At 44.8% G+C, this 144,179-nt stretch overlaps 2 protein-coding genes across 3 annotated transcripts; one reads left to right on the top strand and one right to left on the bottom strand.

Moving 5' to 3' along the window:
- Window positions 1-61,818: 61,818 nt before the first annotated feature.
- SMNDC1 (survival motor neuron domain containing 1) lies at window positions 61,819-71,591 on the top strand. Its single transcript, XM_058028679.1, has 6 exons — window positions 61,819-61,910; window positions 62,521-62,640; window positions 66,006-66,148; window positions 67,972-68,133; window positions 68,967-69,120; window positions 69,894-71,591. Exons 2-6 carry the CDS (start codon window positions 62,521-62,523, stop codon window positions 70,029-70,031), a joined length of 717 nt encoding a protein of 238 aa, XP_057884662.1. The 5' UTR covers window positions 61,819-61,910; the 3' UTR covers window positions 70,032-71,591.
- A 5,732-nt stretch (window positions 71,592-77,323) lies between these two features.
- On the bottom strand, window positions 77,324-131,962 carry MXI1 (MAX interactor 1, dimerization protein). 2 transcript variants are annotated; one of them, XM_058028677.1, is made up of 6 exons: window positions 131,767-131,962; window positions 121,184-121,316; window positions 105,116-105,145; window positions 81,683-81,797; window positions 80,350-80,521; window positions 77,324-79,213 (listed from the first exon to the last, which is right to left on the bottom strand). In XM_058028677.1, the coding sequence occupies exons 1-6, from the start codon at window positions 131,960-131,962 to the stop codon at window positions 79,050-79,052; spliced, it is 810 nt and encodes a 269-aa protein (XP_057884660.1). In that variant the 3' UTR covers window positions 77,324-79,049. The 2 variants fall into 2 exon arrangements, with proteins under 2 accessions (XP_057884660.1, XP_057884661.1); XM_058028678.1 differs by lacking the exon at window positions 131,767-131,962 and adding an exon at window positions 122,034-122,384.
- Between the last annotated feature and the right edge of the window lie 12,217 nt (window positions 131,963-144,179).

Raw genomic sequence — 144,179 nt, 5'->3', positions numbered from 1 at the left:
TCTCGTCATCACAGCAGTACAGGACATAGCACCGTGGGCTGCCTGCACTGGGGAGAAGATCATGAGCTCGATTGTGTGCTACAAACAAAGGGAGAGCCATTACCAGACGCTGCCTTGCCAGGCTGCATGAAAAACCGCCTCTGCGAATTGCATAATGCCCCTGGATATTCCCAGCAGTGCTGTGGCAGGCCCACGGGGCTGGCTCTTGGACAGGGAGGAAGCCGGATCTCCTCCCTCCCACCTTCCCTCCCAGCATGGGAAAGCTCAGGAGAGCTCTTGTGTAGTCAAAAAAACCCCACTTATCTCCTGGGAAAGAGCTGTGCTGCTCTGGGGTGACGCGTGACGCACGGCGTTGTGGTCAGGGTTCAGAGGGAAGTCGGCATGGTGGGAGCCTTGGGAAGCACCTAGAGAGGATAACAGGAGAGGTGGCACACCTGCTCTCCTTGAGTGTGTGTCACATCTCTGTCCCTCATCCTGTGCTTGTCCTGTTTAACAACACAGAGATGCTGGTGTGATACTTTGTTCCTTGCTGTTCCTGGGCCCGGCGAGTACCTGTGCCTGCCCCAAGCAGGGACAGGAAGAACAGCACAGCTGGGATGGAGGGAAGGGACTGCTCCTTCTGAGAGGTACTGTGAAAATGCAGCATGAGGGTGAAATCTCCAAGGAGCATGAAATTCCCACTGGAACAGCAAATGGTGAGAACCCAGCCATTGTTCAGTGGGAAAGATTTCACCATGAGTAAATGTGACCATGATATGCAGCATGTGTGACGTAGCTGGCTTCATTTCCCTTGCCTGAGAATCCATATGCTTGGAATGCCGCCCCCTCTTCCTCCTCCTCCTCCTCCTCTGCCTCCTCCTCCACTCTTGCTGGTGGCACCAGGGATTTACAAGGCAGGAGGGAGCATTTCCTAACACTGGTTGGGTGTAACTTTCCAGCATGACTGTGGCAAGAGGAAGAGCACAAGTGAGCAGCATGGGAGAGCACTTCAAAACCTGGAGATGAATGATAAGTAATATTAAATAGTTTTATATATGCAAAATAAATGTTTAAAGTTTGCAAGACTATTGTTTTAGGCATTGATGAGTTTATCAGAAAAGGAGAAAGTTATAGGGAAAAGTGAAGCATATGTAGAAAAAAAGACATCTACGTAAATTAGACAGAAAGGATCTGGGACTTAATGGAGCCAGAGTTAAAAAAGAGTTTTAAATTTAAGACAGGTAAGGGAGAGGTGGAAGAATTCAGTTTGGTTGAAACTCTCAAACCTCTCTTAAGAAAAAGGGTAGGAAAGAAGGTAATGGAGATATGCAGAAACAGAAAAAACAGGTCTCTGTAAATGAAGCCCTAATTAAATAATATACACACAAAGCACACAAAAATTTGCTGCTAGTCTGCAACTACTCTTAAAACCATTTTGGTACCAATGGCAGTGATCTGAAAATAAGAAATTATGAACTAGAATGCTGGAATTCAAAGAAGTATATGGGCAATCTATGTATCTGGGAAACTTTCTAGAAAAAGCTAATTAGTAAAGTACTATTATACCAGGTTTAAACAGTATAAATGTCAGAACAGTTCATGCCAGATAGAGAAAGATGAAAGAGACTCAGGTTCTCAGAAGCGAGAAGACAGAAGAGCAACAAAGATTGAATATCAAGCTAAATGTTTGGCTTTAAAAAGGGAAATCACATAGAAGTGATGAAATTCGTTGAAATCAGTAGCTAAAACTAGTAAAATACTTTTAGATGACATCAGATTGTTTAGAGACACTATACAGCTGACTCCTCATCAAATAAAAAATATTCAAAGCAGAAAGAAAAAATAAACCAACATGATTAAACCATGTAACACTTCTGAGATATAACAATAATTTCTTTTTAAGATGATAGGGAGTTAAGGAAGATGCAAAAGAACACAGTCTGACAAAGTGGGTGTGAAAGAATAATAAAGTACAAGAAAATGAAAAGCAGCTCACTAAAAGCATAAAATGGAATGATGGGACAATTTCAACTACAGCAGAAGCAGGAGGCTGACAGAGAGTTAATGGGGTCCATAGATGAATAGGAGCACATGAGAGAGAGGACATAGCAGAAAATAAAATTAAATTTGTTGTTTAGCTCACTCTGGAACACTGAATTACTCTTTAAGGAGAATCAGACTTATAGGGCAGTTTCATGACACCTTCAACAGGACCAGGCTGAGGCCACTGTGACTTGGTCAGGATGTCCTGTCCCATTCCTTGTGTTAGTGCTGCTCCTTCTCTGATCCCATGGCTGAGGCACTGAAGGCAGACCCTTCAGCAAAACCACCAGCTGGAATCTCAGCCCAGCACACAACATCAATGGACCTTGGGCTGGGACTCCTTGCCAGACACTGGTCAGGCATTGGAGGCACCCCAGGACTGTGCCCCAGCCATAGGTGGGTGCAGTGCTGCACACAACAGGCAGCAAATCTCACCCTGCTGAGCACAGAGCCAGCACAACCCATCAGGTGTCCTTGCCATGCTGTGTCTGGGTGGCACTCAGCACGCAAGGAGGACGTGGATGTGACATTTCTGAGCTGTGTGGTTCAGAGACCAAGCAGGTGGACATCAGTCAGCCCACTGAGGTGATTCCTGGAGGCCGCTAAGGGCTGGTCTCCTTTACAGAGATGACACAAAGCTGTGTTGTGCTATCCAAAGGACAAAGAGAGTTTTTGTGCTTTATCCAGACCCAAGAACAGGATTCTCTGAAATCAATCACAGAAATACAAATAGATGACTGTCACAATATCTGTCATGCTAATAATAAATAAATTAAGATGAGCCTTTGATGATTGCCTCTTTTCCTGAAATTTGGTTATTTGGAATTTTCTAGCCACATGGGTCTCTCAAACTGAGAAGTCAAGTGGCCAATTTCTTTTCCAAGTGTCAACATGCTCTCCCAGGGCACTGCAGACTTTTCAGGAAGGTGTGGTTGGAAACACTGTCACCTTTCCATCCTAGCCAAGCTCCTGAGCCATGCTGGTACAGAGGGCAGGCAAAATCAGTGTTCAGATTCTTCTGAGTAAAGGTAGAAATTTGGCAAATGCTTTGGATGCCCTGGGTTCTTTATTGCTAGCATGTCTGCCTGAAACATTGCATGGTCCAGTCATGCCATATGGCCTAACAAACAAGCTTAAGGCTTAGGGTGTTGTTGCTTTTTTAATCAGACCTTAGGTCACCATCCGTTAGGCCTTAGGCACTTTGAAGCTCATGCATATAATTAAATCCAGTTAAACAAAGGCTAAAATCCATCTTGTTTTTATACTGTGTTGAGTGCTGACCTGAAACAAGCTAATGTTGGGTTTGCATTTTTCAATGATCTCCATAGTGGAGAACAAACACATCCCATTTCTCATGCTGGGATTAATAAGTGACTCCTGGCTCATAAAACCTTTCAGCTTCCATGATGCCAATACATCCAACACTCTGATTTCCAAATATTTTAGCCACTTGCATGGTTGCCATTACTGCAGTGTCTGATCAGTCTCAGTCTAATGTGTTGATACCCATCCCACCTCCATGACTGACAGCTGCTCTTTTGCCAGGACTACAGATGCAGATGGACTCTTGGGGCCAGAGAAGGGAATGTGTATCCCACACTGTGGCAGACACCCTCCAGCTCCCTGGAGTCCTTGGCTGCCAGCACAATTACTGCACCAACGTTTTTTTTCCATTTCCCCTCTAGCAAAAGACACGAGCCAAATTCCACTGGCATCTAGGAGCATCTTACTATGGACATCACAAACCTTCTACTGACTTCAGCAAACTTGGCTCAAACCTAGTGGCTTCTGCCCGCCTTCCTGTATTCCTGGGCTTTGCAGGGTAACTGCTAAGGACAGAAATAAATCCTTTGTTTACTCTGGTAACTGGAGAGCTGCTTTAACCTCTGGCTAAAAACAGGTGCATTTTCCTATCAGGTTCATGAGTCACTTGTCCCAGGAAAGAATGGTGAACTTGGAAAGCCCAGCGCTCAAGGAACAACAGGAAAGGATGACTTTTAAATTGAATGGTGGCAAATCTCATAATCTGGTTTTCCTGTGTGGCTTTTTTCTTTTTAAGTCATTGGTTTAACACATCTCAGTCCTGCTCCTTGCAAATTCCTGATATTTTGACATCACATCCAGTTTGGGATGGAAAACCCTACTGGAAAACCCTACTGGTGTTTGATCCCACAGGAAAGAGCAGGTGTAATGTGTGACTACATAAATGGTGCAAGCAATTAATACCTCCATAATAGATTTTGTGCTTGGTCCAGCATAATCAGGTCTTTCAGCACAGGAACTTGTATCTTCTCTTCTCAACTCTTCTCTTCTCTATGCTCTCTTCTTTACAGAGCTGTTTTCACAGAAAACAGTATTACTTTTCACACATCATCTGGTCAGGAACAGCCAAAGAATTCTTAAAAGGTGACCTTCAAGGTGACTTCTTTTTGATTAATTAAAAAAAAACAAACAAAACCAAACCTGCAATATCATTTCTCTCCAATTTTAACACCAGAAATTCAAGTCTTACCACCCTGTTTCCCACAACTGTAGACTTATGACATCCTGAGAAGCTGCTCAGGGTATATTTCTCCACTGCACAGTTAACTCATGTTCTGACTCAAATTAAAATCAGTGGCTCTTGCCATACACAGAAGAGAAACTTCTGACAGGCCAGAGTGTGCTCCTAGTCCAGACCAAATGACCTGGTTGGCTGTAGAGTGCAGAACCTGGGACTGAACCTTACCTCTTTTACCCTGTGACTGCAGACAGGGAAATGAAATGAAAATAATGTGTGATTCTCCAAATATGAAATGAAAATAATGGTGATTCTCCAGTGCATCTCCTGTAGCTCCTGCATGGTAGCCAAGTGGCTGCAAAATAAGCACACAGCCTCTGAGCACCAGAGGTTCTGGACCAGACACTCACAGATTAGCACAACATCATCAAGGTCACAGAAATACAGGCAGGTCTCTGCTTGAGATGGGGCCAGGTTACCTGTGGAGTGAAAATGGATTTTTGTGTCCCATCTCTCATGGTTTTCTTAAGATGCCTCACTATGTTAAGCATTTTTGAAATAAGGAGAAGTCACCTTGTCACTGCGTGGCAGGAATGTTCAAAAAAGTCCCCTCTTCAAGTCTGTGTCCTTTGAGGACATTCATGAATGGTAAAGAGAAGAATCAACATTTTTGGCACTGTAAATTAGTGGATAAGTATATCTTTGGTGTAATGGAGGAAAACATCCATAAAACCCTCTCAAGAGAGACATGCAGAAGAGCATGACCAAAGCATCTCTCCCTTTACAAAAATCAAAGGCTTTCTTTGTTTGATATAATAAGCCACAAATATTTCTAGTTCCTGCCCATCTCCACCCCATTCCTCCCTCTCCCCCTGGCCTTTCCCACTTCAGGTTCCTTGGAATGACACTGATACTACTTACAAAACCAGCAGAAAGTCAAATACTCCCATATATTATTGCTGGGCTAATTTTTAACCTCTTCCAGCTGCACAGTCAGCTGGCTCAGTAAGACCTGTTCCTCCAGGCAGCTATCAAGTGACAGCTTTCCATTTCTGTCCTGCATCATTGGAGGCTCCTGCACCGAGCAGAGTCTCACAGAGATGCACAATGTGCTCACCTCCCCATCCTGAGGCTACACTAGGAAAAAAGAAAAAGGCCAGAGGACTGCAGAAGCCACATGTGCCCAGAGAGCTGCAGGAATGGATGTCACAGGGAAGGTGAGATGAGTGCAACACAAGCATCTGAGAACAGCAGCATTAATTTGGAGTCACTGTGAGTCTTACAGGTCTACAGGAAAGGTGCCAATACCACAGCCAGTGCTTATTCACCATGACCAAAGGCAGTGTCAAGAAGTTCTTGGAGAGCAGAGCACTGGCCAGCGTCTGTCCTTGAGGTCTCCAAGGAGGAAAGCCCTGGCCAGTGTAAGTCCATGAGCTCTCTGGGGCCCAGACTTGGAGAAGAAGACACCAGCACACACTACATTGCTCCTTGCTGTCAGAGAGGATCTGCAAAGCAGAACCAAACCCTGGTGGAACACTTACCTCAGCTGCTGCTTGGCTCATGCAATGATTCACAGCCTTGCAGTAGCATCACCTGACACTCAAGGCATAGGGACAAGTGTGATGTGGGGCCCCACAGCATGGGGTGAGCCCAAACAGAACAGATCCTGCTCCTCTCTCAGTGCCCAGCCATATGCTCTAGCTGATCCAGCTTGCTAGCCCTGCAAGATCAGAAAAATGTGAAATAAAATAAAATTTATAAAAAGGGAGGAGCAGATATTTTCTAGCATAACAATTTAACCAGCTCATTCAAAGCATTCAAGGAGCTGTTGTAAGGTGACAAAGACCAGGACTGCAGGGGGAAAAATGATTTTGTGTCTGGTGATGGGTAGCTGCTAAAATGCCTTGCACTATGACGAGAGCCACAGACCTCTAGGCTGCATTGAGGGAACACCACTTGAAAGTGCAGATATCTGAGTAGGACAGGCAGTGCCTGCCCCCTCCCTGGCTCCCTCCTTCAGCCTTCCCTGCAGTGGTACCCTGTGTCCCCACAGCCCCAGGGCTGCACCAGGAGTAAAGCTGGCACGGGGCACAGCAGATTAGCACCGGATCCAAGTGTCTGTGTGCCATATGGCTGTGGCAGGAGTCTAACAGCAACAAGGAAGAGAGATTTATATCTTGCTGAGAAACATTTTATAAAGTGTGTGAAGGTTGTCAAGCCTCTTTCTGGAACTACATCCTGTGGACTTTTCATTTGAAAAGCAATTTTCTCCTTTTCAGTTGAAGAAGAGGTATTACCAGAGATATGATCAGCTCTGAAAAACACTCCTAAATGAGGAAAGCCCCAAGTGTAAATATTTTTCCCATAGGTGTAGTTTAGAACAGAAAAGGGTTTGAAAAGCATAAGAAAAGAAAATCAAAACAACCAGGTTGGTAATGCCTGTGAAGGCAATGAACACTCAGCCTCTAGTCCCTGCTTCCAGCAGCCAAACTCATGCATGAGGGACACTTTTCCAGCTAGATAAGTCTAGAAGGGAAGATTTTAACAATTAACCTGCCTAAACAACAGCTCCAGAACTGCTAGAGCAAAGTGTTTGAGAAGTCAAGAGCAAAATTCAGTAGAGTGGATGAAACAGAAGTGGCAATGGAGCCATGCTCACACATAGAAGTGACCATATGTTCTACTTAAAAATAATTATTCTGATCTCAGCTGTCCTCAATACCTCTAGTAAAGAAGCTGGTTATTGTTATTACACATGCCTTTAATAAGAAAAGAAATACAACTACCACTGAAAATACCTACTTCAGCAACAAAGTAATAAAGGTTTCTCAGTTCTCCACATTCCTGAGCCCTGGGGGATTAGCCCATCTTTAGGGCAGTCAGCATAAGATGCCCTGCACGAACAAACACAATTATTTCTAGTTGTCAGCTTTGGGGCCAGTGCACTCTAGGGCCAGCTCAGCCTGTTTTGAGCCCATCTACCCCAGACACCACAAACCCACTTCTACTTCCATCACACTCTTCGTTAAGCCATCACCATCTCTCCTAGTGGCAGGGAAAGGGGACTGGTCAAAAGCAGGATGAAAGGTGTTTCTGCCTTACCAACACTACAGACTGAAAGTGTCAGAGAACAGGAAGGTGATATTTTCACAGCAGAGAGAAGGATGTCAATAATACAGAAAAATGCACCCTGCAGCTCTAGTGGCACCAGTGCTATAACATGCATTTCTGGGCCAGCTAATAATAGCAGAATATTGATGAACAGAGGGCTGGGACTAGGCTGGACAGTGAGTGGGGAATGTGATGACGACAAAGGAAAAGCTGACGTGGGAGGAAGCAGGAATTTATTAATATGAGAAAATTAGGAGCACATAGTTAGCTCCACTATCAGCTGTTCCCTTGCAAGTGAAGGACATAAGTGGGCAGACCAGCCAAGATGACAGCCTGGCTCCAGGAGATTTGGAGAGTTCACTGCTACAGAGATCAGGTGTCAGGTGTGGGACCATAGTTTGATGGGAGTAAATGGCTTTTGTTTCTACAGGGCTCAGTTTAACTCAAAGCAGCTCAAAACAGCACAGCCCACACCCCCCTCAGTCCACTGCTGGACTGCAGTGCAGACCAGTTGGATGCCCTGGTCTCATCCCCAGGGAGGAGAGGGAAAACAGCTTTCCCACTGCTGTGTACTCCCAACCCTGCATGGTGCCCAGGGCCAGGCTTTTACACAAGTGCTGATTTAACAGGATTCTCCATCTTTTACAGAATCTGGGCCTTTAAAGGTTCCCCAGGGTGAGGCCATTGCAAAAAGAAGAGAAAAATCCAGCAACAGGGAATCTCACCCCCAGCCAGAAGTGTCACAATTTCTCTGCATGCCCGTTAAGTGCTCTTCCTGGGAAGTAAATTGCTAGTAAATAAAGACTTTATTTGTTTTTTCCCAATCTTTTCAAGCACTTGGTAGCTATGAAGAGGGATGGGCTAATCTAATTTTTGTAAGGAATTAGTGAAATCTTGTAGTTCTTGTTTACCTGTCAGGCTCTGAGGAGCCAGGGCTGAGCCCAGACTGTGCAAAGCCAGCATGGCCTCAAGCAGGTTGTGACTTAACCATTGGAGTGGAGAGAGGGATGGAAAAAAATCCCTTGTGGATTCCCAAAAAGGCCACTGGCTGATCTGATCCTGAGGTGACTAATAACAATTTGGACTTATTTGAATCTCTGTGGCTTTACTGGAAAGTTAACTCCCCTGCTGCCATCATATAAAGAGACTCCTTCCCCTTGCTGGGTTCCAGGGAAGTACAGAAGCAGCTTAAAATAACAATTTACTTCAATGCTGTAAATGTCACAGCAAGGGTCATGGGAGGGGGAAGTAAGGAATTTTATTTGATCTGTGCTGAAATGTCCTAACTAGACTGTGTTCAGATCTGGCAGCTCAAACAGGCCCCAAAATACATAGGGCCAAGATAAGAGAACAGAAACTGAGTGAAGTGGAGAAATTTAAGCCAGGCTCTGTCAAAGCATAATGCAAGCTGGGCCTTAGTGCACCTAGTGCACCAAAGCTTTTGCTCAGCTTTGCTAATTATCCTTCCTGGGTCAGCCAGCTGTTTGCTTGGCTTTAAAATATTATTTTTCCCTAGTGTCTGGTCAAAACCTATTATGCTTGTTCTCCAGGCTTCACAGAAGGCATTATCAGCCTTCAAACCTCCTGCATTCCTCCTTCATGCTCCTGCTCCTGCACCACATCATCTTCCGCCAGCCCAGAGGCCTCAATTAGGGGATAATCCCAGGGCACTCATTTGGTGCCATCAAGAAGCTGCCGTGTCACCTCCTCACACCACTTCCTCAGCACTCATCCCTCTGATGCCCATTTTGCTGGAAGGGAAGAGCAGGAAAACAAATGTGACCTGTGCTTCTCCAGGACCTGCTGCAACTACTGGCAGCAGCTCTTTCTGCCAAATCAGTAAAAGGAACTGGCAGAAAGGAGCCTGTTATTCCAGTTGTGCCAGACACCTGATGACAGGAGCAATTGATCCCAAATGCAAATACAAATGTTACAAAATTAGCAAGAGTCAGTTGTCCTTAAAAGAAGTTTGCAACCAGAAAATTGCATTTTTTCCTTTCACAGTAAAAAGTTTGAAAACGGAAATTAATTTGTCAGCTGAATCATCTGAAGGTGCTTAGTCTTCAGATTTCTCAAAACAAAACTAGGATATTTTTAAAAGTTGGAGAAGGGGAATATAACCAAGCTGTCTCCTTCTACCCTTTTTCTAAGCATCCTTACTTGCAGTATCAGCAGAGGTATGGAAAACATAACAGAGGAATTCAGTAAGCTCAGAAATGTTACACTTTTTCTATCAAGTTCTTAATTTTCCAACATGAATCTTCTCAAGTGGGATAAAGAAAAAATTCTTATTTTCCTTAAGAAACAAATAAACAAAGAAGTCACCCACAAATCATAACAAGTCATCCAAATCATGGTTTCAAAGTGAGCATTTCATGTAAACCTAATGTCTAGTTTTGTGAAATTGCTGCTGAGAAAAGATCTAAGCCACTAACAACTCAATTATAACACTTTCAGACCTGAAGTTCTCAGGATTCATACTGTTTTCAGACTTTTGCATTTTCCCCCTCCCTCATTTCCTACTTTACTACAGCAAGTATTTCAGGGAAGTGTTTAAATGCAAATAGAAATCTGCTTTCAGACCTGACTGTAGTTTTCAAGTACACAGTAATGAGTAGGGAGGGGAGAAAGATCTGTATTGATTTTTAGTAGCTTTGTCCTGAATCACAGAGAGCAGATGGGTAATTTCAAACAGAATGATTTTATGTCTGATTGAGAAACACACAGAACAAATGAGAGCAAAAGCCAAGTCTCCTGCATGGCAAGTCCCTCCTATGGCAGTCCTCAAAATGGACCATGAAAAGCATCCCTGCCCTTGCAGACCCCTCACAGATGGGAGATTTCAGAGCACTGCAATGACACTTCATAGCTATATGCACAACATTTATAGACCTGTCCTTTCCTTCATGGACAATCAAGGCTGGATGAACAGTGAAAGGCAAAGCTCTTTTTCACTCTATTAATATAAATGTAGCCAATTCTTTTTTTCTTGTGCAGAGACTCTGTGTTCCTGAACTCAGTGTGCAAATAAGACAGTGTAATGTTATTCTGACTTGCTCTTTACCTCTTTCCAAGTGGCTATAATAGGGAATAAATATTTCTATGAGCACATCTTGCTCTACTCTCCAGTATTTCCTTCAATCCCTTTGCCATGACTTACTTAAACAATTATTTCTACACTTACACAATCCTGATGCTAACTGACTCACCTGTACCAATTACACCATTGTAAAGGGATTATCTCCATTTAATCCTTGTTGTCCTATAGATACAAATTAGAGCAGCATTTGAAATGCACACAAGCCAGCTCAACCTTTGTGTTTAACTTACAGTTTTCTTGCTTGTTGTTCTGTGGCCTCTCTTGCCTTAATTAATATATTCCTACTGTTTCCAATGCCAAAACTCAAACACTCATCTGCACCAAGAGAATTCACCTGTTGTTGTCCTGTGCCTCCCCATATTACCTTCTCCACCTGTGTCTGCTCTTTCACCAGCTACCTGGACTGCACCTCCCTTTTATGTGCAAATACCTCTGAGAGCTCAGACACAGAACCACAGGTGGGTTTGTACATACCCACTCAGAATAAGCAGAGGCTCCATGAGCTGCTGCTGTGCTTATTCCAACCAGGGCATGGAGAGGAAATAATTAGTCTACAATTGCAAGGCCTCTTTTCAATGTTAATATTTCTTTTAAGTTTGCATATTTAGGAAAAATAAAGACAATGACCACAGCCTCTCTTCTGTAGCTCTTCCTCATTCATCTATTACATGCCATACATCAGATTGCAAAGTCTTTGCTCTGTGCAGTGTCTCTGTTCCCAGTTTGAGATGGTGAAGTTACAACCTTGATTTCAGCCTTAGTGACATGATAGTAAATAACCAGTAAGAAATAAACCATAATAAATTTCCCTCAATTACTGAACGTATCTGAAACAAACAGGCTGCACAACAAGCATCCCTTGTGATTATGAGAAACTGGTGGATCTAATACTACAAGACTTCTCTAATCCCCTCCAAGGCAACACCTGTGCTCCACCCACCAACTCTACTTTCAGAAAATAAAGGGCAGTCAGTGAAAATGAAAGGGTTAATTTCTCTCTGTCTCTGGCTAACCTTTCCAGGCTATTCAGTTTCCTCTCAGACTCCAGCCCATCGGAGGCATGCGAGGTGAAGGATAGAATTACACACTGGGCATGTTTCCTGTACTTAGTGGGTGGATAGAGCACAACTTCCGCACTAATAATGTCAAGGTAATTAGGACATCCTGCAAAACCTGTAACAGGGAAGAAATAACCATTGTTTATTGTCATTTCTATTGCTGAGGTGGTGGGCTCTCCTCACAGCTCTTCTTGCCTTTTGTTTTGAACCCATCTCTACTTCAGCAGATGCAAGATCCAGTGTTCACAATATGGGCCTGGGCTAAAATCTAATTTCTTTTTCCAGTACCATAATTTCTCCCAGCTCTGTCTAAGGGCCTGAAGCAGTCACTGAAACTGGCACCTCTGTCCCTCATAAAGTCTCTGGGCCACTGGACTGCAGAAACACAACTCCTGCAGTGTGGCCAACTCCAACAAGATGGATCAAGAGCACATCTTGCACACTCCCTTCTTTCACCAAGCAGACTCTACTCTGATGGTCAGGACAGCTCTTGGGCACATGAGTCAGGGTTCTAGAAAGGCATCTTTGCTTTTGAGAAGAGTCCAGCATGCAGAAGTTTCTTACTGGGGTCCTGTCCCCTGGATTCTGCTGGAAAGAAATGTTTTTTGCTAGACTCTTGAAAGAAATGGCACCAACACTGACCTTCAAGTGTTGCAAAGCCCAGCAGGCCCCACATGGGCCACAGGATGGGGTAAATTTAAATTATTCTTCTCGGTTTCCTACTGACTCCCTTAAAAAAGCTCCTTTATTCAATGTGGGCTTTTGGTGGATGCTCTTTAGAGGAGTGGTGATTTTCCTTTGCCCTTTGGGAAGGCAGATTTTGTAGAGAAGTAACAAACTTTCCTTGAGGCCATTGAATGTAACTGGGAAAAAAGCAGGGAATTTTGGGTAACTGAAACTTATTTTAGATCACTGTTTCAGAAGAATTTTAGAATCAGACTACTGATCCTATGGCTTTGGTATGAACTGCCTCTCCTCTCACTAAAAATATGCCAAGGATGAGATGGCTGCATACTGGGAACCAGTTGGTTGTGCAGCCCAGGCTCCCAGGTGACCAAGGGGCATAGATGGGAAATGAGACTACTCTGAGACTATGCATGAGCCTTTGCCTCTAAAAAAGAAGGATCCTTTGCTTGGCTTTTCTGGCTGTATTCATCATAGGCTGTGCTGTACACAGATGCCAGCACAGCCCGTCCCATCCCACAGGAAGTGTCTACATGGTCAGATGCAGACAGTCATATGGTACCTCAGCCTTGCCAGAGGGCTGGGGGCTGCTGGGCTTCTGAAGCCATTTCGATGACCAGCAGGGACCATCTCAGGTTCTCTTAAGCCTGGGCAGGAATGTGACTGTGCAGATGTACCCTGGTCCAGCGCTGCTGGGCATTAATCTGTGTGTACACTGCCCAGCTAAACTGACCTTCTGTCCATACTGGAATACAGATAATGATCTGGTAAATTATTGCTCTTGCTTTCATAAGGTTTCCTGGCTCCTGGGTGCTGATGTCTGTAAGCACTCTAAGGAGAGCAACATTGATTTTTCCTCAGGTGGAGAATTTCAGGATGCCGCGTGTCTCTTGTTTGCTTCACCAAACCTATTTCCAAGAGTCATGGTGTTGCACACATTGCAAGCACAGCCTGCATCAATATCCTGGGGGGAATTGTGATTCTAATTAATGATAGAGTCCTTCTAAAGGTGTCTCTATTAAGCTTGTACATAAGGGCACTCTGCTAGGAAATGTCCCTTCCCTTCCCTCTCACATGGCATAAGCTGTTGCCATTTGCAAAATATATTGACCATAATGCTGAGCCTAAATTATTAAGTGTGGTGCTGCTAGGCTTGTGGAGACAGCTACATGTTTCATATCCTCTCTGAAGGGCCTTGTGTGTAATGAAATTCTTCACTTGCTTTTCAGAACTGCCATGTTTTCAGATTGCACTTGTGATTGTCAAAAAATTCAGCCTGTAAAAGAAAGCTGTGTATTTCAGATGTGAGACAAAGAAAAAGGTTCTTGGGTTCTCAAATCATTAAGGTTAACTCTGGAAGAGTCTGGAAAAGTGATACTGTGAAAAAAGTAATAGAATAAGACTACACAAGATTGCTAGCAATCAGAAGATAACCATTATCTGTAATAATGCTTTTCACCCTACAAAATAACCCTGATGTCTAAAAGTTGATCTTTACTCAGAACTTACTAACATAATTATAATGCTAAAAATACCAGTATAGCTCTGTTTGGACATGCTTATTTCAAAATAAGAAAATTCATACAGGGTGGAAATACATGTGTAACATGAAGTATAATTATTCTTGAAGGGTATGAAGGGTAAAATTCCCTTCTCTCATTAATAAAAACCTCACAGCTTGTTTGGTTCATTATATGCACTGATCTTAGAAGGAATCTCCAACCTGAAGATAAAAGATAAAAGGCAGGTCCCACATCCGCTGAGCTTCCCTCAGATGAGAACCAAAAAGCTGAGACTTACAGAAAAATCCACCTTTCCACAAAAGTCTGGAAGGGGGAGTTTGGTGGCTGAAGTGAGTAAGTAGCAGCAATGCCTTTGGTCTAGGTCACTGTTTCCTCTCTGCTGCTACAACGTGGGAACAAAGCTGTGGGATAACTGGGGGTGGGAGAGCTGCAATGGTTGGTCTGGGCAGTGCCTTTTCCTCAGAGACTGAGAATTTCATATACACAGCAGCCTGTGCCTCTCAGCCTTCTGGAGGAGTACGGGCCAGCAGAGGTTAACAACTGACCCGAACCCTTCTGCCTGGGAGGGGGCTGAACTGAGGCAGAGGCAGCAGAAATCCCTGCTGACAACTCCAGAAGGATCACCTAGTGAGACTTTAGCTGTACCCAGACTTTGAAGAATGTCCCCCCCGCTTGGCCACTGAAAAGTGAGGGTTTCATGGGGCTCCAGGAATTTCCATCCAGACACTGGACCCTGGGGTCATCTGTGAGCAGTCCATGACCATTCCCTGCCTCAGTGCTTTGCTCAACTCAGCCTGCCATGACACAACTTTCATGGCTTTCAACCACTTCCTTCACAGTGCTGCCTCATGGATATCCCCATGAGGAATGCCATTTCCTTTACTAAGCTTTTCATGCTATTTCTAGTCATGCCCAATTAGCTATTCTCCTGTCTGACTTAGCCTTTGAAGACACAGAGCTCCTAAGAGAGGCAGGTGCCAGAAAGCACGCTTATGATCCAGCATTAAGACACATAATTGCTGCAGGACTTCAAATTCCAAGCAACTATTAATAGCAATGAAAGAAATTCTATCTTTTGCCCTAGAGACTCTCCATTACTTGTTTGTAAGAGAGGGCTTTTGAAAACAGGCAGAGCTTTCATGACCTGGGTCCAGACCAGAGTCAGTTCTGCTCATTGACTGCCTTCATTTCCTCCCCCAGCCAAGTTTCTAACAGAGAGAAGCAGCTGCCCAAGACTCAGATGCTCTTCAGATGTTGATTTAATCTGTGCTTAGAGGAGTCTTCCCACAAGAACCTGGGGAGGATAAAGAGGAGCTTCTGGTGGAGGTAGTTTGGATCAACCCTGCTATCTGCTCACAGCTGCTGGAAGAGAGCAGGACAGGATGCAGCAAGTGAAAGAAACCTACAAAATAATGCTGGTCATAGGCCCTTTGAACAAAATGTTGTGAATTAGCAGTGGGAACTCTTCAGGAGAGAAATAAGTCACAGAGGGAGAGTCTCATATCAGGCTACAGACATCCCTGAACTGTCAGGCAGGAAACAAATGCCCTTCATTGTGCAGTGCCATGCCACCAACACATCTCCATCTGGGGACAAGCATCATGTCAGGAAAAGATGTCCAGAAGGAATGACTGGTGACAAGCAAAAAAACCCCGAGGTGCCTTTCAAGAACCTTCTTTAGAGGTCCTCTCCCATTTTGCATGGTTTTATAGGGCTAGGAATGGATCATGTTGCTTCACATAATGCTGCCTGATGAAGGAGACCAGCTCAAGCACTCAGAACCTGCATAGGGCCTCACTGAGTGGCTGAAACCATCACAGATAATCTGTGTAGGAGCTCAACCCAGATGTACAGGTACTTTCATCCGACACTGGAAGGTCACAAAAAACATATACAATCTTCTAGAACCCTCAAAACAGAGGTGAAGTCTTTTGTCTTCACAGCTAGTGCAGCTTTGTATAACTTCAGTTGACGAGAAAACCTTAAAAGTGCTCTTCTCATAAAAGCAACCACAGAAGAGATATTTCCCATTTCAGTTCTCAGTTTGCAAAAGTACAGAACTCAGGCTTTGCTTATGAGACAGCCTGGATATCAGGAATGAGGTAAGTTTACTAATTCCCCTAAATCATGCCTCCCAGCTCTTCAAAGAAAGCAGCAGTGTCACTAAAGACATTTTACTCACACCACCTTTCTCATGCAGAAGAAAAGCAGAGCCGTCCCCCACCAGGTGACCCTCTAAGGGACATTCTGTGCAGACTTGCTGACAGACCCCCACCCCACCTCCTCAGACACCTTGAATGATCCTGCACTTCATCAGTGCCTTGTCCCAAATCTTGGGCTTGGAGGATACAACAAATAGCAGAGGTTGCCTTTCAACCCTGGATGGGATACTCATGAAGTCATGTCTGCACTGAAAAACAGCGTCGACTGTGGTTTTTTCACCCTCAAACAAAGACTTGACTTGATCCTAAGCCAGCCCCATTCCTGCCGGACACAAGTGTGTCCCAGCGCCATCTAGCCAAAGTGCTTCAGAAACACACAGCAGCACCTGGAGAGCAAACCCCAGTGCAGAAATTATCCCTAAAACCACAAACCCCTCACCACCGAACCCAACACTCACAGCTCTGGGCCCAACCCACACCTTTGCTTGCTAAATTTGCTAAAGGCCTCTTGAATTAAGTTGAACACAATGTTCAGCACCATTCAGAGACTGTTTCCATGCCTTTGCTACCAAAGACAAAAAGATAGCAAGGGAACTGTTGTGGCTTCAACGATTTTTTGTTTCAGGTTTTGTATTTCCTTTGAATGAAAGCAAGAAGTGAAACCTTTGGGTGAGAGTGCAGTGTAAATCCCCAGACAGATCAAATCAGATAAAAACTGGAGTCTTTGTTTGGCTCCCTAACACGGCCTGACCTGCCTCAAAGCTGGACCTTACTGAGAGGGAAGAATTTGCAATGAACTCCAAGCAGGAAATCCAGAAAGAACTCAAAGGTAGGATGGTTGTAACAGAGGTGGAAGGAGAACCAGCACTAACACAAGTTAACAGATTTCATTACAGATTTGTTTCCATCATCAGTTTTAAGCCACTCTGAGTCTGCTTCCTCCCTGCCATAGACTGACATCAGGTCTCTTGTGTGGGTACTGCCATCACAGGGTTAATTGCTGTGTCAAACTGGCCTGCTGATCCAGCTGAAAATCAAAGTCCTGAAAAGGAAAAGTCTTGGGACAGTCAGAAACGAATCTTTCTCCATATTCCAAATGTGAGCACAAGGAATGGAGGTGGCAGGAAGATGTACCCAGATGTTCAGAAGAGGGCAGGACTGCTGCTTTTGGCTACAATGCAAACCTAAAGCATAAATCCACACTCCAAGCACTCTAGAGAGTCCATTTGCATTTGGAACAGCTAGAGTACATGTTCAGCATCCCCACTGAGCATGCTCACCTCCAGGCTGAACTTTGGTGTGAAACTGCAGATGACTTAGAGGAAACCAGAAACTGAACTGCAGTAGCAACATAATAGCACCACCTGCAAGGCGACATGTTTAAATGCCGACCCTTTTTACTGAAAGTTCATTCTGCATCTGTCAGACATAATAACAGAAATAGACATTTGCTTCATCAGCTGCAAAGCAACCTGCTTTGCATGTACTGCAAACATTGATACAATACAAATAAAAATAAATTCCAAGGTAGAGTGGTTTACTTATATTAACTGATCCAATAATATTTCAGAATTAATTACATACATAATTATACATTAAAATATGAGAATCTATACACTGCACAATTCCTTCTGGCCTCATGTGGGTACAGGCCATTAAATTTTAGTGGGGAAAGCTCTGTGACAGCAGATTTTTCCTTTTTAGCAAACATTATGCTGGATATCCATGCATGCAGCTCTGTAAAGCTGGGCTGATGTGAAGCATTGAACATCCCAGCAATGAGCTTCTGAGATTTGTGAATGCTTAATTTTAGAGAATGTGGGATTGGCAGCCCTATTTCACTCACTTGAGCAATGTCAAATAATCTCAAGAGTGTTCTGCACTTCTGAAAGTTGTTCCACCCTTGGTTCACTGGCCATGGAAGACTGTAGCCTAAATCTGCACATTGGAATGAGACATCCCTCCCAAATGAGAGCTTTCCTTCTTTAGCAGGGAAAGCTGCAAGAGAAACAACACAAACCATAAAGAAATACTGTAAACATCAATTTAGAGACTTGAGCTTGATGCCCTCTACCTGTGGGGCTCCCTGTGCAGCAGCAGAAACACCAGTTGAAGGTAGGATGTTCTTTTAGCAAATATCTCAACCCTGAGGGGATGGTCACTCCCAGCAGACGTAGGAGCCATTCAGACATTTCCCCCCAGTGCCCTGACACAGATGCCAGGCAGTGCAAAGGGCACAGGCAGCTCTTGGCAGTATGGAAACAGCTCTCAACTGCCAAGTCATGGGAGAGTGACTTGAAATGTCCAGATTTGCTTGTCCCTGGGGCCACAATTTCCTCACTGCAGCATGTGGACAAGTCTGATTTTTCCAAACCTCTCTCCAGAGAGACAAGGTAACAGTTCAACTTGCACCCGTTTGTCTGACTCACCCCATCTAGAAGATTCATTGGACTGGCAAAAAGCAAAAGTATATAATTTACATGGGTTCTAACCCATCACTCATTTAAGAATTTAGCCTTTTGATTTGTAAACGTATCTTATTTTAATTTGTAAGGATTTTAGTCCAAATTGGAATCTGTGCTTTCACAAACACTGGAAAAGCAAAAGGTTAAAACCTTCAGTCCAGGCCCATCTCCAAGTCAGAACTTGGTGAAGAAACCCCTGACAGCATCCAGTGTTTCCATCTTTTTTCAGATCTTAATGCTGATAAAAACCTTCCACAATGTTACCTGAACTTTGATACAACTGCTCAGTGGGCACAAAGGTGACAGCAAATTTGCTGAGATCTTTGTTTCACTCTTGCATCACCTGTGCCTGCATTAACCATGGCAGAGTTGGACTCTTCTGTGGATTTTCAAACAGAAAACAAGAATATATAGCTGAGGAATGTGCTTTAAAAAATCCCCAAACAAACCCACCAAAAGAAACAAACCCAGAAGTTACTGAGCTCAGCACCAGGATGAACTTCTCTAGAAAAACATGTCTCAAGTCTGAAGAGCAGAATTAATTTCTGTGTTGTAAACCAGGGGAAAGGGAACACAAATGGGGTTGATTCTGAGAGCAATCAAAGTTCATGCCACTGGAGGAGAGGGAGATGTGCTGTATCCCTGATTCTGCCATGAATATTGAGTCAATCTGCTCTGCAGCACCATGAGTACCTGGAAATCTCTCCTGGTCACCCATTCAGGTATCAGGCTGCCCAAATCAACACTTCAGGTAGCAAAATGGCAAATGAAGGAGTGATTTGGTGTCACACTATGAGCCAGGTAGGAATTTATATAGGAAGCACTTATTTACTTGTTGGCTATATCAGAGCAAGTCTGTTAGGGCCAGTTATTCACAAGTTGCTAAAATCACCGAGTTGATGCAGAAAGGGGCTGATATTTGGGTAGATTCTCTCTATTTATCAAAGAGATGCACAGCAGAGCCAGCCTGGCAGCAGCCTTTTCTATATAATAACATCACAGTGACAGGAAATGCATGCTGTTTTCCGGCATTGAATTTCTAATTCTGGCATCTTGCTTCCCTCAAACAATTTTTGTCCTGTATGTAGCTGCAGTAAAGCATTATTATCTTTTGAAAGCCTGGTTTGCAGCTTTTGTGCTGTAGTCAGGAAGGTTTTTTGGCTTTGTAAAGAGTAGCACATTATTACTTCATCAATGGGAAATACAAAGAATTTTCTTTTGAGGCAGAGAGGAGTTCTGGAGGGAGAGAGGGAAGAAATATATCTATAGCTTGTTATGGGCTTGATGGACATACTCTGCTGTTTTCATCAGTAGCTGTACAGCCCTTATATAATATTTTTGGGCACTGGCCAGCTCAGCCCCACAGAACTGTTTTGATCAATGTTTTTGGAAAGCAGGAAATGAATTGAATATATCTGATCTGTGAGTAATGGAACAAAACCAAAAGATCATGCAAAGGTGCAGGCCACATAAATGGCTTCTAAACACAATCCTTGAGAAAGGGATTTTATCAGCAACTCTTACCTGGTTATGTGAGGCAAAAGTACAACTGAGTGCTGTGAAGACTAAGAATCCCAAAAGTACCCAGGACACTCCTATACAGGGAAATTATATTATGCATTAGCCAGTCCCCCAGTGCTGCTAGTGGAGTCCCATCTGTATCTAGCAGAGAGGTGCAGTTTGCAGAGCAGGAAGGAAATAAGTTTTGTTATATAAAGAAATTCTTCTTAGAACAGCAGCATAGCCACAAGCACCTTTGTAACTCCCATGTGGAAAACAAAAGAGAAGTAACCACACACCTGATCAGCACAGTTACACCAGTACCATGTTCCCCTGACACCTACAACAGGACAGCAGGCTGGGTAAGATGAGCACCAGTGGTCTGGCATGACAAATAAAACATTTGGAAATTACTGGAGAGCAGGAATCCTGAGCTGGCCACCAGGAACAAAAGTATCCCTGCATTACATAATGCCTGTAATGTTATTATGGTGTACATATTTACCTGAGGGTAAAAGGGAATTAATTCTATTGTGAAATATATTTCCTGTTTCCAAATGACCACTGTTCCAGTAAATGCTGAAAAGCCTCTGGAGATGTCCCTGTTGATGCCCTACTCTATTAAAGCTGTTCTGGTGTAGTAATTGACTGTCACTGTGATTACTCCTCTTGCTTGTCCATTCAGGCAAACTAAGCACATGGCACAGTGATTTTGGGCTTGCTGAGCAGATGACTGGTTTGAATAGCCTGAAGTCAGTCCCAGAACTACAGCATCAATATCAAATTATATTATTCCAATTATTCCAGGATACACATAAAGCAACCAGCTACTTTCTTGGATAGTCCCCTTCAACTGCACCTTCACCTCCCTCCAGTGCACTTGTGATTGCTCCAGATCTCATTCTGGGACATGTGTGGGCAGGGTGCAGCATCATCAGACACTCCTGAGGCCCCAGAAGTACCAGCTGACATCAGGAAGGTGAAAGGAAGTGGTGAAAAGTCATTACTCCTGATGGCATTAAACCATGAGATTGCATCATGTGAACAAGAATAGCCTCATAAACCCTCTGTGCCTGCCTGGGGATTTTTGATTTCAATGTTTAACTATGAGCTGTGGCCAGATTTAGTTTCAACCTATGACATTCCTTTGTCATATTGGTTCCCATCTATATTCTTGGTTCATCCTAAATTAGCCCATGGCCCAATCTAGACTGTAACAGTCAAGGACTCAATTACAACTTGTGTTGCAATCAGGTCTGGGAACAAATGATTTCCGTTTTGTGGTGTTGATGGGAACTGTGCCCACGAAAACTTGAACCCAGAGAAAGCCAGATGGTCACATCAACTCCCTTAATGGGGGAGAGGAGCAGTGCTGGCAGAGCTGCTTTTGCACTGTTGTAGTGGCCTATTATGAGAGCAAATTTCTTTCTCTGTCCTTTAACCCAATCTCACATCCCCTTTTTTGGAGGGTGGCACATCTGGCTCTCAAACTTATTGTTTCTCTGACTGACAGTTGGCAGAGGTTGGTGGCTGATTTTCATGACAAAAGGGATTTTGTTTGCCATTCCTTTCCAGTGAGTAGCTGAGAAGACACAGAAATATTCAATGAACACAGCACAGCTTTCCAGGGATATTTTCTTTTTGAGCCTTTCCTGTAATAAAAATAGCTCCTCCACTGAAGTCTACACATTTCTGGAGAATTTTTATGTCTATCTATATATATAGATACATATACACTATTGGTGTTACTCCTCCAGAATAAACATAGATATTTTAGCCAATCTGCTGGGAAGATTTTTCAGTTTGAACAGCCTCCCCAAGAGAATCTCAGAAATGCACTGAACAGATTGAACTCAAGTTTCAACCTCAGATTCCCCTAACCAGTCTAAGCAAATTCAGCTCAGGTCTGAATCCTATAAATGTGAACCAACTTCCTCATACTGCTCTGAAATAGGGAATGACTGCCTGCATTATATAAGATTATTTCAGTCTTGCTCAGAAATCTGCTTGCCCAAGGTCACAAGAATATTCTGGCAGAGGCAAGAATAAGAACCTTGATATCTTGTCTCCCAATCTGCCCCTTAGGCAACTAAAACCAAACAAGTACCCTTGGGAAGGAGATATGCAAGCACCATGCCAAATTGGGAAGAGGAGGGGAAAAGAATTTGACATTGTGACAGGACAAATATTCTCTTCCTCATGGGAACTTGTATCTCTAAGGCCCTTTCCAGCATCTGCTGGAGCTCAAAGAGGAGGCTGATCTTTGGTCTTGTACCTCAGAAGCACTGGGAACCCATAGACAAGCAATAAAACCAGAGCACCAACTTTTCCCATCCCTTTCTGACATCCCAGGGGAGTTCACATCCAACACCAATCATTCTCCTCACTCCAGGTGGTTTTCAAATACATGAGAGTAAATATTTAAGGTGTGTTTTCCTTTTTAGTAAATGCTTTTCTGTATGGCTTAAAGAAATGCCCATGAATGAAAGAATAAGTGAGAAAATGAAGAGTCAGAGAAGTGTGTGATTGTTCTCCTGTACCTCACTTCCCAAATAATTTAAAGTCTTGAACTGTGAAACCATTTTCCAGCACATTAAATTAAAGCTCAGTTCCATACTTTAGGTGCCCAGAGATGACCCTTTGGATATCTCAGCCCACCAATGCTGGCAGCTGGCACCCATTACCCCAGGTTCTCCCACCATCTCTGGCTGGTGGCATTGTACTGCCCCCTGTGCCTTCTTCCTTTCACTGCTGTCCCCTGGCTGGTGCTACAGAGCAGGCAGCCTTCACAAGAAAGGCCAGACAAACAGAAGAGAAGAGGGGCTTCTCAGCTTTGCCACCCTGGGAGGCACACTGTCCCCACAGCTCACCCACCTCTGCACATCTGTGCCCACCCAGCCATCCACCAGCCCATGAATCCCACTATGGGCTCTTGGGAGGCAGCAGGCTGACTCCACAGCCATGGCAGTTGGCAGTGTATACATTTTTCTACCTCCCTCTGAGAAAACCTCCACAAAATGACCATGTAGCACCTGGCTGCTGAGAGGAAGAGCAGGTGGTAAACCTTCATTATGCCATGCTCACTCAGAACCCTTTGACAAAGAACTCATGGGCTCTGGTTTTCTAAATCTGAATTTGCAAGGGACTAAGGGACGGAAACAAAAGTCTAAATTTGTTTCACATTTAATATTGAATTTAGGCTTAATCAGGCTTTTGACTCTGAGAGTCAAAATGTCTAAATGTGGAAAAGGCAAATGAACTCTAAGACACGCTGCTGTCAGGAATGTAATCAGGACTGGCTTGCCAGGATTACCACTGTTGCAGCAATGCCTAGGGACTGGTTCTGGGCTGAGCCAGCCCAGGCTCCTCCACATGGTGCAAACACAGAATAAAGTCCATCCTTATGCAAAGAATTTAGCACAGGATACACCAGCAGCAGAGAGCCACCAAAGCCACTCACCTCCAGCCACTGTCAGTACAATGAGTCCTTCAGGTTAGGGGATAAAACAAAACTGTAAAAACCTGTTGGGATCACTGGAAAAGGCCCAAAGTCCCTCCTACATGACATCTGTAAGCAAAAATAGGTTATATTGCATTGGCCTCTGAGGATAAGTCCTCATAATAAAGCCTGGGCCTGCTTAACTTAGCAGGCATTAATACTGACAAGAGTTCAGGGTTCATCAGTCAAGCTAATTTGTTCAACATTACCCTGCTGTTGCTTATCTGGGATAATCTTTCCTGCTGGAGGAGGGGAGCTGTAGGCTAATGTATTTGGTCCCCCTTTGCATGAACTAGTTTTAGCTTTCAGCCAGTGTTCCTGCTCTGCTATAGCATTTCTGTTTAAAAGTGACCAGAAAGAGGAAAAGAATACATATGGGTGTCATTTTTCTTTCTATTTCACCATGTGCCAAATAGACAAAGAAGGATTTTTCATTACTATCTTTACAGTTTCAGTGGCAGCACTAGAGGGCTGATAACATGAGGTGAAAGAAAGGATTTAGGAACAAATCCATTTTGAAAAGCCTCTGTGAAACTTGTTTATGATAACCCTGACTTTATTTTTTTTTTCCCAATACACACTTGGGAGGAAAAGTTGTGTAGGAGATATGCCTGACTCTTATCAGGAGCTGAGAAAACCTTTACTCATTGATTCACTTGTGAAATTCCCCAGCAATAAACAACTGCCTGAAACCTTGCAAAAAGACAGAATGTGCAATACTAGAAGGAATCTGAAAATAACTCTTCTCTTCACAAAGATTTCAATGAAGGCAGAATAAATTGTGAGACCAGAGCACTTTAGCAGGGAAGCATCAATGGAATGAGGCAGGGGAAGGGCTGGGAGAGCATGTGTTCTCTGGAGCATATGGTTACCAATTTGCTGGACATATGCTGTGTTTCCCACAGGGCACGGGAGGGCTTTTGGATTAAAGGGTGTAAATCATTGGTTATCACCATAGAATTAAGTTCTATTCTAAATGTACAGAGGCTAAATATATACTTTTTCTCCCCAGAGATTTCTTTCCCTAGTCACAGCTCAAAAAATCTACCAATCACACTGTGCAGGGCTTTTAAGAAAGAAAATGAAAATAGCAGTTCACACAATTTCTTCCCTTTATTATAATACTTCTGGGGGGCCAGGAGGGGCAGAAAAGGGCAGAGAGAAAGTAGAAAGACAGAAAAATGTCTTGGGACATTTTATCCCATAATTTCCAGAGGAAGCCATTGATCACAGATGTGCTTTCACACCACAGTAGCACTTAATTATTTTTCAGGACTGTTGCAATACATGTTGAGGAATCTCTGAATAATAGAACCATATGGTAACATTGTCAGAAGGAGAAAAAAAGAACCCAGTAGGCTGGGGGGGAGGGAGAGGGCATTAAAATGTGCTGGCTGTAAATAGAAAACAATTTGTCAAAGAATGAGGAAAAAGCAGGCGTGTGAATTGCTGAAGATAAAATTTTCTTCACATTCTCTGGAGAAGATTCCAAGAGCCTCATTCTTTGTTGTTCCCAGAACATCTGTCCTGTGAGACTGGGTACAGAGCTATCACAAGACTTTTGGAGGACTGCAGAGGAGCTTGGACAGTAGCTGTTCAGCAAGGCAGGAGATGTGGACATGACCAGCAGTTCTGGATGTGCCATAAATTGTGTGAGGACAGGTGTTTCTCTGAAAGCTTCTCCTGGTGTCCAGAAAAGTGTTGAAGGAGCTACAGAAGTACAAGAAGCTTTGCCATGGAACTTTGTGCTTGGGACCATCTCCAGCTTTGCAACCATATGAACACAATTGAGGCACCACACTCTTTCCCAAAGAAGATAAGTCAGGAACCACTAAGGGTTTGGCTCTCACAGGCACACAGAAAGAGCTCCTTATAGGCCCAAGAATATCCCTTTTTTCACTGGGCACCTCAGAGGGAAGTAGATATCTGAGTAAGGGATCACATGAGGAGTGGGTAGTCTGGTATGTCCATGTTGGTGTGAACTCCATTTTACTCACACTGTAGTTACAGTTCACCCAGTGCCCTGGACATTCTTATGCTCTGCACTTGCAGATGGACTGGGAGATATCCTAAAATCCCAAACCAGTATGCAAAATCCTCAAAATCCTCTTGGTCAAAATGGTCACTTAGAAAGAATAGAGCTGCCTGAGGAGTATCCATGCCCAGTAACTGGTAGGAGCATGCAGGAACATTACAGCAACTGATCTCCTTTCCCCTGACTTAATCTACAGCCTCCTGCAGTGTGGGCAGCTCAGAGCTCACCTTCAAACACAGCCTGGGCTCTGATCTGCCTCACCAGGTGGACAAGAACACCCAGGCCAACAGTGTGTGTGGCCTCCTGGCCAAAGCTGTCTAGCACCTGGAGCTGGGGTGAGTCTCCAGGATAAACCCACAAGGCAGCCCTGGACACAGAAGGGATGTGCTCACATGCAGGAGGAGGCTTTTCCCAGCACACAGGTGGAGAGACTCCACGTGCTGCTCATGGGGGTGTCAGTGCAGGAACCCCTTCCATCTGAAATCAAGGCAGCACAAGGTGCCTGGGGCTGTGCAGGGTGCTGGAAGGAGCCTCTCCTGAACAAAAGGATGTCACTGCAGTGATCACAAGGTCCCCACCATGAGGCAGGGGGAGCAGTAATTATGCAAAGTGGTTTTCATTCATTAATCTTCACTGAAGATGTGTTCTTGACTGAACCTCTCAAAAACACTTCAGGGCCATTTCTTTCTTGTCCTCAGCAAGGTACAATTTCCTTTCTCCTCCTGGAGAGTACATTTCATCATCCTGCAAGGGACCAACAACTTTAATTGGCCCAATGAACAAATTTTAGATCTTCATTCCTGACTTCAGATTCACTTCAAGTACACTTTAATAATGAGAAATGTGATTCCAAAATTGATAGCATTTCTATTTCTATTTTTCTGAGGGCCCAGAAATCTTCATTGCAGCTATATTCTTTTACATATATAAATAACTAAAGTCACAAATGATAATTGTAAATTATCTGTCTAATGTGCAGAAAGCATCAGGTAGCCAGATCTCCTGAGGGCCTTCACTGCAACCACAGCTGATTGCAGGAACAAAATTGCAAACTTCTTCCCACACTCTGGCCCATAAGGTCACTGAAGGATTGTAAAGGGGTGGGAGATATGAAGGCTTATGTTCCTCCTCAAAAAACCCCAAGAACCTGAAGGAAAGCCAAGGGAATTAACTACCTAGCCTTTGACAAACCAAAAATGACTACCAGTGTATTCAAAATAACTATAGATGATATTAAGATATGTTGCCATCATGCTTGCTTAAATAAGAGTTTCAAAGTAATAAGAATAAACTCTCCGTGCTATTTTTTTTTAATTTTTTTTTGGCTAACAATAAAGGAGCTTGTCTGGGCACATATAATCTCCCTGCACACCAGGAAACTCTCTACAGGCTGGTTTATTCTGCTAAGATGCCATTTACTGCTGATAAATAAAGCAATGTAATGTTTTTATTGACCTGCCATTAGTTTTGACCCACACAAACCCTTCTGGGCTGCCTCAGGTGCTGGCTAAGGAAGGTAGTGAGCGTGTGTTAGTCAGGTCTAGGCTCAACAGTTTCCCCTGATCAAGACCCAGACCCACCACTCTTCCAAACACTTTCCAATTTGACATTCTTTCTGCTTTTGCTTTATGTCCCTGTCCCTTCCAGCTTTTTTAAACCCTTATAATTTTCTAGATTTCTCTTTTGCACAATATGGATTTTGCATTATTTTCTACTCAGAGTCAAAAGCCTGATAAAGGCTAAACTAATTATTAATTCTGCCTAAATTTTTAACCCTCTAAAATCAATTTGTACTGTATTTGTCAATGGTAGTTGTCACAAAATCTCTCGTATCTTGCTATGACTGGCTTTTAAGCATTTTGTTGACCTTTTTTGCTCCTGGCAGAGGAGGAATATTTTAAAGTTTCAGCTTGGCACTAGAAGCCCCTGGCACACCGCTCAGGGGTCAAGGCATTGCACAGGAAATATGTTCCCTATAGACATTCCTAGATGACAGAGTGAAAGCTGCCTGTGACAGACAGAACTGTTTTCTTAGTGATTCATACAAGATTTGCATGCACAACAGACACCCAACAAAACAATAATTACATGTCTAAATCCTCAACAAACTACACTGCTGGGGAAAGGCTTCACAGATGCACTTATCAGAAAAAGCTTCAAGTGATAGTTTCTTCTGCTGCTCTGCTTGTACCTCTGAACACAAACTCTGCTTTCAGGCTAAGGGCAGAGTCTCAGTTTCCAAGTCTCGTGTCACCACTACTTAACACTTATTCTTTTATTAGTGAATCACAGAAAGTGCCAGCAAACAGGGTATTTCTGTAGATGTCCATGGGAACAAGACCCAGAGCATCTTATAAGAGATATTAAATACATGAAAAAACACTTGTTGCTCCAGACACAATGGGGCAAAACCCCAACAGTGTAGGCTGTAGGTGAAAAAATTCCTTGTGTACTTTGTCTTACTTATGCTTGCAGAGATAGCCCTGTTCTCTGAATGGCCAATACACACAAAATTGCTGTAAACAAACATAGCACCTTAGATAAATCCTTGTTGGACAGCAGTCAGTCAGAGGAAGCTTTCTAAATGATGACATGAATTTGAAAGCACATATTTCTTAAAATCATGAAGGTGACAATTGAATTCAATAATTCACCCTGTGGTCTACTGTTAGCTGTCCTTGACCTACACCTGCTATCAAAATCTGGGCAAGAATAGGCTCCATGGAGCTAAGGTTGGAGGCTTGTACACACTCTGAGGATGCCAGTCTTGGAGCATAGTCACACCTGTGCCCAGGCTTGTCCTGCTCCAAATTTTCCCAGGAAGAAAATTTGAGACTCAACTCTTAAAAATGGCCACATAGAGGATGGATATGCTTTCACACTGTGCTGTAACACAAATGAGCAGTGGGTATGCAGAAACAGATTCACATTTCCAGCTCATCAACTGAGCATCCTTTCACAGTTTCTTTTTTGCACCCTGACAGAGACTAACACAGCATGAAGCAAGGTAATATGATTGAAGAGCTTGAGAGATATTAAACCAAAAAATTGCAATGAAATTTGCATCATTCTAACTGCTTTATTTTCCTTTTCTTGAGAAGAGCACAGGTGGGGAGAAATGTGGTACTTAAAACCAGAAAAGGCCTTAAAATCAGTTCATGGGAATCCTTTGGTGCAGTAACTTGAAAGCTTGCCTTTACTTAAGAAAGTTCCCAGCCATGCCAGTAAGCAGGGAGGAGAACAGAGAGGACCTTGATGCTAACCAGGACATGTCCTGTGCTGAGTGTGGCTCTGCCATGGCTCAGTGGAGAAATCCCCAGATGACTCAAGGAGACAAATAACATGTATTCATTGCAACCTTAATTTTCTGCCCTTTATCCCAAATCTGAACACACTCTCTGTTTATGATATATTTCTGGTTTAAGTTACTTCAGTTTTCCTACTAGACCTTTTGCTGAGAAACTCCCAATTCCTTCAACTTTAGTATCGTAATGACACAGTCTTCCTGAAAGAAAAAAACCAATGAAAGACAGAAAGGACAGAAAGAAGAAATAGAATAAAAACAACTTGCTTAGAAGTACTGCCAAGATGTACTTCAAAACTACACAACTCTTCTTAAACCCTTGCACCAAAATCTAGCTATGATTAGCCAAAAAAGCTTGTGTAGCATTATTAATGACAACAACAGGTAAAACTACAATCAAGATTCCACTGATTCCACAGTACTGCAGCTCCATTACAAGGGGTTCTTATTAAAGAAACTTTTGGCATCTATTTAAAATTTATTTTTCCACAGAAATACTCTTATGGGATGTCCATAAAATTATCAATAATTAACACAATGTGATATTACTACTCCTTTGCTTTCACCAAAAAAGGGCCTACAATGTCTGTTGACACATGGAAAATATAAGATTTTGAAAGAAGCATGTCTTCTCAATTTTGTCTCTTTATGAAGTGATTTTCTAATTTAAGCTAACTTCACACCTTTTTACTTCTTACTTTTTAATGGGTTAAAACTTTTAATTCTTGACCGGACACGCCTTTTTTGAAAGTTTTATTTCAACCTACTTTTACACCCCTGATATTTCCAGCTCTTTCCACAGAGTAAAAAAATATATCTTTTTTTTTGGTCATTCAGAGCATCTTCTGGTGCTCATATTGTTCATCCAGCTCTTTCAGCATTGACTCATCTCTGATGTCCACTATTATCTGTCCTGTCATTTCTAATTCATGCCTTACGGTATTATGACGCATTTTTCCTTTTACTCTGATGGACAGAAATGGCTCAAAAGAGAGAAGTTATGGGAAAATAAAAGGACTTTCCTGCTGATCTCACGTCAGCTGCTTACTCCACAATGACACATTTTTCATTAGAATCTCCACCAGCACAGGAGGAAACCTCTATTCCCCCAAAGAAAAGCCTTTCTTAAGCTGGATGTCATTAATCACCATTTGTTAATTCACTACATTCCCGCTCAGTGCTGTTCTATGCACATTTTTGCACTTGTGTAACTAGAGGTTAAAGATGAGCCATTTCTCTAGGAAAAGTCTATCAAACACAAGCTTTAAAAAGGTGCTTATATGTCAGGAATAAGTCTTACTGATATAGGGACCTCTATTCTCATTTAACTGCTCCAGTTAGCAGACAGTTCATGCCACACAGACATGCCCTCATTCACAGTGCCATCAGCACAGACCAGGCACAAAGGTGTACACAAACCATTTCTGGCCCTGGAGCCCCCTGTGACAGTCACCAAGGGTGGCTCAACCCCCTCAGGGATGGGGGATTTAAGGGTAATTGACCTAATCAAACACAACAAATAGCTACACTGACATATTTAACAGAACCCATTATGCACATCACTGTCCTTGGTAGTTTCATGGGTTTTGGCAGAAATCACATTAGTGCCCATACTTGTGTGGGTTATCACAAGCCACACTGACCCAATAAGCTCTGCTTTAAGGAACAGGAATGCATTAACACAGAAGGTTTCCTCACATGAAAAAGATGGGTAGATAACAGGTGGTACTTAACAGCCCAAATGAGTAGTGAGAGAGTAGGATGTGATAAAAAGGCGTTATTTAGGGAGACGGAAAAGAGACAAATCAAATCATTGGCAACAGCAATCTGAGGACAGATAGCCTCCCCAGGAAATAGCAACAGGAAAACAGCATTTTATGTTGTCACCTCCTGTTGTCCTGCAATCACCTTATGGCCTCATCTCTCTGCCATCAGCAGTGGCCCATGCAGCTATTAGCACTGCTCCCAGCTCAGCAGTCAGCTCCCTGATTTCCCACTTCAGTGCAACAAGTACTTCATGCTCTGATCACAACTCCTGTGCTGCTCCCTCCAACACTTCTGATGGAGAGGTCTCCACAGTTCTCCTGGAAATCACATCTGTGAAAGATATCCTGAGTATTATACCCACAGGTGTAACATTAGAATAATTCCTGATAAAAACCAAGTGAATCATGGTGACCTACAAAGAAGGCTGGAGGTCATCACCCTCACTTCTTGCAACACTGAGAAGGTAAATTATTGCACATTAACATCGTATGTGGTTCTTCCTGTGAACTACACAGTAACAGGCTCTCAAATCTAGGAACAACAATGGACAGAAAAATCAGCACCACCAGTCCACTCTCATGCAGGCTGCAGAGCCCTGTGAGATCAGGTCTGTGATGGGGGAAGCTTCTGACCTGTCTCACACAGCTTGTGGTCAGTGAGCATCACCCCACAGCTGCACTCTCCTCAGCCTGAGCTGAGGTTTCAGCCACATGTTTGTGTTTTGCTCCAAGACTCGGGAACTGCTTGCTGTTTTGGAAATTTGAGGACAAGGAAACCAGTAGACTCTGCAGACTGGTCAGCAATACTGATTGACACCCCCAGACAACTGGGCCGATCCAAGACAGACCATGTTTGGGAAGGGGAGAGCTGCAGGGAATCAGCTTTGCTCAGCAGCAGGTGATGTAATGTCTCTGGAAAGCGAGATGGGCACAGAGCTCCAAGGCATCGTCGCTCCGTCACAAGAGCTGGGGATGGAGGATATTCACACAAACGTGAGAAAAAGCAGAACAGAGGGAGGAAGGAACAAGCAGACGGGGAGGAGGAGGTGCTGAAAGCCGGCAGGGGAACAGCTCTTCCTGGGAGAGAGTAGAAAGGATTTTGCAATGAGGAAAGCTGTCGCCAGTTATTTTTGTACAGATTTAAAAGTTCACCGAACCCAGCTCTGGAAGTTGCATGTTGTGTTTTTGGCTGGCAATATCAACATAGCATATGGAGAAGCCTCAGCATGAGCTTTACAATATTGTTTGGATTTGATATTGACGTATTTTCATTACTGAACCTGCCTTGAACTGTATGTTCTTTTCTTCTGAGGTACTACAGATGAAACAAATGCATAAAACAAAGAAGCAAAAACTAAAAACAACAAAAGAAATGCACAGAGAAATACTTGTAATTTGAATTAGACCCAAAATTCATTAACTCCAATATCCTGTCTTTAACAGCATCTACCAGACATGGTAGACTCTAGACAAGAGGAACAGGCAAGAGACACTATACTACTGTAGATCCCATGGATGCTGTTTCTCCATCTGTCTGTCCTGTTATACTGGAGTGCTTCCCTATTTTAGGGATTTGCTGAACTAGTGGTGTAAAGGAAGGGAACACTCTAAAGATATTCCTTACATTTACTAGAGTAATAAGAAATGGGCAAATGAAGGCAAACTCTCACCTTCCACGCTCCAAGAAGATCCCTAGCAGAAAATAATTGGGAAGAGAAAGTTGCAATGGCTGAAAGCATAGAGGCTGAAGGGACTGTATCATACAGGGTTACTGAAGAACCAGAGATTCCAGAAATATGGGAGCTGCATCCTCTTCCTAGTTTCCCTCCCTGTAAAGATATTCCACTGCTGAAATTGTGCTTTCTGTACTTTGAAAAATCCAGGGCTTTTGTCACTCCTGACTACTGATCACAGCTGCCAAAGGAAAGATGGTCAGTAAATTAAATGCCATGCTGGTCACAGGCTGCCCTGGTCACAACACTTGGCATTGAAGCCTGGGGACCCCTAAGGTGAGGAGAGCCACCATGGCCTGTAAGGACAGCCCAGGTAATGCCTTAATGGAGCTGCTGAGAAAGAGCAGGAAAAGTCAGAGGGTGGGCTGCAAGTCTCCACCCATGAGAATCACTGTGGAGAGGGGAGGATGGTTTACTGTGCACACCTGGCATCCTGTACAGATATCAATTAATTACATGGGCCTTGGCCATGTGGAATAGGAGAACCACAAGAAGTGTCCTCTGAGATGCACAGAAGTGCTGTAAGAATACAAGGGAATTCTAAGGGAGGCTGTCTTCCAAAACCAGCATGTGGATGCCTAAAACCTGCTTGTGACTTTGTTTTGTTTTTGGTTTTTTGGGGTTTTTTGTTGTTTTGTTTTTAAAGAAATATTAAGATTGTAAACTTTTTAGAACATGAGCACTGCTGACTACAACATTGCTTTTGTGCTTAACACCTTGTGTCTGTGTGCTGGATAGAGCTGCTTATTGCTGTAATAAGAAATCCAACAGTATCCAGCAAACACCCTGGGCTAGATTTGAACCCAAGGGCTATGCAGTGCAAGATTTTGCATTTTCCAAGTCTCTCTTCCCTGAGTCACAGGCCCTGACTGATAAGTTTTGCTGCAATACACACATGTTAATAAAACTGTGTCTTCCTTTGCTAATTACCATCACCACCATGAAAGGAAGCAGTAGTAAAAAGCTTTCCCACACATCTGTTCCTCCTCCTTACAGCCCCTACTGCTCCAAACCATGTATTTGCATTTTCAGAGACTGCTTGCCTGAAATGTAAATGAAGACATAGAACTCATCTGTTGACAGTAACACATCACAGTAATTTCAGTGAGGCTTTAATGACAATTTCACTGCTAACATGGTTATTTTTGATATGAAGTTAAAACATATTTTTGATATGAAGAAAGATGGTGAGATAGCCTGAAAATCTGCATTGGGTAAAAAAGAAACTGCAGTATTCTTTGTTATACAAAAGATACATAAATATAAGAAAAGCTATACTGTAGAGAATCTCTCTTTTCCCTTCCTGGAACTCCAGATGAGTTCCAGCTATGTGACTGCAGCACTGTGTGATACCAATCTGCAGCCAGTGTGGGTTGTACTGGGCAAGAGCCCTGCTAGACATGATCCTGCTCCAAAACCTCTCTTGAGCATCTCTCTGACAGAGACTTCACTACTCCCTTCCCTTGGCATCCCTGTCTGACTTGTAGCTGTTTTTTCAGGCTACAGAGTATATCCATCTTCCAGGTAGCTGCAGGAGCCAGACAACACAACCTCAAATTGCTGCTTGATTCAACTCATGGGAGTTTCTACTACTGGTCATGGCCTCTGGTTTGTATTTATTAAAATCTGGTGATGTGTGTTGCTCAGCACTCTGTTGCAGAACCAGAGACACAAGAATCTTCTTCAGTGGACTCCTGTCACCACAACTTGCAGAAAACATTGTGTTCAAAAAGATTTAGAAAGAAACACAGATAGCAAAGAGAGCTTTCCCATTAGGGTTAGACCCAAAGGCTCCTTGTAGAAACAGTTTGCTCATTACACCAAGCATTGGCAGAGAAACTCAAGAAACCAGTGGCCAATGTAGAACCCGGTCTCTGATCTCCCTGTAAATATTCAGTGGCTGAAAAAGCTGCACTGGATTAGATATTTTCCTACACAAGTGGGAAAAAATAAAAGGGAAAAGGCATAGACTTATTTTTAATCTGTACTGAAGGTCACAATTAAAAATTGAAGCTAAATCTTGGTGGGGGGAACAAGAGAAAAATGTTGATAATATCATGGATATTATTTACCTAAATAAATTGGTGGGTCTGATATCCCACTGGCCTACCTACTTGCTACTCAGTTCCTGACACTCCACTAGAGCTTTCAAGACATTTTTCCACCTCTGCTTGTGCTGAGGTGAAGCTGGAACAGTGGGAAAAGAGAAAAAAACACCTCAGCACTACCACTGTGCCCTCATTTCTATCATTGGTGCAACAGTAACCCAGCTCTGTCACCTCATAATCTTTAAGGTATTTATTACCACAAGCACTGCTGAGGTAGGAAGCAGTCATATCACCCCCACCATGGGGCAGACTGAACCTTTGAGGGATCAGGTAATTTTCCCAAAGACTCAAAACAACTTGGGCCAGGCAAACCAAAGCACAGAGCTATGCCACCTTCCAACTGGTTCAGCTGAACTCTGTTTCTCTTTTCTCCTATGCTGTCAGAACAGCCATCAGTCAACTTCCAGTTTTAAAAGACATTAAAAGAAACAATTATTTGAACAAAGAACAATTTTTATCTATCTGAAATCACAGCTGAACACATTAAAAGTCATTCTGTAACCCATTTTCTCATTGAATTTCACAAAATGATTTGTTAAAGTTCTTAAAAATGGGCCATAGTCCAAGTCCTATTAACAGATTACTGCTGTTAGCAAAATTCTTTCATGTCATCGCATGAGGGAGATTATAAAGCACTGATGAGATGCTGTAGATTAATAGGATACAGCAAACATTACTTAACTACTCTGACCCCATTGCAGTGGCTCAGTTGTTTTTTTACAAAGATCTTACTCAAACAAAGACAGCTGGACAACATTGTTGACACTGAGCACATGTGCATAATTGTCAATTAACTTCAGACACTAAATGTACATGTAAAGTACTGTTTTTTGGGAAATGGCTATGATGAACCACAAAGAGTTTCAGTATAAAATAAACAGCAATCTGATAGGACAGAAAAGCCTGACCCATATCAAATAGGTACTATGGCCCATTTATTTCCTTTTCAAGGAAGAAGGGGAAGATTTGTAAAGCAAACAAATAGAAAAATTCTACCAACAGCCTGGAGTTGTCCCATTTATAAGGCAGATGAGTACTAAGAGAGTAAAGCAGCCTTGCAAAATTGACTTCATAATTTTTAGGTTGGTGGATTTGAGTTATATTTTTGAATTCTTTTCCCCATCTCTGACCTTCTGGTGAGAAATGAAATACTAATCTTCTGGAGAAACAGCCAGGTCACCCCTCCTGCACTTTTCCAAACCCACTCAACACATGGAAGGATGGTTCCATGGTTAAGTCAACTCAGAGTCAGATTCTGTTCCCAGCTTTCCCTGTGGCTGTGGGTGGCTACAAGCTATAAATCATGCCTCTGATAAAAGAGAGGCTGGAGAGGAATTCCATTCATCAGTGCATGCAAATATGCTGGAAATGAGAGCATTAGCATATGACAAAGCCTCCATGTGCAAACTGTCTGCATGTTTTGCAGGTGTAATTACCACTGCATTAATCAGGTATGTGTTGGCAAAGGCAGTCAGTGTGTGAATATGATACAACTGAATTATTTGCCACAAAGTTTTTTTAAAGAATTTTACTTTAAAAAAGTTACTCATGTGAAAAGAGCAGCAAATGGAGGAACCAGCACAGCAGACAAATTTTCACTGCCTACAGCCTGCAAGGTCCATTTCAAACACAGGAGGCCTGAGGCTGTGAAGCATAGATTGTTTCAGCTCTATTTTTACCTGTATTGCCTACAGGCATTTCAGCTTCCCATCTCTCACCTATTTACCTATTTATATTGTGTCCCAAAAACAAAGCCCCAAAAGAATATTTGAGCTGGTGTCAAGCTCTGCCAAGCTGAAGCTGAAAATAAATCAGAGATTCTCCCATAACAAATAAATTGAGATGGACAAAGCCTTAAGCTCAGCCAGCAGCTGACAGAGACAGAAAACTCTCCTTTCACTGTCTCTATTTCTGCAGCATGTCTCTGAAGATACAGCTCTGCTCCAGTCCATCCCAGAGTTCATTAGGCAGACAGTGCATGATGCATCACATGTAGGTGTGTGTGGGAAGCCAACTTCATCATTTCACAAAGCATTTTGCAAATGCTTTTCTAAGCACACGTGGTATAGTTTACTTCAGCTGTTTAAACCTTTGCACTCAGGGCTCTGCTCACCCGAATACTTCAACATCTACAAAAAAAACCTATTAATTATAGCTTCATAAGTATCTCTGTAAAGAAAGTCATGTGAATTCTGAGCAAGCAAAGGAGCCAAAACTGACTGACATCTCTATGACCTCAATTCTTAGGTTTACTTACAAAACAGTCCAAGAGCAAGGCCAATTTTACTCCTACTCAATACACACCAACCTGAGGAACTTTCCAGGAAGGACAGGAAAGAATGCACCCATTCATTCAATTCTCTCCTAAAACTATCAGCTAATGTAATATAGCTGGGAAGGGAGAAGAAAAATAAAAACTCTATATGAGGCAGCCTCCTGCTTGTAACTTGAGTGATAAAGACCACTGAATTATTTTAGATTATCTTTATAAGAACAAACACAAACCAAAAAAAAAACCCCAAAAAACAAACAAATTTAAAAAACCACCCCAAAACCAGGAGGCATCCAAACCCAAGCTTTCTAACAGGGGAAGGATAAACTCCTACCTACCCTCCCTTTAGATTATTCTTCCAAGAACAGAGATGAAAAACAGCACAAAAAACCCCTTACAGCTGTGCTAGGACCATATGACCATTTCCATTATAGGAGTGCTTCAGCTTCCAGATACATTAAAAGAGAAGTGACATTTATAACCCTTTTGAAAAGAGAAATAAAGAAAAGCAATGAAGAGACCAGTTGTTTCCCCTGCCTTCCTTCCTCTCTTGCCTCTCCATAACTCATATACCCTCCAGGAAGAAAGATTTGACTCTTCTTTTACTTTTCAGAACAGCTGGTCTGTCTCTAATGAATGAGGTACCCAGAAGAGGAAGTTTTGGAGTGATTGAGCTGCTGAAAGACATAACTGACCTCAGGGCATCACCTCCCCTCTACTGGAGAAACCCAACCCTTCCCAAATGCCAAAGTTGAGACATTTCCTCACAGCAATTCAGGGAAATCTTTGTGAGATGTATATTGCTAATACTTGTCATTGCTCAAATCCCACTCTCTCTTTCATTTAAGGGATGCAGGGACAACCCAGCCACTGCTGTTTTGACCATTACTGAAAACTGCTGTGAGCCTTACCCCAGGGAGCTATGATTTTAGGTAGAAATTTTAGAGCTGTTTCTAAACAAGCAGTGTCTTCTGACTTCTTTATAAATGTGTCATTTGTTAGTTAAGCAGTGTTAGGGTTCCCCTAGACAAAGGGAATCAATAATTTCAGGTCAGAAAAAGTGCTGCTGCATTTCAAACCAGATTAATAAAAAAAGCTTTCATGTCAAGTGTTGCAACGAGTGGGGAGAGTCCCAAGAACTCTGCCAAGAAAGAGTTTCATAGTTAATGAGAGAGCAATACTGATAGCAGGCTATCTGCACCATTGTTGCACATCATCAGCAGTACAAACTGAGAGCTACAGTCAGGGCAAGCAGAGGGACATTGTGTTCATTAAGGGTCACAGATGGTATTTAAAACATCAGCAAAATGCTGCAAACATTCTTTAAGCATCTCAGTTCAAATAGCAAACTCAAAACACTACAGGAGTTGTACATTCCTCAAGTCATTTCCAAAGCACTCAGCAAAGACCAGGGGACCAAAAGCTGCCAATGAATGAGCAGATGGGTCTTTGAATGATGCTCCACATTCAGTGTCAAAGGTGGCAGGCACAGAGTCCACAGCAATGCCTGTCAAACGTTGTCCAGCAGACTGAATGAGAAAGGGGAATGTTTTAATTATTATTGACAGCAAGGTCAATAATAATAAAACATTCCTCTTTGTTATTCAGTTGAATTCAGTTTTTTAAGAGCTTCTAAATGTCTTGAAATTGTACCCAGATGCCTATAGATTGTCCAGTGTTGTATTTCATATTGTTGTAATCATATTTCTAGAGTCCCATACCTTCTGGGAGATTTTCTCACACACAGCTCTTCACAGCAGTGTCACTCCTGCTTCTTCATCAGGGCTCCTCCAAAGCTCTCCCTGACCAGCCAGCCCACCCCCTTTTATCCCATTATCTTCATTAGCCACAGCTGCCACCCAATTAAGGACATCACAGCTGCAGCCCATTTAGAACAACTAGGATTGGGGCAAGGCCACTTCTACAATACATTTATTTTACTAGGACTCCTACTATAGTCCAGAGCAGTCACTCTTAAATGCTTCATCTTGAAGCTCCCAAGCACAAACCTGCCTCCACCCTCCCAGCATGCACATGGACAACTTGGATAGCATTGCATCAATTCATTGAACTCTGTATCCAGCTCCTATCAGAGATAGTTTGAAGTGGCAAATTTCTGCAAGTAGATCTTACTGGCAGCAATTGAGAAGCAGGATCTGATCCCTGTTTCCTATTTCCAGCAGATGTGTGAAAAAGCTAGCTTGAGAGAGTCAAGCAGTGGTAATCTTTGGTTCAAGCATGTACAGCCATAACATACCATGAAATTATCATCTAGCAATGACTTAATCTGTGACCTGAGAAGAAATCCCCTGCCCAGGAGGGCAGAGCAAACTGTCCAATCAAAGGCTGACACTCGCAAACCAAGTGTAATTAGCCAGAGACATATTGCTACTGTTAATAACTATAATGAATCCCAAGCAGAGACACCTTCCCTGGCAGGCTGCTGTTTGGGCTTGAAAAAATGTTTCAGAATAAATAAAACAAAACCAGAAGCCATCACATTAGTTGCTGATTTTTCACCTCCTACTCAAGCACTCCACAGAGATCCACTCCAGGCTCTCAAAAGCAAGCAGTTACTCTCAATCAGAGATATCTGGCATGGAGGGAGCGACTTAGTACATTCCTACGGGTGGGTGGGTATTTTTATACTAATTCAGATAATGGAACTGGCTTGCTGAGTGGGAGAGAACTACTCATTTCCAAGACTACCTCCCAGCCCCCCTTCCACTCCATTTCTTGATTTTTAACATACTCCCACTGCTTTATGACTGGTGCATTACACATAACCAGCTCCTGAGGTGGCTGCTGCTGGGTAATAGGAGAGAATCGTTCGCATTCCAATGTTGGGAGAGCTAATTTCCTTTTTCTCTTCTCTTCCCTTCCCTTTTTGTACTGCATATAACAATCTATAAAATGTATATTACACTGCACTGCAGCAAACTCACATTTTTCACCCCACCTGCCCTCAAAGCACATGATTTAGAAAACTGAGAATGTCAGGAACAAAGAAATCACAGGATGCCGTGCTGCAGAAGGAGCTGGCCACAGCTTGTGCCTAGTTGAGCACAGCTGCTCTCAGAAGGTACCAGACTGGGGATCAGTTATCTCAGCCAAAAGCAGGATGGCAAAAGAACTGATGTCTGATTTCAGGATGACATTTCTCACCTCTCTGGCCAGGGCTTTGGGCCAATATCCTGGGCTGATGTACAAATGTCTGGGCATATACAAAATGCTCCCCATTTTGCCAAGCCAGCATTTGTATTTTTGGTCCCTTTCCCTTGTTTTCAGAGGACAATGTGAGTCAAGAAAAAGCCTGCACAGGCAAGCCAGGACAGTCCCAGGCACATTTCAGGCATACTGCTGGTACAGGCAGCTAATTCCAAATGAGAGTCAAGACCTAGGCGCTCATTTTCCACTTCCAGTTACCTGAAACTCATTACTCCTATCTGGAGCCCATTAAACTGTGTGCAAAATGAGGTTGTATCTCTACAGCACTGCAAGAATTTGATGGTGTTTGTATACTACTCTTCAGTTCTTTATAGCTTTTTACAAAGCCACTTATTTATTGATACAATCTTTTTGTAATCTTGTCAGTACATTTCAGGAAAAGAAACACAAGGGAAATGTTAATGTCGTTCCCTAACAAGGCATTCCCCTACTAAGCACAGTAGACCAATTATGCCATGGTATCAGTCATGCCATGTTATTACTGCCAGCTTCTCAGCACAGAGGTGCTTTCCTAAAAGACAATTTACTAGACCTACTTTTGTTTAGCCCAAAGGTTTATCTTCCTTCCACTTTTGAGCACACATTCTCCAGAGCAGAACTAGACAGGTATTTACCCCAGATTGTTGATGACAGAATTGGCTAAATCTCTTTCTAGCTTTGTCTGTGCTAGACAGCTGCCAACTGTGGCTGTCTGTGTAATCAAGGAGAGACATTTCAGGAGCTCTACTGGCAGCACGCTGCAGCAGGAGAGCCTGCAATGTAACAGGGCTGGGGTTTTTAGTACAGAGTATTTTTCTTGCAAAAAAGCACTTCCCTTGCCTGCAAAATGCTGCCTGATGTACACAACTGCATTAGGAGCAAACAAATTAGAGTGGTACATCCAAATCTCAGCATTCACTACAGGGAAAGCTTGTGAGCAAATGTTTCACCGTGGGATACATAATAAAGTCTTCAAATGCATTTTCACTAGTAGTAGACAGCTGGAAGTCAAACAGCAGCTCTAAACCCCTTTGAGATATGACAGTGGTACCTTACAAATGAGTATTGTTCAACACTTTCTATCATTTCTACCACTTTATTTTCTCCTCCATTATGAATCATGCTGGTTTCCCTGATATAATGCACAGCCCAAGCAGGTGAGGTAGCTGGCCAAAGAAAGCAAATAGCTCTGTATGGTTCCACAATTAGTCATATGCCTGTTCTTATCATTTAAAACAATTCAGAAGAAGGGATGTACTTGTCATTGAAAGTTTATTTGGATTAAGATAGATAAGATTTAAAGACAATAGTGATCTTTGAGCAATTTGGTGTTATTAACTAGAATAAAGGCAGGACTGCTATGACATATCTTCTTCAAAGATTTGCCTTGCAAATAAAAGAAGTTAAGCTGAAGGAGGTACCATGTCTCCAGAATAATATATTATTATTAAATATTAAACCACTAAATTGAATATTATGCAGATATTCTCAGAGTTTTTGAAAAATCACAACTCTTTACTATGAAGAAAGACAGGTAGCATGTCAAAACAAATATGCAAGAGCAGAAGAGGAGGGAAATATAATGGAGAAGGAAAAAAAACTTTTAAATTGGATGATGCATATGAAAACAAATATCACTTTTCTCAACATAGCTATGCTGAGTTTTTCAGTTATAGAAATTTAGGCTTCAAATCCAGACTCAGACCTGCATTAGTATCACAACAGAGTCAGTCAGCTGACTGACACAGAGACAGAACTCTCCAATTGAAGAACTTACACCTTTGCCTATTCAAAACAGACACAGTCTTCCTTTATTTTTTTAACGTTTTTCTCTTAGAAATATCAAGAGTTTTAAAATGGCACAGTATAAGTGTCATAAGACAAAAAAGAAATTATCTTTTTGGATAAGAGCCAACCTGCAACTGAAAGCAAAAGCTACCTTCTGTGACAGCCTGGTAAATCTAAAGTTTAAAACTTATTTTACCACTTTGTGTAACTTCCCATGAGTAAAGTTGAAGCCTATCCCATGAATTGTGGTCATGGGAAAAGCCACTGCTAAAGTGCTATGATATTTGACAACTGAACACTGGTTTTAGTGTGAAAGATTTAGAAATAATCCCCATTGCACAAGTATTCTGGAACTCTTGAAGGCTGAAAGTTAGTTAGCTAGTTAGTTAGTTAGTTAGTTAGTTAGTTAGTTAGTTAGTTAGTTAGTTAGTTAGTTGTGAAAGGCCAATGAATATTGGATGCTTTAACAAACCTGGTATTTTGTCAATCACTTCAAGAAGTTCTGACCACAGTGGTTACTACAATGATCTCATATTATTACGCATTTAAAATGAAGGGGATTAAAATGAAAATTGCAACCCAATTGTGTATCTCACCACCGATTAACCAGCAAGTTGTCTCTTAAACCACTATTAATAAGCAAAGAGTAGCTCTTTGTCATCCTAGCAGACGAGAGCACTGTTCCATTAGAGAGTCACTTGCCCATCAATCAGTTTATCAGGAGCAGCACTGGATGTGCGTAAGCAGAGGGCAGGAGAGGCGCTGCTGGAGCCAGCAGCCGGCAGAGCCAGCCCGACCGAATGTGCGCAGCACAGATAATGACATCTTCCCTTGCCAGCCTTTAAGATCCCATTAGATGGTGAATCATTCTACCATCTGCAAAAAGCAGGTCCTTCCTCCCCCATCCCCTCACTCAGGACAAGCAAAGGGGAAGCTTGAAAACAACGTTCAGCTCTCTTTGTCCTTGTGAGCAGTTTCAGAGTCTCCCTTGGTGGTGTAACAGAGGATAGCTCCACTTCTCTCCCAATGGACTTTATTACAGAGCAATGTGACATGCAGAGACCAACAGGTTTCCAAGCTGTACATACAGCAGCGTTCAAAATGTCAACCAAACCCGACACCTTTGATGGCAGCTGCACAAATAGATTGTTTTGTGTTTACTGCCATTAAGCAAAACAACATTCATTACAGAGCCAGGATTGAAGGAACACAAAATATTACAAGTTGGGAGACTAAATGATAAAATAGAACCTAGCTACCAGCTAAACCCCCAGTCATATTGCAGATTCCAGAGACCCCAGGAATCTCCTGGCAGGTCAGACACAAAGGCTTTACTTGGCGGTTTGGTGCTCAGATGTCATACAAAACCCAGACAGAACTCAAAGAAGGAACTCACATCACCTGCCTATCTTGAACTGCTGGTTGATAACCACATGCCAGGAACTGCTTTGCTTCCTTGTTCCAAGGAGGCCAATTAGTCACTCATTGGGATGGCCAGACCAAGGACTGTTACAGTAGAGAGTTCCTGGTTCAAAAGTTACTGTGCTTGTGGTCCCCCCAAAATTTCCCTTGCAGCAGTCCAGTTCCCACATAATTCCCACTAGAGCTGGCATGGCTATTTAGACACCCACACTGGCAACCAGACTGGATGTATTGGATGGTTTTTGCTACCACATATATAAAAAAAAAAAAAAAAAAAAAAAAAAAAAAAAAAGGCATTTTTTGCTGTGCCAGTATCATTGGGAACTTGGCATGAAAGCTGGTCAACATGACTTCATGACTTCAGCAACTTTGCTGTAAAAAGCAAAACCACAGAAAAATGATCTGTTGTGTCTAGGAAGTTGTTTGATTATTTTGTTTTTTTTAAGGTAATTTTCAAAATATTGAAAGCTGCAATACAAACTGCATTACACAGTATCTTCTCCCTCACAATTTTTTTCTTTTTAACACTCATCTGGCTTTCAGATCTAAAAAAGAGTGCCAATAATGGTCTTGAAATCAGACTGGGGAAAAAACCCCACCAACAAACCACTTGTCAGTCTAACTGATTCCATAGTCATTCAGAGAGATTCTTTCAGACTTAAAACCAGCAGCCCACAACACTAAAACCTGCTCCCTGCCCACACCTGATCCAGAGCTAGGGTGGAGAGAGCCTCTCCAAACACCCTCCCACCCTGATCTGTTATTCACATTCAGGCTCCAATTCCTGTCATGGTAAAGATGATATAGGGGGTGGAATGGATGACTTCCAAAGGTCCCTTTCAACCTGAACTGTTCAATTCTAAGAGAAGAGCAACCTAGTTCTTGGCAGCCTTTTTTCCTATCCATTTCCATGAAGTCCCATATTTAAATAAACAAGAATGAAACAGCAGAAGGAGGAGGTTGGGGTTATAGTTGTGTCACTTTCAAGGTCTTTATGCTGAACTGAATACAACACCTAAAATCATTCTTGTGGACTTAAAGGATCATACCTATCTCAAGCATGACTTTTGCAGGCCTTGTGGTTTTGGGACTTTGTTTTTCTGTGTACAGACAACAACTAATTTAGAAGTTGCAGATATTGTTCAGCTAATGTGCAAACACCCATGCTTCCTTATGGCATGAAGCATCTAATTTTTTCACTCTATATTGTAAATAATGCATCCCTGGGTTTTTTGTTTTGGCTTTAAAGGGAGCATCATTAAGTGTTGTGCCAAGAAACCTGATTAAGACACTATTCTAACTTGTAAGTTCTTCTAAAACAAGCATTCATTTGACAGCCTTAAGCAGATGACAAATGAGTTTTTTAAAAAAACATTTTAAAATCAAAGAGGTAAACCAATTCTATCCTGTAAGATGAAAAAATCATCAGTTTGTTAGACTAGTTTGACACATACTCCATCAACAAAAGAATGCAGATTGTCACAAATGTCTTGAGCAGCGATCAGGAATGAGTTATTCAGATGTACTATCCCTTCCTTGATAAGAATGATACAAATTATTTTACTACCACTGAGTATGATGGCACTGCACTGACAGTCTCCTGATGGTTCCCAACATCTGCAGCAGGTGGAAGTGGCAATTTTGCATCTCCCAAAAGAAAGCTCCTAAGCATGGGCAGTACAGGGCTACTGTGGGCTATGCTCAGAGAAAAATGACATACCAAAACTTTACTGAACTCTCCAGGAACCTAGGGGTTCCTGTTTTTTTTTTTCTTTTTTTCCTTCTTCTTTTTGTTTCCTTATTCTAAGATTCCACAAATAATCCACTAATAACTTAGTGGTTTAAGTTCCCTTTCTTAGTAATGACTTCTGTGCTTCATGGAAGGTGCTGGCAGCAGCAGCTGCTCAGGCAGCTCAGGTGATGCTGTTTGTGCTCTCTGATGGGATGAGCACCTCAGCACTCCATGGCAGTCACCACTGAGGAAGCGTCAGTGCCTCTGGTGGGCCATGGACACCACCACCCCATGGCATTTCTCTTTCCATCCCCTGCCACCTCCTCTGGTACCTTCAGCTTGGATGCTGGCCCTTTTAGCTTCCAAACAGTCCTCACTGAGGCCATAGTGGCAGATGGAGGAATCTGGGCAGGGGGAACAGACATCTCACTGCTCTCTCTGCATGTTGGTGAAAAAACAAAGCACTATTTTATTACCTGAACAGCAGCTCAGGTAATGCCTCAGTATTAGACTCACAGGATACCAGAATTACAGAGGTGGAAAAGGATATGAGTAGCTGGAGGAAGTGTTAATATGACATGTTTAAAGCACGTATTTCTGTCATCTTGCATCAGGCAGCTGTCAGTGACCCCACAAATTAAATTTATAATTTAAAAAGAAAAACAAAAATGATTTCATGTTTTTTTTTGGTAAAAAAATCTGTTAGAATCACCACATAGAGCAAGCAACTTTCTGTGCAAGTGTAGGTGGTGACTCTCTCTCTGGGAAAATTTTTATTTTTCCCTTCGTGATTTATCCACCACTCAAACCTTTACATCCACCCCAGCCTTCAGCTTCTGCCAGGTCACAAAGTGTTCTGTGACATAATTTTCACAAAGCATTTTGTGACATGACTGTCACCAATGCATGTCATGAGGCTTTATAATGCCACCTCAGCTTTCCCCTCTGACCAACCCTCTCCCCCCCATACTTCACACAGGGAAAGAATTTTAAAGAAACAAAAGAGTCAGTCACCTAACCTCACAATGTGTGGCTGCAGCCTGAGCTGACTCAGAATCGTTTGAAATTGAGTCATTTTGTCTAGTTTGCTCTAAAGTGATAAGCTAGATGGGATAGAAATTCTATATATTATTACCCAGAATTATTTCAAACATGGAGCTAAGATAAAAGCAGAGTCCAGGGAGGGCTAATCTGTGCCTGTCAGCCCACACTTTAATCACATGCCGATTACTTTGTTAGTCATCTCTTCATCAGTGCTCTCAACCCACTCCTGCTCCTCCTGCAGTAAACTTTAATTAACCAAAGAAACACTGGAGTTACTCACTGAGAATAGAGAAACAGAAAAATGGAGGAGCTGAATGCTAAATGTCTCTCTTCATAAGTGAGAGTGAATCAGTTTGGAGGTAGTGGAAAAGACAACTCTCTAAACCCAAGCAGCAGGAATTCCTGTCTGTAAGCAAACATTTTGAAACAATCCAAAAGGAAAACTTCTGTACCAGTGCACTTTTCTGTTTCTTTCCCTGGCATATGTTTTGGGTTAGCAGCTGGTCTTTTACAATAAATTTAACTGAGAAAAAAAAGCAAATAGAAGAACACATGAATCACCTGCGTGGAGAATTCACTAAAATCACTGCTCTTCATCTGCTGTGCATTATCCTCACTCTGATGGGACAACTGTTAGCTAAAAGTCAAAAACAAGCAAGTCACACAATAGCAATGTTTGTACTTTGGGCTGAGCCATCAGTTCTTTCTAATTTTAGTGGGCTAGCACCACCCTTACATGGTAGGTAATTGTGCAGATCACCACAACAGTAACAGCATCTGTCATGCCACCAGCAAGTAACCTCTGAGGTGTTATGGTTTTGTTGTGCTCTTAGGGATAATAGTGATGGAAAGGAAACCACCACAGTAAAGGATGATCCCACTGTACAAGTTGAACAAGTTGCCATGACTTGCTGAAGAGAATCCATGACAGAACTAAGGTGCTCTTTTCTTGCATCAGCATCCTTGCACTGGCACTGCACTCCTCCCCACCACATCAAAGCAGGCAGCATGAGATCTGGAAGGTGATGAGTATTCACTTGTGAACATTTCCATACCAGTTCCAGAGTGCCAAGAACCTGTTACATGACCTTAGCTATCAGGTGGCATATTGGAGAAACAAAACAGACTGCTGCATATTCCAAGAGCAGCCAGGACTGTGAGTCACACAGAAGAGCTGTGCTTTGGACAAAAGCTGCCTATTAGTGTTGCATGCTCATGAGGGATTCTGAGCAGCATCCTGCACCCAGCATGCACCTGACACATTTGCATAATTTGCAGTATTAGAGTAGAAAGAGGATTATGAAAACAATTACTGAGGCAATATTCAGCTCCAAATGGATGTGCTGCTACTACCTTACCACAACAGACTGTTGACAGAGTGAGCTTCAGATAGATTTGTCACATCCTTTGCCTTGGTGTCCCTTCATTCTTCTCTTAGCCTCTCCATTACTCTTATGTTGATGACTCTCCCAGCTTTTCTTTCCTCCCTCTTTTCACCATGATCTACTCAGCCACTGCACCACTCTCTCCCACTCATGATGATGCCTCTCTTTTTGCCAGTGTCTCTGCTTCAGCCACAACAAACCCTGATCAACTACACCAGAATCCTCCTTTTGGCAGCAAGTACTGGCTCATCTATGAAAAGACAGTAAGAATCAACCTCTGTTTCCTCCATTTATGGAGCCATCCCACTTCTTCTGCCCCTAACCTTGCTGTCAGGCAGCCTTTGCTCTCATGCCTGACTATGTGAGGATACAAAATATCCTAACAACTAGGTCTGAGAGGAAAAGGAGCAAAGCTTTACGAGAGCTCACCATCTGGGCAGTCCTTGGTATAGAGCCATCACTCAGAGCTAAATTCACATGCCAAGACAGCTCTATCAATACCGAGATGCCCGTGCACAGGGACCATATTCTCAGCTGAAGCAGGACAAATCTCTAAGAATTAATATCAGTTTTCAAACCTTTTCATCTCAGGCAATGTTGTAGAAGCAGTGTCCCTGATCTAGTATTTCAAGATGTTATTGCTGCATCCCAAACAGCAACACAAGCTGTAATTTACTCTTGTAAACCAAGAGTAGTGAGGTACTGCTCCTCTCAAGCATGCTGCAAATGGCTGAAGGAATCTTTCCCTGTTACCCTTAAACAATCTCAATTCTGCCATCTCTCTCTGCCCTAATCAACCCCCAGAGTGGCAAGTGCACTTGGCCACCCCTGTGTTTGACAGTGTAGGAAAAGAGAATGCCTGTTGTGTTGGCACAGGAAGGAGGCGCAGGCAGCCACGCACAAACTTGCTGACCTGGCACAGCTTTCAGCTCCAACACACAACTGCTTTCCCAAGCAACTCATTGTTAGTGTTTCATTGAGAATGCTGTAGAAAAGGCCAAGGGATTTGGATGGAGGTTATGGGAAGCAAAGCATGATCTGGAATGCTTTGCTGGGTAAAGACAGCAGAGGCTGCCTGGGTAAATGGGGAAGGCTGGAACTAGCACCATGCAACAGCCTGGCTCTAAGTGCAAGTAAGACTGGATTGCCACAGAAATCAATTTTCATACCTACTCTCACAGCCACTACAAAAAGCATATAAATCATATCAGTAACAACTCATGTAAGGATTGCATGATTGGATTCAGGGGTGGAGGGGGCAAAGAGAAAATTGATCTTTCCCATCACAGTCCTCTTCCTTTCATCTCTGAGGGACTCTTCTTAAGTCCCTTCTGACACCCACTTCCTACCAGGAGCTGTAATTTACCATGTCACCCAGCTGAAACCCTGCTTAGGATATTAAAAAGCAAAAATATATATGCTTCTCAAGAGAAGCCTCCAGATTATCTATCTGATTTTTAGAAATTAACAATAATAATGCTAAAACATCCAGCAGCCTAATTATCAGCCACTTCTCATTTATATTCCCATTAAATTCACAGCTGCTTTGCAAAGAGACAGGCTGATGTATGAAGACTGCCTTGTATGCTCTCACCCAAGCCTCTTCCATTTATTCCACTGAGAATGATGACACAAATAACTCAAATGCCTGCTTGGTATTTGGCAGGTGCTATTGGTGTATGACACACTATTCAAAAAGCAAACAGCAAGAATTACATGATGTTCTAAAGTGAAAAACCTGGGCATTTTATTCCTCTCACAGTAACCAAACTCTTAATTTTCAAGTATCCGCTGACCTTTTCACCATCCAAAGGAATTTTACTGTGAGCTAAATCTGCCAGCTTACCTGGCCTGTAATGAACCATAGCTGAAAAGTGGGGAGCTGTGAGCACTGCAACTGCTATTGAGGGGTGGGGGGGAAGAACTGACAAGCAAGGTGTGTGTGACAGGCACACTGCAGAGAGACCCCAAGGCGTCACTGTGCCATCTTCCAAAACTCACCCAGGAGCTGGGCTCCTTGGCAGGAACACCACAAAAAGAAGAAAGAACCTGCAATTGCATTTTCTTGGCTTTGAAATATGCTAAATTGATTGAATACATGTCAGCTTCATGCAGTGAGATATTTCAGCATCTCTAAAATGGATTTGCAGGTGCATTTCTAATTTGCAAGGACATTCTCATGCCACGTGCCATGTGGGTACTTACCTGATGACACAAATCTACAGCAAGAACAATTCTAAGAAATGAAGTCGTTTTGCTAGACAGAACTAGGCTGATTTCAGGCAAGATGTTACAAGGAAACACAGAGAGGTGTATTATATCTAAGATTTACATTAAGCATTGGTATAACTCCATCTACCAGCTTTAGCCCCGGAATTATTTGTTGCCTGTAAGGTGGGCTGACAAAATTGATGCAGTTTTTACACACAAATTCCTGCCCACTGAGATGCAGGCTAGGATTCTCCCATCTGTTTCACATTTAGCAAAAGGCTCCCACTGTAAAATTTTACCTACTGCATATTCCAGCTGGAATAATCCAGATGACCTAAGGACAAATAGTCTAAATAATGAAGAGACACCCTGAGATGTTTTGTTTTCCAGGATCAACTAATCATACCCTGCCCAATAGCTTGATTCAGTGTCTCCAACAAAAGTGAGAAGCACAACTGAGAAGCATGACTGAGATATTTTCAAGTAATTACATTTTCACAGCAAGCAATTTTATCACCATATAAATTGAAGTTGTTTCTATCCACTCATGCTACCCATAACTTAAAAAACAGGAAAAATGCAGAACATGTGAAATACTGTTTTTATAGCAGCCCTCAAAGCTCAAACACAACTTTTGTACTCAGCTGCTGTTTGCCTATTCCTGATTTCAAACAGCAAGAAAATGGGTTATTTGGGACATATTTGATTTAAAGGTTCTCTTAAACAGACTCTCCAAAGCCAGCCATATGATAGTGAACAAAACATTTATCTAAAACATTGAAAACGCTCAGTTTCTGAAGACTTTGATTGTATTCAAAGAAGAAAAGTTTGTCATGAAAGAATGAGTAAGAATGAGAATGAGTAAAAAAGATGCTGGACTCCAGCAGAATACAAAGTAATACAATAAACAGGTTTAGCAGTATTAGTTGACATGAAAGGTGACAATGCCACACTTTAGGGTTTTAAGAGTTGTAAAAAAAGCATCCTTATTACAATCAGGGCTGCTGCACTGACAGCAATACTCCCAGTAAATGTACTGGGAGCAGAGGTTGCTACATTTTATGCACAAAGATCTTGGGGCAGGTGCAGTTTATAAACAACAAAACAATTCCAAAGCTCAAGATGTAGGCTTAAATAACAATTGCAGTAAATGCTACAACTGAGCTAAAATGAGAAAGAAAATTTGCACTTATGATTTGAGGGGTTGACTTAGCCAAAAAGTCAACAAAACCACAATGAAATATGGGAAAGTATAATAAACCTAACAGCTTTACAGGAATTTGTGATAAATCAGATGTCAAGTTTGGATTCAGCCTAGAATTTAGCAGGGTTTTTTTTTTTGGTGGGGTAACCAAACTATGAATAATATACTTATTTTAAGTTCTGTTTCCATGTCCCTCAAAAAAACCTGTGAGTTTCACAGTCTCTTCTAAGTAACCTCAGCCAACATACACAGGTTACCCATAATATAAACTTGATGAATTACATCTGGTTTCATCACCATGCAGCTCATAAACCACAAAGCAGACCAAAAGTACGTTTTCACAAAATAATTTGGAGTCAGTCAGGTTCCAGAGCTTTAAGATTTTGAACTTGGAAATCAGGAGCTAAGCACATGTGAATTTAAGGCAGCGTGTTTACTATCAATGATGTTTCCTCTCTTGCATGGCTATAAACATTCATAGTGGCTTATTTTTGGTGGAGTAAGGAAGAGGCGATGAAATTAGGTTCAATGATTCTGTTTGCTACAAGAAAACAAGATATTTTTATTTACAGGCATATAGCTGAGTGCTCTGGGAGCTCTCCTGATAAATGCTTCACCAGCTGAGTCACAGTGCGCACAGGATTAGTCACGGCTGAGGAAGAGTCCCAAGGTTTCATTTACAGCCGCAGATTTACCTGATGTATATTAATTTCTCCTGTGAGCAGCAGCTCTCTGAAGATCTTTGCTTCAGAAGCCTTGGCTCTGTCACTGCCTCCACGTCACCACAGCCTGCAAGAGGAGGGCCAGAGTGCCAGCAGGCACTGGGGAAGGCCGGGTGGGGAAGAGGAACAGAGGAATGGAGGGCTCCCAGCCCGTACACCAACATATGTTCTGTGGGCCTGGGCAGAGCGCAGCGTGCGTCACGCTCGCTTGACGCTATTTCAGGCAACAATGGGTAAAGGAATGACTTAGCTGAGCGACCCAGCACACTCCTTTCATTACGTGCTCCAGCAGAGCAGCCTGAGCAACTGGCAGTGCTTCTGTGCCTGTGAGCTTCTACCCACTGTGTTCCCACTCTGCCCCTGGTGGGCAGGGACAAGAGGTAAATGACTTAGCCCAGGGTTTAACTGCAAATCCCTGACAGAATAAAAGCCCTACCAATATCTCAGGCATCCAGGTTCCAAGTCACCCTCTGCATGTAATCCCTGAAAATCCTCTGCCTGAAGGATCTAACCTAGCAAAGCCTGGCTCTTCCACGAGAGCTGTAAATAACTGCCTTCATTGGATCACCAAACAAATACAGGGCATCTCTGCTACCTGTCCTCACAAGTTTGAGCAGAATCTGAACATGGGTGCATGCACAAGTTGGCTGCACGTCTTATGTTTTGACAGGCTCAGATGAAGCAAAAGGAAGATCAAACCTGCTCACTGGACCAGCTGTATAAAACCAGAAATGCAGGATTCCTAAATGGCTAAAGAGTGTAAGCAGCCTTTGAACCCTAAGACAGTTGTGTTTCTGCACCTTACCTCCAGTTTTCACACAAATGTTGAATTTAGACATGGAGGGCCCTTGCACTGGTGCCCACATGCTCCTGCTCCCTGTGTGAATGATGCTGCTTTCCAAACAGGCTACTCACATTCTGCCCAGGGGATGTCTACATCTGTCTACATCTCAGAGGCTTGACCCCAGCCAAGTGAACTACAGACACTCTTGAGGTTTCTTCAAGTGAAGGTCGTCTATCTTAATGAAAAAAACATTGAAAAAAATAGAATTGTAAAGTAAAAATTATTAAAACTGCACTTAAGGGCTATGTTATTACAGAATTAGCACCTAAATAAACTTAGAATCACTGCTGAATATATTTTTACACAGAAGCAAACCACAGTGAAGCTGCTCCATGCTGGCTTGTATTGTTTATAGTTTCAATACAAATATAGAGGTCAATTTGTCTAATGAAAATAAACAGCTCCATGAAACAGTTCTGGTTTTTTGAGGTGAATATACATTTTATCTAGTTTAGCATGTCCATTGGGTGTGTGCTAAACATTGGGTCAGTTTTGCATTTCTTCCTGCAGCAGAACACAAATTGTTAACTTTCACCTGTAGGTTAAACCATGTCTAGTTTCCTTCCTTCTATTATTCTGCATTCTCCTTCCTCTCTTCCTGTTTCTGTGCTAAGGAGACTGACATCTACTTCTGACAAAATTTTCCTCCTTGCTTCCTACAATTTCTCCAATAGACAAATTGGAACTTTTCAAAAATTTCTCAAATCAACACATTTTTATAGAAGCTTATTTGGGCCTTGACAGAGAGTTCTTTAATACCCTGTAAATGTAAATATATTGCCTGAAAGCTTGACAAGTTCTGAAAAAGAAGTAAATCAATACCTACCAAACACTCTGTACTAAAATAACTTGTATTATTAATACAACTGATGACAGGACTAGTTCACAGTGATTTAAAGTTTCAAAGCCAATAATGTTTCCTTGCTCAGATCTATACAGATGCCCCAAAGAGAAGGAAGATTGTTTCCCAAGTGGTTTCACTGAAAAAAAAAAAAGTATTAACATAGCTGATCTAATACTTCAACCAATTTGCACGGCAGTTTCTGACAAGATCTCCCCCAAGGCTAGCCTTAAAATTATATGACAGCCTAATTTTGCCTTGTTTTACATTAGTCTGAAACCAAGCCTAAATTTTACTGAACTTTGATTATGTTATTTTACATATAATCCAGATTAAATTTCTAATATGGTTTCATGGTTTGAAAAGCATCATCATCTACTGGTAGGGAGTTTTTAGTGCAGCAGGAAATGGAATTAGGAGAGATTCACTGACTTAATTGAAGATGCCACTAAAAGCTTTGCCAGCTGCAAATATCCTGCCCTTCTGACTTCAGCAGTGATCCTGGGAGAGAATGTGCAGAAAACTGTGGTCCATGTACACAACAACTCTGCTGTAGAGGAGTTTCTGATACAGAGCAGACCTGCTGAGGTGCATCACATCTAGGGGTGCATTTACTGCCTTTAGACCACTAACATTATCAGTATGATTTCAGAATATGCAATAATTTGATATGGTAATTGTGCTGTGCCTGCCAAAGGAAACAAGTATATTCAAATCACCAAAGTAACTAAAAAAGGAGAAATGTACTATGAAAACTCATCTGAATTTATGCCAGTAGTATTTCTTATGTCATATTTCTGATTTAACCAGGCAGCTACCATCTTCATGCTATTACAATAAAAGGGAGGTGGAGACCCCAAATAAATGCCCTAAGTCTAGAAATACTGACACCAGGAGTGCTAGTGAAATAAGTCTGCCAGGAAATATCTCAAAAAAAATTAAAAAGGCAGAAGAAAAAAAGTCCTTGTTTGAGTTTTGCACCATGTTTTCTCTCTGTGTCTTAAGATACCAGTGTCATGACTCACTCTGGAGATTTGAATTGCTCCCTGGGCAACATGACCTTCTCATACCAGCTTTGTTCCTCATGCTAGCAAAAATTGGTCATCCATGAATACTGAATGAAGAAACTTCCTTATTAGTCATCTCTGGATCTATAAAACTAATACCGGAAAATGGTGTTTCAACAAGCCCACTGCTGCTTCAGGTATGTGGCCTTCCAACATTGCAAGTCTAAATAGTTTCATCAGGTGTGGGAGGAAGGATAGAAAAGGGAAAAGAAGTTAGATACATAAGTCATCTGTCTCTAGATAAAATCTATGGATCAGCACTACTTTCAGCAGTTTGGATCTATATTTAGGTTTTCATGTTTATATGCCTGACTGGCAAATCCCTTGGCAATTTTGAAACCAATGCCTAAAAAAACCCCAAACTTGAAAACCCACCAAGCCCTCAAACTGAGAAGATTTCTGTTTCACTTTAACTGGTTAGCTGTCCATCCTCATGTATGCTGTAAACCACTGTGACTTCTCATACTCATGTTAAAACTACAGATCAAATTCTCCTTCCAAACACAGGAAGAACAGGTATTTGTCTGCCCATAGTCTTGCCTGCAACTCTCCTGAAATAGTTCAGTACATCCCTGCCTGTGCATCAAACTAAAAATTCAGAGGAAAGCATATGCATCTCAATAATTCATGTTACAGGCACATTGCCTCCTTCAAAAGATAGTGCAATAATATCAAGTCATACCCATTATAATGGTCACTGACAAAAAACGTCACCTTGTTCCCCTGGACATCGGTTGCTTTTTTGTTTAAGCTCTCTCTGCTAGTAACAGTACAGGCTCAAATTCCATTACACAGCATATTACACCCTCTCACCAAATTATGTGAATAGGATTGACCAAGATGAGGACAAACATCCCCATAATTGCAGGGGACCTAATCCATTGTCTGTCCCTGAGTGAACAAAGCACAAGCAAAGTGCTAAATGTTCCTGCAGATCTAAAACTTTGCAAAGACTTCAGATTGATAACTACACCAAAGAACTGAAACTTTCTCACATAGGAAGTATAGCACAAGCAATGAAAATCCTCATGGAAATCCTCATTTCAGTGCATGAAACAGCACAACACCTTAACTGCAGCTTTTTCTCTTTGTAACTAAAAGATGTAGACAGCACTGCACTTAGGCAGTGCAAGATGAAACTTGAAAGAAAATTTTTTAAAGAATCCAATCAAACCCCTCCCATAGATTTTTAGCCAATATACAATGAGTAAAAATTATCCCAGAGCCCAAACTTAGTGTTGACATCTCTGTAAAAAAGAATCCTAGCTATATGTCTAAATTGGTATCTTACTATACCCTAGGCAACCTGTTATCTTGGTTTCCTATTAAGATGGATGCCACAATATGTTTTTATTAAGTTTAGCATTTAAAGAAATATCCACCAGTAGCTCCACTATTTTTGCTTTCAAATGACATATAAATAGGAACATTGATAAAAATAGTTCTAAATGCCCATCTGATATACTCTTCTTTTATCAGCAGCCTCTGCAAAGTGCCATTTGCTGGCCAAGGATCCAATCTGACTTCATCTGTAAATTACTGTAATGACATGCAAGACAATTTCTGTAGGAGACATTTCAGTTTCATTTTCAAAGGAAACATCTTTAGAGGCATTTGCAGTTTCTCTAAGTGTTGGATCAGCTGTAGGATGTAAGACAGCACTGTCTGATTACCAAAAACTCTGATTACCAGGAACAGGATGCTAAACCACATGAAAGCAGTCTTGCTGCTCAAGTAGTGACTAACATTCTGTAGAAGGAATGTTTAACAAGTTCCTTCATGCACTAGGATGGGTGAATGCCATCTCTCACCACTATGTGCACGCTCCAGAAATCCTCTCACTTCAGGAAAATGTGTCTGAAAGTCTGTCAGTAGAATGAAGGATGGAAAAGTTTGGAACAGTGATGCACATATTTTGCACATATTTACATTTTATGTAAATTGTACATGTTGTTTATATTACATCAGAGCATGTGAATTCTCTCTACAGCTATGGCATAGTTAACCTTTTTAAAGGTTCATGTACACTACAGTTAGCAAAAGTAAACTTATCATAGTTCAGAAACAAAAAGGTTAACAGCTGGCAACTTCTAGGTTCACAGGATGGAAGTACAATGTGGCATGACAAAGCCAGACTACAGTAGTCCTTGACACTGCTCTGATATCAGCATATCATAACCTGTTTCTGCATCAGTAGATCTCACTATTTGCCATGGACTCCTTGAATTCTATTTAGAAAGAGAATTCTTCATTTTCTCACTGGATTTCATTTGGTTTTCATCAGTACTACGTGGCAGCATTTTTTAATTGTTCATTTCTACAACATAAGGTATCTGTATTACCCCTTGTTCTAAAGGAGGGCAAAGAAACAAGAGGTACAGAGGTACAAAGGTGTCCATGTGACTAATTAATATTTTGATGTTAACTTCAGAAGAGGCAGAAAATAATCAAAACCCTCTTTATAACTAAGTAACACTTTTTCAAATCTCTTCCTATTTTTGACTACCCTCAAAACTACTCATATTCCCTAAGTAACACTGATCAGGAGTGGCAGCTCTTCCAAGTGAAGATGCTATGAACTTTCAAAACCTAGGAATGTATGACAGTTCCTAAAAGCAATCTAACCATGCCCCTGTGGCAGCAAAGTTACCTCCAGATGAATCAGAGCTTTTATGGTAGTTCTCAACTACAAGTCCCATGGGACAATCAGCTCTAAGTTACACTCTAAACTTTTGTTCCATACAGAACTACCTCACTCACAATATGTAGATACTCCTACACAGGAGAATAAACCCAGTTCTTGCAAGGCTCTCTTCCTCTTCTTTCAGCTCACTTTCCTTTAAAATTCAGCAAACAGCAACACAGGACCCACAAACAAGTGCCTATTTTTAATTGCACATTTTGGTTACTGTGAATCCCCTGTTCTGAACAGTGCTCAGACCAGGCCTGTGCAGCTCCCATGGGGGTGGACCACCAAGGACTGACTGCTGGCAGGGAGCTGCAGCTGTGGGCCACAGCAGAGCAGCTCAGCAGCACCCAAGGCCACACAGCTCGTGGTGGGAGGCTGCTGCCCAGCTGCCACAATCCCCAGGCAGAGCGTGGCACACAGCTGGCAGCAGCCCTGCCCTGGGGAGAACACACACAGTCACAGTCATCCCTGCTGCCAGCTACACCTCGTATCCCTTCCCTCTCCTTTCATGTGCTCTCCCTGTGCATACAGAACCCTCCTGTTTGTCTGCCCTCACTGGGCAGGACCTGGGTCTCCTCTCCCCTCTGCAGCCCCACACTCCATCCCAGCAGTCCATCTTGTTCCTTCCTTCCCAGGTCCCGCCCCACGCACTAACCAAAACACCCCCACGCTGTTCCCATGCTAACCTCAAGTTCCTGCTTCCCAAACCTCCCACACTGCTGGCTTGCTGCTTCAGCTCTTCTCCTAATGCTCCCAGGCTCCTCTACCCTCTGCAATGGCCCTTCCTCCCTACTTTCCAAACTTCCCTTATCTTCTCAGCATTCCTGCCTCTCAAACACCTTCTGGATGTGAGGAGTCTCAGGAACACAATTCCTACACCCCTAGAAGAAGAACCAGCACGTCCAGCTGCCTTCTCCTGCAGTGCCCAAGCCTCCAGGGCTGACCCCCCTGACACAGATGGCAGAGTTGCCTCAGAGAAAGACTTGGAATATTGCTCCCAACCAAAGGCTCACACAAAGCTGCAGATCCCATCGGGCAGTCTGTGTTATGTAGGCCAGATCAGGACCCAGCAAAGGGACCTGCTGCTTGTGCCAGTAAACAATCACACTGGCAGGCTGTCATTTCCCACCTAAGCTGGCATTCCCACAACCTGTCAGTTGCAAGGGAATGGAAATCCAAGAGCCTCAAATCCCTCTGAAATGGAAGACATCATGAAGGATGCAAGTTTCCAGTCCATTCTTTCTAATTCTGATATTTTCTTCTTATTGCCATGTTGCCCCACCCTGGATCTTACTCTTCATTGAGTTCTGATTCACTTTTCCTCCTCAGTTTTAGTCACTGTGCCTTTTTCAGCAATGGGAATCATTTCTGCAGTAATTCAGAGGACAGAACATGTTTGAACTCTCAGTTTCTTTGCTTAGCACTACAGTTTGTATTGATTACCTGGGCTGCAAAGAGTCAAATTATCTTCAGGAATGCATACACTACCCGACTTCCCTTCGACACAAACTTCTGTGTAAGCAGGTACTGAAAAATCTGACCATTAGGCCAAATTTCAGGAGAGTAAAAAGGCAAAAAATGGAGACTCAAAACACACAGAACTTCCCTGAGAAATGTTCAGCCCACGCTTTACAGCAAAGAGGCACTTGAACCTCTCACCAGTGTAAGTGTGTATTTTAATCAAGTGCCTGGGAAAGCAGAATTTCTTTCTATAACTTGGTCTTATAAGAGCCAAGCTTTGAGCTGCTAAGTTCAGCCAGACTCAAACAGCTGGTGCAGAAAAAAAAAAAACCACAATCAAGTGGTAGAAATAAATTTTGCAGAAGCAACCACAATAAAATGCCTCGTAATGGGAAATATTGCATAATTGCATCTATGGACAAAGTTGACAGTTCTGCTTATAATGACAAATAGTAATCCCTTCCCCCTAAAATAAAGCAATTTTTCCTTAGAGGCACAGGACAACTGAACAAAAAAACCTTCAGGAAAGCAATGCTAAAAATTGAAATATTAATACAATATTTTTTTTAATCCAAATTAATATACCAATAACTTTCAAGATTGACATACTGCCCCACTGACAGAACAATGCCTGCCATGCAGGCAGCCTACCAGAAAAGCCTAAAAAGATTCAGTGTCTCCATTCTGGCCTAGACTTGGGATGCAATTTCTGTCATGAGGACAGACTGGTTTATTTGCAGATGCCAGTTTTTGGCCAGTGGCTAGGTCTCTGTGCTGAGCACAACAATACATCCATACAAAGCTGAAAAACAGGACATTAAATAATTTTGACATAATAACATCTTCAAAGCATTGGTTGCTGCTCAGCACTCAGATTTCTGATCCTTAAGTGCTTCAAGATTTAATGCAGAGTGTTGAGGATTTAAGTGTACTTATTTACCAAAGCACATCCATGTTCCAAAAGACTGCATAGCCCAAGTTGCCTTCAAAAACAACTTCCTATATATGTTCCCATTATCTAGCCATAAAAATCACGCAGCAGTCTGTGAAAAGGAGGCGGAATCGTGGAGCAGAGCTGTTTCCCGAGCAGCCGGTTAAACACCACCACCTCCTGGCCGAGCCGAGCGGGGCTGTGCCGGCGCCTCTCCCAGCCGCGCATCAGTTTGCCTTGATTCGTAGGTGCCCCTTCCTTCCAAGGCGTGCCCAGCCACCCCCGGCACCGCAAACCTCGCCTTCCCACCCGGCCGGGCCATTCTCTTTTGGTAAAAGGCAATTAAGTTGCCTTTTTTTTTTTTTTTTTTTTTTTTTTTTTCCTTCTCTAAGTTGTATGTATTGGTATAGGTAATGGTAATGTGCTGCTATGTATGTATCGGTCCAAGCAGCAAACATTTAATGAATGATAAAACGTATTTTAAAAGAGTGTAATCTGTAAGACAGCAGGAAGATGTTCTCCTTACACTGTTTTTTCTCAGTATAGTGTAAAAGAGCTTCTTTAGTCAAAGACAGAAAAAAGGTCTCTAGGTGAAGATAAATCCAGTGTTAAGGATGCAATTAATGAGAATTTTCAATTAGTAGGAATTAAAGATCAGTCATTTCAAGATCTGGCTTGTTTTCCTATATATAGCATTATATAGTCTATATAATCTTATAATGTTGGTGCCTCTTTTTATATGTCTGCAGACTACATAAAACTCCATACTCTACTATAAAGTACATACTCTACTATATAACCATAAATCTACTTCAGTATTAACTCTCACCAAACCTTTTATAGAAATAAAATGCCTCTTTATGCTTGTCCTGCTGCTGCAACCACAGAAGTTATTTCCTTTTTGCTGTTTCTGCCTTTGGAGATAGCTGGACCGTGGATGCCTTCTCAGTCCCTCTTGGTCCTACAGATACAGCACAGATTTCTTGTCCTGAAATGTGAAGTTGAAACTGATAGTACTAATGCCCATTTTAATGGATTGGTATGCTCACAAAGTCATTAGGATTGCTCTGTATCAAAAAATTTGTATGCATTTCAACAGTTGCTGATACATCTGCAAAGTCTTATCAGAAAATGTTTCCTTAACTATTTCTAGTTTATAATTGCATAAAAATGAAAACACCAAAATGTTGCTGCTATTTTCATTGTTACACTTGGTCTCATCAATAATCCCTGAACAGAGTCCAGTAATTTCTGCATTTTAATTATCAAATCATACACCAAGATACAGAAATGTGTTTCATTCTGGGTCAGGATATCCTCAGAGGACATACACCAAGTGCCATAGAACACAGTAGATATATTTTTCTCATAACAAATAAACAAATCCAATGAGTGGAGTCAGCTTCCTGTGCAGCACCGTGTGCCTGTGACCATGAGCGGCAGGATGTTTGCAGGAGACACTGATCCTCCTGCTAATATGAAGAAAATTTTTGGGCACCTGCTTAATTTGCCTGGCTCACAGCCAAATTAATCACTGACTTTCCACCAGAAATATGTATTTTTTCCCTGTGACGGGCTTGAAGAAGCCACTGAGCTTTTCTCCTCAGCAGGACGATTATTGAAACTTACTCTCTCCTAAGCTGCCTGGCAGTAAGTTTTGCGCGATTCTGATAATCACGTAAGCAGCCAGAGGGTGTAGCTACACTTGCTATTGTCAGGAACAAAGATGTGAGGGAGCAAAGCCCCTGGGTCCAGGCAAGGTCAGATTTGAACTGTCCTGTGCAGCAGCGTGTGCTCGGACAGTACAAATCTGCCACGGTCCCTGGAGCCGAGACCCACAGAGCACAAATCTGCCACGGTCCCAGGAGCCGAGACCCACAGAGCACAAATCTGCCGTGGTTCCTGGAGCCGTGTGCTCCTACAGCACAATCTGCCGTGGTTCCTGGGGTCGAGCCCCACAGAACACAGATCTGCCGTGGTTCCTGGGGCCGAGCCCCACAGAACACAAATCTGCCACGGTTCCTGGGGCCGAGCCGCACAGAACACAGATCTGCCGTGGTTCCTGGGGCCGAGCCCCACAGAACACAGATCTGCCGTGGTTCCTGGGGCCGAGCCCCACAGAACACAAATCTGCTGTGGTTGCCGGAGCCGAGCCCCACAGAACACAAATCTGCTGTGGTTGCCGGAGCCGAGCCGCACAGAGCGCTGAAGGAGGACTTTTAAATTCCCGGCTCCGCCCACCCCCGGCTCCCAGCCGCCCCCTCAGCCGCGGCCCCGCCCCCTCACGGGGCTGTGGGCGGGGCGTCCTGCCACGTGACTCGCCGGCCGCGTGACGCGCTCGCGGGCCGGTGGCACACGTGACCGCTCTCGCGAGCTCCGGCGCGCGCCGGCCGAGGCCCCGCCCCTGCCCCCCCCAGGCCGGTGCGGCGGCGGAAGGAGCCGGAGCGCAGCGGCCGCGGCCTGACGGGACCCCGAGCGGCGCCCCCGGCCCGGGCACGGCCCGCACCCCGCACCGCCGAGGTGAGAGCGCCGGATGGGCCCTGCCGGCGCCGCGCGATGCGCCCCTGCCCGCTCTGAGCGGCCCGGGGCCTGGGCTGGGCCCGGCCTGGGCCTGGGCAGGGCCCGCGCCAGGGCAGGCCCAGGCCCGTCTGTTCTCCCGCGCCGCTCCGAGCCCCGGGAGCCCCGGCAGGGCCCTGTGCTCGGGGCCCGCGGGGGATTTCGGTGTGAGGCTCGCTGTGTGCGGCACCCGCAGGGCACGCACCGCCGTGCGCGGGGTTTTTGGGACGTGCATTCGTTTTCTAAGGGGCCGGGGCGGTGCGAGGTCTGCCCGAGGCCCCGCTGCTCTCACGCTGTGTGTGAGCCGTGCCTGTACCCCGTGCACGGACACGTGTTTGTGCCCTCTGTTCCTCACAATTCTCTTGAGAGCAGCCGGGACTGCACAAAAATTAAATGAGCGGGGATCTGTAGTCAAATTACTGAACAAATACTCATCATTGAAACTTAATGAGCTGTGTTTGTAACACGTTAGTAACAGCTTTTTTTGTTGTTGTCTTTTCACCTCACTTGGACCACAAAAGCAGCAAAGCCGTTGTTTTGATGGGGGGTTGGTATGTGTGTGTGTTCCTTGTAGATGTCAGAAGACCTTGCTAAGCAGTTGGCCAGCTACAAAGCTCAGCTCCAGCAAGTCGAGGCTGCCTTATCTGGCAATGCAGACAATGAGGATTTACTGAAACTGAAGAAAGACTTACAGGTGAGAATTTGAGGGTAGGTGAAACATCAGGGTCTTTTACAAGTGTTTAACTTGCCTAAATACTTGTCCTGCAACAAAAACAGACACTTGGTGGGCTGATTAGTTTCATTCCACATAGCTTGATATAGTCATGGTAGGCTTAGTTTGGAAAAACCCAAAGTATGGCCTACATTAATTTTTTTTATTATTAAAAAAGATGTACTAATTTATACAGCGAATTCATTTTCTATAAACTTTAGCCAGAGAGGTGAAAGATGTGCCAGTGCTGTCTTTACTGTGTACTGGGTTTAAATTTTTTTCCCTGAAGCATTTCTCAAAGTCATTATTTTTTGTTGTTTTTACTAATGCTGAAGCCTCTTGGTTTAGCTTACCATGATGTTCTCACTGAGATCTCAAATAACTTGATCCAGAACCTGCTTACTCATTAAATGCATTTGCAGTGTTTAAAGCTTTGGAGTGTAGTTCTGTATTCCTTGTGATCTGAGTCTTGATTGTGTTTCTATATAAGAAAGGAAAGGAGTTGTGTTTTTCATTTGTCACAAGAGCATAGTGTGTTCCTAACAGCTCAAACCAGTTTCTGGTCCTTGGGATGTGCTTTAGTGACAGGAAGGCCACCAGCCTAATTTTAAATATATGAGTGGTCTTTTAGATTCTTGTTCATATAAAGACACATTGGCATATAGCAAATCCCAGCAGTGCTGTTAAAATCTGTCATGAGAGTGCAAGATGCTGCTTCATTTCTGTTGTGGATTGCTTTAGCCATCAGGTGTAAAAATATATAAAACTACCCAGTGCAAGGTTCAGTGACCACTGCTCTGTGTGCAAATAGCAGAAATAAATTGGGGCTTCAAAACCAAAACACAAGTAGTGCCTCCAAACAGTGATCTTTAGAATTCCTTTTAAACTGCAAAGGCTTTGTGCCCACAAGGCACTTTATAGATCATCTGAATGTGCTCTGTTGTACACTGTTAAAAGCATGTGTATATTTTTATATTTTTAAAATGCACAGCAAAACCCATATGGGATGATATTTCCGATACCAACACGACCTCGGCTTTGATATGCAGAGATCATTGATGTGAAAGGACAACTTGCAAACTTTTTAATAAAAGCTTTCTGCACAGAATGGGGAAGATCTTTACACTTTCGTCCCCAAAAGGTTTGCTATCCGTATGTTCCACCTTGAAAATGACATAATGTTTTGCAGACTTGATATATGCCAACTAAGCCAACAGCTGTAAGAGTGGGTTTGATGCATCAGTGTCCCAACTAAACAGCTTTTTGTCTGTTCAAAAAGATGGTTACTATGTTACTGAAACATCTTTTTCCTATTATAAATACTGATGCATTTTGTATGCTTGGATTATTCAAGATTAAATTGTTATAAGTACTTAGCCTTTTGCTTTTTGGTTCACCAAAACATTTCTAGGACAGTGTCTGTGCACCCAAAGCCAAAGTTACCTTTTCTAGGCTTGATGGCAGCTGTCATCTTGTGTAATTGGAGATGAGCTCTGTGGGTGTTGTGCTCTGGAGTGTAGGGCTCTGTCTGGCTTTGTGAAGACCAGTTGGTCAGCAAAAATCTTGGCAAACTAAGTAGTGTTCCCTGTGGGTCACACCTCCTTATCACGGGGATGTGGCACCAAGCCATGCTGTTCAACCTGTTTGGCTGCACTGAGCTGCTGTGGTAGTCCAAGTCCTGCTCAGAAATTTTCTTGGAATGATCTCTTCTCTTAAAGACTTGGGAGCTGTCTCATGGCTTGCAATAAAATTAATGTCTCTGTCTTGTGAGCCAGGCATTACGGTAGGGGAAGATCAGATGAAGATTTTTACCAAAAGTTTGGTAATTTTAATAGCCTTGTGTGTAAGACGCTTTATTAAATTCAGAGAATTCTTGGTAGTCTTGTCTGAAACGATTCACATCCAAGTTCTAGACTAAGCCATCTCTGAGGCAAGAATTAGTCAACAGTTTGGTGTTACTGGTAGTTGCAATACCTGAAACACTTGTTTTCAGGAGTGCCTTGTGCCTGATGTGATGTACTTGACCTGCTGAGAGAGATACTTTAGCCATGATGCCTCCTGGATTTGCAGAATACAGCTACCTGTATGTTAAGGAATAGTTTAGGATTTTGCACCTGGGAGGGAAAATTAGGTTAATGCTGTATGTTCTCAAATTAGGTAACTTGATAATGTTAATCTGTTATGCTTTAGGAAAATGGTCAGCTAAGTAGTAGAAGTAATTGTGTGTTCCTGTGCTCACAGTTGCTACTGATTGTGCTCACTGGAGTGCTTATTAGCCAGCAGCTCCTCCAAAGCAGAGAGCAAAACTTACTAACTGTTGGAAATTCAGACATCAACATGCTGCAACAGAAACGAACTGTTAGGCCTTTGATGTTAGTTGTATAGTTTGTCAGATAAAAGTGCTTGCAAGTTAATACATCATAAACTTACTTGGGAAGTGCTTACAAACCTTTAGGTTCCTAAGGGATGATGAACAGCTCCTTTACTACATTTTCCTGAGTCTTTGTATGCTCATAGCTGAAGTAAGATGTGAAATGGGGAGGGAAGTTCAGGCTTTGAACACTTTCTGTAACCCTCCCCTGACTTAGATGTTTACTGTTTTTAGCCAGAGTGACTGGTTTATGCTGAGGTACTCAAAGAATTGAAGAATTTTTCTTCTTTAGGGCCAGCAAAGTTTCTCTGCATTATATATAAAGTTCATATGGCCCTTTAGATGCTGTCTCCTTTAACTTTTAACCCTGGTGAAATCCAAGAGAGGTCTTGATTGCTTAGTTTTTGATGGAACATTTACAGGAAATTGTAGAGGGTTTTGCAGCCTCCTGCTTGCAAATGAATAATGTGTAAAGGAACTGGGAAATTTTGTCATCCTGAATTAGCAAGGGGAAGGCCTGACCTGAAATCTCAAAGTCAGGGAGCTTAGGAAAAAAACAAACACTTCTGTCAGAATGACCTAAGGAAGGCAGTTCTGTAGTGTGCCCCTGGACGCCTTCTAGCAAAGTGAGAGGGCTGCACAGCTTGGAAGGTGCTCTGCACCCTGACTCTGCATGCTGCAGTTCAGCCAATGAGAGAAATGCTATAAAAAATAATAGGCTACTTTTTGAAACTTGGAGGAGGGCATGGGCAGCTTTACAGCAGTACAGTGAGGACCATACATATTTTATCTACAATAGCAATTAAATTTAATTAAATTATTAAAAAATCACAGTGAGTGTAATTCATACATCAGCAGTGAATATAATATAGTAACTTAAAAAAAATCAAACCAAAACCAGTAAGCTTGGGGTAAAAATATGCTTGGTTAGAAGAATTTGAGAAATTATTCTTTGTGGGTTTTTTGTCTTTTATAGGAAGTCATAGAGTTAACCAAAGATCTCCTTTCAACACAACCTTCGGAAACCCTCGCGAGTTCCGACAGCTCCGCGTCCGCCCTGCCCAGTCACTCCTGGAAGGTTGGGGACAGGTGTATGGCCATATGGAGTGAGGATGGACAGTAAGTGTAGAAAGCTTCTCTAACAGTTACATGAAATAGTTCAATGGTAAGAGACTTTCATTCAGTTCGAATTGACATGGGTGACTAAAAGCAAAAAGAAATTGCGAAATAAATGTGGTATTAAGTGTTCTTGGACTGTTTATTAAAGGTCAGTATTTTAGGTAACAAAGAGATGGGGCCCCTTTTTTTCACTAACCATATAAAAGTAGGGTAGCTTTTGTAAATTACCACTTGCTGGTGTAATAAATGGTAGATGGAAAGAATTGGTCAGTTAGGACAGTCTTTTGTAAAGCTTTTGTGATGTGTAATTCATGATTTGTCATTGCATTCATATATGTGTGTCACTGATTACTATGAAGAAAAATTCTTGCTGTATCTGTTTGGGCCTCTAATTGGAAATTAATTTTCAATTTTTAATTAAAAATGCTGGGTTTGGCTATAAAATAACTATGTAATGTAACTTTAGAATTAATCAACCTTTTGGGTAGGGTCTCATATATTATCCTGTGTAGTTCTGGGAACCTAAGCAAATCATTCTGACTCCATAAACTTCAAAATAAACATTTAGAAATTCCTTTTCATACTGCAAATGTGTAACTGTTGCAGCTTTAAAAAAACTGCTATTGCAGGACCAATATTGCAATTGTTACCACTTAGAGAGAGGCTCTGTTATTGGATGAACCTGCTTCTCTTAACAATGTAATAGCCATGTAAAGATTTTGGTATAGCTCTAGATGTCTTAAGTAGAAAACTAGTCTAAAAGTGAACAGTTCTTCTGTTTATTAATGAGTAAAATGTTTTTGTGTTAGAACTTAAAAATTGAATCTTAGTCTTAGGTCCCCACTGGATCATTGTTTTTTGGTCTGATCCCTTGGTTACGGGATCAGAGCTTGGGGAAGAGTGTGTCAGAGTGTTCATGGAAGTGCATCTTATTGGACTTTATTGTTCTGCTTTTTTTAGAAAATCCTTCTTCTGTTGCAGCATTTCTTAAGAGCAGTGTTTCATAAAGAGCTAGCCAGAATTTTGGGTTTTCGTGTGTTTGCACCTAATGCAGCTCGAGGCATTGACCCACTGAAAACACACAAGAAATTAATTAGTAAATGTTAATTGGAATACTGTCTATGAAACATTTCATTTTTTTCCTCTGTTTGCTCCAGATATATCCTTTTGCCCTTAAGTTAGACACTGTTATTTTAAATATTTTTGGAAATGTCACTTTTTTTTTTTAATTTTTTAAAAATTTTTCCCATATTTACGTGTATGAAACACAGTAGCGTTTCATACACGTAAATATGAAATGGACAGGTCACTGTGAAAATTTCAAAATTTCTGTTTTAAATCAACATGAAAGCTTTTAAGCTTTAAAGTGTTGAAGAGGGAATGTTTTGAAAGCTTCAGTTTTTCTTAGTTCTTTGTCTTATGGAGAAAAATGGAATGAAAACTTTGCACTTCTGAGGTGACGTTTTCTAAAACTCCTCAATGAATTCTGTGAATGCAGCTTTTTTTTTTCTATCCCATGACCTGCCAGAACTAAAACCAAATCAGGATAGCTGATTAGATTGGCCCCAGCATGAATCATTAGTTGTGATAGCTGTGAGGGCATTGCTTGTTGAAGCTAAAGGTCAAATGCAGCAGATTCCAGTCTTTGTACCTGTGTCCCTTGGACCTTAAGACAATAATCTCTTGATTTGTGTATTATCCCTGAAAATTAAGGCTGGGATCTGCATATTTTTCACTTAGTGGCATTAGCTGGCTGATGTAGGTGTTGAAGGGCTGAGTATTAAAGCTTTACTCACATGCTTACAGCCATGATATCTTTACAGGTGTTACGAAGCTGAGATTGAAGAAATAGATGAGGAGAATGGAACAGCTGCAGTGACATTTGCTGGATATGGCAATGCTGAAGTCACACCTCTGTTCAACCTCAAGCCTGTGGAAGAGGGAAGGAAAGCAAAAGAGGACAGTGGCAACAAACCCATGTCCAAGTGAGTAATACACAGATGGAACTCTGAATGCTGAGTTGTGGGTTGGTTTTGGGTTGGTTGTTTTTTCTTTTTCCTCCCTCAGCTATAAAAATTGGTTAATGAAATAGGTGTTTTTCTGGTTTGTTTTTGTTTTAAATTTACATTTACCTAGTATCCTGCCATGTCTAACACAGGAAGGTATTTGTAAGGGCCGAAAACTTTTTGATTTTTTTACTTTGGAAAAAACAAAAGGTACAGTTCTTCACAGTTTGTTATAGCCAGTGATCCCTTCCCTAAAAGGCTGTTCTGAGGATGCTGCATTTGTGGTGGCATAGATTGACTCCTTCAACTTCCTTGTCTTCACTGAAGTAATCTCTGTCCTTTTCCTTCCATCCCTGTCCATTGATTGGTGGCAGAGTCCTGCACACCTCCAGAAAAGTTGGGGCTTTTCACTCCAGTGGGTTATTCACACTTTCAAAACCCAAGATGTTCCTGAAATGTGGAAGGGCTGACAGGTCCCATTTCCCCCAGAAATGAACTGCACCCAATCCCATGGGTTGCTGTGTTTGGCACGGGCTCCTCAGGTGTGCTTGGTGCTTGTTTTTATGCCAAATGCATCAATAAGTAAGGTGATGCTTATTAATGGAAAGATTAGGTTTGGAATTTTAGGTTTTTGGGATTTTTTTTTACCTCCTAGAAATGATGAATATTTACAAGCTTTATTTCTGTAAATTCTGTACACTTCTGGAAAATTAATGTGCATGTCTGTTTTACAGTCAGATTGTAGTTTGTAACAGGAAGAGGCACAAACATGAAATGTGGGGTTTGTTTTTGTTGTTTTTCCTTTTCTCCAGAAAAGAGATGATAGCCCAGCAACGAGAGTATAAAAAGAAGAAAGCTTTGAAAAAAGCTCAGAGAATTAAAGAACTTGAACAGGAACGAGAGGACCAGAAAGTCAAGTGGCAACAGTTTAACAACAGAGCCTATTCTAAAAACAAAAAAGGCCAGGTTTGTTTACTTTTGTCAGTATGTGAGTAGCAGCAGGGCATAGACTTCTGTGCAATGACTTGGGAGAAAGGAGGTGGTTTTTAAAGGGATGCATCATGGGGATTTGGCTGTCTTTGGGATTCTGAAGTGTGCATTTTTGTATTTTGTGCACTTCAAATGCCTGTTCTTTTACTGGATTGTTTTGGAGGAGCGCCGCTCCTAAGAGGGTGAGCTTTCACTTGGCTGGGAGAACGAGGCTTGCGTCAGGTGCCAGCTGGTCTTTGTTGGAGCCAAGAACCTGAGGGCCCCTCTAAACCTCCAAATCTGGCTTCTTGCTGTGCTTATGACCCAGGAGGCACAGTGCTGAGGACGTGCCCTGGAACAGCAAGTGTGGGGCAAAAAAGGTAGCAAGGACATTAAGTCTTATTCCATTTCTGTCATGGCTTGCCCAAGAGCTGCCAGACATAGTGGTAAAACTTTAATCTTCCTTTTGAGCAATTATTAGAGATGCCCTTATGAGAGGTGATTTTATTCCTTCTTGGCCTGACCTGAGATCCTCAGTACCACAATCACATCCAGTATTGAGGTGCCAGAAGTTCCCAGCCCATTGCTTCACTCAGTGACAACACGTCACAGCTGGGCTGGCTGTTAAAAAGTGTCCCCATCTGTAGGGCAAAAGTTGGGAATGCTGAAGCACCTCAGGTGGTAATGATTGTTTGTTTGTTTGCTTTTTTATTTTTTGTAAAATCCAGCTGGTGATTATTCAGACATGGTGTTTTCTGTTTTATTTGCAGGTGAAAAGGAGTATTTTTGCTTCCCCTGAGAGCGTAACTGGCAAGGTTGGCGTTGGAACATGTGGAATTGCAGACAAACCTATGACACAGTATCAAGATACCTCTAAATATAATGTCAGGCATCTGATGCCTCAGTAACAGGTAGAAAAGGTGGAACTTCATCTCTGCAGGGCTTTACACTTACCTTTTTATCATTATATTTTTCTAAAAGTAAATTATTTGTTGGCACATAGTGAGTAGTCCATTTTGTCACCATCACTTTGGCTTCAGCTGATTTGAGCCTTAAATCTCCAGCTCTTGATTTGAACACCCCCAACCATTAAACTTTCTGTAGCAGGTAAACATTAATGAATTCACGAACTGCTGTTGCCTGTTACTTTCAAAGCAGTATTTGTCTTCAGCTTTGAATCTTCCATTCATACCAGTAGTGAAGGTTTTTTTTTTTCCTTCAAAAAAAGTGGTGGTATAAAAATGGCACCTTAAGAGCCTCCCTGGTTTCTGTAGTCACGGTGCTGTCTGTGACATGCTCAACATTACAGAGCTGCTGCAGCTCTGGGAGAGAGCTGACATGTCACATGGAATTGCTAAGGAAGTTTAAATAACTCCCTTACAAATCCACTGTGGATCAGTTTGTACAGCTGTAAATGAGGGCAGAACAGGGCTGATAGGATCTTTATTACTAATGATCACTTACATTCTAGAAACAATAAATTTGACTTAATTCCAGTCCAAATTTCTTGCACTTGAATTTCAGCAGAGCAGATGCTGTTTCTTGTTCATTGTTTTTCTTTCTTTGTTTGTTTTATAAATACTCATCAAATTATAATAGGAAGTTACTGAAATGTAACCAGAAAACCATAGGACAAGGAACTGTACTTAAAGAGTCCCCACCCATCCCCAGGGGTCAGAGCTGGTGCTGTGGAAAGGAGCTGTCCTGTCCTCCCTTGTGGATCTTGTAGGTGTGTTGGTGCAGTCACAGCAGTGACAGCCTGGGCCCCCATCCAGACACGGAGAACCACAGCCCAGCAGATGTGAATGCCTGGATCCCACTTAGTTAGCTGTGAGTGAGTAAAGGTTAGCTGGGAGTTTCTGTCCTTACAGAACTGACTGGCCCTAGTGTCCATTGTACCTTCAGCTGTATTACAGTGCTGCTGAGCCCCTTCAGTTTTCTTCAGGAACCCACGTGTAAAAGCTCTTGCATTTTTGTACTCTCTGTGATTTGCTTTCCTCTGTTCCTTGTCTCGCACTTACGGTAGCGACGCCACCTCTGGACCCGTAATGTGTTTCAAGAAGTTAATGGGTAGCCCTGTATACAATGTAGATATTATTTTTGTAAAATCTAGGGCTGAGTTAATGGACAAGAGTACATCAGCTATTTCCCCCATTAAATAAAACGTGTGTCTTGTCCATTAACCCTGACCATTATTTCCCTGTATATTATGTTAATGTAGCTCATTTTGTAATTTGTTAACTAGATCAGGTCACGTCAGCAATTGTTGATGCACTGATTGGTGGAAATGTCCATCAGTTACCTGAGTCACAACTCAAGCTAAACTCTACAAGCAGTAGTTTAGAATCCATACATAGAAAAAGGTTCTCCCTGTAATGGGAGATGGTGATTTTTATGAATACAAAGTGTGTTAATTTCAGTTTTGTATGTTTAACTTTTATTAAATAAAGTGTTTAAAATCTGCTGGATATATTTGTTGAAGTGGAATTATTCATGGGGGGAAGATAATGGTAAATCAGGACAGGGGTCAGTACAGCAGAATCTGCTGGGACAGAATGTCATACTCAAAAGTGGCTCTGAAGTACAGCACACTCACTGCAAGATAAAGTATGTGCTACTTAATTCCTTATCTTCAGTGGTAGCAGAGGGGTTAAATTTTCTTTTGCATAGAAAACACCTCAAGAGTAAAATAATCTGCTTTTGAGAAAGGGAATTTGTAGTGCAGCCTGCAGCTACAAGCACATGTCCCAGCAGTGACATTAACTAGGTGACAGTTGTGCCACCCTGACAGCCCCGTGCTGAGGAAGGTCACCTGTTGTCTTTCACAGGTGGCTGTGATACAGTGTCCCTTTCACTTATCCAAAAGGAGCATCTTGAAGTCAGAACTGACACATGCTAAAGCAGGCAGAACTAGAGTTTTCAGGAAGCTTATTCTGAACTCCACCTGTTCTTTTAACAGAAAACAGTCTTTGGAAAAGAAGGCTCAATCCACATCTGACATGAGCTACATCTGCTTATCTTTAATGTAATAAATACAGTCAATAGACCATCCCAGGGCTATTTATTTGTTCACTAGCTCTGGAGAGCAATAGAGTGAGTCATCAGAACACAGTGGGTGCTGTGAGCCTCCCCTGCAAGGGACAGTTCAGCCCAACTTGTTTTAGCTAAACATTTTAAAAAATTTAGCAAAACTTGTACCTTTCCACTGAGTAATTTACTGTCACCTCTTGTAATGGGGCTGCCTCAGGAACTTTGGTGCAACTCTTCTGTTGGGCACTGCAAAGAAGTGCTGAAAGAAATTTTGATTGGCTTTTTCCTGAAACACCTTACCTGGAGTAAGTGAAACAATGTGCCTGGGGTGGTCCCATCTATGAAGAGAATACATCTTGAGAACAACTTTTATAAACAAAAAAAGCTGCCCAACCAAAACTGCTGTGTTGGCCACACAGCCTTTCCTTATAGCACATCAAGATTTTTTTATGCTCTTGCCTCATCTGCAGGATGGGCCAGTTAATTGTAATCTGGCTTTGGAACACAGCCTTAGTAAAGTGGCTTGAGAAATTCATGTAATAAAAATAAATCTTGCGTGAAGCAATGCTGGTAATTGCCAAAACACAAAAGTTTCTTACATTACAAATTCTGAGTTGACCTGAAATGTGGCTGATGGTGTTTTGGTTGGTTGGGGTTCTTTTACAATTTATTTTCCAGTTTTAATAACTGGTCTAGACAGAAAGAAGCCTGGGAACTCATGCTCTGGGCCTTTGCACACAAATTACCTACCCCAGTGCCAGCAAATCCTGCTATGGCCAGAGACTACTTAAAAACACTGAAATGACAGGGAAAGTTACTGTAAAAGTAAAGAGTGCAAACCCCCCCAAGCTATGGAGATGGAAGAGATATTTGTCAAGAGATTTGTGCCTGTCAGATAAGGGTACTGTGCAAAATGACCAGTATGGGCTGCATGTTTCCTCTTCTCGAGCACAGCCTCAGTCCTGTGCAAACTGAAACCCATTGTGGAAATTAAACCAGCATAAACCTGACTCAGATCTAGGAAATTGCCCCAGTCAGTTTAAGTATTTAGAAGTCTCAGCAGTAGCAAATTGAAATTCTCATGGTCATGGCAATCCATTTCTCCTTTGCCTTCCCTAAAGCCAGTGAGTGCTGTGTCACTTATTTATGCAGCTGTGCTCAGTCTCACAGGTTTGTAAATACAAAAAGGGACTTTACCTGAGAGGACTGCAATTCTAGAGTGGAGATCTTTAGAAGGCAAAACCTACAGCAAACTTCTCTGCTTCCCCTTGAGGTTCTGCTCACCTGCAGCAGCTGTGGCAGGGTCTTGGGAATACTCTCTTTGCAACAGTTCTGTGAAGAGTGAGGTTGCTGAAAACATTCCTGGGTCAGGCCCAAGAGAAGGATTGCTGCCTGGGAGCTGGTGCTGCTCTTTGCATTGTGATTTGTTCAGTCTTCATCTGGGCTCTAAGAACTTTCACTTAGACAGTAAAATAAGGAGGGACATTTGCATGGGGATGATGGTGCCACCCACCCAAGCCAGCTCTGGTCTTGAGCTAAAGGCTCTGCTACATAAAAGCACTTGCATTGCTTCCTTCTGCAAAGCAATTCCCCTTCTACACTGAACTCACCTCACAAGGACTCCTTGGTCTGCACAGAAATGCAAAGCCTTCTCACAGTGGGTGCTGATTGAAAAAGGTTTGCTCTCACTTAGACTGAAAGGTGCTGTTACTTCCCAAAGAGCCTTTATCATTGAGGAATATGAACTGCATTTTACACTTTACCTGTCTGACTGACCTGCTGAAACTGGGATTTCCTGGGGTGATGGATACTATTTCGTACAGTTATCCAGCACTCTGGGATAGGAAAGAGCTTTTGTATTTCCCCATCAAGCCTTCCAGGAGGAGATCCAAAACAATTAATTGAGACGTATTTTTGAAAGGGGATTAAATGGAAAGAATTTCCTAACCTTAGCTGAATGGAGCATTAACAAGAGCACTGGTAGCCCAAGTTATGGCCTAGGCCTGTGCACATTTTAACTAGAAACCACAATATTAAAACCACCATAAAATACTTTAAATTCCTTCATGGCTTATTCTGCTTTGCTGCAACATCCGTCAAGATCAAAATTAATCCTTGCTGAAGCTGTATCCTTGCTGTATTAAAATAAAGCTTCATCACATGTCTGCAGCACAGCAGTCTGCAAGCCAAGATGTTGGATGACTTGCTAAAGGCCAAACTACCCAGCTCACCCCACCACTTGCTCCAGGCCTCACTGGGGTACTACAAACCAAGGCGCTGATTTTTCCCAGTGCGATAAAAATAAATTGCTACCCACAGCTTTTACAGCATGGCCAATGTTGAAGATCTTTCCCCAAATAAATTACATTTCACACCTTTGGCCTGCATCAGCCAGGCCAGCAGCACCACGTGACTGAACTGTTCAGCTCTTTATGAGCCCACACCTCAGAGCACACTTCCACCCTTCCCAGAGGCTGCTCAGCAATCCCTGATCCTTGACACTTTTGAAGGGATCTCAACACATGCATGTTGTGAGACAACTCCACAAACAGAACCCCTCCATAAAAGGTATTTATCACCACAGCCACAACACCAGTACCCACAGACTCCCTGCTCCTGCCTCTGCCTCACAATGACACGATCAGCCCTCTCGGCAGGAGGAAATGAGCAGAGAAGCAGAGGCCAGTGCTGGTGCATTATTCCCAGTTAACCCATCTTTCAGTAAAAGGAAAACTGTCTGTACAGACACCACTCTCCTGCAGTCATCCTCCCAAATGTCACTCAGATGTGTTGGCACATTTCAAGAAGATGTGACAGCACATCAGTGTTCTCTAGGTATTCTATGCAAACTGGGGAACAGAGGGGCAGAAGGACACACTCCCCTTCCCCGAGGGTCCCACAGGACAATTCAGAGATCACACTGCTGATGCAGAGGCGTTTCAGTCACTATCCAGTCACGGAATTTCTCACTCACTGGACAATGTGTCCATGGGAGAAAGCTCTAGGAAAAAAATTAGGACTTTATTCTGCTTTTATATAGCTTTTCATTGTTATCACCTCCCTAGCCCCAGAATGAAGCCCTGTTTTTTACCATTCTCTTGCAGAGACCTTGATTTCTTCCTCCAATGATGCATGTTTGGTGTCAGAAAAAATGCCACAGGAAAAGCTTATGATCCTGGGTGGGGAGAAAAGAGAACAACTATCTCCAGTTAGGGCACCCAATGGATCTCAATTCCTCTGAAGCCAAATGTTTCACCCATTCCAACGGGGCAACACAACAAACAGGGAACAGTGAGTACAAGAGAACAAAGCAGAAAAGCAGGAGGCCGGAGCTCACAAACAGATGGCAGCAAACAAGCAAACAAACAGACAAAAGGAAAACACAATCACCAACCTCAGAAAATGATAAGTCTGTCTAGTTAACCCCCTTTCTATTGACCTACAGATTTCTTGAGACAGACAGATGTGAGACCACCTTCGTCACTGACATGCTGCTAATGGAACGGACGTTAAAATGACCTTCAAGTGACAACTCGCCACAGGATAACCGTGACAAATGCAGCCAGATAGTCATCTCCACCTTGTCTGCAGACACGAGGTGACATTCCATAATACACTCGTGTCAAAAGAAGGAAAATGCTGGATGGTCTTTTTAATGGGTTTGTCTGTAGCAAAGAGACCCACTGGGGATCTAATTTACAGAGGGAGGACTTGACAGAATGAGCTTAGGAGGGAGCTGTGCGTGCGTGTGTGTGCACGTCTGCCTGCTGCATGGGAAGGCTGCCTCAGGAAAGTGCATCCAATTCTGCTTTCACAGGAAAAGTCACCATAGTCTTGTAAAATTATAGCAACATCTCTAAAAATTGGTTATCTTGAACACTGCAATGCAAGAGGCCAGAACAGTGAAGGGAGATTTGAGGAGGATGGCAGCTGTGTGAGGTGAGAAAATGCAGAGTCCACAAAGCAGAAATAAACCAGGGCAGGACAACTTTGAAAGGCCAGAGAAATGTTTCATCACATAAGAAATTATCAAAACTCTAGCTGAAATCTGCTAGTATCTGCTACAAAGAACCCACCAGCACCAGAGCAACCAATCCCAGGTCTTTGGAGTTATTAGAAAGGTTTTTAGATTTGTTTTCTTCCTTGACCTCCCCCTTGCTGGAGCACTGCTGCTGGCTGAGCAGTCAGGCAGGTGGCTGGTGATGGAAGTTCATCTCCTGTGACATTTTCCCCATTTACTTGCACTTGAGATCAGGACCCCTTTGAGACCACAACACTAGAAAAGGTAGGAGATACCAAACTGCCCCAGAGCATTACAAACAAACATTTCAAATGCATTTATTCCAACCATAGACACGTCACTGTTTTATACCAACTAGGAGAGCAGGGCCATTCTCCATCCCTTGAAGTTCAGTGCTTCTCAGCTGTTGTATTCCTTTCCCAAGTGGACATTTCACACAAACAGGAATAACAGGAAAGAGGAGGTGCTGTGACAGCTACGGAAAATGGCTCATAAATAAATAAATCCAATTGGTATCCAACTGCTCAGCACCAGCACTGCCAGTTGTCAACACTTCCAAGGAGAATAATAATGAATAAATAAATAAGACCTTGCTAGAGCTGAAGTTTCCTATCTTTCACCACTCTACAGACTGTTTCAAGCCTTGTGTCATCCAGATATCATATAGACCCCAAAAGCAAATTCAAGCAGCATTTCTTCTTTCAGAGCCCTTGGGCTGCATTTGCAACCTAGAGCTTAATTCACTCTGTGGCAGACTCCTGCTCCTGCCAGGTAACCTCCCAGAAAGAAGAACAGATGGACTGAGACACTGGATTACATGCACACAAGTGAAAACACGTTTAACAACTGCAACCAGATGCAAACTTAGTAAGCAAATTAATTTCAAAAAACCCAGACTGGAGAGAAATCATTCATTACAGCCATGGAAAGAGTATTTCTCTACTCAAGCATGTGTGTTGTGCCTCTTACAGGGAATGACACATTTTGGAGAGTGGGGGAAACATCAGAGTATTTAAACACAGGCAACTTATCACAGTGCACAAGTCTGCATGAGACTCGCTCAGGATGTCACCGCAGGACCGAAGGGCACAAGAAGAACAGCAGCTGGCTGAAGTGACAGCAATGACCAAGATGGAAGAACACAACTCATTTCAGATACAGAAATGTTTAATGGCGTTAAAGTGCTACTTTAATGGGGACCATATGCTAACATTTAAACACAATTCCACTGCACTGCTAAATATGGTTGTCTTTATTTTTTTTACTTTATTTTACCTCTTTTTACCCAACCCTATCTAAAACAATAAAATAAAATCTAAAGGACTGAAATTAACAACCCATTCAAATCAGCAATAAGTTATGAATTTTATAAAGCATTTTTTCCTCTTTTTTTCTTAGTAATGAGGGGTAATTAAATTACTTAAGGATATACAAAGTTTCAAACAATGCCATAGGTGAAGACTCTATTAAGGTTTTTAAAACTTGGAAAACAAAATAATCCTGGCCATTAAAAAGACAAAAATAAAAAAAGCAAAGCCCTCAAAGTGCAGGTTAGAATGCTTGTCTTGGAGAAAATTAGAAAACATTCGCTATAACAGCTCTTAACAGCACCTGCACAGATAAGGTGGCAAGGCCCTTGGGAACAGGACGTGCAGTCAAAACATTACATTAACATGAGAGACGTGCTGAGCTTAACTAGGTTAACTACTGGACTGGAACTTCAAAAGTCGGCAAAGGGAATGATTCTAAAAAGAAAACTGAAGAAACCCCCACCAAACCTGGCCTCTTCCAGCTTAGCACAACCTTAATTTTTGTGTGCATGGCAAAAAAAGGATCTTTGCATTTCATTGGGTCAAGTGCTTCATCAAAACAGAGATCTTTTCATGGCATAAATTCATATAAAAGACATCTAAGGTTTCATATGGACAAGCTCTAAAAAGATGCATCAGACTTGGGGTGTTTTCCCTCCCAACACATTTACAAATGTTTATCAAAAAATCACTTCAAATAAAAAGGTCATAGTGGCTCAGTATCTGGGCATGACTGTCTGGTGTGTCAGCTCTCGAGTGCTGGTTTCGTTCTGCCCTCAGCTGGCCGTGTGCCTGCGAGGGGCACACATCTACCTGGGACCTGCTGGCGCTGGCACAGCCCCAGGCCTGACAGCCCACCCTGTGCTGGTAGGTTACAGGTGTGTACCTCTCGCTTTAGCCACGCTTCTGAGGTACTCACTGTTCAAATGATGTCCAACAGAAAGCTGAGTTGAATGGTGTTCTCCCCTGAACATCGCTGCCCCTCTCCCTCTGGGCACAGAATGAGACCTTCATCATTATCGGCACTGTTATTCCTAGGCTACGTAAGCCTTCTTAGATTTCCTAGTACATTATGACAGCATTAGATTGTGGTAAACTGTAGGATACAGTCCTTTCAGGACCAAAAAAGCTCTTCAGAAGGGCCTAAATTAGGTTGTTCAATCTGAATGCGGCGTAAGAAATTTTGACATTTCTCAGATCTCATGACAGAAAGAGAGGGATGAGTTTCTAGTATCCTCTTTCAAACAATTTCAAATAAATTCAAAACAAAGTGTTTCATCACTAGGGTCTAGATCCAGGTCCCACAGAAACAAATGGATTTCATTGACTGCAAAGGGACTAGTATTTGGCCTAACTTTTTGCCAGCAGAAATTGGGATTGGTAACATGACCAAATGAACAAATATGGGTTTCTGGGGAGGCTTCCTTTACCCAAAAAGCTTTATATACAGGTCTCTCCAGGCCTAGCTGTCAATATGTCAATTCTGAAAGAGGATACTGGCATCTAGGACCCAGTTTGATCATCCCAGTGAAATCATTCACCCTGCACTGTTGTCTCACTTGGTTCTAGGAAGCAAACGAGAGCTTGACACTGGCGCTGGAGTAACCCTCATCACTCCCAATACTCTGCAAGCTGCTGTGATCATCAATGTCACTGATGCTGGTTGTGCTGATATTGTCCACTTCTCCATGGGAGAACTCTGTGCTTTCAACGTCCACTTCAATCTCTTCTAGAAAGGGAAATGAGAGAAATGCACACAGGTTAGCGCTCCACACCCAACTGCCCCCTTCATGCCAGTGAGCTCCTGGGACTCCCCCAACACAGGGAATTGAAGCAGGTTCTCCCTGGAATGGGATGGGCTGTGGTCATTGTTTATAAAAAGACTAATACCAGCTTGGAGGTTTTTGTAGGGATTTGGCAAAGGGATTTCACTCCTCCACACACCAGCCACACTGTCAGCGTACTTGAGCCACCCCACACACTGAGCTTGTCCCACCACCTCTTTCTTTGGACCTCTAATACCCCAGTGTTAGAAAAAAAGAAGAAACAAATAAAACTGAGTGCAAGAGAGAAAATGGAGCATGAAGTCAACCCTAAACATGCTAGCTGCTTGACTTTATATTGCCAAAGCCAGGACCACACACAATTACAATGCATTACCATGGGAATCTGGGTTACTCTCACACATGCTCAGTGGATTTTGGAATGGACATCTTGTTTTTAAGAAAGACTTAAAAAGCAAAGATCTAATTAACCAGGTATCTTGGCTCCCATATTGTTCAGGAATTTTCCAAAGGATTTTTGTTTTAAACTACAGATTCATACCCAAACTATCCATCATCTTCTGGTCTGTCAGAAAATATCAAACCATATATTGTGCCTAATGTTCTGTCCACTGCAGGGATATTTTTAAAAAGGAGTTATCTTAATTCAGTTAGCCATTCAGATATATCTAGCCAGTTTTGACTGAAGAGGTGAGCTCAATGGGAAGTTTGGTAGGGGGGCTGGGGGGTAGGTGTACAAAACATTGGTTCCAGTTTTATTGATATCTTGCATTTTCCTCTTTTTGTTGCCAAGAGATTCAGCAGAACAAAAATCACAATGAGCATCTCAACTTCACCATCTCTTTCAATGCCAAGGAAATCAGATCAAGTTGACAGCAACAACAATTCTTCCAGACTTGGAACTCATGCAAAATACTAAACTCTCCATATGCATGTGTGTGTATGTGCCTGTGTGTGAGCAGAATCAGCAACCTAAACACCAAAGGCCATGGGAAGGGGAAGCTGAAAGATATGAAATGGATGAATCTCATTCTCTCACTTCAGAGTCCTGGCAATTCCACGCTGGTTCAGCAGCACCCACCTCGCTCCGAGTCCGAGTGATCCGAGGAAATGGTAGATCCAATGCTGTCCATTCGTATTCGCTCTATCTCCTGAGGACCCTGTAGCTGTTCCAGTCTTCTCTTTAGGAATCTTTGTTCTCGTTCCAGGTTCTCAAGCTGGTGTTGGCTTCTCCTCTCAGCCTCTTCAAGTTTCTGAGATGACCAAATATAACTCAGTAATTGCTTTTATCCTTTTCTCCTTCCCTCCCACCTCTACTGCCCTGCCACCTGCCTTGCTTAGACCTTCCCAGTCCCAGAAGGATTCAAGTTCAAGTGCCCTGAACCAAGCTGCCTCATAGTCTCCAAGCACAATGCCTTCTCCTCACATCTTTCCACCTCTCAGCTCCTGATAAATCATACCCATTAGTACAAAGAGTCTCTGAGGACTGAGCCTCTCCAGGGGACACGCTGTGAACTGCAGCAGTCTGCTTGTGGGTCATTCCACCCGGGATCAGACACCTGCATTACCGCCTGTGCCCACGGAGGGGCCTCACACCCCCAAGCCAATCCACTCCAGGGTTTGTTACGAGCTGCTCCAACATAAAAACGTGGCCCCGGAGTTCTGTGCTCCTTACTGCATGGTTTAGAAGGATTTCTCAGAAACAGTTTTCTATTCAGTGAGTGATTTACATAACCTACTACAGATTTCTTTGATCACAGCTGGGAAATCTACCAGGGCACTGTTCTTTGTTTCCTACGACAAGCACATTGCATAAGGAGGAGTCATTTCAGGCTAACTCTGTCCCTTTGGCAGCACTTTCCCTCCCTCATCACCCAATCTTCCCTCTCTATATCCTGACCTGCAACGAAGTATTTCAGCCTCTCCCAGATACTGACAATGCTGCATTTTCTTTTCACATCTCTCTTTGCCAAAAGTGGAGCTGGAAGAGCTAGGCTAGCTGGAAGGTTCACACATGGAACTCCAGCAAGCCAAACCTGTCTCGCACTCTTGTGGTTTGTGCTAATGCTTCAGCAGTGGAAACTCAGTAGCACACCAGAAAAAAAGCTGCATTTCCCATCAAAAGGCAGTCACTCAGCAGTAGGTATGTTTTTCTTTAAAGAGATACAGCTGTCAACAATACAGAACAAGATGTTCGCTCTTCAAATCTATCATTTTTGTACTTAAGGAGTTCATTATGGACTCTTCCAACAATGTGGCTTGTGGCAATGATAAATGGCTAATCAAGGGGGCAAGGCTTGCTTGCTCTTTTTATTTATTTATTTATTAACAGTGTCACGTTTCCTTCAACGGAGTTAGCTCTAGGCAGCAAGGATGAGCACACACTGAAAGCAGCAGGGAAAGGCAGCTCTTACCTTGATATGTGCTTTGGCTTTGTTGAGCAGCCCAAGCGTGGTGTGCCGGGTGCAGTCTGGTCCGAGCGGTATCAGAACTTTTAAGCGTTCTAGACACAGGCGGAGGTGAGCTCGGCTGCAAGGGGAGAACAGGAGGGTCAGAGCCATGCTTTCTGCAAGGGAATGTCACTGCTTTCACTGCTGCCCCCCCACGAGGCAGTTTTCAGGCTTCCCTGTTTCCACACATGACAAGATTCCCCTCAGGTACCAGCACAGACTGCCACTGAACTATTTACGCTTCAAACATCAGCTGCTCACCAATACTTTCATTATTGCTAACCTCTGACAGACACTGTTTATTTTCTTGCTGTCTGAACTGATAATCTGACCCATCTGCATGAACTTTGTGCAGGGGCAAAGGCACAGAAGAAAATGGTACAAGTATCTCATGGATTTCCTCTCTCTCTGAGCTATTTGCTGTCTGTTTTGCTGAGAACTTTTGTGAAAGCAGTTTTGAATGACTGCTACCCCCTGTGTGCTTGTTCATTGCCAGCTCAAGGACATTTGCTATGAACTGACCTGAACACCTCTTCTTGCATGAAATTAAGATCATCAATGAAGAAATGGTCAATTCAAAACACTGAAACAATCCCTGGCAATTCAAGGAGTGACAGGGACAGTAGTTCCCAAGAACTGCACTCTTACTCCTTCCTGGGCCCAGGTCTGAAATGCTGCTGGGGGTGCAAGGTCTGTGGGAATGAGAGAACCCAAGACCTTCCCCCAGGCAGACTTCTGACCTTGGCTACAAAGACAGGCTCCAGCACAACAGCACTGCTGGTGATATGATCCATTTTCTGCAGAACATGGCAACATGTTCTGGGGTAAATGGTTCAGGCAGCAGTAACAACACACATCGTCCTCAGGCTGCAGAGGAAAACTGCTCCCACTGTCCCCTCCTCTGGATCACGTCTGCAGGGATGAACAGCAGATTTATGGAAAACTATCGAGTGTGTGTTGCCTTTTTCCCCTCCCTCTCTCTTTCCCAGACATTAATGATTTATGTCCAAAGTTGTCATCCCAATCAATAACACAATGACATCAGCTTTACCATTCACATGCAAGAAACACCAGTGCAAAAGACTCCTGAAAGCCTATCCCAGCCCCTGCTCATGCACAAAGAAACTGAATCTTAGCCTGATCCATCTCAATGCAGGGGAAGAAAAAAAAAAAAAAAGAAAGAAAAAAAGAGCATGGACAGTTCATTTCCATTTGTTTTTCAAATGCACTATTGCACCCAGTTTGAAAGGGGTGGGGGAGAGGAGTCTGTAATCAGGCAATTATGTCAGTGACAAGCAAGGATGATTAAGGGTGGAAGGGTCAGGGGTTTTGCTGATGAACTGTCAGCACAGGGGAGTGTTCACTGGCCGTGCTGTAGAAGTGAGCTCCTCACAGTTTCTACCATAAATCTCTTTACGAAGGGTTCATCATTCTGTTTCAATAACAGTCACAGGGCTGCATATTACCAGCAAGAGCCTTGAAGAAAGCATGCTTTCCATTAAACATTAACAACTACAGGGGTGGGGAAAGGGAAATAATAATCCAAAAATCAAACTGAAAGAACAGTAATCACATCAATCTCATCTCCTACTTCTCAAGTTGCTCTAGGGCAAACCCCACTGTCATTAAACTCATATGGTTGACATGGGGAGATTTTTTTTTACCTGAAAGCCAGTTTTCAACACAGAGCTTGGTCAGGAGTGTGCTCCCACTACAAGTGTTTGCCCTGTGTCCCATGATGACTGAAAGGGTAAGCAATGAAAAAGTATTGCTGGTTCACAGTGGCACTACAGCTGGGACATTGAGCACTGACTTCTTGCACAGAAATGAAGAGGAGCAGGATCTTGAGGTCAAAGACATTCTGGGGTTTGAAACCAATTTTTGGATATGGCATAGACTTCCTGAATGGCCACACAGGCAAGTCACTGAGTCAGAGCTGTCAGAGCACAGCCACTAAGCTGCAGCATGGAGCAGCACGTGTCTCCTCACAGCACAAGCATCAGCTCCAGCCACACACTTCACCTACAGATCAGCCCAAGTTAAAAACACTGATCAAGCAGAGCCCAGATCTGGGGCTTCACCTAACAGCAGACTGCTACACAGCATCTGCTCCAGGCAGGTACCACAGGCCTGGAGGCAGCTCCCAGCCCATGGTGAAAATCAAATTATTTGTGTAACAGGAAAAAAAGTTTGGGGAATCAACATCCAACCAGTCACAAAGACATCACAGTCCACTCCTGAATGCAGAGAGAAATGGATAACACATCTACAAGCCTGAGCTTTGGGCTGATTCTCAGCACTGTGTTTTACCAGGAACTGGGAAGGTGCTGCACCAGGAACTGCAATTCCTGGAACCAGAGATCAGCTTCAGGCAGCAGCAAGCACTGGCTGGATTGCTGAGACAGCGATCAAGGGTGGCACTGATGTGCCACGTCAAAAGCTGGGTTGTGTGCAGACTGAACAAGATCAACCCTGTTAAGCACCTGAAAGCTACAGGCAAAGGTCCAGCCATGTAATAAAACCCCAGACACTTGAAAACCTTCCCATTGTGCCCCAGGACCATGGTGGAGAGAAGAAGGTCACTGCTTGTCCCAGGCACATGCAGACCATTTTCAGAGAAGCCACTCCTGCACCTGGCTCTGCTGGCTGCTGGCCAAAGGCTGTGGCCTGCAGCAGGGGTGATGGCTGTGCCAGCACAGCCCCCATCAGGAGGGGCCACCTGCCTGGGACACGAGTGTGGTGGGAGCTGATAAGCTGCACACAGCACAGCTCAGGCTGCAAGCACACTGCAGGGGCAGGTTTCAAACATGTCTCACCAAAGCTAATACTTCTGTGCTGCCACTGCATTTCCCCCTATTTCGCACTCCAAGCTGAGCCACACTGGGATGGGAAGGAACAACCAAGCCTGCAAACTGTCCTGGCATGTGAGCACGATGCTTTCCTTCAGAGAGACCCAACTAAACAACTTCCCCAACTGCTACCCCTCTGCAGCATCCAATACCTTCCTTATTTTTTCACTTTTAAAATCTAGCCCAATCACAGTCCCTGACCTCAGCTGCCAACAGCCCCAGTGGACCATCATTTGTTCTTAAATTGCAGGGCATACACTGCAGGTCTGACAGACTGGTGGGTGCATCAGAAATAAAACTCCAGAGCCCTGGGAGCAGATGGAGCCACTGCTCACTGAACTAGATGTTGCACAGAGGTCTATGGTCTAGCTGACAAAATGGTGATCGGTCAAAGGTTGAACTCAATGGTCTTGAAAGTCTTTTCCAACTGAAATGACTTTGTGATTCTTTGAAAACCATCACAGAAGACTTAGCTAAAAGACCATTTCAGAGAGAAAGCAATTGCAAAGCCATTAATCTTTCTTATCAAGTCCTGGAGCTGCCCCTGGGCAGCTGTAATTCCCCAGGTCAGGCCATGATGTGAGTGCCTTTTCCCTTGTTTACCTGGACTCTGCTGCAACGTGGCTTTGACAATGCTGCAGGCTCTTGTTTTCAATGAAAATAGCAGCATTGTGCAGCCTCCAGACAGAGCCAGACGGCTTTCCATGTAAACCACTGGATTATGCCAATATTTGACGCATCTGCCAATATCTAGAAAAACAAGTCTAAAAGCCCATATTGTTATATAACAGAGAAACAAGGCAGGCTTGGTGCAAAGGGCTGCTGCCTCTCACTCTCTTCATCCTGAGGAAGACAGAGGATGACAGAAGGAGAATTCCAGTTTCAGCAGAGGCCGAAGCTTTTGCATGCTAGCTGCAGGGGAGATGGGAAAAGCTGCAGCCCTTCCTCCTGCCAAAGTGGGAAAAAATCAGGCTCTCACAGCAGCATACTGAGCACATTGTAGATGCTTGATGTGTTGAAAGAGAAGTCTGTGAAAGATTTGAAAGAAAGGGGCTCTCCACTTTCCCAAGGGATGAGCCTGGTCCCCTCTTCCTGCTCAGCCTGACGAGAGGGAAAACTCCTGTTTGAGATTCCCATGTTGGGGGGCATCAGGATGGCCAAAAAGGAGTAAAACACCTGAGAGGTTTCAGAAACCCAGAGCCAAACACAAGCCCTGTCCCAAAGAGCTGAGGATCATCCTTTATCTTGTTTCACTCTGGCTAAGACAGAGCCCCTATGCTGCTTGTGCTTCCTCCTCTGTGTGGGGCCAGGAAGAGACTGGAAGCAAGTTCCTCTGGGATGTGGAGGGCAAGCAGGGCAAGGATGCCCTCTCTTCTCTGCCAGGAGCTGCAATGGGCCACGAGACTGAAGCAGAAGAAGGATGAAAAAGCCCAGCAGCCCCACAGCCCTTCCAGCAGATCCATAAGCTGTAAAAGGCTGCATATGGAAGAAGGGAGGGCTGGCCCTTGAAATGGCAGCCCCAGTGCTGCTCACTGGGCACCTGCTGTTCTCCCTGCTTTCCCTTTGTGCCTGTGCAAGAGCTTCTGACTGTATTTGGATTATCTGACTGTATTAGGATTATCTACTTCTACCCCCAGCTCCCCTCCAAGGTCCTCTGTCCTGAGCCTGTATCAGAGGGGAGCCTGGCTCTTGCTCTGTGCAGCCCCCCCTTGCACTTGGCTCTGTCTGGCTGCAGAGGGCTGTAATTTCACAGCCTGCTCTCCTCTCCAGCTCCCAATGACATCACCCACTCTGATTATATAAAGCACAGGGAGGAAGCCTTTATTTATGCGTGCTTTTTGCTCACAGCTTCAGCTGTCTCAGTGTACAACACACATGCAAATCCCACTGCAGGAACTGGGCTCTCTTTTGCCTGAATCAAAACTGCACTGCAGAAAAAGGTGTGGGTGCAAAAAAAAAGTCTCTGTTTCCTTCCCCCACACCTCTGAATACATTTTTGAGGAGTTTGGGTAGGAATCAACCTAGCACAACACTCTGCACCATAGCAAGCTGGGCACAAAGCCACCACCTCCCTGCTGGGAAGTCCCCAGAGAGCTGAGGACCTGTGCTGGCAGCTCCAAGCTCTGTGTGTCTGCTGGTCACAAAGTGGCTACACAGGGGCTGAAACCTAACCCCCTAACAATGCCCAACAGGATCCCTACAAGGGCCAGCCCAGGGCTGTAAGACCACTGGCAGTTTCCCTTCCTGGCCCTGGTGGGCTCAGCCAAGCCCCTGTGCAGCCCCTGACAAGGGGTGACCCCACTGCCTGCTCCATCCTCCTCTGGTCCATGCTGCAGACATGGGCCATCCCTGAATGTTAACACTGCCAGAGAGACAGCAGCTTCTTTGCCAGAAGTGGTTTGGGATTTGTGCAGGGGTCCTTGCCAACTTCCACCAGGAGCAGAAGGGATGGAAACTGAGAAAAGAAACTTTCTCTGCTGAGGAGCCAGGCAAACACGCACACACTCGGCTCTGGAGCAGCAGGTTTACCAGACTCAGCACTATCCCCCCGTCAGACACTGCTGAGAGACTTTGCTGAATCAAGGCCTGAACATCTGCAAAACACACACACAGACACACACACACAAACTCTCTTCCCATCTTTAAAAGATCAAGCCTCCCTCCCAGCAGGAAATGACCAACTCGCCTCCAGCAGCAGTTCAAAATGCTGAATTCTTAATTTTGTATGTTGAAAGAAGGGAGCATCTGAGGGAAAAGAAAAGCATTTCCCAGATATTTTTGTACTTATGCCTCCAGGTCTATAGGGCTTGAATTCAACAGTGGATTTAAGCATGTGCTCAACATCAGGAATATGCTCAAGTTCCACTGAGGCTAAATCAGACACTTGATCTTTGTGAGATATTAAAAAAAATTGAAGCAAACCAAAAGAAGCACCAAAAGAACCAGAAGAAGGAGGATCCTAACATGGAGAAGGACATTATCATATGTCTCCTCTTCCCTCAAAGCCTTTTCAAAGTCGAATCTAATTTAACCCTGAAATTAGAAACCACCAACTTTGTTTGGATTTCAGAGCCTAACAGATTGTCTAAAAAATTCAGGAGTGATCACTGGTTAAAGAAAGCAATTCCTGGAGAAACACATGCGACCCCACATCAATAATTCAATGTACGGGAATGATTTTGAGATAAAAGTAATGAGAAACACATGCAAAAACCACAGGGCAGGGAAAATACGCTTTCCTTCTACAAGCAGTTCACAGGTCAGAGGCTGCTTATCTCCAGCAGCCATCGTAGGACGTGATGCCTTTTCCTTACTCTTGTCCCTGACCCCCAGCCCAGCCCTCTCAGCGAGGTATCTGCTCCCTGCTTTACCCACACTCATCTCCAGAGGTTTTTCCAGGCAGTGGCTGCGGGCTGGAGGAGGCAGAGCCCGCTGTGTGCCGGTGCTTTACCCTCACTTCTCTCCAGAGGTTTTTGCAGGCACTGGCTGCGGGCTGGAGGCGGCAGAGCCCGCGGTGTGCCGCTCGGTGCTGCTGCAGCGCGTTATGCAATGCTGCGAGCCCTCGGGCCGGGCAGCAGCGCTGCGGTGAGAGCCCGGCCCCGCTCAGCCGGAGCGCACAGGGCACCGCGGCCTTCAGCAGGAAATCTGACTCACAAATGCACCGCTGAAAGCTCACGTTCTCCACCTGAGCTCTGAAAGCGCTCGCAACAAGCCCTGCTTTCGGATTTTAAATTGGGTCTCTCCTCATGATTGTTTTCGTGCCCGTGCTCCCAGCTGGAAGAGGACGCTTGCTCATCTGACCCTGTTTCCAGTCAATTTCTACCGATGGCTCCCTGGCATGTATGAGTATTTGTATTCCAAAAGCTAATAACATCTGCCATGAAAATTAACTGAAAAAAATCCTTCGTATTTTTAAATTTTTAGATGTAAAGATCTACCAAAAACATCTGCCATAAAAATTAACTGAAAAAAATCCTTCGTATTTTTAAATTTTTAGATGTGAAGTTCTACCATTTAAAATAAAGAAATGAAAATTTAATCCCGACAATAAAAAGACTTGACAACATACTATAAATAGGAATTTAAAGGAACAAAAAAGTTCTACAAGCAACATTTTCAACCTCATCTTAACCATGTCAGGTCTGTCTGCAAAAGTTAGAGATGAACGTGCACCCAACTGTGTTCTCAAATCAAGGCCAAAGGAAAAACAAACTGCAAATGATGAGATCTGTGACCTAACAATGGTAAAACTATAATAGAAATAATTTAAAAATCCAACCCCAAAGCAATGCAGTTTTTCCAAGTCATACAAATCAATGTACCTCTGCCTGGTCACAAGCCATGCACCAGGCAAATAAGGGGTGGCACAGTGCATAAGAAAGCAGAGTTGTGATTCAAGGCCATAAGTGGAAACAAAATACAAACAGCAATGTCCTGATGTACTCCACAACTGCAGAGCTCTGTCCAAAGGCCGCCTCAGAGACAAAACCAAAACCAGGTACCCCGGGAAAGGGAGCATCTTACCAAGCAACTGAAATACTCAGGAAAAATGGCTGATTTTGGGGCACAGAAACCCTCCTCCCCATCTGCAACAGAAGCTGCAAGCCTTAAGGTAAGCACAAAGCAAGGTTTTACCTGAAAATGTACCGCCCACACTCTCCACTGTACACTTTCAAAGTGTCCATGCTACAAACCCTGACTGTCCCCGAGCCCTGGGTGGCCTTGCACTGCAGTGGGAGTGTGTGGCCACCTTACATAGAAATTACTTTGAGATGGGAACACTCATCACTGATGTCAACTTTGGAAGAGTTTCAGGTTCTTGGCAAACAAAAGCTGCAAGACCAACAAACCTTGTGCCAAGTGATGTCTTGCCACCACTGGTCCATTCCAACATGGATCTTTCTAGCCTACTACTGCAGTCTGGAGAAAGACATGCTCCTCCACCTCCCTCTGCATCACACAGCTGTCAAAAATCTCTGCATTTCCTGGGATCCTTCTGGGTATAAAACTGAATATTGTTGAGAGGCCTCTCCTAATTATGATTTTGAAGGCAAATTCCTAAATCAAGCAGATCCCAAATAATTATACTAAAGCAACACTATGATTCTGAAGCTGAAGTGATATATCCAGGACTAATTTTATTCACAGCATAACTTTGGGCCTTTGGGTCCTATTTGTTGCACATCTTGAGGTTTCCTGCTTTGAACTATAGGGCTAGAAGACAGAAGCTTTATTTAAATGTATGAAACAATTTCTAAAAAAGAGAGGCTACCTATAATCTCATGACTTCCAAAACTAGAAAAGGCAATGTCAAAAACTTTTGAATGCTGATGCTCACAGTAATAAAAATTATGCCATTTTGGAAGGTTCCTCCCCCAGAATGAACTCACAGTTGCTCGGTAACACGACTGCTCATCCTTTCATAACCCCTTTGATCTTCAGAGGCACTGATGAGACAGGGCTGCTTCAACTCAGTAGAAAAAGATCAAATGCAATAACCTGGGCTTCACAATGAGAAGGTGATGAGAGCAGCATAGGTGGCCATCTGCCCAGCAAAGGAATGGAATCAATCAATGCCTGGCATTTTCTCTCACCCCTTCATTTTCATACAGATCTCACACTGACCTCAGCGCCCGTCCATCACTTTCTCTTCCCAACTCCCAGCTCCTCTTTGTCATTCCTTGCAAGAAATTTGGATACTTTTTAAGAGATGTCAAATAGCAACAGATGCCCTGGAGCAGATTTTCCCCTGAATTTATATATTGAGAATCTCCTATTATCAATATTGGACATTGTCAGAGAGTATTTTAATCCCTGGTGAATATAATTATATTATATTTTAGTGTAGCACAGAAGACAATGTTACCAGCTAAACCCCTTTTAGGCTGAGCTGTGCTCACAACATTCTAAACCCAACAGCCACCACAGGCCACAAATGCTTTACATCATGTTCTCCTTCTGACTTGAGAACACAGCCCGGGTGCTGCCTGTATGGGCACATGTAGGTAAAGATCATTTGCCACCAACTTTTCAATGTGCTGCTAAACATGCAGGTATTGCAATTTCCTACCCTGGCCATAAGATATGGTGACAATCCTGCATTTGACTATCAGGGAATATGCAAAGAAAGCTGTAAACATCAACAGACAACCCAGGCTGGTTAATTATAAAGCCCAGTCTAATAAAAACTCCATCTTTGTTAAAAGGTGGTTAAAAATAGACCTGCTCTTTAAATAGCCAGCGGTGTCCTGTGCCCTGGTTCTCACTAATACCATTGTAATTATCCTTCTAGGGATACACAGTGTGCTCAAAGCCAAGTCAGTGCAGAGTCCTCCTGCACGCTGCCACCATGCCTGCAAAGCAGCTGTGCCATTCATCAGGAACCTGCCTCCTTGCAGAGGAGGCACTAACCTGCTTTGCTGCAATCTATGGATTTTCAGCTTCACTGCTAGAATTAGGTCACCAGCAAAGATAGCCAAGATTTCCCAAACTCTCCAGCTATTCTTGATTATTCTGTTCAGAGGTTTCCTGGCTAAGCACAATGCCTTTGAAATGAAGAGGTGTTTGGGCTCCTGCAAGGCTTCTGCAGTCAAACACTGAGAAGCAGAGATGCTCTCACTCCATAATCCTTAATGGCCTCTAAAACTGCCAGGCAATGGGAAAGTTCTCCAGCTCAGATCTACTGCCACCAGGTCCTTCCAGCCTCTCCAGAAAAAATCAAAGATGGTGCACACCAGAAAACAGATGAATTAGAAAGGATCTGCAGGGACCCTTGAAGAGCCATGCCTGCACTTGAGCCTGGCAGAACCCAAGGCAGCAGAGAGCTTCCCTGCAGGCAGCTGGAGAGTAGCCAGGGACTGGTCTGCTTCATAAGACAGGCATTTGTATATCACTGAAAGAGTAAAGGATTCTATTAACTTGTTATTTGGGAAAACATATTTCCTGTTTTTAAAATCATGAATAGGAAATTTGTCAATATCAAGAATAAATTCTTATCTGGTGCTAGAAGTTCTTTTTGTCATTAACATAATTTAAAAAAATAACACAGGTAAGTTATAGCCACTAAGATTTTTTAAATCACATGCATCTATCTTCTGAAGCTGACCTCATGGAAGAAAACTCCTAATGAAAGTATATTCTAAGAATGTGACCATTTGACATACTTGTTTACACAAAATCTTTTATGCCAGAAGGAAAGCATGTGCTCTTCATCTAATATCTCTTCACACTGTCAGAAATATTTAAGGAGTCATCAAATATCTACTGTACCTTTCAGGTATAGAGGGCATACATCTGGAACAAGGGAAGCAGTGCATGTAATTTCACCTTGTAAAATTATTTTAAATTTAACCTCAAACTTCCCAGGGAAAATGAATTACCAGCCAAGGTCATTCTTTGATGTATGTTTGGAAAAAAAGCAGTAGGAAGGAGAACTTAAGACATCCTAACAGTACTTTTCGTACTGAATATAAGGATTTTTGCACAGAAAAAGCAGCAATAGTGTATTTCAAGAGGCTATGAGCTGGCTAACATTAAGTGACAAATGGTTTTAACTCATGTCACCTATGCTTGTTACTCAGGAGGGAGCCTGAACAGAGCATAGCTCCCAGCACACTGACAGCAGGTGAGCCATGTCCTGAACTCACACATACAGAGGTACCAGGAATAAAAAAGAATTTTTGAAAGGAGGCACCAGAGAGTGTGAAAACACACCTTGCCTCTGTTTAGGTGGTGTGATGTGCTAATACAAACTCTCTCAATACAGTTCTTCCAAAGAGGGGCCAAGTTTATTGTCTAGAAAATTAAAACAGTATAAACCTCAGGGGGAAAGAACAACACAAACCCCCTGCCTTGCTCTTTCCCTTTAACTGGGCACCTTACTTATATTTTCTTTCTCTCCTGTAGGAGTGTGTGAAGGCCAAGAGATGCAAGATGGCTCAAACCTCAAACAAGGAAAAAGCATGGAGCTGGCTGCTTGGAACCAACTTTCTCTGGGCTGGAAGCAAGAAAAAAATGTATCTGTAAGACATGCAAATTGCTCCATTTGCTTCAGCTCAACTACAAAACTTCTAGTGCTTTCAATAGGGCTCAAAAATCATTATATTAAGCACAGGATGCTCTACCTAGTGAACTTTTGATCAGCTAAAGAAGACCATTATGACCCCTGTCTGGGTCTTCAATGCCACAAATGGATACAAATTTGATTCTCCAAACCAAGAACAGCTGTAGTTGAGTAAACTAACATTTGTAGGAGGATTAGCTGCCTTATGCTAGCTGACCCTGTATTTTCCCAGCAGGAAAAGGGTTAGGACCCCACTTGGAACAAAGCAGACACTGAAAGGTTCATGGTTTGTTTTGGAAAGAAAAATTATTTTAAAAGACAAGAAAAAGAGAGAGGAGCTGGAACACCTACTCCTATGGTTTGGTGGAAACTGGTTTTCATTTGCTCTGCTATCAGAGCAGTATTAAGAAAATAACCACATGACCTTACAGAAATACCTGCAGCAGCACCACTTTATAATCACAGTCACCCCCTCCTTCCTTGCTCTTTTGTAGTGCTTATGTAACCCTCAGGGCCTCATGAACTTAGGCAATACTTACTACCGTTTCACCAATCAGATATTTTATTTTCTATGTTGCATCCCATCCTGGGATGACTCCCTGTTGGTTTCAAAAAACACTGCTGTTAAAAATCATAGCTAAAAAACAACAAAAAAAGTCATTTTCTCCAAACACAATTCACCTGGAGAGAGCCTGTGGTGGGTTTCCTCAGCATGAGAGCCAAACTGCAAACCGGAAGGAGGAACTTTTTGACTTTCCCAGTGCTGTGCTAGGCAGGAGCTGGCAGAGCTTGCAGGCACTTTCAGGAAGGGCAAAGCAGCAAAGCGGAGATGACATTTCCACCAGCAGGAAAGGGCGACGCAGCAGCAGGACCTTGGAGTGACAATCAGACCTGGCCCCAGACAGCTTGCATGACCCCAGGGAAATCCTGCAGAACTGAAGCACACCCCACTCATCCACAAAATGGAGCTAATCCTGATTCCTTCATACAGTACTGCACAGCTACAGCTGCTCCTGGTTTTCAGGAGCTCATGTAGCCCAGCAATGAGAAAGGTGTGGGAAGAGCCAAGAGTCTGGGATTCTCTGGAAGCCAATTCGTCCAACTTCCTCTGGTAGTTAATGAGGCTCAGAGTACAACATGGCCACATTTCCCAAAATGGATCAGTAATTCCTCACTACTCCATATATGCAACAAAAATCTGTCTGAGGTCTTCTGTTATCTCTGTCCCAAGAAATTCTCAAGATGGAATTTTAAAGGAGTTTAGTCATAATCAGGAAGACAAGACAAAGGCTGTATTGTTGACACTGCAATCACACAGTCATAAAGCTTTTTACTTCTTAAAACCCTTTAGTTCTGATGTCCTACTGTTAATCCCATTATGGTTTAGGCCCCATTAAAAAAAATATACACCACAGTAGCTCAGACATCACACTATTCTAAAAAACAAACACCTACATACGATGTTTTCTCTTCTTTCTGTTTTTTAAATACAAAGGTTACATTGGCTTATTGGTTTTGTGTGGGGGATAGGAAACACTTAACTCTGGGCACTGGGTTGCCCCAAGCATCACCAGAATTGTAGGGAAGATTACAAGAGTTGGCAATATTAATAATATTTTTCACTTTAAATAACAGAACAATTAAAAAAAAAAAGCTCAGTTGAAATGAAAAAATAAAAAATTCTTTAAGAATCTCGTGCAATTTGCCTTTCCTGGATGGCTGAGGGAAAGCACAAGCCAGTGCTGTCTGCACAGACCTGGGAGCCAGCCTGGAGGGCTTACAGGAGTCCCCTGCTTGTGTAGCACAGCCTTCCACTCTGACAGCTGCTGAACACTTCCAGTGTGCCCAACACACAGTACAAACCCCTTCCCATTCTGCTCTTTCCCCACCACGTGTGCTCTGTGCAGAGATCACCACAACACACAACTCAGAGAAACTCCAAGAGACACTCATGTCTCCAGAGAGCCGTCACATGTTTTCCTGAAGTATATGACACTAGACATAAGATTTTGCTTCTCCTCTCCTTTTGCAATCACTTCACTGAAATGTATCCCTGTATGTGCTTTTTCCAGTGAATACCAAGCCTGTAAGCTGCTCTTCCAAGCCAAGAAAAGTTTAAAAGAGGTCACACCACAGAGAACAGGCTCTGCACATTTCCTAAGAGGGTCATATTACATAGAATATCCACGGGAGATGAAGTGTTCCCATCCAGTTTCCCACTTTTTTTGGCATCAAAGTTGCTCTTTGGGTTAGGTGAAGTGGGAAATGCATACATTGGAAAAAGAAAAGATCCATTTTATTTGTTCCCCACATTTGCCTAGCTCAGCCAGAACTCCTCAGCATATTTTGAGGGTCTAACAGAGTGATTCTTGCTAGGAAAGTTGACTGCTATATTCAGCATTTGAGACTCTTCACGTTCACAGAGGCACAGAGGCACTCAGCTTTGGACAGCTTTTTTTCTTCCCTTGAACAATGCTGAAATAATTTTCTTCTTAGTCAGACATCAGAAAAAACTTTCTAGCAGTAACCACAGTTAATGAGGGCAATAGGCTGCACTGTTTCCCTGTGCAATCCTGCTGTCAAATGCTTTTAAGGCCATGCTAGATTGGCACCTGCCAGAAAAGCTTTAGATGGAGCTTATCCTGCCTTGGGATGAGGGCACCAAATGAGTGCTGTAGGCCCCCCTCAGCTCCATCCCTGACAGCTTCAGAAAACTTCAGAAACCACAGAAATCTGAAGAACACAGTTTCTTGCTCTCCTTTAGATATAGAGCCTGAGCCAGCTGCAAGGGCAGCATGCTGAGAGTCTCCAGAAACCTCTTTGGGAGCAGAAGATCTGCTCCAGAGTGGCAGTTGCAGCTGGCAAAGGGCATTAATGCCACGTGTGTAGGAGCAAGCAGGCAAAGCTAAAGGGAGGATCTTGAGGCATCTGCAAAGCACTGTTTCCATTAGCAGAATGAGACAGCTCCCTGCAGTGCAGGTTGGCAAGGAAAGACCAGGAGCAAAGCAAACAACAGGAGGGATTGCAGGGAAGAGGAACCCCCCACCCAAACTGCCTGCACCCCAGCAAGCTCTGCAGTTACACAGCTGCAAACTTGGAAAAGGGCAGACAGCTCTGAGGAGCACCAGGATCCACTCTATGAGAAACACTGGAAACAAACACAGATCAAAGGGAAACACCAAGCTGTATACACAGCTGGGGCTGTCTTCCCCTGTTAAAAAGAGAAGGGCACGTGGATTTAACTGCAGGCTCTTTGTGAGTGCTTGCACGTAACCGTGCATCTGGGCACAGGCGCGCACTCGCCCCACGCTCCAGCTCCTGCCATCACCGGGGGGCAGCTCGTGAATGGCATTTTCCAAGCTCTATGCAAGATTCCCACACAGCTGGGCAAAACCTGACTGGGCAACCCACAACTCAACCCACCCCAGGAAACAAGGCCAAATAGGTGGAAATGAAAGACATGGGAGATACAAAGCAACCTCCGTTTTAGCCTCTGATTTCTACAATAAACCTGCTGCACTGCTCCTCCATTTAGAATGACTCATTTGAACAATTTCATTGAGTTTCCAGAAGGAACACAACAATTCTCATCTAAGTGCTGGGCCTTGACCATGTGGAATTGGAATGAATTACCCAACTCTTCAGCAAGTTGTGTCTTTATGTAGTACTGTAAAGTCTCTCCTGAGAAGAAAATGTGGAGGACACACTGCCCAGAACTTCCTGGGGGAGCCAAAGCAATCCCTCCTGCACAATCCAGCTCTGAGAGAAAGAGGAGATTACCTACACTGCAGCAGCACACGGAAATGCTGGTGGCTTCCTGTTGTCAGGTTCTGGAACACTCTTGGCTGACCAGGCTCTTCTTCAAGGCTAGTGACAGTCACAGTGGGCTCCTCAGGGCTGAACCTTCCTGTTCTGTTCCTTTTCTTTCCTGGGATGCTCACAGGGAGATCTTCCCGTATGCAAATAAGCAGCAAAATCAAGTCTGGCATCAACAGCCTTTCCATATACCCCTCCTGCTGGTTGTATGGCTTTGCCAGCCCTCACCCATGTGGAAGGGTCCTTGTCCTTTTTATTACAAACACGAGAGCAGTGTCTATCAATGTTCTCCTTTTGATTCTGCATTATTCACTGTCCTGGACAGTAAGGAACCCTTGGCACTGATCCCCAAATGACTCGGCACAACTACAGCGCTGTGGAGACAACCAGAGAGGAGCAACAACTGCCCAAGTGAAGGAGCAGCATTCACCAGAGAGCCATTAAGAGCTGTGCTTCTAAATGATTCAGATGCTTTTAGATATTCCACCCTGGCTCAGCAACCAGACAACTCAGAGATAGCAGCCTGCACTTGACTTTGCAAGCATGACTAAATTTTGTGCAGCTGTTTACTACCTACCATGATAAAACCCACACCCTTACCATAGGAGCTGCTATCAGTCTGGGCCATGTGTGAACCCACTGATACCATGCACAGAGTCTGCTTCTATAAAAGTAATGCTGCATTTCAAACTCATGTCCTGTTTCCACTGGTGGCTTCATGAATAAGCTTTTCTGTACCAATCCTCCTTTCCCTCAGCTCCTGGTGTGCAGAAACCCTTGTACAGGCAGTTACAAGATCATTCTGTAACTGCTACATCCCCTTTCCTGCCTCACCTTTTGTGAGCTGAACATGCTCATTTGCAAAATCTACCATTGACAGCAATCTGTTCTTCATCCTGAGCCTTATAAAAAAAAAAGAGAAAAGAGAAAAGGCATCCATGCTTTGCAAGAGCTTTTCATTTTTCCCCTAAATAAGTCATGTTGCTTTATGAATGTACTCTCTAAGGTAAATAATTAACAGGCAAGAGGGACAGAAAATCTTATTACATGGCTAATGGGAAGTGATGCTCAGGCAGCAGTGTAGCCATAAAGTATAGCTTCAAAAGACAGCCCCTAGGCCTTCTTAATGGAACATTGGGCTGAAAACCTGACTCATGCAGGGATTCCTCTGCATTCCTTCAGACTCAGACAAATCCAAAGTCTTTATCTGAGATTCAGCCTACATCTAATAGACAGTCTGTTTCACCTCTGAAAAACAGGATACTCCAAATTTTGCACAGGCACTGTAAGGAACAACCACAAAGAGCACTAGGCAGAGATGATCTGTATTTCCATACAAATTCAAACTCCCAAGGACAGAAGGGGACACTGGTAGGTTACACCATCTACTGCTATGTTCTGCCATGCCCCTGACATAGCCCTGTCCATGTAATCCACTTGTTCCATGTGAGCAGAATTCCTGACCCTTGGTTCCACATTGCTTATTTAATTGTTTTATGGTTTTCTCATGCAGTGTTTGGGAGGAAACCTGTGAGGTCTGTTTGCCCACAGTTATGCAAACTACTCAGGGTAATCAGCACCATTTGCAGCCAGACAAGAACCACAGCAATTGCAAGATGAAGCCCTTCCCTCCTTTCCCAGACAAAGTTGTGAACACCTGTCACACACTTGCATTTACTATCACAGCATCCAAAACTAGGAGTTAGACCATACTGCTGCCTCCAAAGCAGCAAATGTGCCTACACTCTGTGTCCCTCTTCTCTTGCCTTAGGGGAGAAGGTGTCAAGCAGCACCTCCTGGCCCTGGCCAACACTGAGGGGACAGAAGGACATTGAGAGGGACACAAGCAGTGAGCATAAAGTTTTGAAGGAAGGTGGAAGAGGGGAAACTTGTGTGAATGAGAGAAAAGGCAAGCAACCAGCCAGAGATGTGGCTCAATAAAGCTGTGGGTCAAAGGACTGGGTCAATGCAACCTTGTCCCTGCTCCTTTTCTCCATCAGGCACCAGCTCTGTGCATGTGTCTGCTTCTCACCTGGCACAGGCCACACCAGGAGACACGTGGGGCATCCCATTCTTCCCATGTTCCCTTGCAGTATAAGGTTAGAGGTTATCCAAGCTGTCATACTTTGGTAAAAATGGGCCACACACAGAAAAGAGAACAAAAGCATGTTTCCTTCATTTCCTACCCCACTTCCTTTGGTTATTACAAACCTGCATGGGCTACATCATTACATGTACCCGATGTAGATCAACACATACAACTCCAACTTCTGCCCCAAGAGTACAAGGTCCTGAAATTTGTCGTTAACAGGTGATCAGTCTCAAAATTATGTTCCTATTACCTCATCTTTCCTACAGCAGAAATTCCCAACTGGCTTTTAGCTATGCTTTCAGGCCCATGAGCAATGTTAGTCACTTGAACAAGAAAAGTTGTTGCATCAGGACTACAGGCTCTCAGCACCTCAAAGAGCACCCTGGAAAAAAAAATAGCAAGCCTGCAAAGTCTCAAGAGATGCATTTAGGGGAGAGATGGTAAGTACAGAGCCATGACACGACTGAAAATGGAGTCAGGAAAGCTGAATGCTTGACTTCCTACTTGAGACCAGAGGTCCAAGCTCACTGATTAGAGAGGGCATTTGCCCAGTCTTTATAATTTTTTGAGGACAGCCATAAATATACAGAACTGGAGAGGGTTCGACCTGAAACAAAACAATGGCAATGCACCCAAGTAGAAATCTGAGGATGCAAGTTTGGGAAGAGATTCAGGAACCACAGCTGGCAATGATGCACTCCAAATCAGACTGGTGACCTCTGATTTGGTGCAGAGACCTGACTGCAGAGAATATTTCTTCAGAAGATGGGGGTTTCCTCTCAGGTCTCCCTTCTGGAAGGCAGGATGATGAAAGGATTCTCAGCATCAGACCATTATGACAAGGCCAAACAGATCGTGCTGACAGTTCTTTCTACACCATGGGAGAAAAACATATCAGAAAGTGCCCCAAACACATCTTAGTTAAGAAGGGCTTTGTGATAAATATCTGTTTCTGAAAAATGGCTTATAACAGTGATTTTATTGTGCAACATTGTCGAAATAAAAACATTTTTCTTTGTGACAGTTTATCCAAAATAGTAATATTCGTTTTTTTCCTTTTCTTTCTTCAACAGCTATTGGATTCCTAAGGGAGGTGCAGAGATCTGGGAGCAGAGAGGATGACAGGCATGCATACATTCTTCACTGCATCACTTCGAATAAAAAATAAATCATATTGAAACTAGAAATTCCTATATGAGCAGTACTAAAGGACTTGAAATGAAATGTGGATAATTTTGTTTCCTTCAAATCTTGGCATGGAGACTAACTGTCCCTTTGCAGCAGCTGTACTCAGAGTTCAGAATGTTCAGCCACCCAGCCAGTGTGAAACAAAGCCTTTGCAGACTTCCAGTTGTAACTGAATCAAAATGCTGCTTCTGCCCAAGGAGGCACTTTGCATGACCAAGTGTGCTGGTCAGCCTTCCCCAGTGTTACACCAGTGACTGGTGAGTTCTCAGAGCAGTGCCAAGAAACAGCAAAAGGCAGATTGACACTAAATAATGCTGGCTGAGCCTGAACAAACCCAGAAAGAACAGCCCTCTGACAGCCTTACTCCAAAAGCCACCAGCTTCACTCCCTCCAGGTTAAGCAAAAACAGCAACAGCACTGTAATAAGTTATCCAGATCTCCTAAAACAGAGAAACATGCTGCAGCTCTGTTGAAAATTGTTAGTCCCAGCTGAAAACAGAGGCATCTGTCATCCAAACAACAGAGCTGAAGACAGCTAACTACCTCCAGCTCTTGTTCCACACTGGCCTTGGAGACAGGAGAGTTTAGCTACAGTTCCCACAAGGAGCAAGTTGGATCAGTGCATGCTCTGACCTCTGGATGTGTCAAAGAAAGATGCATGCTCAGCTGTGCTGGATATGGTTTGACTGCTGCAAGGAACATCACAGGTTCCAAGTTTTATTAATGAGGAAAACAATATGTACTGTCAACGTTTGCTACATGAAGTTAGCATGAAAACAAAGCTCACTCCAGAGAACAAATGAAATTTACTGGATTAGTTTCTTGTTCCAGCTCTCCTGATAAATAGCACTGAACTCAACACCACATTGATTAGCTGGTTCAAGACAAACACTGATCAGATTGCCTTGGCAAGCATATATAGCACTACAAAAGCACAATCATCCTTGTCTATTCAGAGTAGCAAGGATTCACCATACTTTCATTTCCCTTCCTTCTATCTTTCCCAGCCTAGACAGCTTGTCTGCACTATTTAAAAGCTCTACCTTAAAAGCTTTTCCTAAGACACACTCAAAGCCCTTATTCTAAAGAAACAGAACCAAACAGTGCAAATGCTGCAGAGCCTCAGAAGGCCCCCATGTTTCAGTGCAAACTGACCCAGGTCACTGTTCTCTCCTCAACTTTCAGTAGGGGTTTTTTTTATCTTATCCACTACCTCAGATAGGCAACTGAGCACAACAGTCAGCTCTGGGTGAGAAACCGCCTTGGAAAACCACTCTGCAATAAACAGCCTCTCGCGTCAAAGAAAGAATGGGTGAGGAGCCACAAGATGGGGAATTCTGGTAAGAGTCAGGCTAAAAACCACAGTACTTGATCCTTGCTATGTGTCTGTCTTCTTTGCTTCTGATCATGTCAAAAGATATCAGAGAGAAAGGATGTTAACCGCTTCACTCTGTGCTTTTACATGCAACAAACTTTAAGCAACTTTTCCTTTTTCTTTCTAAATTATGTACTTTTGCAAAGCCACAAATTCTGCAAGATCTTCAGAAAATTCTATTTTCAGTGATCCCGAGTCCTCTTTACCTCCTTGATCTATCTTTTGTCTGAACTGAATTATTGTTACCATAAGAAAAATATGCTCTCATAACTCATTCTTTACCCAATTACTCAGCTTTGTTTTCCTTCCTTCTGCTGCATTACAAAGCAATCATCATCAAAACCTAATAGAACAATGTATGATCTACAGAAAAATGCTGGGTTTTTTTTGATTTTTATTTTTTAAATCTGATCAACAGCATTACAAAACTCCTTACATCTCTCTGTCGGGAGATGTAACATTTCTGACAGACATCACTGCTGTATTGGTCTACCAGAACTGCCACTTCACAGAGCAGCAGGATGTCACCTCAGAGCTGCGTGTCTCCCCCTAATCCCACACTGACCACATCCTCCTAACACTGCCATGTGTCTCAAATGTTCACAGACAACAGCTAACACCACTATCTGTATAACACACAACATTTACCTTTAACCTGGATTTCAGTTGTTATCCTTTTTGAGAAAATATTACACTTGTAAACTTCATCTTTCAGTCACACACTTTATCTTGTCTTCCTTCAGAAAACAATGCAGAGTGTTGCTTACACATCAGGTTTTTTGGTAGGCATGTTAAAGGACTAAAAAATATCATTTTAGTTACATACTGCAGCAGATGAGAAGAATGCTGGTTTCTTGTTTAAATGCAAGCAATGACTCATCCTGAGCAGAGATAAACTGAAACACATACCCATTAAATAAAATTTTTCAGTGTGAGGATTAATGACAGATAATAAGTATAAATTAACTTTAATCTTTTACAACAAACGAAGTCCCTTATATAAATGTCACTGCAATCTTTTCAAATTAAAAAACCCAAATCAAAGCCAGAAGAGGAATCATTTAAATATTACAGCAAATGTTTGGTACCAAATCAAACAGCTCCTTAGCAGAACCAGTGGAGTGTTCTGGAGCAAAAGATTTTCAAGCAGTAAACCTTAAAAAATTCTTTTAATTTTTTTTAAAACACATTTTTAGAAGGTTTTCTACATTAAAGTGGTACACACTAAAACATCATCAGCTCTGCAATATTGAGTCGAAGTTAAATCACATATTCAGAAAGGAGGAGAGCATTTTGTTTTACTAATATTCTCTTGCTACTGCTTAAAACAAACTCTGTGTAATTGTTGAATGGGTTAAACCAAAATTTAACTGAACATAAGAAGACTGCTGTTCACAGACAAGAAGAGAAAAAAACAGAGTCAGAGACCTAATAGTGGACAATTTTGAAAATTATAGTGTGTGTCAATAATAGCGATAACAGTGAGATTCAGAAGGAATAATCTCAAATAATGGGGAAAATGAGCACCTGTCAGCCACAAAGCCATTAGTATCAGGGCTTTTATATCTGCAACAGTTAAGTCTGGAGACACTGACAAACTCAACAACACAGCAAATAAAAAAAGGAGCTGGGGAACACAGGAAACAATCCCCCTCACTCAGAAAACACTGCTGTGGAGTTTGAAAATAAATGCTTCCAGTATGCAACTCGCTGCCCAAATCACTGGTAATGAACACTGCAAACACAGCAAGGGCACCACAGCATCTAGCTGGGTTTGCAGATGGGAGCAGCTGATCAAGCCACAGCATCTGCATCAAGGGACAGAAAATCCCAAACCAGGAACATCAGACTCCTGAGCAAAGTTCCCAGATGCAGGAGTTTGCCTGTACAGAGCACCCAGCATGATCAAATGTGTGCCCTTCCCAGAAGGATGAAAACCAAAGGCTTCTAAAACCATGTCTGAGACAGACCTGGAACACAGTGCCCCGGCATGGGAAGCCCTGGAGGAAAGACCTTGCTGAGAAGGCTGATGGTTAGGAATCTTCAGCCTGGAGCAGGTGGGGACTAAGGAGAATAACAGACAAAAGGAGAGGAAGAGAGAGATATTACACTGACTGAAAATGGAAGGACAAATTCTGCAACAAGCAAACACCTTGTCAATATTGAGGAAAAGGAGGCATAAGGGGAAGCTCAAGTAATAACACTCCTCTCACAAGTAACACTTCCTGACATGCTAGTCAATAGTTAATCCTTATGGTATCCCCACCTCAGAGAATGTTAACTGTCCTCAGTTAAAGACAGGGAATCAAGGCAAGAACTTCCTCAACTTACACAGACAACTGATACCCAGCACATCCCCATCCCATCAGTTGACAGAGTCCTTCGGACAGTAAGTATGTAACACTGGCTGCTAAGAATTTGAAGTTTTGCTGCCTGCCCTCAGGCTAGAAGAAGATGATCACATATCCATGCAAACTTGGCCAATGTGATAGGACCAGGCTGGTCCAGGGAAAGATGGAAACAGCTCTGCTCTAAAGCTGCACTGAGTAAAAGCAGCATTTGCAGTAACAATTAGATATGCAAATAAGCACACTGAAGATTAGTGACGGTTTACTGTTGTCATGGAGAAAAAAGCACCTTCAGTTCTGGGTCAGACCCAAGGACTGCATTTCCTTTCCCTCACTGGTAAATAGAACCAGAGAGAGCACTGGAAAACCCAGGAGCCAACACTCCTCAACACAGCTCAGCCAGGGACTGGAAAGGCTGAAGCCCAGGGAGCAACACAACCCAAATAAAAAACCTTCCCTGCATCAACCCAGAGAGGTAAGACCATGGCAATTCTGTAGATACTCAAAAATACCAGGAGGGAGAAGCACAGGCTGGAAGAAAACACCCACACCATGCAAAGGCCAAGCTGCTTCCCAGCATTGCTGCTGCTAGGGAGAGGCAGATGTGGGGGAAACTGAGGCAACACAATTTATGAGGTACTCAGCTCCAATTCTCTTGAAGCCACAGGGGAAGACCTCGTCTGAACGAAAATACACGCTTGGCTCAAAGCTCTGTGTGTCTTTGGCCATCCTCACAGAACTCCCATCCCTTGTTACATGATGGCTGCTAAGAGAGAAGAGGAGGCAATCAACCGATTTAGACTGAGCTTTCCTTCCCACCCTGGGGGTTTCTTCATAGGAGCAGCTGGCCAAAGCACCGCCTTTGTTACAGCAGCCACAGAAAACACAGACACCCACCCTCAGCCCCCCTAAAATCCCACAGAAGAGCCAAGATAAGTTTATAATGGAAACCCTGACACAACCTTAACTATAGCATCCTGAATGGAAGGCGATAATCTGATCTGTGTGTGAACTGGCTCCCCTTGTCTCAACGGTATTTATCTTACTTTAACTCCTGTTACAAAAGGGTTGAGTCATTTAGAAGAGCCAGCCAAGTAACAAAACTGCAGGGCTTGCTAAAACATCAGATTCAAGGATAAACAGGCGCAACCCTAGAACAGGTTAGGAGAGTCTCTGCAGGAGCACAGGTAGCCAGAGCTCCAAGCCTCTGGACAATGGTATTTTCTTCTGTGCTACAGAGACTGTGACAGCCCAGTGCAGGGTGGGGGGAGAGGGTGCACAGCACAGGGCTCTGCCCTTCGGTTCATGGTAACACATAGTACCCAGCGCCCAAGAAACCTGATCCCGTAGCAACCTCATGTATGGAAAGTGCCCCAATCAGATTTCACTGTGTCAGGAGAAGAACAGTATTTACTCTGCATACAGATTAGTCACAAAACTGGGTCACTTCTTGCCTTTTCAGAGAGAGAGAAAAAAAAACCCAACCAAAAACAAAGCTTCTTTTTCAGATCTTTTTGTGTCTTCCCTCCAACTTTGAAAACTACATGATGCAGTGTGGTCACTCACAGCTGTCTAAGCTGATCAAACAGCACCTGCATGAGTAAGGTCAAAGCACATTACACTCACCAGGCTTACATTTTTTAGAATTCAGCTCATTAGCTACTTACCGGTTCTTTTCTAGTTCGTTGTGCGTAGACCTGGAAAACAAAAAAAAAAAAAATGGATTAGCCACCTTTGACCTCTGAGCACTGAAGTTCAACTGCTGCAAGCTGTACACATCCCCACTGGCACATCATACTGCAAAGCCAACCAACTACATACATTAAAATCTATAACCTTGCTGACAAGACGTTCCTTCCCTCCAGTGCAAATGCTGGTACCCTTACTGCAAAAGAAAATGTTCCCTAGAGACTTAAATGCACACAAAATCTTAAAGAGAGGCAATGATTAGAACAAGGAACCAGAGCCTGTCATTTCCAGACTCCTGGCACTGCCACCAACTCAGTACAGGACTGAAGTTGTTTCTTTGTGCTTTAATTTCTTCATTCACGCTATAAAAATATCAGTATCATCTTCTAATGCAGGAGCTCATAGAGAATTAATTTGTGCATCAAATACATGGAAACCTTCCTTCCAGCAGAACTGGCCCTGTAGGGACAGCCCCTGGAGCCCTTCAGCCATCACATGCCAGATTTAGCCAATTTAGCAGAAGCAGACATGGCCAGCATTTGGGCACAAAATGGGACAGCCAGTAGTGCCCTGTTTGCAAACATCTCTGGCACTGCACAGCACATTTAGGATGCCTGGAAAGCCCTTGGGGATGGGAACAGCACTGCCACAACACCAGCATGCAGTGAAGTGACCCATAAAGTGACACTGTGATGCTCCACAAAGGAGGGGGCTTTGTCTTTATACCTGCCCACCACGCCAAGCACACTGCCAGTATTCCTTTATTTGGAGCTTTGCAGCTTGGAAATGAAACCAGCTAGAAACAAAAGGGAAACAGGCAAGTTCATTCTCCTTGCCTCTGTGATGATAGAATGAGTGGCAAAAAAGTTTAAATCCATTCAGGATTTCTAATCTAACCCAGGTAAGGTTGTTGAGGATTATTTAAAAGGATAGCCATTTGTCCAACATTTCTCTTCAACAGAAGGTCACCTTAAAATAAGAGTAAAAAGAACCCAAGAGCTTAATAAAAAGGATCTATTTTCTTTAATTTGGCATCACATTTCTTCCGGAGCTCTGAGAAGATTATCCTCTATCCTCCATCTGGAGAATCCCACAGAGAATTCTACAATTAGGGAACTGAATGGAGGATGTGCTCCAAGGGAAACCCTGTCATAATTAAATGCTTCTCCAAAAAAAGGAAGGAGGAGTGCCTAACAGGTGTTAGAACTGCATTGAAAATGATTACTAAACTGTGGATGTCTGCAAAAAACAAGGTAAATGAGCCTTAGCTGACCATGGCTGAGAGCAGAGGAAAAAAAAATGTTAGCATACACCTGTGCAAGCCACCCTGCTCAGCAGGACATGGGATACCCTAAAGGCAAGGCACACTATAGTCAAACTCTTCATCTTGAGAAAACTCCTGAATTCCCTCCCTACAGCAGTGGATGCCTTCATTCTGGTTCCCAGGAATCAGAAACATGAACATAATATTTGGTCCAGAAAGTCTCCCAAATCAACCCCCTCTACCCTCCACCCCAACCTCTCTGAGTCTAAACCAGCAAAATCCTTTGTCTGGGCAACTTGGACCCACCAAATGAACCCATCAGGACTGAGCTGAGGCCCTTTAGAACCACTGCCCATACATAGTTTGAAACATGCTTATTGTTCTTCTTTACTGTGTGCTCCTGCAGGAGACTGTGCACTCTTCTTGGCTATGACATTAGCAGTTATAAGGCCAAAGATATGCAATGGCTTGAATTCCTGTATTATATCGAGCCAATTACCAAGGCCAGCACTGAAAGAACAAAGTTTGGCCCACTGCTGTGAACAAAATTAAAACAGCAGGTTCTCCTTACTCCTCTCACACAGGAGACTCTTTATTACCTATCTGCCTTCTGATGAACAAGACAACTGAGAGAGGTCACAGGCTTTTCACCAAGTCAGGAAATATTCACTGTGACTTTTAACCACGGCTGTGGCAAGGAAAAAACCCCCCCCCCCCCCCCCCCACCTTCCACTGAAGCTGAATACAAATGAAAGAATCTCAGTAGTATTGAATCAATCCTACAGGGAGGCTTCTTCTCTTACCTGCCTATGTTTTGCTTGGTCTCACTAGGACCATCTGGAAAAGTTTTAATTTTTTATTTCACCCAAATTCAAGAAAAAAGTCCAGCACTGCTCCCCACAATCACCATTCACTAATTTAAATTTTCTGTGACAGTTTCCTTTTGCTTGGACAACACAGAAAGGGAAACAATCCTCTCTCTTCTGTTCATTACTCATTTCATTTTCTATAGCTCCTAATCTAAAGATTAGTTTTTACCCCTCATCTTTGGGCTGCACGTGTTACTAAGATTTATTTGGAGTTAAACAAGGACAGTGCTGTCAGTGAAGTGGAAAAAAGTGGAGGAGCCTCTACTGATACAAGTCAGAAAAATAAGTGTCTTAAATAGGTACAGAAACAAATGTAACTGGATCTCTTGAACTGAGCTGGTGTTATCTCTCAACTGAGAACTTAGAGACTATCAGCAGACTGAAATCAAGGCCTCACCCTGGTGCACTATCACCAGCTTTTTGATGGGTACAGGATGAACACCACAGCTGAAAACTATTGCCAAAACTCAGGGAACACTCTGGCTGTAGGGCAGCAAGTGACCAGCGTGCTCAGTGTGCCACTGTGACAGTCAGCCACTGCCTGTGCCACCCAGGGAACGAGGACACAAACCAGGGGAATTCACATCCCTGCCGGCAGGTGGGCAGGGCAGGCAGAACCTGCAAAGCTGAAACCAGAGCCGGGGGGTATGGACACATTCAGAGGGGAAAACAAAAGACCAAGCACATGTACTGGCACTGCTCAAAACGGCAGCTGCAATTTAAAAGTAGCTCCAGCACAAACTGTCTGCAGGGTCCTCATTTGAAAGTCAGGTTTCTATAGCAGTCATTCTTTAGCAGTCAATTTAAAACATCCAAACTGATAACTACTCCTAAAAACTGAAGAAATGTTATTAAGGAGGAGGATCCTTGCTCACTACATTTTGAAAACAGCTTGGGAAAAGATCAAGAATGAGTTTCAGAAGCTTAAGATAAAGGGGCCAAGCAAACAACAACAAAAATAGCAGAGCAGTCTCTGTCTATGCAACAAAAAGTTGAAAGAGGACAAAGTCAAGTTATCCCAATTTACCCCAGATACCTGAAACTGCATACAGAATGGGAAGAAAGAGGAAAGCAGAAATTGTCAGTCATTCTAATTTAAGGTCAAATGCAACAACCTTTTTGTGCCAGTTACAGTGATATTGCCTGCAACCTTGCTATCCAACACAGCAACAAGGTGTTGTTGAAACATTAAGCTCCACTGAAGTCCCCCAGTACATGAGAACCTGCAAGTAATTTGCACTTTACCCCATTTTTCTTTATTTAAATAAAATTTCTTCTACCATGACAGAGGCAGCCCAACTTTGCCCAAGCACAGGTAAGGCAACACAACTAACTGCAGCAGAAAGGAACAAGCTCTAAAGAGCATTGAATTCATTTGTCATTGGGGTTTTTACTGTAATTAAAATCACAAAGCTGCCACATGACATTAAACACAGCTGACCTTTCTGGTTTACACATTTATTATTGATAAATGGGCAAATACATGCATTTGCAGAACATCTGCATTTTGGTTTGGGTTCTCAGTGAGGTAACTATTTTCTGCTAAGGAGAACACAGTCCTTGAGAGCCCTTGTCCTGTGCAATACACAGATGGCATTTAGACCCCACGATCTGTCATCTCTCCTGAACCTGGGCATCTTCCTGCCTGAATCTGGCATCAGCTCCTGGCTCCAGAGGAGTCCAGGACTCCAAGAGCTCCATCTGCACCACAACAGATAGACTGTTGTTTCAGAGGGTGCTGCTGGCTACAAGTAAGGGGCTCCTCCCATACATCCTTAATGCCCACACAGACCCAGTGCTTCTCCAAATTCACTCACCACACTCAGCTTCATCAAGAGTTTAATAATGAAAGAAATATTCCACAGCTGGTGAAAACTAGGGTAGAGTTACCTGAATCATGTTTAGCAAAACAAGAACATTCATGTGCACACCAGGCCAGCTGCTTTCTGTCTTACTTCACTCAGGTTCAGCTATGTCTTCTGCTTATGCATCATCACACCAGATACAATCTCATTCTTCCTCATTTTACAGACCCTTCCCATCTTCTGGCTCACCTGACATCCATTCACTGGGTCACTAAATTCCCCTGCAGGAAATGCCTTCTTCCATTCTTCAGGCCAAGAATAACCAATCCTTCTGAAACCAGTGAACTACATTACTGCTCTCTATGCAAGTTCTTCCTCAAAAATGACAAAATAAAATCATGGAAAATAAGGGTGGTCAACAGCTTTTTTACATTTTAAACCCACCTGTGTCCACAAAAAAAAACTTACTGGCTGAAGTGTTTTGCCAGTGCTTTGCCAGGGTTCCAAGTGGATCAACACCACAGGAGCCTATGAAGCCAGGGCAGAAGCCAGCCTGGGAAACCCACAAAGAACCTTCAGCAGCAGCAGCACGTGAGGCTTCCAGCCCAATGGCAACACAAATGAAGGCTGCACAAGAGTTAACTCTTCCTGCCCAGACAGAGATGCTCAAGGGCCCTTTCTAAGGGAGCTGTGAACCCTCCTCACCTATGAGAGGCCCAGAAGTTTGGTCCTCAGAGAGCTTCAGGGGAGCCATGGGAACACAGCAACTTAAGGTACTCAACACTGCCATGAGCTCCTACAGTGTTTGCTCCTACAGGAGCAAAATGCAGCTGAACAGAAGATGGCACAGCCAGGGCAGGAGTCCTTCTGCTGCCATCCTTATGCCCTCTGCAAGCAGCAGCCTCAAGTCTAACAAGAACGTCACCTCAGTCTTGCATATCAGCAAATCTAACAAAATGTTTCCTTACAAGCAGTCCCAGAGACAAAAATTATCTTAAACCATTTCTACCTCATGATCCCCCTACACTGTCTGGCCTTGAGGTCCAGAGTAAATTCTTCTCCATGAGGAGCTGAGGTGAGGGGATGGAACAGACTGTTTCACCTTCTCACTGACGTCAGGGGAGATGCACCAGATTAAGCTGGCCCCACACTCTGGCTAGCTTTTCTGTGGCTCTTAGATGGACACAGTATCAGATTCCTCCTAAGGCTCTGATCAAAGCTGTTTTCCCAGGATCAAGCCAGACCTTTCCAAAGTTCACATTCTCCGTCTCCAACAGAGAAGGGAACGCAGCCGTACTGGCATCTGTTCATGTTTGTTCATCTTTGGAAAAGGAGAAATGGCCCCACAGTCTGCTTTCAGCTCAAAGAGCAGAAGAGAACTCTTCCACGTGGTTCACAGCTATAAAAAACCACCAACCCCTGGGTTTCTACACAGTATTGGGAAAGTGTCCTGCAAGACCCAGTCAAAACAACTTTTAAAAGTATACTGCATGCTTCCCTTCAAGAAGTATATTCAAAGTCACCTACAGTATTTATACAGCCTCTCTCAATTTGGTACCTGCTCCCCATAACCATTATTTCTGTTTGCAACATTTCTAAATTAAGTCTTCTGTAATACTTTTTATGCAGGGGGACAACACCAACACACAGAAATTAGAAATAATTTTCCCAAGGTCATACAAGAAACCTGTGGCAGAGCAGGGTACTTAATTTGGGTTCCCTGAACCCCAGGATAAGGTGGCTGTTCTCAGGCATCCCAGAGACAGCTAGCATGAACACTCATGCCATCTGACTCTTGGGTCAAATACCCCCAAAAAATCACATAACCACTGTGAAGTGTAAGTGGGAAACTGAGAAAAAAGCCCACAATCAACAACAACCCAAACTAAACCAGCCTTGATGTCTTGCCCACTGTCTGCCTGAGCTAACCTGACTCTCAAACACCACTGTACAAAGTGCCAGAGAACTATCTAAAATGGGAGCCAATAACAAAGCACTGTTAATTTACTGATAAAACTCAACCAAAAGATGTATCAGACATAACCCTCATCTGAGGAAGCAACACTGTTCTGACAGTGCATGTTCTGCTTTTTCAGCACACAGGAGAAAAGAGCAGGAAGACAGCTCCTCCTTGCTGAGCACCATGAGTTTATCCCAGCTCCAGAGCTGAGCTCCCCCAAACCAGACTAACATCCTAATAAGCAGCACAAGGTGGCACTCTGCAGGGAAAGGTTTTCCAGGCCAGGCAACATAACAGCAGGAATGTTGTTTGCATTCAGTGCTGCAGTCTGGGGCCAGCAAAGAAGTCCCCAGCTGGCTTCCCTCCCCACTGTGCAGGCTGGGAGCAAGTGTGCTGGTGTGGGCTTTTTCCTGCACCACCTGAGACCCTACATGCTCCTCCTAGCCCCAAATGCTAGAGAAAACTGTCCTCATGCAGGGCCCTGTAAGGCCAAGAGGAACTGGGTTTGCTGAACAAGCAGCTATTCAATATTTTGTTTTCTCTTCATTGTTCAACGTGTGTGGCCTCAAGCCAAGCCCTGCTCTGAATACAGAACTGGAGCTTTCCTTACAGGCTTTTTGACAGGCTCACTGAGAGCAGTGGCTGGGCAGCTCACAAGCACATTTATCCTCATGCATCCTCACTTTCCAAACTGAAAGCTAAGACACAGAAAAATCAGAATGGCATCTTTATGTCCCTCTGAGCACTTCCATGAAGACCCCCAAGGACTTTGTTTTCTAGGCCACTTTGCATGATCTAAGCACAAGCCCTGCTGGTGGCCCCCCTGGCTGTGCACCACCAGCACTTCCACAGTCCAGATCCCAGGTTCATATCTTGGAAAAGATCAGTGTGAGGAACAGACAGGCTGGGGTCTCCCATAACAAGCTGGCCTGAAAGGGGCTTGTTGACATCAGCCAAGAGTGAAGCAAGTTCTCCAAAGTGTATTCATTGCTCCATTTGTCTGCCTTCTAACTCCTGCCACAAGTGAGCAAAAGTCCTACAGAAACCACTTCCTTCTCTTCCCAGCCCACAGTTAACCACGTCAAAGGGGGCTGGTACACATAGATCTGACACAAAGGCTGATGTATGTTCACTTGGTGAAGTACCTCAGCCATTTCAGTAGAGAAACCCCAGTCCATCCTCCTTGGACATGCAGCAGACATCTTCCCTAACAATTTAGAACTCAGACAATTCAGGCAGATTCTCACATGTCAGGAAGAAGAATATTTTTGCCTTCACCAATGCAAGACTCTTGTCTGTGATTCATGATGCACGGGAGTTTGAGCTTCTTGTAAACAGTTTCTTGCCTTTTTTAATATATTGACAAAACTGTATATTTCATGGTCTGCTGAAGAAAAATGTCACCATGCACTTCCAAGCTCTCCCATGCACAAGGAAGAGCATGACAAAGAATGAGGACAGGAAAATACAAACACTTTTCTATGTTGTCCCTGTCCTGCTGACTTCCAGCAGGATATGTGAGTCTCACTACATGGTCAGGGACTTGGCCACTTCCAAGGCCACATCAGAACCAGCATCCCAGCTGCTGGTACCTGCATTGCAGTGGCTCATAGAAAAAGAATAAAGACACAGGAGGCAATTTTCAAATCTACCTAGAAAACTCAGGAGCTTAAGTCTCATCTTCTTTAAAACAGTTACAAGCTCCAAAACATCTATAGCTTCTAGAAACAGGATTAGAAAAGTGTGTGCATTACCCCAATGTACAGATGGTGGGAACCACACAATGTGCAGATGGCAGGAGCCATGTAGGTCATCTGACGTGCCCAGACCGTGCAGCCTTTCTGCAGCACGCTCAGGAAATGATCCAAGGCCCAGCATGCCAGGCCCTGCCCTGTAACGTGCTCTTCCCACACATAACATTACCCTTTTGAGGAAGATGGTCACTTCCAGAAATAGCCCAGGCTGTGCCCTCTGCAGTGCAGCAGTCTGTTTGGGGAACATGTACTTCTCTGCAAACACACATCTTCTGCCCTCAAGAAACTGCCTTCAGATGCACTGGGGAAAGTGAGGCTTTTTGAGTAAACACCACCTGACTGAACTGCACTTTGTTTGAAAAGAAACTGATGGCATTTATATGGCTGTGGGCCAGGCCAGACTTCCTTCACTTCTATTTAGGCTTGTTAGTTATGTCTCATGTTACAACCATACTGCTGCAATACTGTGCCTGGAGATGAAGGCAAGGGGAAACATACTTTAAATGAGGAAAATACATTGACAATACTGTTAGCTGCATGCTGTACTAGGGAAACTGAGGCACAGAGGCTCCACAGGCTGTAAGAAAATCAGGAAGAGAACTCAGATGTCCTTATGTCTGGGACTGTATTCTGTCAACAGGGACACACTCATCCAGCATTTGGGAGATCCATGGAAAAGAAAGGCTGAGAAAAATGGAAGAGCTTCGATTTCTTCTGTTCTTACAGTTCTGACTCACAAGCAGCAGCAACCATGAAGGCTGCAAGGTGGCTACCTCCCACAGCTCCCAGATGGCCAGGCTGCTTGTAAAGCAGTTCATGAACTGCTGCACTTTGTAGCCTCACTGTTAAAGGCAAATCAGAAGCTGTGCCATGTTATCTTACCATGCCTATATGCTGCTTTAGGGCTGCCCAGGCACCTGGGCAATGACCCCTGGCACAGCAGCCCCAACAGCAATGCCAATGTCATCTGTCCTTCCTCACAACTTCTCCCTTCTTGATGGTGTAACAGATGGTGGGAGATAAATGAGAAGCTTTCAGAAAATAATCGACTATTTTATGGAGAGGAGCTTTAATCAAAACTGAGGCAAAAGAATTGCTCTCAGTCCACATGCCTGCTTGTCACAGAGCAAGCAGCAAAGCATAAACAAGTAATTAAGATAATATTGGGAATCATCTAAGGCTACTTCAAACTGGATTCATAAAGCAACAGAACTGAAGTGAAATCACTTTCATATCAGAGAATGAAAGGACTGAAAGTACAGTAGGGAACACAGAAAAGAGAGATGGGAATATATCCAGCAAGATGGAAAAAGCAGGCCTGTTCTCTCTGAGCTGATCAACAAGGCAGTGTCTCATAGAGAAGAGATCCAGGCAAAGGCCAGCCAAGTGCACAGCCCCAGAGACCCACAGCCTCTGATCAAGAGAGCCCAAAATAAGTCAACAAAAACAAATCCTATCTTTGTTGGTTCAAAGAAGGTAGGGAGTAAGAGCCAACACTCTCAGGAGGAGAACAAATAGCAGCCAGTCTTTGAATTTGGGCAGAAGTTTGTCAGGAGGGATCAGGAGATGATGAACAGCAGGAACTCCAACAAGCAAGACAATTAACTCAGCAGCAGGACATTGACCAGTCTGTTTGGGTCAGAAATAGAAATGGATTTGAAAGCTCCATCAGGAGCAGGAAAGGAAAAAGTCAGTCTTACCTACAAACAGGAGAACAGATGGAAACAACACTACAGGTGACAACCAATCCACTGCCGAGCACAGCACCAGGTCAGGTTAAACAAAAGCATGAAGGATAAATCCCTGCATGTGTTGTGGATGAAACATTACACAGAGAAGATATAAAAAGGGTACAAATGTGCTGAGGTGGGAAGAAAACCAAAACAACTGACAAAGAAGGAATATGACTTAAACCAGAGAATTGTCTGTACAGTGAATATAATGGAAAAACAAGAGAATTGTGGGAACAGTTGACCAGGTTTTGCCCAAATATCCTCCCCACCATCCCAGGACACAAAATTTCTCTAGGGGCTGGGTCTAACAAGCTTCACAATTCAAAAGACCCTGAGAACATAAGAAAACGTGAAGTTTCCTGCCATCACAGCAGCACTGTGATCAGTGATGCAGATCAGGCCAGGGCAGCTGCAGCACAGCTCTAACTGGGCAGTGCTGCAACACCATCAGCACGAGCCCTGACTGACTCCCTGCTGTAAAACAACACTCCTGCAGAGGATTCCCCCAAACCTGGCAGGACAAAGGGATCAGGAGCCTTCAGCCACACACAGTGACACCTCACAGCAGACAGATGCTGCAGCAGAGAATTACAGCTTGGTTGCAGATAACATCAACAACTGGGCCTACTTCTAGTTTACACAAAGGCCTCTTTGCACAACTTGGATAGTCTAAAGAGAACACAAATTACATTTTACAACTACTGAAAGTACCAAGTATAAACTGAGCCTAGAATTGTGGGCTTCTGCATAGACTCCTTGCCACCCAGATATCCCCATACATGGCTTCAGTGCTAATACACAAAGGAAAACAGGAACTGCAGCTCTGCAGGATCTTCTTCCTTGGAGGCTTATAAAGTAAACAGGGTGACAAAGAGGAACACAGTGGGTTCCCCCATGGAAATTGCTACATCAGCTCTTGCACTTCTGGAGGCCTCACTCCTCACCAGGCAGTGGGGTTTATGCTTCTCATGCCATTTGCTGGGTTCACCCCACTTTCTGTGTTTTCCCTGGTGACCTGCCAGCTGCACTGCAAAGCCAAGCACCACTGAGAAGACCCTGCATACAGAACCTCACCTGCATGGGGCACTGCTTTGTTTTCCAAATCATGTCAGGATCTCACACCATGACAGGTTCAGAAACTCCAGCATCACTGGGAGTTGCTGATCTACATTTGCAGATTGCACTGGGGCAGATGGGCAGAGGGGATGTGCTGAGGCTGAACAGAGTTCAGTGCAGTCCTGTCAGCCTTCTCTGAGCACCTGTGTGCAGGTACAAACCTATAAAGACACTGGGATTTGAATATGGGGTGAATATTTGCCTCTTGTGCATGGACCACTAATCCAGCTTCCCAGCCCAACATTTATACTGTCATTATCCTTTCTCAAAAAGAAGTCCTGCACATATCTCACTACACTCAATACTGCTGGCCAGTCTCCCTCAATATTTCTAAGAGAAAAGCAATCCTTAACAGCTTCATTCAACTTCCCTTTAATGGAAAATTAACCAGCACATTCAGGTATATCCTCTACTGGGAGGCAAGATCCTGACTTCAAGTATGTCCAGACAAAATTTCAAGAACAAGATGAAGCTTCCAGATACTAATCACACTGCTTGTGCATGATCAAAATGAAGCATAACTCAAAACATGGCACAGCAGATCTCACACATTCTCTGTTTTACATGTGTGGATTTGTACTCTATAAAGCAAAGCCAGGTCCTGAGCCATGAACAGAGCTTCACTACAAGGCACTACAAGGTTTGAGGCAGAAAGCATCCCCCCCCATATTACACAAGGGCCAGATTCTAACCCACCTACACACAGCGAGTCAAAACTCAACTCCCACTAGCTGCGGAGTGAGGCGTGATCCAGTGCAAGAGGACTAAAAAAAAAAACCCAAAAAACTCACAAGCAAATAAACAAAGTATCATCCAGAAACAAGTAGCAACTATAGAGCCTAGGAAGCAGGAAAGCTGTGGACAGAAAGTCTCAGACACCAGGTCTCTGGGACATGAAGATAGGGGTGGGGGCTTTGTGCACAAAAATAGATCAACAAGAGCTGACACAGCAATTTGCTCTTTCAGGAATTCCTTACACAAGACAGGCAAACCACTCAGCCACCTGCACACCCTGTCTCCCAATAAAATCATAATTACAGCACTGTCCTAACTCCAGAGGCTCCAGGAAGGACTGAAAATTGCCAGGTACTCAGTCAGCAGCACGATGTGGGGGGAGGAGGGTGGAAACCTCCTTTGACAGAAAAGATAAAACATATTGAAACTGTGCAATGTTCACCAACCCCACTACTCCTCCCCTGCACAGTGAGGTGCAGCTGCACAGCACTGCTGCTGTGGTAAATCAGCTTGCTTGTGCACCAGACACCCAAGGCTGACTTGCAGATTCACCTGCAGCCACACCCTTTGAGCTTCTGCACCCATGTTTGTGAACCTGTGCCACATTAAGCCCTCACCTAAGGCACACAGAGTACCTAATGCACAGCTACACACCCACCCCACAGTCCTTGCTCTGGGACACTGTGAGCAAAGCAAGCTCAAAGCCAAGCATACCTGAGGGTTTCAGCAGTACAGTCCCCATGTGGACCCCCAGGAGAAAACTTCAAAGGATATGAGAGGTGAAGGCCTACAGAGAAGTTCAGCACAAAACCAAGTGATGGGATTTAGAAGTGGAAAAAAAGTTTTATATGGGTAGATGAGAGTGCAACAACAGAGAAAATGAGGAGCTGCACCAGCAGAACAGCCAGAAGGGCAAAGAAACCCAGACACCCAGATTTCCAAGATAACATGCCCAAAATGCCTCACCATACTCATCACAGCTGCTGACTCCAAGCTCTGCAAGCAACCTGCTACCAGACTGTAGGTGTTTGAAAGGCCCTTGGGAGGCAGTGCCAGACACAAGGGAGGATAATGGGAAGAGAGGAAAATGAAAAGAAAAAGAAACTGGACAGAGATCAAACCCTCCCCCATGGAACTGAGCAACAGATTATTTGAGAGCCCTTAACAACATGGGCCTCCTGGGAGAGCTGAGGGCTCCCAGTGCTGCTGGGAGGATGCTTGGTATTTCCCCAGGATTAGACAAAAAACAACAGGCTTTCTACATGCCTGAGAGCCTAAATAACAACAAAACACAAATGACAATCTAATATTGTAACGCAATTTCAGATTTCCTTATAAATCTTAACTTCATTAAATTGACGGCATGATTGGGGAAAAATAATTTAGCAACCCTACTGTTTATTTTATTTCCTGCTGACACAATGATTTAATTGATTAAAAAGTCTTCTCCATTATTTTCCAAAATGTAGAAATATCAAGCCAGGCTAATCCTAAGTAAATATAATGAACCTTTCAAATAATTGAGTCTATTAGAACTGCACATGTAGGGTCCATGGCAGCAGTTTCCAGTGACATTGAGTGCAAGTTAATATACCCACAGAACTTCACCCCCAGCACACACTACTTCACTTCTCTAGCAGTGTTTTAGAAACTCAGGTTCTGCCCCAGAAACCCCTTCTGAAAAAAGTAACGTTAAATAAGTGATACAACATGCTGTAACAAACTGCTGTTCATTTTCCAACCCCTCCCAAAAATCAGAAGATAATTTTGTCAAGAGCAAATTTAAGGAGGCAATATTCAATTCAAATGTAACACATGTTGGCTAACTTCCATTTTTAATTTGCTTGGGTTTTTTGCTTTTATTTATGTGTTAAGTTGGATTTTAAAAAAAAAAAAAGTTTCCCTTGTCTATTATAAACACCAGGTAACAATGACTGTGATTCTCCAATTATTTTCTGCAGGTGGGTAATTTCCCATACCAAAATACCTCCAACTAAAGCAAAACTGTATTTTTAAATAAGTTCATGTTTTAACTCAAACTGACTATATCTTTAAAACATGTGCACAAAACACTGCACATTCATGTAGATAATGATTGCAGAGGGAAGCCCTCTGCAGCAATCTCCATGCTGTTGGTTGCACAACAGAGACAAGCAAAGGAAAAGAGAACCTGAGCCTCAACATCCTTCCTTAAAATTGCATCACAAGAATTAGAAACTGTGAAGCAATTTTTTTCCTCTTATCTGCACACCCCTATTTGGGGTAGAAAAGAATTATTTTGCTGAGATTGCGAGATCACCATAGCTCTGTAAGAATAAGAATTGCTCCACCACTGCCATCCAGAACTGGGCTGTCTGCTCCTCAGAACTTTCTGGGTGTTTGTGCAATGACAGCACAGAGCCTGTTGGGAGGAAATAGCTGTCATGTCTGGGCTGCAAATGCTGAAGGGAAATACTTGGAATTAAAATATTAATCAAACAAGCAGCCAGGCTTCATAAATACCCAGCACCACAAAATCATGGATTATTTGGTTCAATAAAGACCACCAACAATGTACACGTGCCAATTTGTAAAAGAATGTGTAAAAGTGTATAAATAAAAAAAAGGAAAACATTGTCACTTTCCCAAGGTTGCCTGAGAGACATTTTTACAGGAGGCTGTTTTATTACAAGATCTGCATGAGATCTAAATGCATTATTTCTCTACACCAATGAAACATTTTGAGACAAAAGCAATCTAAGAAAATCTCTTGTCCACACATGAAATGTAAGTTTTGTTCCTCATCAAGGACTTGATATTTAATTCAAAGTCCATTCCAACTCCACCAGACAGAACTTACTGAATTGCCCCTTTGATTTTAATAGGAAGAGATGATACAGAGCCTTCCTTAAACAAGGCTGATGCTATACTCAGCATCACACAAAAGACACTGCAGTGAATTTGGAGGCACCCTAAACTTCACAGTTGTCACTTCCCGGCACTTCAGCCATCTGGAAGGCCTGCCATCTCCTACAGCAAGTGCAAGCTGCTACGACTTGTGCTAAAAGAAACTTCCATTTCCAACTGTGCATGTAAGGTCTGAGCTCCCCAAAAGACCCACGCTGGTCCCTGCCTGGAGCAGACCTGACACTGCTCACTCCCTGAGGCTGGAACAAGCACAGGAGGAAACGCTCTGGGTAACAACGCTCTCACTCTAAAGATTCGATCTGGCTTCAGTATTCTTTGTATAAAGAAGGTTTAAGAAAGACTAGAAAGTACCTCTTCTGCTTCTCTGCTGCCTTTCCCCCCACAGGAACATATTCAGCCTGTCAGCTCCAGGGCCCAGTGGGCTGGTGTCAGCACAGAGCTGCCCCAGGAGAGCTGTGCCTGGAGCTCTCTGCTGGCAGGGCCTGCTGAGCACCCTGGCCCCAGGGACTGGGAGTGCTCTGCATCCCTCTCCAGCCTACAGGCTGCTGGATTCAGTGCTAAGGAGTTCCTGAGGGGGGTGTGCTTCCAGCCCTCCTCTGGAGAAGGGCAGGTTGCCATGACAAAGGCCTTTGAGACAAAGAGGTGTGGGATGGAAAAATAGTATGTGGGAAACCTAGAGAGAAAAATACCGACCTCAGTTCAGCATTTGCCACCATTTTCCAACACAAAGTCACAGGCCTGGGGGCTTTGGTTCACAGTAAACAGCAAAGAGCTACAAATGCCCTCAAATTAGGAGAGGCTGGATGAAGCAGAGAAGCAAATACAAACATTGAACAGACAAAGAGCTCAAGATATGCTGATCCTGATGAAGAAAACTTCCCCACAGCAAGGTGTCCTAACATTGCTTCAAACAACCTTTATTATCAAATGCTGCCGAAGCAGAATCACTGCAAGCAAAGGCACCTTCCCCTTAGGCCTTTACAGGTCCTTCCCAATGGCCTTAAGAAAGCCTTAATCACCTGAGCCACCTGCCACCATTTTATGGATTGCACAGGCCTTGCTGCAGTAAAAGCAAGCTTGCAAATGCCTTTTCAAAGGCATACTCTATGTTTCTAAAGTTTCTCTATCCCAGAAGGTCTCAACAAGGTCTGAACAAACCTACAGAAGGTAGCAAACAAAAATAAAAAGAACAGGAATGAGAGGGAAGAGGCAAATGCAACCAGAGCATCAGGCAATAGGCTTAATCCTATTGTCTCTTCTAGTTTTAAGAAACCAAAAAACATGCCATTGTATAATAAGAAAAGTGTCAAAAATATAGAGTTCTACAATTACCAAGCTATCAAAAGCTGGGAAATCCCACTGCCCTGAAAGGCAGACTGAAACACAGCTTTGTTTTCCTGAACTGAATTTTTAACATGTTGTACATTACAGTCAGTCATCTCCCTCTCTCCCGTTTGTTGTAGGGGATCCATTTCAAAACATTTCCTTGCTTCAAATCATGCCTGTCATTACAATCCCAAAGCACCCAGGCTGCACATGCACTATCCCTTAAAAGCAGTGATTTCTGGGTTGCAAAGACATCAGCTGTATATAATGGGAATAGCTATTGCCTACCTTCTCCCTAAACCCTATGAACAGATCTCCCTATTCCCCTTCCCTCTGCAGCATCTGAGACTTGGCATAGTGTCAGCTGGCAGTGCCACTTCAGATCCAGCTCCCCTGTGTCCCCCTCTACTTCCAGTGCTGTAGATCCAGAATGGACACGGCACCTGTGTGCCCTAGCTCTGAATCCCTCTAGCTGTTCACATTCTCTTCCCATTTTTCCAAGAGAGGAAATTTCTCCCCACTGCCTCCAGCTTTGTTCTGCAGCTGTGAGCCCCAGGCAGCCGTGCCCACACTGTACCTGGTGGCAATGCTGGCAATGCTGCCACTGCCGCTGTATTTCCGTGCCCGGCTCAGCCTCCGCGTGGGCTTTGGGTCTTGTAGTCCAGGGCTTGGGACTGAGGGGAAGGTTGAGGCATAGCCGTGCTCACACTCTGCAAGAGAATCAACAGGCAAGGCATTAATAACAAAAAACCAACGACCAAAAAAAAAAAAAAAATAGAAAAAGGAGAGAAAAAAATAAAAAAGGAGAAAAATAAAGAAGTCAGCAGGCAGGCCTCACCACTAACCTGCTGGCCTAGCTGGGGAGGCCCTTAATCACAACAGCTCAGGGAAATGACTGAGGATATATATTCATTTCAAAGGGAAGTGGACTGGGGCTGGAGAAAAGGGAGGAAGGGAAGTATAAAGTCTCTGCCAACCCTGGAGGAAGGTCACCACCACTCAAACATTGAAAATATAAAAAAGAAAAAACAAGACAATCCAGAGAGTGCCTCATCTTCCTCCTCCTGCCCAACCTATCTGAACCAGGCAAACCAGATATATTTCACCGTGATACTGACGCGTCTGCTGAGCCAGAGCCACCCATCACCATCCCTCCTGCCCAGTGGAAAACTTTCACACCAAATATCCCCTTTTCCTCCCAGAAACCACATCCACGTCAACCTCCCCCACTCTGCAAAAACATTCCACCTCATCCACCACCTTCAGGAGGGCTCATCAGCCCTATCCTTCATTCAGCTGGGGATTCACCACCGTCCCGCCAGCAAACACCGGCTCTGATCCCTTCTCGGGGTCACTGTCGCCCCTCGGTGGGGATCTGACCCCAGCCCCGTTCCCCTCACGGAGGGCACCCATCCTCCCCCCATTACCTCTCTCCCTTCGCTCCAGATACTCGGCCGCCTCCAGCAGCCGCTGGATGTTGATCATCTGGACCCGCTCCATGGCCGGGGGGCTCCGCAGCCCCGGGCCGCCCTCCGCCCCCACGCTCCCGGCTCCCCCGCTGGACACGGGGGCGGCTGCGGCGGGGAGGCGCTGGGGATCGCCGTCTCTGCCCAGTGCCCGGGCCTCGTCACACCGTGCCGGGGGCGGCTCTCCTGGGAGGGCGAGGGGCGGCAAGGGAACACGCCGGAGGAAATGCCGGAGGAAGGAGCCGCTCCGGGATGCTCCCGCCGGGGAGCGGCGAGCGCTTATTCCTGCCCCAGCCCCGTCCCCAGCGCTGCCCCCGCGGCCAGCCCCGATGCGGCCCCGCGCCGGGCCCTGCCAGGATCCAGCCCCGGCCCCCTCGGCCCGGCAGCCCCGCGGCGGGACCGGCCCCTCCGGCCGCCGCCCCGCCCGCCGCCCCGCAGCACTTTGTTTACCTCTGCCCGGCGCTCACGGGCGGGCGGAGCGGAGCGGAGCGGGGCGGGCTGGGAAATGCAGTTCCCGGGAGCACCGAGGCACGGCCGGAGCGTGTGGAGGCAGCTCCCGGGGCAGTGGCTGCGTGTCCCCGCGCCTGAGGGGATGGCTCCGGGCCCACCCAGACCCTGAGGTGGTGGTCGTGGTGGTCAGGTCACAGAATCACTGAGTGGGTCACGCTGGGAGGGACCACGGTGGGTCAGCTCCCAGCTAAGGAGGGTCACTCCAGAGCACAGTGTGCAGGATTGCATCCAGATGGCTTTGGAATATCTCCAGTGAGAGACACTCTACAGCCTCTCTGGGCAACCTGTGCCAGTCTCAGTTACCTGCACAGCGCCTCATATTCAGGTGGGACTGCTGTGTATCAGCATCTGCCCCTTGCCACTTGTCCCATTGCTGGGCACCACCACAAAGAACCCAGTCCAACCTCTGACACCTCCCTTCCAACAGACAGACATTAATAAAATCCCCTCTCAGACATCTCTTCTTGAGGCTGAGCAGGCCCAGCTCCCTCAGCCTTTTAAGAGAGACGCTCCAGTCCCCAGATCAACTCTGCAGCCCTCCAGTGCACCTGCTCCATGTCTCCCTTGAACTGAGAAGCCCAGGGCCGGACACAGCACCCACCCCAGGTGAGGGCTCCGTGCCCACCCACATGGAACTGGCAGGGCTGTGGCAAGGACAAAGCTGAGAGCCTACAAAAGACAAAGCCACAGCCACAATGTGGAAACTTTCCACATCTCACCTGTGGAGATGGAACTCCTGGAATTCCCACCTGGAGGGACTGATAGATTGTTTTTCATAGGAGGTTAAGGAGCAAGGCCCATTTTTCAATGTGCACAGATTATTTAAGAGCATAGACAAGAGATACCACAGACAGCAAATTCATTATAGTTGAAGTGGTACATTAACAAGGCACAACAGTGATCATCTCAACATTTTAACAAATGCCTTCAGTATGATCACTCTTTCCAGAATTTTAATAATGTATTTACATCCTTATTTTCATGTAGGTACAAACCCTTGGATCACTTCTATCGCCCTGAATTTTACCAAACTCAGCATTAGCTGGAATGGAGCTTAAAAACCTGGTAACATAGAATTGTATTATACCAATCTCTAAAATATTTATCTTACTTGAAAAGGATGCACTCAGAAAACATTCAAGATCAGAATAAGAACATTCATGGTAAATATCTGAATCTCCAACTGATTCTGACTTAGAATCCCCCAAGGACTGTTTTGTAGTTCTGACTGGGATATTTTCTGAACCTTTAGGCCATGACTAGTTACATTTGCAAACATTCCTCCATCACAACAGGAGACAGAAAAGTACCTTGAAAAAAATCCCAAAAAAGCAGAAATTCTCAATCAATGGCTTATGTCTGGTAGCAAAGGCTTTAGGCAGAGCACAAAGTATCAGGAGACTTGTGATGCAGTTGCAAGAGTCGGCAGCACTCAACTAGAGAAGAGCTGAAAAAAGTGGATTCAGGGTAGCTAACTTTTCTCTACACATAATTTGCTGATCCACCATTTCTGAGGTTTCCTCAGAACACTGCAGGCTTGCAGCTGATGGAGGTAAAAATAATACCACTATTCAGTTCTTACACAGACCTTTTCATCTCCAAATCTCTAGGGGTTGATTTGTTTTGTTTCTCTTAAGGTGACATAGCTGAAAAATAAAGGAAGCTGGGACACCTCCAGGGACATGCCTTCCTCATTCTGGGAAAGACAGTCCCAGCCCTTGCTTGGAAAGAAGAACTCAGGGAATGAAACATTCTCTCTCCCCACCTCATATTTCTACACTGGAAACTGCCCATAGAGGAGACTGTTAAAAGCACAGAAGGAAAATTCCAAATTTGGGCAGTCTCAAGGACTACTCATAAGATCCTGGATTAAGGAAAAGGACACAGGTGCACAGACATCTCCACAACAGAGAGGTTAACACAAGAGCATTTCTGGGCTCTAACTGAGCTTCCTTTAACCTACTTCCAAAACCAGAGAGCCATTTGCTTCTCAGGATTAGCAACACTAAACATTAAAAAACCCAAACCCTGCAACTCCAACCCCCCAAACTCACTGCAGAACAGGCCCTTAGCAGACCCACTGCCATTAGCTTTTCTGATGGCACATTGGGAGATATGTGGTGCCACTCTAGGGGTTAAATGGGAAACCCATGGCTGGAAAATGAAGGGGTAGGTTAGGAGCATATCAGAGAGTCAGCCTCATGAAGGTAAAGCTCAATATACAAAACAAGAGAGGAGGAAGGAGGGGAATCCTGATACACATGGTAAATTAAATCAGCTTAGAAATAAGTAACAGCAGGATCAGTTCTGTGTGAAATGATGTAGGACAAGCTCTTGCATTTACACTTCAGCTCAGCTTCCAAGTCTTTGTTTCTGAAGTAAACAATGTAAATTAGAAAAAAAAAATCTGTGTGAAACAAAGACAAATTTGGAAATAAAGTGTGGGACATTTCCCCAAAGAAGGAGCCCTAGAGAAGAGGCAAGTAACTATGGAGTCCCAACAGATCTGTAAAATCTTGCAATTGCCATCCCAAGTGCTCGTGTGGGCAGGTCAGCCTGCAAAATGCCAGAGTGTGACAGAAACAAAAGTGGGTGGAAAGTAAATAGCACGAAGAGGCCCAATGCCACTCAACTGCTGACCAAAAAGCCCCCTAAGTCAAATTTTAAATGTGGTTGAGCAATCCACAGGCAACACTGGGGAGGGGCTAAGGGAAGAGTATTTTAGGGGAGAATGAGATCATTTAATTTAGTGGCTCCGAATGATCTGTAAGTACAGTTTTCTGATTATAAGTGCTTGCTGCTGGCATCCCTTCTGGCAGCTGTGATTCACTTTCATTGTGTGTTCTGCTGCTTCGCCCTTTAGAAAGGGGCTTTTTACATTTTATTAAATGGCACTTCGGCAACCCTCCATTTCCAGCCTTAATAATGGATTTGTTAATCTCCCTGATAGCCTTTCCCTCCTCCTTAGCAATAATTTAAATATCCAAGAAGAAATCTGCAGTGCAGAAATCAATTAATATTTACATCTGAAATGCTGCTGTACTATTTTCATCAAGTATAACAGATGTGATCTGTTTTTTATCAACATCGCCATCACCTACATTAAACTAGCAACTTCCATCAGGGAAATTTTCTAAGAGCTTTCCAAAAGTAATGCTTTAAGCTTCTCAAACCCAAAATTACTTCAGCTATTTTCTTTCCACTCGACAGGAAGGGAAACTGAGGTGTAAGCAGCATAATTACTCACAAGAAGACACACCCTAAGTCAGAGGTGGAACAGGAACACGTCTCACAAATCAAGATGCCCAGCCCTCTGCTTTGAACACAAACCTTAGAAATAGCACAATGCTTTGCAACGTGGAAGTTATTTTCAATAAGGGCAATCCCTTTGGCTAAGCTGCCTTGTTTTTCATTCTGTATTTGGCTTTTGCTAAAATCCTCCTGTTCCCAACCATTTGCATTTTCTAGGAGAAACATTAAAATGGCAACAGCCATAAGTGCTTCCTTTGCCCACCTTCACACAAACCCGCCAAACTCTTAATATTGTTTTCAAATCCTTGAAATCTAACACTTGTGTAATCAAAGCATGAACAGAGATCCCTGGTGGGAACCATTTTCTGGCACTCTCAAAAGATTCAGTGATTCCCCAAATTTCTGGGAACAGCAGATCCATACCACTCCTGTTTCTCTAGTGAGGGGAACAACATCTGAACAACATAATCAGCACACACTGTAACAAACAGGTCTCTGTTCTCGTAGTCACGACTGTAATAGCTCAGAATTGCAGGACTTGCAGCAGCAGACTGGAGCACAACCCAAGTCCCACCTACTCAACTCCTTCCAAGGCTTGCAATACCTTCACCAAGGGACCTGCAAGTGCCACAGGACATGGCCTCGTTTCTCATCCAGGAGGTTCACTCTTTTGCAAGGCACCAGATAATCCATTTCAGCACTCCCACTGGTACCTGGAACCCATCCACCACTGAGGACAGACATTCCTCAGAACCAAACCTCTGGGATACCCAAGAGTTTGAACAGGAATCAAGTGCACGCTTTGATTCAAAGACTAAGCTCTGCCAAACAATAAGATAAAAGCCACAGATCTATTGGCTCTTTGGGTCACTTGTTCCTTCTCTTCAGGAGATGTGCTCTGTTTTCAGCCCAGTGCTGTGCCCAAATTTATACTGAGTCAGTGACTTACTCTATAACTTTGATTAAGTCACTTAACTGATCCAGCTGCAAAATTAAAAGGAATTTCCACAAGAAAAAATATACAGAGTCCTTCAGCTAAATAACAAGAAAGTAGGGTTCTTCAGAATGTGCTTCATTTCTGGCTCTCAGGATGCTCTGCTGACAAGGGATGTGATCAGTTCTCAGCAGTGCTTCCAGCACAGTTCCATGGTTCTACCTCTGCCCTATCATTTCTCCTGCTGTGGCTTCCTTCTGAATTCTATGCTGAGGTCCAAACAGCATGAGTCAAAACACCCCAACCTGGAAGTGGCTAACACATGAATCACTGTGGCCAGGTCATGAACCAGGAGGAATGAAAGGGGTTTACTGTGAGTTGGATGAAAAATATATAAATAAAGGGGTCCCACACTGCTCTATATATCACATCACCATGAGATCCAAGGCCATCTACACTGACCTTGAGCCACTTGGTCAGCTCTCATTGATATAATGGGAGCTCTGCATGCAGACCAAAGGCAGTCTCAGCTTCTTCTGCCCTCAGCTAATTACAGGTTTCTGACATTTCTTTGGTTTGTCAGAAAAAGACCCTAAACAGTACACAAACAATGGAAGGAGCCACATGATGAAGATACTGTTAATTCATCCCCAAGGCTCAGTTGTCTTCTCCCTCAGAGAGAATTATTCAGGAGCAAAGGACAAATCTAAGATCATCCATTTGTTATTTCTGGTCAGAAGATCAATAAACATAGCCAGCACTTGAAGAAGACCTAGCTGTCTCCTGCGAGGGGCAAGGCCCACTGTCCTATGCATGCACACCTCTATTAGACTGGTGAACTTGTCACCCCTGTTACAGAGACTTGATTGCCTTCATGCTTTTGGAAGAGGATATGGCAACACAGGTCTGTATCTGTAGTGAGATCAGAATGTATTACACACCATGCCTATTACAGATAAGTCATCGTATCCGAAGGATTCATCACATGTTTGTGCAACTCCTACTGACAAAAACATGAGTCCACACACACAAAGGGGATGCCTGGCACAATACTAAACCTCACCTGAGTTTACTCCAGGTCCCTTTAAAAACATTCCAACTGCTACAGATTTTCAGCCCTGTTTATTCATGAAGTGGCATTTGCAGAGGTTACAGATGTATCAACAGAGCTGCCCTCAGCACAACTTTCCTCTCTGAAAACAGCCACTGTAACTTTCTTTGTGCCACGTTTCTATTATTTGGATACCAAGCTTAAATTTCTAGAAACAGGTCATTTGGAAACCTGTAGATGTCAGTTAGCAAGGTGTGTTGGGATTGGGTTTTGTGGTCTCACCATGAGAACTGCAGCAAGCAGGCAGGCAGCACTGTTATTCACTCCCCGAGGCTCAACTGGAAAAATAATTCAGTTATATTTCAGCAGCTAAAATACTCCAGCTTACCCAAGGAGTCTGATAAGAGGATTCTAACCTTCCCTGTCACCATACTGTAACACAGGTCATTTTTATTCTAATATTTTAAAATATAAGTGAATAAGGGTGTTGCTGAGAGGCCACTCCTGAACATTGCCTCCCCCTGCCATAGCCCTGACAGTATATCCTACCCTGCTCCACGGCTTGTGGTTCTGTTTCCACACCACCCAGCCAACCCACGGCCCCTCAGGTATTATTCATGGCCACAACGATAGGATGTGGGACCTATAAATGTAAATCATCATCATCTCCATATTTCTGCCTGGGCTTCAGGCAGGTAGGAAACTCCTGCCTTATCTCAAGTCCTGCCCTAGACCTGGAAGGCTCTGCTGTCTGCCTTGTACCACTGACCTGCAGACAAGGGTAGGTGTGTTTTGGAGGCTGAAAACTTCCTTGTAGCTGCTCCTCTATCACCAAAAGGCATGACATGCACATCTGGGATATCCAAGCATTTGGACCCACAAGAGAAGAGGTTGTGTCCACCTCTCAGGGGGCCCTTCTACCAAACAGCATCTGCTCCTGCTGAGGACGCTGTTTTGAAAAGGTGAATAACATGGCACAGCCACCAAAGGCTTGGAAGAATGAATGAGGGCACTGAGTGTTGTTTATCAGAAACCATAAAACTATGAGGAAAAACCACTTGAGCTCTCAGAGCCTTAACAGCCCTTCCTTAAATTCCTTCCTATGGTTACTGAAGCTCTTCAGTTTCCATACCACTGTGATGCTGATCCCAACAGCTCTGTCCCTGTCACCCATCCTGGCCAGGAAGAGACAAACATCCACCTGTCACCTCTGTTTTTTTAAGACTGTTTCCTTGGGGCAGGGCACTGTCACTCCCCTGCATGTACAGCACCTGGCACAACAGGGCTGTGACTCAGCCACCTTCCTGATGGGAGTAACACCAAAATAGCTCATTACACCCTTTGTAACACCATGGTCAAGTGACCTGGGCATCCTGCAGGAAGCAGGCAAGCTTCTGAGTCTGGCAGTCTCCAGCAACTGAGTCTGGCAGTCTCCATCACCAAACTCTTTTGAGCTGCCCCCTCTATTATTGTGAATTGTGATTTCAGAGACTGTAATGAGGAGTGACCATTAGCAACATCTCTGCCAGGCTGCCAGCACTGAGTGCACTGAGGAATCACCCCTGCCCTGGCAGATGAAAGGGCACAGCATTCTCTTGGTGCAATAACCTGAGCTCTGCATGCAAATCCCTTCCCAGAAAGGAGATGTAAACACATTAGGGTACAACGCTCCCGCTTCTGCAGCTGTTCCTTAGTTTAGATAGGGCCAGTAAGGCTCAGAGATTGTTTTCCAATCCCAGCAGCATTTTTCTTTGTTTGGGAGCAACACGTAAAAGCTGCCTGGTTTATGACAGTCACGTTCTGAACAGCACGTTCACCAGCTGAACCTTTGGTTAAATGGGACTTTTTACCCTAAAATGTCCTGATTGCACATTAAAATACTGAAAGGTTTTGCAGAATTTCCTAATAAAAGTGATGATTTTCAACATTATGACCTCAACAATTACTAGTGAAAGCTTCCATGAAAACAAGTGCTCAGGAATGGAGTTGTTTAAATGCAAACACCTCTTTTAAAAACCTAGCAATAAAAAATCCTGTATCCTGCAGTCCTAGTCATTTTCCAGTTCCAAACAAGGAACCGTGTAAAATGATGCATTTTTAAATGGAGCGTGTAAAAGATCAGATACTATCCATCTCAACGGCAAAGAGAATTCTATCTCCCCCCACCCTGAAAAAAAGCCATGATTTTGACAGTTCCCCTTCACAATAAGAGCACTCCTTGAGAAAAAAAAAAACAGACCTAAAGCAGCGGTCTGACACTCAGTTTCCAAACCAGGGATGCTGCTGTTTTCACACGCAAACCCAGTTCTTGCTGGTGTCTCCTGTCATTTCCCTGCTCGCAGCTGCTGCTCACGGCGCAGCTCTGCTCCTCAGACGCTTGGCTTTGCAGATTCATTACGAAACAACAATTAGCACGTGAGAAAAAAAAAAAAAAAAATCCCACCCTAATATTAACTCAACTTTCCAAAACAGAAGAGCAGCCTGGATTTGTTCTGGGCGAGCAAAGAACAAGGGCTGCTGGCTGCAGCTTTAGCGGCAGAGCGGCTCCTCCGCAGTGGGATCCCTTTCCCTGGGAGCCTGCGTGCACGCAGCTTTTCCCGCAGAACAAGGGCACCCTGTACCGGCACCTGCTCGGGACCTGCAGCTGCCACGGGGGCGAACGGCGAGGAGAGGGCGAGGGAGCGATAGAGACGCGTGGCGAGGCACTGCCGATGCCTTTGTAAAGTTAAACGGAAAACAAAACGCAGCACATGCTCCTCGGAGGAAAAAAAAGGGGGGAGGGGGGAAAAACCCCAAACATGAAAGCGAGGAGGACAGAGAAATTTAAAAAAAAAAAAAGGAGAATAATAAAAAAAAAGTAGAAAATTTAAAAAAAAAATTTAAAAGGCTATAACAAAGAGTAACAGAGAAACCCGAGGAAAACAAGGGCAAAGCGCCGGTGGCGGAGCGGAGCCCGGGGCTCCCTGCGAGGTGTCCGTGTGACAGCCCCGGGCCCGCAGGTCCCGGAGCCCCCGAGCCGAACCCCCCGGCCGAGCCCCCCCGGCCCCGCGCCCCCCCCGGCCCGCTCGGCAACGCGTGACGTCACACGGGGGACCCCGGCGCCGCGCATTGGCGGAGCGGGAGGCGAGGCCCCGCCCCCGGGAGGCGGCGGCCAATGAGCGCGGCGCGCTGGCTCCATGTGCGAACCATGTGTCCGCCCGCGGGGCGGGGCGCGCCGGGCGCAGCGCCGCTGGAGCGCGCTCCGCCACCGCGCGGGGTCCGCGGCCGCGCTCCGCCGCGGGCCACGGCCGCCCCTTTGTTCCCGAAGCGCTTCTGCCTCGCGGTGCCGCCGTCCCTCGCGGCTCGCCTGCCCGCTCGGGACACCGCTCCGCGGGGCAAAGCCGCGGGCTACGCGCACCCTCCGCGCCCGCGGAGCAGGAGGCTAGCGGCGCTGCTGGCCACCGCCCCGCACCGGACGCTTGCCCTGCCCTGCACTGCACTGCTCTGCCCTGCCCTCTCCTCCCCGCCGGCTACCTGGCGAGCGCTGCCACTTGCCTACGTGACTCTGCCCATGCCCCGGCGGGGGGAGCGGGGACGTGTCATCGCCTCCTCCCCCGCCGCTCCGGCTCCGCCACCGGCTCTGGCTCCGCGCGGGGCCCACCGCCCCCCCGGCTCCTCTCGGTGCCGCTCCGAGCCCGCTCTCCCCGAGAACCAGAGATGCGCCCCCCCTCCCCGCGCCGTCCCGCTCCGCTCTCCATCCCAAACTTTCCCCCGGGCCCGGTCTCCCCAGTGGCGGCGGGGGTCGCACGCACGGCTCTGCCGCGGGGGGTGCAGGCAGGCCCCGGCGCCCTTTGTCACTGCGTCGCCGGCCCCTGCAGGCAGCCGAAAGTTTGGGTTATTTTCCTTACTCCCCTTGACCGCCCCGCAGTCACGCACACGCGCGGCCACGGCCGCCAGCCCGCACTTACTTTTATTCTCCTTCTCGATCCGCTCCAGGTAGCTGGCGGCCTCCAGGAGCACCTGCACGTTGTAGAGGAAGGTGTCCATGCCCGCCGCGGGGCTCGTGTTGCAGATGTCCCCAAGGGGGCACCGGGCCCCGCCGGCCGCCCCTGCGCTCCGCGGCTCGCTCCGCGGCTCCCTCCGCGGCCGGCCGCGCTTCCCCATGCCCCGCCGCCTCTCCGTGCTGCGCTGCCTCCGTCCGTCCGTCCGTCCGTCTGCCGGCGAGCCCGGCGGCCGCCGCGGTCCCAGCGCTGCCGCCGCCCGCCCCGCCGCTGTGTCGCCCCACGGGCCGCCGCCGTCCCGCCCCCCCCGCGCCCCGGCGGGGCGGCCCGGCCCGGCCGCGCCTGCGGAGTGCGAGCGCCGGCGGCTGCGCGGCGCCCGGCGCGGGGGGGCGGCCGGCGGGGCAGGGCCGGGCCGGGCCGGGACCGGCGGGTCAGCAGCGCCGGGATGTGTCACAGCGCCGCGGGGGGAACGACCCCTCGGAAAGGGGCGCCGGCGGCGGTGGCACCGCGCCCCGGGGATGGTGGCACTGGTGGGGGCCCAGCTGCACCCGCCCCCAGGACGCGGAGGCGCAGCCAAGCCTGCCCTGCCTCTTGTCACTCCGTGTCACCTCCCGCCACTGCCCCAGGGTCTGTCCCTGGTCAGGGACCCAGCGTGACAGGCGGACTGGGGAGCCCATGCTGCGCCCAGCGCTGGGGGCGATGGGGCCAGCGCTGCCCCGAACTCCGAAGGGGCCCCTCGGCACGAAGCACTAGCGGTTTAATGTGACGTTACTCCTCTGTTATGCAGTGTCCCCCAGAAAGCTCTGTCTGGGTGCAGACTCTAAAAGCAATTAATAAAGTATTTTTTTCGAAAGTAAATCGAAGGCGGAGAGCAGGCAAGGGATGCACCAGCCTCCCTCACCCCCTCCATATCCATCCCTGCAGACGTGGGTCAGGGCCGGGCACACTACAGCTTGTTTTGCCCTTGTTTTGCAGTCAGGGAGGCGAGAAAGAGCAGCAGCGCCCGGAGGAGAGAGCGCAGGACCTGACCCAGACTGAGGAGAAGGGCAAGGATTTGCGCTTCCAGGAGTCATTTGCAATCTCGGGTCCATGAATTTTGAGGGGGGTATGCGGAGTGGACTCCACGAGCACCAGGCTGGCCGCAAGTGACCTCCAGCACCCTCCTGGCTCCCCTTGTGTCCGTGACAGCGGCACCGAAGCACGGCGCTGCGTTTGCAGCACAAAGCCCCGCTCCTGCCCGGCCGGTCGGGTTGGTCTGGCTCCTCTGAGGAGCCCTGTGGGAGCGGCTGGGGAGCAGCATCGCCCCGGAGATGTGCTGGGGCGTGGGCACCTGCTCACACCGGGCTGCCGTGGGTCTCGCCGGGCTCACCGGCCTCGCAGGGACCGGAACGGGCCGGAGAGCGGAGCAGAGAGGTCGTGGTGGCGTTTAGGAGGGCTGTGTTAGTAATGCCAGTGGTACCCGGAGCCCGCAGCATCACGGGGACCTGACTCACCTGAGAGGGGACACTGCAGCCACGCAATGAAACCCCCGCGGCACCCAATTGCTGGGGGCCAGCGGGCTATTTTTGGGAAGCGTGGCTGCAGGATTTGGTCGGTCTCATGCCTTCCCACGGCACATGCCGGGGCCGGGCCAGCTGCCCGTGCAGGGCGGCTCAGCACAGCCCCTCCCGCGGGCAGATGGCACCTCCTCCGTGCCCGCAGCACCGCACGGCTGCTGCCACATCCACAGTGCCACGGCTCGTCCCATCGCTGCGCTCGGCAGCCCAGAGCGGGATGGCGTCGGGGGGAGGGCGCACAGCATCATCTGGGTTTAGCCGTGGCCTGAAGGAGAGTGCAGAAGGCAGAGCCTGATGTGCCGGGAGTGGGGCGGGACAGAACGCAGTGCCAGGCTCGGGTGGGCTCAGCCCCCGCAGGGATTGGCCATCCCTAAGAGCAGGATTCCAGCTGGGAAAGCAGGGGCTGAGCAGAGGTGGGAGCCAGGCTGAGCCATAGGACACATCCAGGCAGGTGAAGGACTCAGAATGTACTTGGATTTTATTAACTCCACTGACTAGCTGAGATAAGACACGGTTCCTGCTTTACAAGCCTGCATGGGCAAACACTCCCATTAAAACATCAGTCAGAAAGTCCCTGGCTTTCTAATTGTGCAGGGGTTGAGCTGATGGTGGGATTGCTCTAATGAACCCCAGATGCAGCCACTGGACACAAGCAGCTGTCCAGCCTGGCTGGGCACTGAGGGCTCCTCTCTGCTGGCTCGCCATCGGGCAGGAGGCTCTCCATGACCTCACCTTAAAGTACAAGAGGTCATTGCTGAAAGCACACCGAAGGCACCAGAGGCAGCCAGCAACAGATTGCTTAAAATCAGATGATTTAAAAATCAGAGGTGCTCTCCCAGATGATGAGGATGTGTTTGGCCATCCAGAGTCCATACTGTAGATCTTGTTCGTGCCTAGTGGCAGCATCCTCTGTTACCTACTGCATTTCTTGGTCCTCCTTGTGCACCTGCACAACACTTCTCTGGTGATTTTTGAATGCTTTTGATTTTTGAATGAATTGGTCTGGATCAGCAGGTACCAGTTTTCCCAGCGACTTCCCAGGTTTGAAGCCAGGATAATCATAATTTTCATCTTTTTCCCTTCTAGCTTAGTTCCAGGACAATTTCTCTTTAAAGGCACTTCCACAGAGAAAAGTACAAGGTAATGATCCAAGGGCAGGTATTCAAAGGGAACTGGCTTAAGAGGAATGGAGGCTTTAGGGCATATGGACACTGGAAAGCACCCAGAATCAGAGAGGCAACACAGGAGTGATAAGGGAAGAAGTTTTGCAGCACTGCCAGCTCTGCACATCCAGCAGCCATGGTCCAGCACCCTCACCCACTGCAGCCTTCTAAATACAGCCATTTAAGGGCATGCTCTCTTTATTTCCCTTCTCTTGTACTTTGTTCAACCTTTGAGCTCACCCTGAAGTCTCACTGTCTATCTTTTCTCTGCAAGGCGATGGGGAAGCTGCTTCTCAGGCAGAAGTGGAAGATCTGAGTGCAGCCCCATGGGCCCATGGCTGTGGGAGTTGGGGTGAGCTGGGGAGCCACTGGCTCAGCCCCACAGCCCATCCCATCCCACCACTGCCTCCAGGCACAGGGCCAAGGCAGATGTCACATCAAGGGACATCCCTGCACCTGTTATCAGCAGCCTGGTGTGGCAGGCTGCCCTCAGTTCAGCGTGGCACAGCAAGGGCAGGGTGCAGAGGTTGGGTGCCCACAGGGATGTTGCCAAATTCACACCTGTAAAAGTGGGAAAAGTATCCACCCCATCATTTGGGGATTGGATTAGATAAGAGGTAAGGTTGCTGGAGTGCTTTATTTTGCAGTGCTGCATAACATAGCAAGGTGTGGGTTGAGGTACAAAGCTGTCTGGTAGTGTGAGGAGCCATGAGAAACCCCTGGGGTAGAGAGAGGGCATCCCTTCCCCTTTGCCATGGGAATCACCTCATGTGTGTGTGGCTGGGGCCCATGTTGGGCTGAACAGAGGAAAACAGAGCCACTGCTCTGAGCACAAATGCTCAGTCCCCTTTGGTGGGTGTGTTGTGACCTTGTTCTGCTGGTGTCACACATAGCAGCTGTTTCCCCACAGCACAGGTGTTATCCATCCAGTTTGTTCCAGTGGCAGCACCAGTGTAAATCAGCCCCTGGACAGACCTGGCAGGGTTCAGAGAGGGGTTTAAAGGGTGGGAGCCAAGACAACCCTGGATTTTGGTCTGCAAAAGCTCCTGGAAGCACCTGCTCTCTTTCCTTTCAGGCTAATCCAAATGTAATCCCTTTAAAATTTCACCTGCCTTTAAAAGTCTGCTGCAGTCCTTTTGGAAGGACTAACTAATTTTCCAGGTGATAGTTGTGCTGCCTGTCTGCCATGGGCAGGCATTTCTTGCTGCACAAGAGTGATACAAAGGTACTGAAAAATTGTTTGGAGGCTATCACGTGTCTTCTTTTTCTTTTTTAATGGACACAGTTGTTGTGGTGGGATGGGCTAGAGCTGGTCTGGAGCAGCTGTACCCTGGAGGGAGAGGAGATCTCTCATGAAACCTGGGTGACTCCTAAACCTTGATTTTGCTGTCGGACCCAGGAAGTTTTTAGTGTTACTGGCATCACTCCTTGTGGCCCCAGCCCAGTGGTGAGTGCGGGTTACCACCCCTCTCCTTGGCCAAGCATGATTTAATTGGGGTGCAGAGATCTGCCTGCACAGAGATACACAGAGGTCAGTGAAATCTCATATCTCTTCTTTCACTAGTCAATAATTAATACATGGAGCTCTCCCCAGGAGCACTGGCTCCAGGCTGTCCTGCAGGCCCTGGCTGCCACCTGCTATTGCTGCCTGCTGTCCCTTGTCCCAGGGCGTGACATGGGACTGTGATTTACAGCAGGGCCACATATCCTTCTGTGGGGCTGCTAGATGTTTGCATCCCTAAGGGCTCCATGTCCTTAGGGGTGCTGTCAGAGCCTCTCCCTTGGCCAGGCCCAGAGTGGGGGGCTGCATCCAGCCCTCTTATGAAAGCCACCATTACAATGGCCTTTCACTCCCCCACTGCTCCCTGAATGGAACGAGGAGAACTCAGGGGTGCTCCAGGAGAAAGGCCCTTGTCAGGGTTTCAGGTGCCTGCTCCAGCAGCTGTCATGCAGGCTGGGTCCTCAGGCTTTTGAGCCCTCCTGATCCTCTGCTGGGGCTCAGGAAGCTCCGTGGTTTCTCTGGGTGCCTCTGCCTGCCCACGCTGCCACATCGCCTCTGCGATCTGTCCTTGGTGCTCTCTGTTGGTGTGTGCTGGAAATAACTGAGCTACAAATAGTGGTGATGGTCCTGCCTTGCCTAGCCATACTGCTTCTCTCAGGTCCATTTATGATGCTGTTATTTACAGTTTCATCCTGTCAGTACCTCTAAAGCTTCTACTTAATTTCCTTTGAAATCCCTCCTTACAATCCTGTAGGGATTGGTCCTCCTTGAAATCCTGTGTGGTGCCCCCTGATCTCAGCTTTCACCAGGCAAACCTATGATCTCTACTTTTACAATAAGCTTTTTATTTTACCTCCAGCCTTCTAATTGCCCTCCTCAGTCTCCATCTTTGTAATAAATAGTAGGTTTTCTGTCTCAGAGGCTGGGAGATGGCACGAGCTCTTCTCAGCTCCTACTAGTTCTCTGCTGTTCACACTTGGCCTTTCACTGTAGTTGCCGTGCAGTTCTGATATAAAAACAATAAAGGATTTTTCTTGCCCACCCTTAAGGGAAAGCACACATATGGTCTGAAATTGCCTTGTGCCAGCAGAAAAAAGGCACATCTCCTGGTGGGTGGATTAAATGCTGAATATTCCTGGTGGGTCTGGGTGGGTGGGCGTGGATGGGACCTGCTAAGGCAGGTGGGAGGATGGATGTGGCAAAAGGTCCAAGAGTGTCTCCCCTGGTGAAAAGAGCCAAGTGGAGGGTCTAGTTCTCCATCTGCTCAGCTGAAAGCTTTACATCACTCCTAGGAGTGCACCAATTGATCCTTGAGTCTGGGCTGGCAGATCAAGAGAAGGTCATTTGACATCGCTCCAGGCAGGAGGATCTTGTAACATTCTCAGTGTGCAATTTTGCATGCTTCAGCTTTGAGTTTTTATGTTAGACTCAGTAATGTGACATCCAACACATTTCTGGGATTTGTGCTTTCTGGTCTGGGGCTGAGGAGCCACTAGGACAAGCTCAGTAGAATTTGCTGTGGGAAGAGCAGAGAAAGAGGATCCCACACCTCCCAACAGAGGTTTGATCCTCTTCTCACTTTGGAATGCTTTGTGTCCCTCCACTCAGCCTTTGAACTGATGTCATAGCACACAGCCTCCTGTGTTTTGATGCATTAGCTCAGGATGGCCTTCCTGAGGTGGTGGCTGCTATGAAACCAGGCCTCTCTGGGGTTGTGCACAGACTGCACCTGCTCAGTGCCTCATTTTTCCCTTTCACTCCCTCAAGCCTCGTGTCTTGGCAAACTGGCTGCAGGAGGTAAAGTCCAGAGGAAAAGAAAGGCAGAGGCTTTGCAAGGGGAAGTGTCCTGGGAGGTTTCCAGCCATCCCCACCCCAAGGTGGAGGATGCAGAAATGATGCCCAGAGTTTTGGAGGGGCAGGGGATCAGTTTTGGCCTCCCCAGACTGTCCTTCAGCAATTCCTTATTTCTGCTTTGCCAAAGCTTTCGCAGCTTGGACTCACCAGACAGTTTCTACAAAGAGGACATCCTGATTTTCACAGTTTTCCTTGGTTTCCTGGGATTTCATTGCTAACCTGGGCTTTGTGGTACCTGGGTCTGATGTTAATGTGGGGAAATCCATCAGGGCACAGCTGCCACTTGACTCCAGCAACAGCAGCAACTAAATAATAGTGAAAAATTACATTCTTCCCTTGAAAGGAGAGGAGGAATGCTGGTCATCCCAAATAAAAGGCTGGATGAGGGTTTAACTTTAAAAATTTGTTAAACTTCAGAAAAAATGTGGGCTAAAGAGGTCATGCTCAGACCTGGAGTTGCTGCTCACCTGCAGGCAGAAGAAGGCTCAGTGCACAGGGACAGACTGCAGGAACCTGATGGGCAAAGGCTGCTGGGGTTGGTCTGGAGGCTGGGGGGCACGAGGATGCTGCTCTTGTCCCTAATGCCACTGCACAGTGGGCAGGGGAAGGCAGCCCCTGGCTGTGGAGCCACAGTGATGCCACCAGCTGGGCAAGGGGGCTTGGAGGGGACAATGCTTCCAGGAGGAGCTCGGCTTTGGGAGGAGCCTTGGGAGCCTCCAGCGCCAGTAGCTCTGCTGGTTCAGTGCAATGCATTCAGAGACAGCTCGTGGCTCTTGCAGGGTAGCTGCTGTTGCCTAATGATTTCCTTCACTTCTTACAAGCATCTCCCTCCAATACAGCTCACTGCACCTCTGCAGGCCACTGGCAGGCAAGTTTTGACCCCAGAAGCTGATGCAGGAGGGTTTCCTGGTGCATACCAAGAACAGAAAAAGCACACCAGTTTTTAGATGCAATTTTTCTCATTTTTACTTGCTTGACACCCTAATATTCAAATACAAATAGACCAGCCCTGCTGCTACTCCCAGCACCTGGTGCCATAAGGGGAGGGCAAAACCAGAGGGGATAGGCTGGGTCATTTATCCAACTATTCTGAGCAGCCACGTCATATAATCCCCTTCACAAATTTCTCAGTCTCCCAGCAGCCCCCACCACTTAATACCCATTTGTTTGTGTGCCAACATTAGCTGAGATTTAAAAGATATTTCCTCTCCCCAGTATTTCCCTACAGCTTCCTCCTCCTCTTTCCTCTGCCCTCTGTCTCCTTGTAACAAGGAGAAGGATTGTGCATCCTCCCAGGCTGATCCTGCCTGGCATCCTCTGTCCCCACCCTGGCCGTGGCTGGTCATTGCAGCAGCACCAGGGACAAGTCTCAGCATCCTGGCCCCTGGTTTGCTGCCCACAGCAATCCCACAGGTTCCACTGGACTGAGATCCCTACATCTCATGGCAGGCATGTCACAGCAAAACCCTCTGCTGCTGGCCCTGAGCCTTCTTTTGTGCAGGTTCCAGCTCTGCTGAGTGGGGGTGATGCCCCCAGCCCTTCTGCTCCCCTGCCTGGCCAGTGCATTACTCACTTTGCAATCCATTCCCTAATCCCCACCTGCTCTGATTCCACTGATGGTGACTCTGACTGTGCTGTCAGACACCTGTCTGGAGAAGACATTTGATCTGTTGCACTGCCTGGCCTAGAAAAATCTCAGGTTGTAAAGACAATAATGAGCATGACCCGTTCATTGCACTTTTAACCCTGTGTCTGTTGTTACCCCAGGACTCAGATTCTGTAGGATCCCTCAAAGAGCAAACAACTTGCAGAGTAAAACCACATAAAACGCCCCAAACCAATGTGCAGGGCAGGAAAGAGTGACTGTGGGTTCCTGATAGGGCCAACCTGGCAGATACCCTTGCTTAAATCAGCAGCTGACTGTGGGCAATGGCTTTGGCAGGAACATGGTTGTTCTCTGTTACTGATGCGCTGCCCTGCCATGGGTATTCCCCTTCCTGGGAACCCCCTGTGCACCCTTTGCTTAGGGCTCACAAACCCTCTATAAACCTGGCACTGTTGGCTCTCAGACAGCTGGTAACAGCAAGCAGCACAGATTATCTGCTCTGCATTTCAGATGCCTGGGCTTGGTGGCAGATGACTTGGTCCACACAGCCAGCTTAAATCCTTGGCTCTCTCGAGACTCCAGTGATGATTTTCTCATTGCCTGCTCCTGGTGCCAGAGCACTTCACCATGAACATCACGTCAGTGATTCCTAAAGATGCTGTTTGCAAAGGTAGCCCTCTAAATCTACCCAGAAATTCCCTCAGCACCTGCAGGAAGTTGATTCCAGAGGTCCTGGTTCAAACCCACCCCTGTTTATTTGTATAACACTAAGAAAACACTGCAGGCCACAGCAAAATGGCTCCCTCCCCATGAGTGCTCACAGCATCTGGGGAGAAAAAATGATTCATTAGGGTGTCCAGGATTAGCAACAGGATTGGGGGTGTACAAAACACTTGGGGTGATTCAGCACTGGAGGCTGAGGGACAGAGATTTGAATGTGCTGTTGATCATGGCAGGTGAAGCAGGAAGGGGACAGAAAATCTCACCTGGGGACAGCACAGGAGGCTGCAGGTGGGGTGGCACTGACAGAAGCTCAGTGTCAGGAGCTCGGGCACAAGGGCACTGAAGAAGATGCCATAGAAAACCAGGGTTGATTTGATGGGAAACTGAGCTGGAGCCCTAAATCCTAGAGGGATGTACAGGATGTGCCTGCAAGAACAGCCCACAGGGCTGCACAGCAGCTGGAGGAATGCTCTGCAGGGCAAAAGCAAAGTCCTGTGACCTCTGGTGACCTGACCCAGCGCCACACAGGATGGGCACCACCAGGCACTGGGCTGGAGTCAAACCAGAGAAAACTCACCGGATCCAGGCACAATCCCTGCCTAACCCTGCCCTGCACAGGTTTCACCCGGCCAGACACGGCAGAGGGTAGAGCAAAGGCACAAATAAAGACACAAATAGAGAGGTTGGTGTTTTCCACCCGTCTGTCCCAGCTGCCGTGCAGGTTGCAGCTGTTTCTCGCCAGTCACGCTGGCCGCAATACTCGTTGGGTTGGTATTTAATTGCCTCTCCCTAACGACGCATTAGGCAGGCTGTAATTTGCTGGCGCTGGCCAAACAATACAGATAAACCCGGTTTGCACACAAAGGCAGCGGAGTGGGGAAGCTCCGCCGGCTCCTTCTGCTCCCCTTTGGAGCTGCTGGCTCCAGACATGGGCGGGATGTGGACAGACAGACGTCTCGGCCTCGGGAGGAGGAAGGGGAATGTCAAACAGCTGGAGACACCCAGTGCAGAGCGGCCAGCCGGGGTGAAGTCATGAGCACCCACACCGTCAGCAGGGCTGGGCTGCCTGTGCCAGCACAGGGGCTGCCCACGTGCTGCTACAGCTCAGCACATCCCTTTGCCTGGCCTGTCTTTTTCTTCTTCCTGAATTTCAGGTGTCAAGATATTTTAAGACATCTCTCTCTGCTCTTTTTTAACCTTAGCAGTTAAGACAGGGGAGATGGCAGCTTCACTTCTGCTTGGGAATGACCCTGCTGGATATTAAAACCCAACAGTTTTTTTTAACAAGGGCCATCATAACACCTCTGCTAGCCCTCAGTGCTTCTCAGCAGGTTGGTTTCAGCAGAAGTGGTCGAAAAGGAACAAAGAGGGAAAGCTTCATTCATTCCCATATCTCACCCTGCAGCACCATGATGCTCAGAGCATCCCTGCTCTCTCCAGCTCTGCTTCTACCCCAGGCTCCAGTCAGTGGACTGGTTTCACTCAGATGCTGTGAAATATTAGGAGAGAGTTAAAAATTAGCCTGCCCTTGCAATGCAAGTGCTGAAAAAGCAAAACACGCCCTTCCTTGTTCTGGCCCAGGCCACAGACCTGCTTTTATGACCACATGTAATAGAGCACGTATTACATGAGCAATCCCCAATATTGATACAGAGAGAAGGGCAGTTATATAGACCATGGGTGGATTTTAGTGTTCCTTAAATATTTACCCAAAAGATGCTGGTAACCAGAATCGCTGTTAAAGGGTTGCAAACTGCCAGCAAGAAGTGTGCTTTAAAATGCCTAGAAATTAAGTATCACCATTAAAATTAATTGGGGAATCACCTCAAATTAAACCCTCCAGTATTTTTAGGCTAGTGGAGGCGTGATGCTCTCTGGGCAGCAGTGAATCCTTTGGCTCACCCACTTCATGCTTGGATTTGAAGGAGCCTGACTGCTCTGCCTCACCCTGTAGAGGGAAGACTTGTTTGGGACTGCACCAGGCTCCCATGTCCCATCCCCAGACTGCTCAGCATCCTCCTCCCACTGCTAACATGCTGCACATGCAATAAAACCAGCTGCTTTGCCACCAAGTTGCACATTAACACCCACACCTACAAGATGGGGCAATTTATGGGAAGCTGGCAGATAACCCTGTCCCAGCACTCGGCATCCTGGCACCAGGCACAGGCACTGGTGTCTGCTCCAGCACAGGCTGGGAGGAAGCAAACCAACAACAAAAAAAGGAGCTGTTTGTTTGAAGGCCTCTGGAACAGGAGGAAATCAAGGCTGCGTCAAAATGGGAAAGCACAAAGACAGCAGGGAAACAGGGTTTATTTATAAACTCTGAGAGGATGGCTGTGAACAATAGGGTGGGTGGTTTTTATCCCACCAAGAGAGGGAAGAGGAGGCTGTCTGTCAGCCCCCAGCTGAGCAGGATGGGCTGGCTGGAGAGCCTGGCCAAGGGCTCAGCCTGGGGCTCAGGGGGTGCCCAGAGTGTGGCCCCACTGCCATTCCAGAGCTGCACCCTTGACAGGCAGGGCAGGCATGGGATGTTTCCTGGCTTCCTCCAAGGCTCCACCACACCAAGTTCTCTATGTGGGCAATGGCAAAGGGCTGCACAGCACCCCAGTGCATGTTTCTCTGGGGGGTGGTTGGGAGCACCCATCAGTGGGGAGGTTTGGGGTAGGTCCTGTTCCTGTGCAGCAGTGCTCCTGAACATGTTTGGGAGCAGCTGATGGAACAGCAAACACTCCTGCTCATGAGCTCTCTGGGAGCTGCTGGTGACTTACTGCACATCCTTGTTACCATCCTATTGCAAAGCTCCCATACCTTCTCAGTGATTTATCACATGCAGCTCCTCCCAGCACTGACTCCACCATCTTCACAGGACAGACAACAAACTCCATCACTCCCCTCACCCAGCTAAGCCACTCTTTTGTAGCACTCATCCTTATTGGACACAGCTGTGGCCCATTAAGGGCAGGTCTGTTCCTAATCTTTGGTGATCAGCACAGCTGCAACTCCTCAGGTGTGAGATTACCTTCTGCACTATTTTCATACATCCTATCCCTCTACATATCCTCACTTCTGGTGACTTTTGTCTTGTCTGCCAGCACAGTAGAGGTGAGCCATGGCTGGTGGCAAATCCCACCCTGGTGCTGTTTCCCTGGTGTTGGACTGGAGGCAGGAATGGGCAGAGGTTTGGTGCTGTTGGAGCAGCTCCTGTTCACCTGTTACCACCCAAGGGACCTTTCACCTCTCTGCCTAAGGGATGTTTAGAGAAGCTCAGTTACACTCCCATTCTCCCTTGCCATGTTAAATGCTCTCTGGCAGCCACAGCTGAGTGAACTGGGGTGGCACAGGCACCAATGAGACTGGCAAGGTAGCTCAGAGACAGGAAATGGAAACTGAACCAACAGGGGAGTAAAGGGATGAAGGGAGCCATCAATAACTTGGCGCTGTCCCAGCTGCCCAAAGTGCAGCACAGGGCATCCAACAGCCCCTGGCTGGCAGGGAGGAGCATCCTTCCCATGCTGGAGCTGGGCCATGGAAATAGCCATCCCAGCCCCTGGCCACAGCACTTTGGTTAACACAGGAGCTAAGAGGTGCTGTCATTCCTTTATGACTGGAGGAATTGCATTGTCTAAATCCCAAAATCCTAAAATCAATTCATAACTGCATCTATCAAATTAAAGGCAGCTGCCAAAAGTGGCACTTGCACATGTGCTCTTGTTGCTCCAAGAGCCTGTCTGGCTTCATGCAGCACAAGCTATTTAATTCATGTCCTGGGCATGGGCTGACACTGGGGAATGCTTCCTGCTTGCCAGACCTCCTCTTCTTATGGGAATATGCCCATACTGGAACTGGAAAGGCAGAAACCAAGCCAAGTGGAGCAAGACATTCCAAAATATCTGTTTATAAGAAAACAACTCCAATGCCCAAATATTCTCCCATTAGATTGACAGTGGCAGAGCAAATTCTGCCCAATGTGCCTC

The sequence above is a fragment of the Melospiza georgiana genome, chromosome 8 (genome assembly GCF_028018845.1).
Source record: "Melospiza georgiana isolate bMelGeo1 chromosome 8, bMelGeo1.pri, whole genome shotgun sequence".
In the NCBI taxonomy this organism is placed as follows: Eukaryota; Metazoa; Chordata; class Aves; order Passeriformes; family Passerellidae; genus Melospiza; species Melospiza georgiana.
This window is presented reverse-complemented; position numbering and strand designations above follow the sequence as displayed.

Bases quoted from the DNA above. Each gene is read 5' to 3' on its own strand.
- SMNDC1 (XM_058028679.1), top strand. From the start codon at position 62,521: ATGTCAGAAGACCTTGCTAAGCAGTTGGCCAGCTACAAAGCTCAGCTC. The intron at 68,134-68,966 runs GTGAGTAATACA...CCTTTTCTCCAG, and splicing joins GGCAACAAACCCATGTCCAA to AAAAGAGATGATAGCCCAGC. The intron at 69,121-69,893 runs GTTTGTTTACTT...TTTTATTTGCAG, and splicing joins CTAAAAACAAAAAAGGCCAG to GTGAAAAGGAGTATTTTTGC.
- MXI1 (XM_058028677.1), bottom strand. From the start codon at position 131,962: ATGGGGAAGCGCGGCCGGCCGCGGAGGGAGCCGCGGAGCGAGCCGCGG. The intron at 121,317-131,766 runs GTAAGTGCGGGC...ATTCTCTTGCAG, and splicing joins GATCGAGAAGGAGAATAAAA to AGTGTGAGCACGGCTATGCC. The intron at 79,214-80,349 runs GTGGGTGCTGCT...TTCCCTTTCTAG, and splicing joins TCACTCGGACTCGGAGCGAG to AAGAGATTGAAGTGGACGTT.